At 38.8% G+C, this 144,179-nt stretch overlaps 5 protein-coding genes across 11 annotated transcripts; 2 read left to right on the top strand and 3 right to left on the bottom strand.

Annotated features, from left to right (window-relative positions):
* The first annotated feature begins 8,093 nt into the window (after positions 1-8,093).
* On the top strand, positions 8,094-21,460 carry LOC128804261 (arylsulfatase D-like). Of its 5 annotated transcripts, none has more exons than XM_053971882.1 (11): positions 8,121-8,203; positions 10,002-10,099; positions 10,631-10,780; positions 12,562-12,683; positions 14,144-14,266; positions 17,350-17,773; positions 18,498-18,634; positions 19,700-19,834; positions 20,220-20,382; positions 20,668-20,789; positions 21,083-21,460. In XM_053971882.1, exons 2-11 carry the CDS (start codon positions 10,077-10,079, stop codon positions 21,451-21,453), a joined length of 1,770 nt encoding a protein of 589 aa, XP_053827857.1. In that variant the 5' UTR covers positions 8,121-8,203; positions 10,002-10,076; the 3' UTR covers positions 21,454-21,460. The 5 variants fall into 5 exon arrangements, with proteins under 5 accessions (XP_053827862.1, XP_053827857.1, XP_053827860.1 ...); XM_053971883.1 differs by having other exon boundaries at positions 8,124-8,203; positions 10,050-10,099; XM_053971884.1 differs by lacking the exon at positions 8,121-8,203 and adding an exon at positions 9,956-9,973 and having other exon boundaries at positions 10,050-10,099.
* A 14,636-nt stretch (positions 21,461-36,096) lies between these two features.
* On the top strand, positions 36,097-50,070 carry LOC128804284 (arylsulfatase D-like). The gene is made up of 10 exons (XM_053971924.1): positions 36,097-36,149; positions 37,095-37,235; positions 37,987-38,108; positions 39,017-39,139; positions 39,824-40,247; positions 41,124-41,260; positions 43,075-43,209; positions 44,624-44,786; positions 45,588-45,709; positions 49,173-50,070. The coding sequence occupies exons 1-10, from the start codon at positions 36,097-36,099 to the stop codon at positions 49,529-49,531; spliced, it is 1,779 nt and encodes a 592-aa protein (XP_053827899.1). The 3' UTR covers positions 49,532-50,070.
* A 6,480-nt stretch (positions 50,071-56,550) lies between these two features.
* Positions 56,551-76,682, bottom strand: GYG2 (glycogenin 2). 2 transcript variants are annotated; one of them, XM_053971908.1, is made up of 9 exons: positions 76,610-76,682; positions 70,005-70,146; positions 68,098-68,272; positions 66,687-66,849; positions 66,044-66,170; positions 64,928-65,150; positions 62,529-62,669; positions 60,688-60,798; positions 56,551-58,942 (listed from the first exon to the last, which is right to left on the bottom strand). In XM_053971908.1, the coding sequence occupies exons 1-9, from the start codon at positions 76,680-76,682 to the stop codon at positions 58,781-58,783; spliced, it is 1,317 nt and encodes a 438-aa protein (XP_053827883.1). In that variant the 3' UTR covers positions 56,551-58,780. The 2 variants fall into 2 exon arrangements, with proteins under 2 accessions (XP_053827883.1, XP_053827882.1); XM_053971907.1 differs by lacking the exon at positions 76,610-76,682 and adding an exon at positions 75,880-76,122.
* Positions 76,683-78,328: 1,646 nt separating this feature from the next.
* On the bottom strand, positions 78,329-99,294 carry XG (Xg glycoprotein (Xg blood group)). The gene is made up of 9 exons (XM_053970652.1): positions 99,083-99,294; positions 89,336-89,377; positions 88,939-88,995; positions 84,851-84,886; positions 82,314-82,379; positions 81,371-81,418; positions 80,698-80,736; positions 80,283-80,402; positions 78,329-80,085 (listed from the first exon to the last, which is right to left on the bottom strand). Exons 1-9 carry the CDS (start codon positions 99,141-99,143, stop codon positions 80,069-80,071), a joined length of 486 nt encoding a protein of 161 aa, XP_053826627.1. The 5' UTR covers positions 99,144-99,294; the 3' UTR covers positions 78,329-80,068.
* A 6,362-nt stretch (positions 99,295-105,656) lies between these two features.
* CD99 (CD99 molecule (Xg blood group)) lies at positions 105,657-130,310 on the bottom strand. 2 transcript variants are annotated; one of them, XM_053971580.1, is made up of 11 exons: positions 130,149-130,310; positions 114,773-114,811; positions 114,385-114,432; positions 113,878-113,910; positions 112,922-112,963; positions 112,744-112,776; positions 111,300-111,371; positions 109,853-109,894; positions 109,223-109,333; positions 108,413-108,469; positions 105,657-105,782 (listed from the first exon to the last, which is right to left on the bottom strand). In XM_053971580.1, exons 1-11 carry the CDS (start codon positions 130,207-130,209, stop codon positions 105,757-105,759), a joined length of 564 nt encoding a protein of 187 aa, XP_053827555.1. In that variant the 5' UTR covers positions 130,210-130,310; the 3' UTR covers positions 105,657-105,756. The 2 variants fall into 2 exon arrangements, with proteins under 2 accessions (XP_053827555.1, XP_053827556.1); XM_053971581.1 differs by having other exon boundaries at positions 108,413-108,466; positions 130,149-130,307.
* Positions 130,311-144,179: the final 13,869 nt, after the last annotated feature.

Raw genomic sequence — 144,179 nt, 5'->3', positions numbered from 1 at the left:
GGAAATCTAAGCTAAGTTCCCCCCAGCCATAATTTTCAGTTTCATAACAGTTTATTCAGTCTGAAATATTTTAAGGAGAACATGCTGGGCTCTACAAACTGTGGTTTTGACAAGTTTTGACTGTTTTGTCTGAAAATTTCCAGACTGCCCTAGCCTTTGCTGTAGAGTTCCTTAAACAAGATTATTCACAGGTGGTCACTGAGTGAATGTTCCTCATTCTCTGTCTGACTGACTGATGCCCTTGTGGTCTCATTTGCAGAAGTGTTGAAACACACAGCTGCAACTGAAATTAGCAGGAGCATGCTTTGAATACATGGAGGGCTGTATATTTCTGCTAGAATTCTCCTGTGGAAATACTACAGCAACAAATATTCTGAAAAAGCCCCAGGGGAAATAAATTCTGATCTAGTTAGAAGTGTGCAGTCAGCCAAGAGGCATGTTTTGTGTGAGGAAATGTTCTTAAATCATTGAATGTGATGGGGATCTTAATGGGAAGGACGATGTGAGAGTATATCAAGTAACTTCTGCTACAGGGAGTAGGACTGAGACTACAAAGAAAACTTTGTCCCATCTTCACTATGAGCATTGCATTGGAACATTTGGTGGAGGTTGGAGACAGGATATCCAGGGTCCTGTTTCTATTTATTCCACAGAAAAGGGAAGCTCCACTCCCCACAAACCTCATAGAAACTACTTCATGGAGCTGTGGAAGGGTTGATGACAGTTCTACCTGTGCTTAGAAAGTGTTTGTCTTGACATTAAGGGAACTTGAAAACACCCACTTCATAATTCCTAGCTCCACTGGAGAGCAGACCTAGTATTTTTAAAGGGAGAAGAGTAAGGGGGAAAGTTTTGCCAGAGAACAGCATATAAGCACTGTCTGGTGGCAAACTGCTGTCTCAGGATTTCTTACCTAGCTTTGTTTGTCATGAGAACAGGAAAGTCACGAGGATGACAGGGATTTGAAAAGCTAAATGCAATGAACGCTGTTGATTCTTTTTCTTTCCTTCAAAGAGTATATTTCCCATGTCCCCACCAGCCCAAGAGGGGATAATAAGAGCAAAGTGTGTGGATGGGGTGAAGTGCATATCTGATGCGATGGCAAGTGGAAAAGGTAACCGAGATCTAGTCGTGTGGAAGGGATGAGTGAAGATGAGACAACAGCAAGAAGATTGTCCTGCTGCTGCTGCTGCCCGTCTTCCCACACTGACTCCATTGCTCCATGCAACCTTTCAATCCTGTGTTAATCTGGCATTTAATCGCAACTGGTAATTTTTTTTTTGAGAGGATGTTCACGATGGGTCGTACTTACATCTCTATCCAATTATCAGTTGCAAATACCAGCCAAAATGACCAGTGCTCAACCTGCAAAATAGTACTGATGATGCTCTGTTGGGCTGCTGCACTGGAAGTGAGTCAGGGCTGATGCAAACAAGCAGAGCAGGCTGATGAGAAATGAGGCTGAGTCTGACATTCTTTGTCTGTAAAAGGATGATGGTATACTTTCCTACCTCTTAGGCTGCCAGAAATACATCTTCCACCATCAGTGTATGCAACGAGCAATGGAAACAGGAGAAGCATGTAGTCTGCTACTTTTTCCATCACTTATTTTCTTTCTTTCTTTACTTGTTTTTTCCAGAATCCCTTTGTCCAGCTTTATTTATCTCTGTACTCTCTTGCATTTATCATTACTATACTCAGAACATGCCAAAAAAAAAAAAAAAAAAAAAAAAAAAAAAAAAGGCGGGAGGAGGGAAGCAGAAAATTTTATTGTCTCCATCGTTAGTTTTTGTTGGATAACCTCGCACAGTCATCATCATCACCATCACCACTCCGAGGGAGCTGGAGTCTCGTGCAGACCGTCGGTATGGCCGGTCTGTCCCCACTGGAGGGCAGCAGTGCACTCATTGAGCCACGGCTCCCATCGCTTCCATCTCCGCGCAGAACAAGCTGCTAAGGAAAATTCCTCTCCCTTTTAAACCCGGCGTATCACTTCTGACACTGCAAATGGGAAATGAGAAAAACAAAATGAGAAAAGCAGAAAGGAAAAGAGAAAAAGAAACAAAAAGCTTCTGAAGCACCAGTGCCAATGAAGTAAGCTTTTCTGCCAGATTGTATGATTAATTTTGAGTTAGTTCTGTCAATAATTATGGAATCATAGAATATCCTGAGTTGGAAGTGACTTACAAGGATCATCAAAATCCAGCTCCTGGACCTACTCAGGACAGCCCCAAGAATCAAACCAATACACACAAACATTTTAAGAATTTTGGTCACTATTCTAATTAGATTAGGCCCATCTTGTTGTTTATTCTCTCTTCCCTCTATTCACATATCTGAGTCTACACACTCTCAATGTATATGTAAGATCAGCCTGGTATGAGAAATTATAATTTATTTATCCACAATTTCCGACCATGAATGGATCTTTCTCCAACCTCTGAACAGCCAAATGCTTTGTTTTGTTTTTTCTTGCCAACCAGGTTGAAAAACAAGGGTGGAAAGATTTTAATTTTCTGTAATTTAGAAGCCAATATTTTGAGAAATTTTCTATTAAATTAATTTCCTCACTTTGATTTAATATCATAGAGGCAAGAAGAAAAAGAAGTCCTTGTATTGCCATAAGTATCTTACCTCTTTGAAGGCATTACTTGAGTGCCTGTAGCTATCTTCACATTTTCATTAGTTTCTAATACACCTTTCATTTTAGCTGAAAACCTCTTTTCTGTTAAATTGGGAATAATGCAAACCCCATTATTGATCCTACTCTCTAATTCACAGCTTTAGAGCTTATATGTTGTTTAAGTCTGCTCAAATACTTGCTTATTTGGAGGTAGTGATTGCTTATTCATTATTTCTCTTCACAAAGGAATTGTACTAAAACTGATCCCTTGGGATGCACAAACGTCTGGTCTGCGCAGAAGAGCCAGGCAGAATGACAACATTACACACTGTTATGGCTAAAGAGTGCCTTATTGCTCAATTTTCTTACCCTAATGGTTATGAATATAGAAGAACACATTCACTTTCTTTAAACACTCAGGAAAATGTTATTCTGACTTAATGAAGATAGCGGCATCTGCCATGAGGAGGCCTCCATGTTTTGAGGTAACTCTCTGGTACGTGACCTTAGCTCCTGGGGAGAAACAGGCATTTCTGTGTCAGTTTGACTTTTACTTATGTAAATGATTCATGGCTGAGGTGAATCATACTGAAAATCACCTTTTTTTTTTCTCTGTGACTAAAAGACACTCAAGTTAACACCTCACACAATGTAGCTATCTATAATGAGAATAAGCAGATAATGGCACATAAAAACAAACGAAAGAGGATAGTCTTCATGGCATGATTTGTAACTTGGCATTTAAGGGGATAAACAGATCAAGAGCAGCTTGGCTGAAAAGGACTTCAGAGTGGTGGTGGGTGAGAGGCTGGACTTGACCCATCACTTCAGGATGGGTCCAGTTGACATATGGGGCCCTCAGTTCCTCTCAGAAGGGAGTCAGTGCTTATCTCAAGCTGAAACCTCTTTGACATTCACAGGCTAGTCACTCCTACTGATGAAAGCTCAGAGCATGACACAGTTTCATTCCAAAACCTGGCCCACAAGAGAAGGAAGTGGTGTCCTGACCTGATTTCAGATAATAGCCTGGTGGTTAGTGCACTTGTTGAAGAAGTAGGGCACTGTCCTGAGCCTGGGAGCTGAATCAAATGTGTGCCTCAGGTCTCCTCTCTCATCACTCCTGCTCTGCAGGGTGAGCGCAAGACAGTCTCTCACAGCTGAAGGAAAGATTTAGCTGTGCATGTGAGGACAGAGGTTGCAAAGGTGAAATTTAGTCTTACTTGAATTCCAAAAGCAATAATACAGATAAATGCCAAAATCCTGTTTGATAGTTCCCAAATTCAGGGTAATGGTGATGAGAAAGCTTAATGTTTACTTAATGTTTACTGCTGACTGCTGTGAACCTCACTCTGCTGTGTCCACCTGTGTCTGTCCTGGCACTTTGCTGTGGTGATTCTGAACCTCTCTCAGTTGCAGGTGGTGAGGGGTTAAGATACTTTTGGTACAAGTTGCTTTATCTTTAAACATTATAATAAAAAACTTTCCTACGATTTGTTCATTCAACCAAAGTAAAATTCAGAAAAATGCTCATTTCAAGGAAATTTACAAATCTGTCAATCTCTAAATGCTTGTATTGGTACAGCTATGAGTGGCTAATAGAGAAGAAATTAAGAGAGAATGTTTACACTATGTAGATGAGAAACAACTCATATCTGGTAGTAGACACATATTTTTTTATCACTGGGAAACATGATTTCCTAAGTAGGTCGCATTTGTGATGGACTTTGTTTCTCCCAAAACTGATCTCCTTGTCTTTGGATAGTAAAACATCAAATAAAAAATGTTTCCCAGCAACATCTGTTTCATGTAAATTCCAGAAAACCTTTTCACCGTAACTATTTTCATTATTTTGTTTATATTGGAACTCACACATTCTCACTCAGGCAGAGAATCACATGATTATTTAGGCTGGAAGAGACCTCTAAGATCATCTGAGTCTAACCATTAACCCAGCCTGTCAAGTCCACCATTAATCCATGTCCCCAGGTGTCACATCTACATGTCTTTTAAATACCTCCAGGGGTGATGACCCAACCATTTCCCTGGGCAGACTGCTCCAATGCTTGACAACTCTTGCAAAGAATAAATTTTTCCTAATATATAATTTAAACCTTCCCTGGCACAACATGAAGCATTTTCAACATTTTCTCTGATTTCTCTCCCAGCTTGATACCTGGGAGAAGACCAAGTCCTCTTGCCTTGCTACAGCCTCCTATCAGGAAGTTGTAAAGAGCAATGAGGTCTTCCCTGAGCCTTCTTTTCTTCAGACTAAACATCCCAAGCTCCTTAGCTGCTTCTCATCAGACTTTGCTCCAGATCCACCACCAGCATCGCTGCCCTCCTCTGGTCATGGTCCAACACCTCAATGTCTTGTTGTGAGGGGCCCAAAACTGAACAGAGGATTCGAGATGAGGCCTCATGAGTGCTGCAGAAAAAAAACAGTGAGGTTTCTCAAAATACTCACATGGAGTTTTTTGGGATCCCCTTGATCTCATCATGTATGCTAACATACATGTGTCACTGCCTTTTTATGCCTTGAAGTAGGATGTCTTGAGAAATTCACACCAAGAATGCAATACAGAGTATATCTTCCTCCAAATGCTAACATTCTACTCTTCTGGAATTTTAGGTTATGCTTTTTCTCATTACAGTTGAAAATATAACTAAATACTTCACTTTTAACAACTTAAATCCCCAGAGAATAAGAAGTATACAGGTTTTAGAAGTTAAATTAAAGACATCTCCATTGTTCAAATAGTAGGATTGTTTAATTCATATCAGATGGTTTTCCTTAAACTTAAAAAATGAAAAATCACCTTTCAGAACATTATTAGAAATGTTGTAATAAAAATAGCTTTTTTTTTTTTTTTTTTTTTTTTTTTTATTGTAGTATTGATTTGTTTAGTCTCTTAATAGAATGACTAACAGTAGGGTTTGGTATCACTTTAACCAATTCCAATCTAGCTTGAACATAGAGCCATACAAATTCTCTCTGTACAGGCATTAAAGATGGACTTTGAACCTTCAAAGGATGTTTCATCTCAGCCTAGAATAATATTAGAGGACAGCTGGGCTGTCCTCAATGTGACTGTCTTTCACTATTGATCATAGAGTCTGGAGGGCAGGCTTAGATGTGAACAGTTAATTTTTGGTAGCGAAACGCAGGTGATATGAACCTATTCTGTGGTGCAGGAGAAAACAGCACTGGATTATGTCTCCTATTGGAAACCATTTAGACAATTAATTGCAATACAGCCTTCTAAATATACTAGTTGCATTACTCACCAGCTATGGGATAAGTTGAGCCTTGGACAGGAATCGGGGCATCTGAATTACTGCTTTACCCCAGACCAGGAGAGCATTTTTGAAGCACCTATCCCACTCACCCCCACCTCCTGCAGTTTGGCTCACGTGTCAGAGCAGTCCTGGAATACATGAACCAGGCTCCTTCCTGGTGTTGCAAACTTGTATTGCCTGCTCCAGAACGAGAGGTAAGGCTCTGCAATTGCTCCTGGGCATCCAAGCCTTGAAGACTTAGTGTAAATCAGAGTTCCAAGAAATAACATCACATCATCATTGTTCAATGACTTTTAGAAAGGTGAGTATGGAACCACTGTGCTCTGAAGCACAGAAGGTAGCAGTCACTAGAGGGAGCCCATTAATCATCGTATCCTACATAAAACCCCACTTCAGCTCTTAGATGTTAAAGCACTTTGATAGTGTCACAGTGTGACACTATTAAATTGTCAGAACTCAGTAAAGAAAACGTTGTAAAGTTTTCCAGTACTCAGTAAAGAAAACAAGGGAAAAGGACAGGAGTATGCAAGGCTTCTGCAAAATTCGACGTTCATTCCACCTTCTGAAAAAACACAGATTTTTAAAGATTTCTCCACAGCAAACTGGTTAGTGCAAATTCAGTGCATTGGTTGGGAACATAATGAGCTTTGCCTAGACCTTTTAAAAATGTCATTTTCAAGTGAGAGGGCATTCACCTTTCCCTCCTTCAAACACCAAAATGGGTACAAGTTCAAAGATCAAACACCAAAATGGGTACAAGTTGTCGCTCTGAAAATTTTTAGACCACAAGCACAGCCTCTCTTCCTTTAACTTCATAACACCATAGGTGTGCCCCGTGGCAATTCCCAGCAGCCAGACTTCAACAAGTGCTGCTTAGAGCAGCAAACTGGTCTGGATCTCTCTGTGTTTGAAGAGGGCTGTGTAAAAGACAGCAAAGGCATGTTCCTGTGGTGTAACTGCAGACATGCATTCAATTTTCTGCTGTGTTCTAAATTTAGTAAATAACATAGCAGTTATAGTTTGTGGTTCTCTGTTACAAACTCTATAGAATTTGCAAGAAGTCCTGGGAAAAACACAACAAGGATATGAGAGCTGTGGAGATGGCCCCTGCTGCAAAAGGAGCTCGCTCAGTCAGCAGGGCCCTGCAGGGATTGATTGTAACCTGGGCAGAAAAACCAGAAGTGACTCAGAAGGTGTTTCTTTTTAGAAAATATGCAGCAGTAGAGGGCATCAGACAACAAGAAATGCTGTAGACCTTAATGAATCCTTGAAGTGCTAAGGGCCCATTGAGGGGAATGGGAACTAGAGAGCACTCCAGCATGTAAATGCTGTGGTGGGAGGGAATAGGGAAGGGATCACCTATGGAGCTCTAACTTGCCTCAGAGGTAGTCCACTAGCAATCCAGCCTGAGCATTGCAATTGATATCACCAACTCACCACAACATCTCCCTTCTCTTATAAGATACAAAAATGCAGGAAACTGTTAGTAAAGCAAGATTGCTGTTGGGTAATGTCTCATGCTGTCCCAAAACACTCAGTACAAGAGGACTCACACAAGAAACAATCAAGAAAGTAAGCATTACCCATCATGTAACCTTAATTTGTCCCTTTGAGCAATTGCTAGGAAACAGGCAGTACTCAGAAATGAAGCTGAATGACTCATTTTCTGAAAACAAAAATTCAAACCTCTTACCAGCATTTCCTCTCCACCCTAGAACTATTTGTCCCAGCATGTGCAGAGACAACCACCTCAATGCAGCAGGCACTCAGGATGGCCATAAAGTGAAGAAATTAACTCAATTTCTATTTCTACAACAAAGAACTGCTGCTCCAATAAGTACAGTGATTTTCTCTTTTCCTTGGTGTGAGTGAGGGGAGCTTTATTGGGAACTGTTATTTATAGTAACTTTCAGGGGAATATATCAGACTTGAAGGAGATCATTCCCATCCCTTGAGAGACTGGTGGTTAGGCAGAAAGCATTTTAGCTGCATCTGTGGCGTTCCCCAGTCCGACCCTCATGCCCTGTGTGAATGTCAAAGTTGTGCAAACAGCAGGGGGAAGTGCAGCTTGAGCCTCCATGAGAAGCCAGAACATCCAGCTGCTTGGAAGCTCTGGCATAACATGCTTTTCCTGTGGTGAGCTGTGGGACGTGCAGCTAGGGCACATTTCAGGACTGCCTTCAGAAACACTGCGCAGTAGCAGCAGTCCTCGCGCTGAAAAAATTTGGAATCGTTTTAAGTCACCAGTCTATCAGCTGCCTGCTTTGAACACAACTTGACCAGGTACTGTATTCCTCCCTTACTGTTGGGAAATACACAGGAAAATGTTAATGGCTGTTTGGATTTTTTTTTCCTTCTGTAGATAAAAATATCTCAAGAAAGTTTTTAAAATACTTTTCCCTTTAGAACAACATTATTTTCATACAAGGCTATGTGCAAAGTGAGAGCTGCAGGCTATGTGTTTACAAGTCTGGGTTTGTTTTCATCTTTTCAAGTCTACAAAATAGGAATTTTTAAAAGAAATTTTCACAGACTGAACAGTACTGAATTAAGTGGTATTAACTGTGTGACTTTTCACTGAGTGTTGGCAAACTGATTCCACAAATGAGTGCTGTTTTCAAGAAAAGTGTGTATGAGTATGTATAAAACAATGAGTATTTCCTCTTGTGATATTTTAGTATCTGGTAAATATTTTGTTAGAAAGGTAAAGACTGATTGTAAAATTTGATTCAACACAGGAAAACAATTGATGAAATATGAAAGGTATGCAAGCTGTTCCCCCCAGGATTATTAAAATAGATGAAGAAAGGGACAAAAACTAAATTACTTTAGGGGAGGGATTAGCAACGGGAGAGGGAGGAAGGAGTTTTGCTCTAAGCCAAATTCAGTTCGGATAGCAGAGGGGAATGTTTGCTTGTGATTTCTCTGCCTGGACTCCCATCACCTTTCACTGAGGAAGTGGCTTGACAGGGATAATACCAGTCAGCATAATAAATCAATAGCTGTTTTCTGTATACTGCCTTCTATTTTACAGGTAACTTCTGGGGAAGCTCAGCATCGAGCTCCAGGCTGTGCTTTAAATCAGTGTTTCTCTACTGTGTAACAACCAACTGCAAAATTCAATCTGATTATTTCCAGCTTCCTTTTTACTTCAACTGTTTGGAGGATGTAAATGTTAGAGATGGCTGAGGTGTTCTCTTGTACTTTTCCTATAACTGCTTAGGCTGCAGCAAAGGCACAAACTCACATGCAAGAAACTGAGTATCTCTAGATAGCAATGCTGCCTCAGCTCTGGTGCTTGTAAGCAAGTGTTTGGATGCCAGTTTTCTAAGCACAGAAATTTAATTTTTCCCACTGAAGCTTGTAATATTGATGGATTAAATGCAAGAACTATGAATATGAACTAAACTGCTTAGTACATCATTTCTGGAAAACAAAATAAATAGGAAACAAACATAATTCATAAAATTGAGTTGCTTGGGGCAGTTAAGCCAGGTGTGGGATAAATTTCAAAGTCTATTTTAAAGCTTTAGAATGAAGCTCACTCAGCCCCTACTTCAAAGTCTTCAAATAGTTTATCTCACTGTTCTGACAGTGGAAGGAAAAGCCCGAGAGAAACCTCTTCATTCTCAGAGTTAAGCAACAAGAGGTATGAATTCTTCCAAGAAATTATAATTGTTGGAAAAAGATGACTAGAATTTCTACAACTAAAAATTCCTCTTACAAGCCTGAAAAGAAACTTAGCACATTATGTGAAAAAGCACAATGCTGCTACTGTGTATGGTTATAGAAATGTAAATCATAATGAGGACTAGATTCTAAAGCACTATTTTTTCCTTTCTAAACAGTAAGTATTTTTTATATGGATGATTCATGTAAGAAAATTGAATTATTTTGCTATTTGGACATAAACTTCTTTACTCAAAAAGAAAAATCCCTCTAATAAGGGAAGAGCTAGCAATAAAAATAACATTAATGCCTTTACTCTTCTTCATGTAGGGTCTGATGTGAGGTACACTGAAGTAAATAAAACAGAACTTTAAGAGGCTTTGAGTAAGCTTTTAATCTATTTTTATTGCAGTTGCTACTAGGAAGACGTAACTATGACAGAGTACTCTTGGTTTTACAGGATTTGAACACTCCAAATACAGAAATTATGTGGCAACTAATATCTCATTGGTAAGAAAAATATCATGAGTTACTGTTGTATCATACTTAGATCTAAAGTGAGTGAAGCTTAATAATGATATAATACTGTGTTATAAAAGAGTAGTATTGCTTATCTCACAATGTGATTTTTGTTTGTTTTTCTTGTTATTAACTTTTTCACAACCCAAAGATCCCAATCCAAGCAAAAACAATGTCAGAGGAAGTTGATCCCATTCTCAGCTTCCCAAAACAACCCTTTATAAACATCCAAAGTCATGAAGCAAAATCACTGGTATGCCATCTGCTGCATGTAAATTCCCACGTGAGACTGCTCACAGGGAACTTGGAAGGAATCAGGAAAGGAGATTTGAAAGTTATGGTCCTGACATTTTTCTCTTCATTACCTCAATTTGGGTAAATGATAAACACTTAGCACACCCTCTGTGTCTGGACAGAGTGGTCTGGTCTGCAGCCAAGCTCAGATCAGAGGGTCTCTGGCCACGTGTAGGGGGAGTGATGAATGGCCAGGTCACTGGCTTCTCTCCCTCTTCTGTGTTTCAGGTCACCCTTGGTTACACCCCTGATTTTTGGTCTGCTTCTGCAAGCACCATTCACACAGCCTTCCACCATCACACAGCCAAACTTTGTCCTGTTGCTGGCTGATGATCTCGGCATAGGGGATGTAGGTTGCTATGGGAATGATACTATCAGGTAAGGAAACTGACCCTAAGGGTGAACAGAGCTGGTGTGATATTTAATGTAAACCTGAAACTCTCTCCCCAGCATTATCTCTTAGCCTGGAGGGCATTCCCAGGGCCAGCTCTGCTGTGTGACACTGTTTACTGTGGTAATATGACAATCATTCTTGTGTATTCCTTAATTGCCTAACACTTAAGAACAGTTATACCCAAAGATAGAAATATTTTCCCCTCTTCCAATACACAGGCCTCATTACCTCATTTTAATTCTATGTTACCATTCTTTCCCAGTCTCACCTCAAAATACAGTTAAATGACTGCAATGAGCAATGTTACCGGGAAATATTTATCTTTTCAACTTCAAAGACAAAGAATTTGCCTTCTCTTTGAAAATTGTGCCACAGTATTGCCTGCTGGCTTGTAACATGTTTGAATAAAACAAAATTTGCTACAATCCCTCCCATCATCCAGCAAAGCATCTTGGAATCTTACTCTGAAAGGCTTCAGTCAGCAAGTTTCTGACAGGCAGCTGGTGATCATAGGGCTCTGCAAAGCCAGGCCTCCATAACATCATGCCCAAGGCATGGATTTTCTTTTTGCATTCAGGGCATACTAACCAGGTGACTAAGTATCTGGGCTCTCTTAGCAACTGGTTCTCTGCAATGCAAAGAACTGCAGGGTTTTGAAACAGCAGTTTGGGAAGCAGACCTAGTGCTCCTTTGAGGAGGAATATTTATCAGCTGACTGAGATGGCAGTTGTGCTGAAGGGTAGAACCACAGCAATGGCTTTGCCAAGTTACCCCAGACTGCACCTCTGGCAAAAGGCTGTAGAGAATAAGAAATGTTGCAGATGTTGTTTCCTGGCAGCGTGTCTTTGAGGGAGGAATCCATAACAGTACGAGTACAAAGCAACAAAACATCCACGATCTTTCAAAATCCTGCTAAAGGTTTTGCCTTCTTGTGAACACTATTGAACTGATAATTGCAAAAACAAAATTGTAAAACTGAAGCTCAGTATAATTTAAAATAGAAGTAGGCACACCTTGAATTCGAAGAGAGGGATATTGTATTCTGAAATGTAAGATATTTCCTTGTCTGTAACTAGCTTGCTAGGCAAGCTTGTTTTTGTTGGTTGCCAGTTGCTTGCAAAATACCCTCTTCTCACCTACTTACTGAAGTGTGGCTTAATTCATGTTGCTGTGAGAGATTGCCACTACAGTGTGAAAACATGTAGGATTTCTTTCCTTTTTTCTCCTTTTCCCTTGCTACAAATTTCATGAGAAGTACCTTGTTAGCTTCCTTATCAGTACTGTAAGTCATGTAGCATCTTGCCTAGTCAAGCACTGTTGTGCTTGACTGGAACACGTTGTCCAGAGAAGCTGTGGATGCCCCATCCTCAAAAGTGTTCAAAGCCAGGTTGGATGGGGCTCTGAGCAACCTTATCTAGTAGAAAGTGTTCCTGCCCATGACAGGGGGGTTGGAACTTTGTGATCTTTAAGGTCCCTTCCAGCCCAAACCATTCTACAATTCTATGATTTCTGCAAGACTCTTCATAGGACATGGAAAAAGAAAATAAAAAGGTTGTCTTGAAGTTAATCCAGATACTGATTCTTAAGGAAGAAAGAAAAAGAGAAATATTTCCACATCACGTGAGAAAATTTAAATAAATTACAAAAATATTTCCTGGCCATCTTCAAATACAGCAAACTTCTGAAAATAAAGATAAGTATATAATTTCTTATTCCCTTGAAAGGCTCTCTGGATGATATCTGGTGGCATTGGTTGCTTTTTTAGGACCCCCAACATTGATCGCCTGGCAAAGGAAGGAGTGAAGCTGACCCAACACATTGCTGCAGCCCCGCTGTGCACCCCCAGCAGAGCAGCTTTCCTCACTGGCAGATATCCCCTCCGATCAGGTTTGCCTTGCAAAGCCACACACCCTTTAAACATTGCTCTGTTGCTGGAGAGAACAGTGTCATACAATGGGCACAGAAGAAATGAGGGTGTGCAGAGGGGTGTCACAGACACTCCATCCTCACTGAGACACACGAGGTATCAGATAGGCTATGCACCTTTGTGGTGGCTTCTGTATTTGTAGGGTATTTGTGAACAGGTCTGGAGCGAAGCAAAGCAGAGAAGAACCAGCTCTGCAGAGCATCTTGGTTTCCCCCAACGCACAATTTTGGTTACGTTTTGAAGCTCTGTTGTACAGATTGCAGCCAGAATGGAATTAGAGCAAACTTTTACATTCAAAAAAGCCATTACACAAAACATGAAGAATAGTAACAACATACTTACAAAATTTAACACTAGTTAAATTAATTTCTGTCATAGATGACTCCTCATAAGATGTCAGAAGCAGGTCAGCCCTGCAGGGAGCAGAGTAGCCTGCGCAGATGTGTGTCCATTCCCTTCAGTCAAGGTGCAGAATGAGTCATTCATGGAAAAGCTTCTTTATGTATCTGTCAAAATTAATTTGTCCTAGGAGATAACAGCTTGACAGCAATATTATTTTTCCCAATTGTGTTTTTGAAGAAAAAACACTATCCTGTCAAATTGCATCCCTGAGATGAAGAGGTATGAAAAACAAATAGCTCTACATGTTTCTAACAGCAACCCTCAAATGCTTGTTCTATGGCAAATTATCTTTGGAGCCTTCATTCCTGAGGCATTTTGAAGCTGATGTGTCATCCTACTTTCATTATGACAGCTCCCACTGAGATTGGTAGTTTGAAAACACACACAGGTTTGTACAGACCCTTTCCCACTGTAACAACAGGGCCAGAGATGTTCAGTGCTACAATGACAGATTGAACTTTACCTAGCGCTGTATGATGGAGTTATGCCAGAATAAAATATTAAATGGTAGGGTGTAAACCTGCAGGTGAAGAGAAGGTAGCTACTCTGTGGAGCTCAGAGATCAGATACCAGCCAGGCCACTGGGCAAGGAAACCCTGAGTTCCATGGCAGCCCTCAGTGAGCTGGAGTCTGAGACTGACAGGGGGCTGAAGTCTCCTTGCACTCCTCCCTGCCCTCACATTCACACTAAGGAAATTCATTTCATACAGCCTAGGTGACATTTCATACAGCCACTGTGACATAAAATCTCCTATACAAATATGTCATTCCAAATGAAATGAAATTAAAGAAAAAAAAGTCTCAATATTTGATACAAAGATGAAAGAATAGGTACTATGGTGAGTCTTAACTCTTTCTTAATCTTGTCCAGGGTCTTAGATTAATTTTCCCAAACAAACAGCATTAGGGCAAATGTTTAACACTACCATTGCAGTGAAATCAGGAAACAAGAAAGTATGTTGGATAAAAGTACTCAACCCTTTGTACTGACTCAGATTGGTTTTAATTGCATTTTTAGGAATGGATGCTATAAACGATTACCGTGTCATTTTTTGGAATGCCGGCTCAGGAGGGCTTCCTGCAAATGAAACCACTTTTGCCAAAATACTGCAGCACCAAGGCTACAGCACAGGACTGATAGGTATGGGAGCACTCCTCTCCTAAAGGTGTTCTTGAAGGTGTTTCACCTGCACATTTCACTCAAACCATTTGTTTTAGTTAGTAACTGTTTGTACTTTGGTTGTAATATTTTTATTTCCTGATTAAGAATTGTACATAAAAAGAAACTCTGACCAAAAAGTACCTCTCTTAAAAGAACAAGCATATGATAAGGAGGACAATTTTTACCATTGATCCACTTTCAAGCACAGCTGTGGTTGTTAAAATACATAACAGAAAATGTTATTAATTCCTGAATATTATTATACCAGGTATAAGATACTTATTATTAATACAATTTCATTTTTAAAAAGTAAAAATATGAGTGTCATTTAAATATGCGTTATGATGTTTTACACAGTTCAGAGCAGAGTCATACAAAAGGGAACAGCTGCTGCTTAAAACATTAGAGACAGTTAATAGTGTCACAAAATTGGACCTTTCAGAAACAGAAATAAAGCAATTATTTTTTCTTCAGTCACAGCATGCCACTGTAGTTCACCAAGATTTCAATACAGCCCGAAAACACTGTCTTCCTCAGCATCAATTTGAATTTCATTTTACTTTATATTTTATAGTGCTATTTTTTAGTACAGTTGTAACTTTTGGTCATGATCTTATTCCAAATAATTATTTATCTTAGATGTGTCACATAGTTCCACAGGCTGATAAAGCACAAACATTCCTGGCTGATTTTTCAGCTATTTTCCCTACCTCAACTGAGCATATAAAATGTCAAAATGCAAAATCTGTATGTGGCACATAAAAATATTAGCTGCACAAACCAACTGAATTTATTAATAAAACTTCCTGCAGAAATAGATTTGTATTCATTCAACAGAATAAATCTAAACCACACCAGACAAAACTAAAAGAAGCCTTCCAAGCAATTTAAATTCTACATTACTGAAGCTCCATCTCCTGTTAGTTTTATAGTGATATTATTTTAGTTGTTTAAATCAGCTTATCAAACAGACTGTGCATGCTTCATCTTGGTTTCAGCATGTTATCACTAGCAAAACAATCAGATTTGTCTCCACTCTCCCCAGGGAATTGCCCTTCAGCGGAGTTGTACAGCTTGCCTCCCAGAAGCAAAATGGGGAGGCATTTTCCCTGTGGGCATCTCAGCTAAAATCACACCACAAATGCCAAAAGCATCAGTTAGATTAACTGGATTGACAGATCCTGGTTAATTGCACCATGGGGGATGATGGAAAGCACCAGTGATAGGTGACACACAGAGTACCACAAGAATTTTACATTCAAGTCATGAAGCAAAAAATCTTAACACAATATCTACCCATGCCACCACAGCTGAATGAGCACTAAGTAGTCTCACTTGAATTGTTTGTGATTGTTTTGCCCTGAGCACACCCAGTTTAATTGCAAAGTTAAATCCTATTAATAACCTGCAGCCTGAGGTGATAATGAGATTTTTTTGTTGGGAAATGCTTTGAAGGGTCTTTGTAGTCAGAAAACCAATGCTGTATAAGTAATGCCCCCAGAGATTAATTTATCTTAATTATACACTTAGTTTAGCTTCTGGAGATTTGATTATTTTCTAGCATGTCAGAAACCTTTATCAACCTCAGCTGGAGATTTAGGTCTTGGAGAACATCTGAATTCCAAGAATACTTTAGCTGCACCTGCATTTATGACCAATGCATTTATGTATTGATTACAAATCTGTTTCATTCTACAGCTGGCTCTAAATATGTCAGGAGGTAAACTGAGTAGAGATTCTAGCTGAAAGTGATTCATCCACCTATGCTAGAACTTTCATTATTTATATTTACAGCTGAGAAGCAGCAATTTTTCTCCTCTGGGGCAGTTTTTCTGCTCCTATTGTAATGCACTGCAATTCTATTGAAACCCACTCAGGGCTGGCTGCTATTATATGTACTGATAACATACTGAACAATTTCTTGAGGATAACATCATCCTGGAAGTGCACAGTTCCTCTCTCTGCAATAAGAATTAGTTTCAAATTAGTTTTCTAGTAAAGCTCTTAATGTCCATTATGCTCTGACATCCAAGATTGGCAAAAAAATGCCATTAAGCCTCTGATGAGTGGTAGATTTTGTTCACTCAATTCAGACATTCTCAAACCTCAGTGTTTGAACCAAACGAGCCAACTTACTATATGAACACATAAGTGCCTAACCAGGCTGTTTGAATAAGCTGGAGGGGAAGCAAAAGCATGGTTTTGATGTGCCATTCATGAAAGTAGTTGGTATGTTCATAATGAAGAACAAATTGTGTTCCAAAAGGTCAAGAGATATTCCTTCTGATAAATGAAGACTTAAGTATTTAAAAGAAGTAGGCTTTAACTTTTAAAAATTTGATTAAATCCAAATAAATGGCAAAAATATTTATAAAACAAAGTCTTTTATTCTCAGTCAGTATGTGGAGATATAATGATCATCAAAGTTACAAATGTACAGCTTCATGAGAAATCCTGAACTCAAGTTTTTCTGGATCCAATGGTTTGTCTGGCAAACAGTTAGATGAGCTGCTAGTTTAACCACTCTATCCATATCACCCCCTATCAATCTGGGACCAACACATAGTGTTGACACAGTCCTGACATCAAGCACTTTAAAACCTCCCAGGAACAAGATTGCATAGCACTTTGAAGGTAAAGGGACAACAAAAGAAGGTTATTTTCCCCTATGCTTACAAAAGGACAGCTTCCTTCTGTTTGATACTTGACAGGTCTCCAGGAGGGCCATGCATTTTTGCTCAGTTTGGATTTTTTCTCAATTTCTAGTTGCCTTTATATGCTTTTTTTTTTTTTTAATGTTTGATCAAAGCTACAGGGCATGAATATATATACAATAAATGTATATATGAGCACCAATAAATGTGTTGAAAATGTTTAAATTGTAGAGGTTTACTTTAGCCAATCCCATTATATAACTACATACTTGGTATATTTCTGTGTAGGATGAAGCAATTATCACAAGCAGAAAACAACCAGCGACTTCCTTAGAAAAGTTTTGTGTAAGGAAAAATCCATTCTTTTAAAATATTATCTCTTTATATTTTAATAATCTCTATTTTCAGGGAAGTGGCATCAAGGTGTTAACTGTGAATCCCGCAATGACCATTGCCATCACCCTTTAAAACATGGATTTGACTATTTCTATGGGATGCCTTTTACACTAATAAGTGACTGTCAGCCAACAGAAACACCAGAGATGGACAGAGCCTTTAGAAGGAAACTCTGGCTTTCCACTGAAATGATTGGCCTCATTACACTCACTGCTGTCCTTGGGAGACTGACCGGCTTGATTTCAGTCCACTGGAAAACACTGACCTGCCTTGCTGGGTTCAGTCTCCTGTTCTTCATATCCTGGTTCTCAAGTTATGGATTTGTACGGTACTGGAACTGCATTATGATGAGAAACCATGGAATTACTGAGCAGCCAATGGTGACAGACAGAACTACCTCCCTTATCTTGAGAGAGTCCATTTCATTTATTGAAAGGTGAAGTGACCACAAATTTTCTGGTTCTTGCACATTTTCCAAATTGTAAAGAGCACTTTCCTGTTCCATGTCTTAGTAAGTTTTTATAATTTTTACAGTATTATGTAGGATTATAAGTACTGTTATTTTTATTAATTTTAAATAATATCAGAGGGTATATAATGTAATTAAAAAGGCAAAAAAAAAGCTACTGCTTAAGGACGCCCCTTATTCCTAGCTTCACTAAAGCTGATAATACTTCCCAACTTCCATGGGTTGTATTGAATATTTCTAGGCTATATTTAAGAAATATGTATACCTATCAATGAGAGCAACATTGCAACCTTAAGGAATAGCAGGTGATGTCAGAAATGTGTGTGTGGGCCAGGGAAGGAGAAGCAGAGCCATGATGTAGCCTTATCATATGGACTGATAAATGGGCAACAGCTGGCAGGGGATGAACCTGCTGCCTTCACTTCAGTAGCACAGTGTTGCTTTGCAATAGCAGAAAGTGGATCTTCTGGAAGTTGTCTATCTATGATTCAGGATAGAAAAATGATATTTTATATAGACCCAAAATTATTCTATGGGATCCTAATCACTGGGTTAAAGTATCTTACAAAGTAAGGTGTTTCTAAAGGGATTGTTGAAATATCTATACAAAAATAATACCATTTTTCACTGCAACTGATCTGCATTGAGAACCTTCCTCCCTAATAACACAGTGTTGATTTCTGTTTTGTAGAAATAAGCACAAGCCATTCCTCCTCTTTCTTTCCTTTCTGCATTCCCACACCCCTCTCCTCACCACAGAGAAGTTTCTTGGGAGGAGCAGACATGGTTTATATGGAGACAATGTAGAGGAGATGGACTGGATGGTGGGTAAGTGAACACAGCATATAACAATGTCTCCAACTTTCAAATACGTCTAAATAAAAAGTTTTATTTAGAAGAACAAGGAAGATGATTAAAAGCATGTACAAAAAAATCATAAGTATTTAATGAACATCTGTCAATCTTGTGTGAGCACTGTTGATTTATAGTGTCGGTTTTTTACTTCCTTCAGTCTTGGGCCAAATGTTCACTCTTTTTTTTTTTTTTTTTTTTTTTTTTTTTTTTTTTTTTTTTTTTTTTTTGTCAAGTGTTTACCAGTTTTAACCTGGTACTAAACTTTTAAAGTTTAGCTCCTGTCAAGGAGCTCATATTTTTCAGCCATGATCATAAATACAGAAATGTTCATCAGTGTTATCTGGTGTGCCCCCCACAGTAAGATTCATGTTATTTTTCAGCCTGTTTTTCTGGAGGAGAAGGAGAATTATTTATCATTCAGTCATGATGGACAAAAAGTATCCACATTTGCAAAAGAGAGAAAAGTCAGGTACACATACAGGAAGAATTTGGTTTCAAACCTCTCAAACATTTACATATAGCAAATATAATTAAGGATGTCAAAAACAGCTCAAGAATTACTTTTAAATTTAAAAGCACTTCATTATTAATGCATATTATATCCATGCAGTAACGTAATGCAAATCCTAACTGTGGTCTAGACAATATAAAATAAGGGTATCTTTATGTTTTTTCCATATTTTTCATGATAGCCACCACTGATGCAGACACTGATTTTTAGATCATAATTTCTTTCCAAATTTTTACATGGTATTTTTTTTGCCCTTGACAATACAGGCTTCTTGTCTGTGACTGTGGTTCTTGCACTCCCTATTAAAATACCGATAATAAAGTGGTTACAACACATCACAAATTTTCTGTGCTTTTAGAGACAATGAAATCATAACTACAAATATCAATCTTAAAAATATTAAACAATTAGCAACCTTACAGAGGTAAGAAATTACACTGGTAAATGTTTACAAGTCAGAGGTTAAAATTTATGTAATATGAGGGATATTTTTGCTTTTTAATATACACATATTCTTGCGTTTACAGGCCAGGTTCTAGATGCTATTGACAAGGAAGGCTTGAAAGAAACTACACTAGTTTACTTTGCCTCTGATCATGGTGGATGGCTGGAAAGGCAAGAAGGTGAAAGGCAGTTGGGTGGCTGGAATGGAATATACAAAGGTAAGAGCTGTTAGGGACAGTGACAACCCAGCAACAACTAGTAAAGAACTTGGGACATCCCTAAAGCTTAAGTAAGATTATACACTCAATGAATAACACTGGTTTATTACCAAGAAGCAAATATGTCTCATTCTAATTAGGCATGTAACAATGTAGTAAATTCTAACCTGGGCAGGTGTCCTTTGTAAGCATGAATTCTCAGATTGTTGGGGTCTGGTCTACTGAACACATTTTCACTGATGCTCAGTAGGAGCTTAGCAGGAAAAACAGAAGTGTAAAGAAGGCTCATCAAGGTAACATGATAACACACTAAAATTTGTGCAAAAATTCTCTTCATTTTAAATCAAACTTTTAAAAAAAATGTTTCCTTTTTATTTAATGAAAGGTGGAAAATCTATGGGAGGCTGGGAAGGAGGAATCCGCGTCCCAGGGATATTTAGATGGCCAGGAGTGTTACCTGCAGGCACAGTTATTGATGAACCTACAAGCCTTATGGATATTTATCCTACAGTAGTTCATTTGGCTGGAGGGGAAGTGCCTCAGGACAGGTACAAACACATCTTTATTCCTCCTTCTTTCCCAAAACAAGAAAATCTAGCTTGGAAACACATTCTAAGAGCTTGATGTTTTCTTTTTCAGTCCTGATGCTTTTTTAGACACATCAATTTCTACAAGCACAGTCATCTCTTCTCTACTTTTGAGATTCAGCCCCTACCTGCCATATTCTGCAATCCCCTTTCATGTCCAGAGCTGCCAGTTCCAGCGAGAGGTGTGCAGAGGAAGCACAGTCCTGTCCAGCTCACCTCAGCCCTGTGGTGTGTTTTTCGTGCTAGGGTGATCGACGGGCGGGATCTGCTGCCTTTACTGCGAGGAGTGGTGGCGCACTCGGAGCACGAGTTCCTGTTCCATTACTGTGGCGTTCACTTACACGCCGTGCGCTGGCACCAGAAGGACAGTGAGTACATAGCTTCTTCCCAAAGAATTATGTTCAGTCTACAAGAGGGCACATCGTTCTAACATATTCTTTTTCTGGGATTCCGTCTGTCCAAGTACTTTGGGTGTAATGTGGGAAAGAACTTACTGGCATTGCCTGTGTTGTACAGAACCAGGAGAAACTACTGCATTAACTAATAAATGTAGAGCTGAAGTGCATCCTGAAATGAACTCTAGAAAAACACTCACTCTTCCTTGTGATAACTGACAATGTTATAACCAGCTTTCTGTGATTCTTTCTTTCTTTCCTGTCAGCTGGAGCTGTTTGGAAGGCTCATTTCATGACTCCCATTTTCAGTCCTCCCGGAGCAGGGGCTTGTTATGACAGAGGATTTTGCCCATGCTTTGGGGACGGAGTGACCCATCATGAGCCTCCATTGCTGTTTGAGCTCTCGCAAGACCCTTCTGAAGCCAAACCTCTCTCGGCTGACACGGAGCCCCTCTTTGACACTGTCATAAGGAAGATTGGCAGAGCCATAGAGGAGCATCGCAGGACACTGACTCCAGTGCCAGAGCAGCTCTCTGTGTCCAACGTGGTGTGGAAGCCGTGGCTGCAGCCGTGCTGTGGGACATTCCCATTCTGTTGGTGTGATAAGGAAGGTGATAATAAACTTGTTGACCTATAAAGGAGAGAACCTGATACTTTCTCAAAAATGTATTAAGAGGGGTGTTGACCCATGGGCCATTTATTTCTCTAAATTGAGCCTTTATAAAATAATTGTTCCAGTGAATGGCACAGTATTTAGTAAAGGTTGCTTTAAGCTGGACACACTCAGGGAGGGATCAAGATAGATGATCTGAAGACCATGTTTTAACTAGCATCTGCTGACAAGTGAATGAATAGTTCAAATGCACTGAAGCAGGCCAAGATTAGAGCTGTACAAGTAATGATAGAAGAAGCTTTCCTTTGGATTTTTGCACTGAATTTCTAAGTGATTCCTGGACTGAGGTCTCCCTTAATTTTTGTTATCCTTATCTCCCTTTTGCTATCCTGGCAATGCATAAGGTGACCCTACAATAAATTTTTGCAGACTATTGCTTCCAAAATAATTAGAAAATAGTCCTGCCTGCAGCTCCTCAAAAGATCTTTCTTAGGAGAGGATTTCTTCTTCCCTTTTAGCTAGTGACTCCAGCAGCAGTGATTATTATAGCTGATTGGCCTAGGCAAGGCGTAGAGCTTGGAAACATGACAAGCTGGGTAGTGGCTGTCTGAGCTCTCTGAGAAGGGCAGGACTCTTCTGGTTGGAGTCAGCCTTTTTTCATGGAGAGGAAATAAAGGAAAGGATTATCCTTTTCCAAAGCTCCCTTTGCCTCCATTTCCCTAAATAGCACTGGCAAAGGCCTTTTGATATTGATGGCCACAGCAGTGCCACACTGATTCAGTGTTCAGTGCCTCACTGATTCAGCAGTTCAGTGATTTGGGCACAGGACTGAACAAGTTACCCTGCTGCCCAGATCTCAGTCATAAGTGTTTCCTGCTGACAAATTGCATGTTCAGAAAAGATCCTTTGAAAGATAGCAAACAATAATTATGAAAACAAGCAATATTTTGCTATGAAAAAAAAAAAAAAAGATCTGGATAATTAAGGTATTTTTTGTTTCACAGGTTACATTTTCACTCCAAAGAGCTAGAATTATTTAGTTCTTTCCTTCTTTGTGTTAAAATAGTTGTTCCTAATTACGTGGCCTTGCAGGTAATGCTTTTCTTTGTAGGGCTGTAAATACATCTGTTCACATCAACAAGTTTACACTGGTATATCAGAATAGTTAGGCATCTGAGAACATAATTTGCCCATTTGTTTTACTTCACTGTTTTTAACTATTCCTTGACTACTGTGCTAGGACCAATTTATCTTATTCATCCTTTTCAGTAAACATTTGGTTTATTTTGGTTTTATTTCCTCTGTTTCCCACAATTCAGTCACCAGGAAATCTGCAGGTAAACAAAGCCCTGCAGCTTAAAAGCAAAATTTTATTTTATGCTGTGACTTCATGCATTTCACATGTTATAATTCAACCAGATGCTCCATCAGTGCTATTGATGAGAAAGGTGCTTAGTCTTACTGTGAAAAATTCAAGACATTCACTAAGTCCATCATTTTCACATGTTCTGATTGCTGCTACTTCCTCCATTGTTAGAAACATCTGGGTTTTTTCCTCATTTGAGTGTATTCTGTTTAACTGGTTCTTTCTTGGAGGGATTTAAAGGTCTTTTCATATTCAAAATGAATTGGTTTTTTTTAGCTGAAATTACTGTAATCAGACTGGAATTTTTCAATTTTCTCAGTCATTTTCCAGGATATCACTTCCATTCTCAAACCAGTTTAGTATGTGGGATTTTATGTCCTCTCAATTTTTCAACACCTTTTGAAATGCATAGGTGTAATATCTGTGAATATGAGCAAACTAGTTTTTCTTGTGCTGAAATACTTCATAGCAATGTAGGATATGTATATCCATTAGGACCAGGGGGTACTGGAAAACATCTGAGCTAGGATTTGTCCTGGACACTGGTGCCAGCACATGAAAGCACAGTGACCATCCCTTGCTGATCTCCAGAGTGCCATGGGATCAACAACCAGTCAGGGGCAGAAAGGACATTACACTTGGAGTGATGTCACGCAATGATAAAGGCTGCCTTGCCAATAACATACTTGGAAGCACGCTAACTAGCAAATACCAATCAGCTTGCTCACATGCTTGCTCACATTTCTTTTTCTTTTTCCTACAAGACTCATGGGCTACTATTACAGTGCAAATAATTTGGTAAGACTGACTTTTTCTGCTTAGTCACAGCACAGTTTTCATCTCATTAAGTTATGCTGGTCATAGCCTAAGATGACATAGATAGTGTTCAAGACAGGATTTCAAGAGCATCTTATAAAACTCCTAAGATCTAAATTTGGATACTGAAAATGTTTTCAAACACAGTAGAAAGCAATATTTAAGCATGAAATTTAAGATTATAAAAACATAATTATCTCTTTTCATTTGAAAGTTGGACACAAAATATTTATACTGTTATACTGAAAGGAGATCTGTGAAGAACAAGAAAAACAAAAGGAATAATTCTCTAAGTGGTATTTGATCTTTTATGGTTTGCGTCTTTGTTTGCTTTTACATTAGAATAAGAGCAATATTTTTAAGCTGGTTTTGAACTCTCCTGGACACACATTGGTCAAGTGCTTCAGCTTGACTTCAGCACTTAATCATAAAAAAGATCACAGTTTTCGTATTTCAAGCTAAGCCACTGTGGACATAGTGATAGAATATTCTGATAATTTGTCAGGCTTAATTAATAGTTTTGTCCCTGGACGTGCAAGTTGGTATCAGTGATGTCTGCCCTTGAACACTATCTCAAACAAGACTGCCCGTGCTGTTAAATAGCATTGTAGGGGCAAACCAAAATATCAGTAATCAATGGCAGTACCTGGAAATGTCAAAATCAGGATTATAAATTTAAAAACTCACACAGCATCTGTCAGTACCATGAATCTGAAGGGACACAATGTTTCCTCATCATTTCCACCATGTGTCATATCATCACATGTATTTTACAAATAAGCATTTTAATCCTATCTAAAAGAAGCAAGTAAAACTATTATTGCAAATTACTAGTAATATACAAAGAACAAGCTCTTACTTGTCCTGCTTTTCAGGATTTCACTTCAGTTTGCATTGTTTTGTCCCTGGGGCTTCACTGTTTTTTTCTTGCACACTTTAGCATCCTTCAGAGTTTGTTGATGGGTTGTGTTATAAAGGAATTTACTAATCTCAGCAGAAGACTGGGATACTTGCAAAATTCAAACACAAGCCAGTTACAGAGTTCACTTTTGACTCTTAGGCAGCTCATTTATTTCTTACTAGTCACTGCTACAATTAATGAATTATTTTTAACACAAATTTGCAAGTATTTTTTTTAAATATATGTTCAGCCTATATGAAAGAAATTGAGAAATCAAGAAAAACTGTTAATAAACAGGAGATCCATAAGTTGATTTATAATAAGTTGATTTATTTCACCCTTTTCATTCTTTCTGTGGAGGCCAAACTAAAGATGCTGCTAACAAAGAGTGCTTTAAAAGCATCACACCACCTTACTATGCTCCTGATTATGGCAGATGGCCAGAGACACAAGATGGAGGAGCCTTTCTAGATGGACAGAGCGAAATTCCACAGACGTGAGAGTTGGAAATGGTGTGATCAGATCTGTCCTGGAGTAAAAGGGCCAAACCCAAATCCCTGCTTTCTTCACCGAGTCTTTGCAGAGTGGATCCTTCCCTTGAGTCTTGGTCTGTAATCCAGGAACTTTCTGCTGCCTCCTGAATTCTACCATTTCTACCTAGTTTTTCCGAGTCCCTCAAAAAAAGAAAAATAAAACAAAATCTTTCTCTTCATATTTCTGAAGCTTTCCTTTAATATCTTCTCCCTGATGCATGCAAGCATCCTACTCTCAACAGTGGAGCCTGAACCTCATTCCTTGCATTCTCATTTTTTTGCACCTTTTCCCAATTACTTTTTTGGGCAGAAGTTTTTCATGAAAATATTGCAGTAACCACTACAATTTGTTGATACTATTTAAGACCCTAATGCTCCCCTTGATTTCTGTACATCACACCCACCAACCATGCTGTGAATACCATTATAATTATCAAGGGCTAGTTAGTAAATTCTGTTTTCTCCTTGTTGCCATAGTGTTTTTATTAATATTTATTTTGACCTTTGAGCAGGAATATGTCTATACCAAGAATTTCTCTCCTCTTTCCTGCCTTTCTTTGAATAAAGCCCTTATTCAATGTATTACAGTGTTAACACCTTTATACCCTCTTCTTAAACCAGTATAAACACACACAGCCAGTAAAAAGAGGAGTCCAGTACCCCCATGGGACTGAGAAGATACATGGCAAGCCAGACTGTGCAACCACATGTGTATTAGTGCTGGCACAGGAGAGAGCTCACAAAGAGAGGAACTATAATAACATCAGAGGGAATTAGCCAGGCTGCCAGGCCTGGTGTGCGCACACCAACGTGACAATACGGTGATGGATTTTCTTTGATCCCAAGGGAGCTGATTGGCTCATTCTGCATTAGGCAGGGCTCTTCCACTTCCATGCACAGGGTGGATCTCCACACAGTGTGCTGTAGCCGGCAGTCTCACTGCCTGAGATTTACGAGCTTTCCCTCAGTTGCTGCTCAAGCTCTTCTGTTTGCCTTGGCAGTTAGAGCAGCTGGAGGTCCAGCATCTGCTTTAGAACAATTCTTCCTTACTCAGCATGTGTTACCAGGGGAAGGCAGGGAAGCCCTCCCTTGCAGCAGGCAGGATGAAGAAAATGCCTTTGCCCACTTTTTTAAACGAGACTGACATCTGTCAATTATTCTTATACAACAATATAGTGGTTTTGATAAACCCTCCTTGGAAGCAAAATCAGAAAGCCCGAGGTGAAGAGGGAAGTGACAACAAAGCTCCTGCAGTGAGTGAGCATGGAGTAAGTAAAAGATTGGGGGAGTTGCTTGAATTTTGGGCTGTTTGGGTTTCTTTTTTCTTTTCTCTTTTTGGTTGGGTTGGTTTGTTTTATTAAAAAAAAAAAAAACAAAAAAAAAAGAACAAAAAAAAAAAACAGAAAATACCCCCTCTCCCAAAAAACCTCACCCTTGCCTAAGTTTTTGGAGACAACTTCCTTTTTTTCCTTCTTTCAACGGAGATGAATCATATTTGGCAAAAGGGGAATTTGCCATTAATTGCCATCAAGCCCTGGAACACTGGGGCTCGGGGTGGGAGTGGCCACCAAAGCTTTCCGAGGCAGATTCCATTCCACTTTCCATGGGACAGTGCTGGGAAATTGATCTGGAGCAGTGAACTCTGCCCTGCAGAGCTGTGTTCTTTTTGGGGGCAGCCTCCGGCCTCTTAGTGCCATCCTCCTCTGCCAAGCTCGCAGCCTCCACCTGCCGGTGGAGCTGATCCAGCAGGTCATAAATAGCAAAAAAAAAAAAAAAAAAAAAAAAGTGTGATCAGGGATGCAGCAGTGTGTGATAGGGAAAATCAGCAGAGTACAAGAATTAACAAGCTGTGCTTTCCTTCCCTTCTAAGTGTTTCAAACCAAACTTCAGTTTTTGGAGGTTATTTTTATTATTACTTCATAGGGATAGACACAAAGCATGATTTACCTCCGGTTTGCTTCCCTGTGTTCTTCACTCTTCCTCTAGCAACCATGCCCCTGGTTGCTGCTCTTTTAATCTCATTCCTCCTCCCTTTTTCTGTCTCTGATTTTCCAATTGTGCATTGCTCTTGTCCTGGATGGAAGGAAAGTTCTTTGTTCCTGGGTGAGTAGTTTGAAGGCACAGTTAGATAATTTAGACCAGGGACTGCTAATCATAATGTGAAAATGCTCGAGGTAATTTGCAGCCTAGGGCCAGACCATCCCTTACTGCTGTTGCTCTGAAGGCAGGGTGCTGCCATAATAAATTAAAAAATGGGGGTAACTTGCCATGAGAGTATTACTTATTGAAAATGCACAAAGCTAAGTGGTAAGATAATCATGATACAAGAGAGCAAGGATTTATATTTTCCAGGCCACTAAAAACTTCATCCCCCCTAGTGAGCACTATTGAAGCTGGTTCCCTGAGAGTGCAGAATGGAAAGGGAAAAAAAAAGAGAGGCTACTGATAATCTCCTGCTTTTGGCATTCTTGCAAGGACAGCCCTTGTATTTTGGTTGGTGAGCAGCACCTGTTTCTGGCTCACCAGCTGCAAGCACTGAGAAACTGGCTGTGCTCACAGGAGCTGGGAGTTTTTAATTTCTTCTCTCTGTCTTTCCCCACTTATTGCCTCTCCTCTTCTGAACATCTGTATACCTAGAAGCTATGGAAGAAAAGGGGTCAACAGGGTGGAACAGTATATGGCATATGGTATGCTGAATGTGCTTCCTTCAGAGCCATAATCTAATATGAAATTAACATTTGTAATTACATTTTAATTTACTGTTTACCGAGATGAAGCTGTTCTGTAGCACGCTTTTGTGCAAGGTGGAAAGCAAGTGTCTATTTTCAGCCAACAGCTAAGCAGAGAGAGACTTTTGTGCATCACCAGTAAATATTTCTATATATGTAATAATTGTAATTCACTTTTTTAATATTTAAATAAGTGTTAAAGAATTTGGAGTTTTGCTCTGGTTTTGCAGCAGTGTGTAAATTATTTCTTCCACCATCTGAAGTTAGACAAAAAAAATCTAGAAGGCAAATTCTTTTGCTGTGTATAAATACAGTCTTTTACAGACCTTGATTAATTAACAAGGATTTATTCCTAATTTTGCTGCTGGAATTGGATCTCTCTTAGCATCTTAGAGTGAAAGTTCCTTTCACTCTGGCGGAATCCCAGTGAGCAGTGGCATTGCCGGGCTTTTGGGGATGATAGTGAAACATAGGATATGTCTGCCTTCAATAAATATTTTCCTAACAAGGAGATAAAGTGGATGTTTGTATTTTTTTTTTATCCTCTGTAAGTTTATCTCTATTTTTTTTTTCCTTCAACACATCAAGAATGATTCATTTTAATCAAGGAGCACATTCAACAAATAGAGGATGGGGGAACTACCCAACGCTAAGCTACTGTTGGGGAAGAAGGGACTAATTTTCTAGCAGCTTCAGGCTTGAAGCTTGCTTTCAGTAAAGCAAAGCTGAAAAAAGAAGCCAAAACCAGAGTCTACTCAAGGCTGCTGGCTAGAGAAAGTTGTTACCAATCCATGTTGACTTAGGTCCACCTGATTCAGCCCTGCAATAAACTAAGCAAAACTTTTTTGGATAAATCTCTTCAAGTGAGCAGACTTTGTGGCATTACTGTCAAGTGGAATGAATTTTATTGGAAGTTGATTTATTTGTGGTTGACAAATTTGGAGAAAGAAATGGTAGAGCAGTCATATGTAGTAACAGCTGCTGAAAAGAGTAAGTTTTGCATAAGGTTTGCAGATAATCAAAACTGTTTAATGCCAGTGTGTCCACAAAAAATTTGCTGGCCAGTTTCTGCTGTTTGGGTTTCTGTGGAATTTGGTCTCATTTTGCAGAAATGTTTAGGCTGAATTATTAGAGTCCTATGACCTCTTATGTGGAGATACCAGACTTAATAACTGATGCTCTGCACTTCCAGTTGTACCTTTAAAATGCTTTCCTGGACAGTCTGTTTCAATGCTTTAGAACCCTTTCTCTGAAGAAATTTTTCCTAATATCCTGTCTAAACCTCCACTGGCACAACTTGAAGTCATCTCCCTTTGTGCTGTCACTTGTTATTTGGGAAAAGAGACTGACTCCCCTTTCACTTCAACCTCCTTTCAGGTAGCTGTAGAGAGCAATAAGGTCTCCCTTGTAAAAAGTTAGAAGGATTGATTTAATTCCTCTTTTACCTCTGACATCATGCTGGTGATTGTGCCCAATCTGTTGCTTTCTGTAAGCTTAATTTATTTTCAGTATTGCATTGCTACATTGCAGAGCCATTGCTGCCATTCTCTTCAGGTTGGCAAGTGTCTGGCTCCTTCCTGAATGCATTTGCTTGTAATTGGACAAATTAAAATTGTGTTGTTTGAATTGACCCACCTGTTTTTTTTTTTTTTTTTTTCCCCAAGAACCCTGGACTCAAATCAGATTTCCTGATGCTTCAATTGCTTTAAGTCTTTGTTGTTCCTTTCTTTACCCTCATTTAGTAAAGTAAACCCTATTAAAAATTATGTCATTATTTCCCCCTCACCCTTTGTTTTAATCCCTCCCTGACTGTAAGCACCACAGAACTAAAATTGTCTCTTCCTTTGTACAAGCCCTTGCAAATGTAGTCTAAGGTGTGAGGCTGTTGCACAGTTACGGTTTCCCTGTGAAATCTTGAAGGAGCAGATTTCTTGAATAGGAGGATGCTATGATTTATAATGCTGTCATTCTCTAGATGCACATTGGCACAGCAGTACCAACTTAAAACATTATTAAAAGGAAAGCATAAGCACCAATTTTTATAGTTTAGTAGGGTTTCTTCAACATCTGATTGCATGTGCCAATGGCTTCTGATCTGTGCACAAGATCATTGTTAGTAAGGTACTGTGAACTCAGTTATGGTGTAAGTCCATATTGAGTCTTGTAAACAGAAGTTACATAATACTTGCCTGTATTTTTCTGATGTTTTGCACTTACCTGATTCATTAAGCAAATGTTGTACAATCATTCAGTAATACTAGCTGCCAATTTTTTTTTCTTTTAATGTTTTCATGTTTTTAAGCAATGAGATCTGTTTCTTGCGTGGAAGTCTCTGGCTATGCCTCTATCATAATTTCCAGAAATAGCATTCTAGGGAATTGTGGAAAGGTTTACATGTGTATGTCTCACATGTATGTTTTATACTCTTTCTTTCCCTATTGCTTTCAAAGTTTACTGGTGTTTATTAACTGAACATACTCACAGTCTTTCTCCATGGATTGCTGAAAAAAAATCAGTTGGAGCTCTAAGCACGGTTATTTTATAGTGCACAATACTGCTACATAACAACTTAGAATATGGACTTGAAACTGTAAGCAGTATGTTACCTAAGGTGGAATTTGTCCTTGACCCTATCTTAATCCACAAGCAGGATCACCACAGGGATCAGCAAATATACAGCATTTAATACCATAAGAAAATAAAGTGCTGGGATGGGGCTGAAGACATAGTTAAAAGCAGATTTCATAATTTGCACCTTTTTTTCTTTTCAATATGAGACAGGCAGGGGTGGAGAGCATTCTTCTTGTCCCCATCTTGGAAAGAAGAATGCCTGAGTGACTCAAAGGGGCTGTCAGGGACTGCTTATTTCCAAGATCCTTTTAGAGACCTTCCTTCTGCAGCTCTACCTGAATGTATTAGTGCTCTGAAAGGATTCATTGTGCCACTGTAATGCCCTGCTACTCTTAAGAGATACAAGACTGGCAAAGAGATTTTTTTCCCCCAATGTCTGAGATAGAAGTGTTCTTAGGAAATTTTGTGTGTGTCATTTCAATATTTATGTTCACTACTTTACCTTCACTCAGAAAGTTTGTCAAAGGGAAAAGGAGGTAAATGAATGCCAGTGTTTGGTTTTAGTACTCAGATGTGTAAAAAGCCAGTAAGAAAACAGCAGCATAAAACACACAGTGACTCAAAAAAAAGTTTTTGCTGGCAGAGAATTTGCCTGTTTACAGCAGGGAGTAAACAGCAGCGTTCTGTGCTCAGCTGCAGTGAAAAATTGGTTAGCTGAAGAGGAGGAAATACTGCTTGGCTCAAGCTGCAGAGATAAAAACCATCTTCCTTCTCCTTTAGTGTTACTTATTTACTTTACTTTTTTTTTGTTAGAAAAAGTGTTTGTTTAAAATTTAATTCTGTGGAAGACAATAAGAAATCATGGCTGTTAACTCTGTGTTAGGTCAGTAACCTAGTGATGAGAAACAGAATGTGAGGTCTTTGCTTCCAGATAGAGTTTTGCTAGCAGGGAAAAGTGTGAAGGTGTGGGATATTTTTTCTTTGGGGGGGGGAAGGTGGGGTGGGGGTGGCAGGGGCAGTGCAGTTTGTTTCAGTTTGCATTTTTAGGTCGTGCCAGCAGCCGTATGGGCCCATCTTCAGTAGTGAATACATGGTGAGAAAGATGTAAATAGTCAAAAAGAAGTTTAGTCATAATTTGGATGAAAGCCAGTGAAAGTTAATTGTATTATTAACAGTTTAATTTGTATTAACTTGTATTATTGGCAGCTTTCAAAAATCCGCTATTCCCAAAGTATGATGTAATTTTGGAGAAATACAATTTTTTCAAGTCTTTGCACCAGAAGTATCATAAGCTGTTAAGCAGTCATACAAAATAGGTATTACAGCCAAATAGATGTGAATAAAAGTAGCCCAATGTCACAACATAAAAATAACTGAATATATTCATAAGTGCAAGGAGGTAAAAAAACAAAATACTGTCTCCCACCTTGGTTATCCCTGCCACTGGATTATATGAATCTGATAGTTTTAGCTGCTTCATCTTTCCATCTCATTGACTCCTACTGACTTGTCTGGAACACAGTCTTAAATTCAGCAATTGCTGTATTCAGGTAGCACAGAAAACCAAAATGTCAGCAAATAAATAAGGCTCCCCCAAGTAATTGCTCAAGACCTTCTGAATTGTAAAATGTATTACGCCAGAGTTAAGATCTGAAAGAAGGGGATGGATGGTAAACACTACAAATAAACACATCTTCAGCATAGGTATGCCTACTTTTCTAGAAAATGCAATGAATACAGAAAAATAACGTCACAGAAGAAAAGGAGGACAAGCAAGTCCTTTTATCTCATTTGGAAGGTTGGAAAAGCTGTGTGGGAGAAACAAAACCTTTTGTAGCATATTTTGTTATTATATCATCTCTTCTGAAGCACTGAAATAGAGCAAAGACTTTATACAAATTTTCTCAGAATTAACCAGATAGGAAATCAGGAAAAGGCAGTATCCATGTTGTGCTAGTATTTGAACAATAAGTGAAATGAACAGGGCTAATGCCTTTATTAATGTTCAGCTCTTTATTAAATAGATCAGCTGGGCAGGTGGCTCAACGCAGAGCTCGCCCCCGCAGTCATAGCTTTCCCAGGCAGCCGAAAGAAAGGAGGCGGGCAGAGTCTGTCACTGGAGTCCCCAGCAGCAGTTGTCCTTTCTTCTTTCCTTGTGGCACATCAGTGGCCCAAGGATGAGGAGGCATGGCATGCAGAGTCTGTTGCTGAAATCCAGAACAACAGCTGTCCCCGTTCCTTCCATGGTGGCAGCACCAGAGCTCTCTGTCCCTATCTCCCTGCTTCTCAGAGCCTAGTATAGTCTGTTCTTTCTTAGGTGATGGCGACGGTTAAAAGTCAATCAGGGGATGTGTTTCCCTCTTCCTCAGCTAGGGCATTTGTCTAGACTCCTCTATTGTGTTCAGTTTTTGATTTATATTCCTCTTTATCTCCTAAAAATACTCCCATGATCCTAAGGGTTTTTTTTATTTGCATGTTAGTCCCAGAGTGGCAGGGTGGAGGGGTGGGAGGCCAGTTACCTCCAGGTAGTTTAGAGAAAACAAACAGAGCAATTAGCTAATTAGCATTTCAATATCGGTACTTAGCTAGAGTTAGTAGTTTTTTTAGTGTTGCCATGGGAACTAGGAAGGCCCTGCCCGTCTCTGGGGAACACGTGGAAACTGTTCATAACAATAAGGACTTTGTACTTTGCCTGGAATTCATGTAAAACCTGCATAGCTGTTCCCATTTGATGGCTGTTCCAGTTTACTGGCTGCTGCTGGCAGGGATCCCAGTGTATCCATGCTGGAGACCGCGGGAAGGGAGAGCAAGAAGAACAGGAGTGAGTTCCTGACTCCTTTCACCCACACGACTTCAAGAGAATCAGGACTGCTCAGCACACCCAGGAGCAAGAGGGATTTCGGAACAAGAATAACTGAGAAGAGGGTTTGTTTTCCACATTGTTAAAAGGGGCTAGCCTTTTTTTATTAGTCCTGATGATAATTTTATTGTGGCTTACTGGCTTACAGAGGGCCAGTCTGATGTATTCTTGGATTTCTGTAAGAGATTGCTGATTCTTAGAGGCTGCTGTTAGAGTTATATATGTTGGGTTTTCTCATTTAATAGCTAAGGAAACTGGACAAGCCCTAGGGCCCAGTAGTGGGTGCATCGCATCCTAGCGCTGTCAGAGAGAGCTCTGCTTTCAGAAGGAATCAAACCCTAACACAGAAATGTGAATATGCATATTTAAATTGTGGTGGTTTTTTTTTAGTAGGTGTGGTCATTCTTGTAGTTCCTTCAGTAAGAGAAGTGCTCCTAAAATGGCTTGCAGTAAATCAGATGGTTCCACCATCAGATGGTATTTAGATCTTTTTAATACCACCAGTTCTCAGTTCAAGTTTATGTTTTTCTGAGGGACTCTACATAAGTTTCTGTCTTAACACTGATGTGCCAGCTGTGACCAGTTGGCTGTGATGCAAGAACCTGTGGGGAAAAGTGAAAGACAGCAGAGCTGTTGTATGAGCTTGGAAAGCTGAACAGCACCCTGGGAAGTCACGAGGTTTCTTAGACGTTCAGATCTGTCTGGTTCTTTTGCTCCACTACAGCTCAGAGGGGCTGATCCTCAGCTACTTGGTGTAGACTGAAGATTTTCACTATAATAGTTTTGGCTTAATCCTGTACCACAAGCTCCTTAAACGTAATGCTGCCTAACAGTGGCTGGGAAGGCAGAGCTCTGCCTGTTGTTAATGCAACATGAAGATATTGCCATAATAGGTGATCACCAGAGCTATCAGTCATTCTTTGTTGTCACAGATTAATGGCTTCAGGCACTTGCCTCATCATTGCCTCAGCTCACTGGGGCCTCGGGGGAGCTGCACCCAGGCTGTGACAGTGAAACACCACTACACTGCCATCTCAAAAAGATTTGCAATCCTAGTAGCAAGTCCTTTGCTTCATATTAATACAGCCTGCTTTTTTGATAGTGGGGTCCTGGCATCTGCATTCACAGTAAGGTCTTACTTCAAACAGCCACTGCATTGAGTCAGAGAGGCTTTGCTGCCTTCCCATTGATCTCTGACCCATGCACTGGGCAGGGAGGATGAGCTTTCAGTACCGCCTTTCAGGATCTTGCCAACAGCAAAGGGTGATATCAACCTTTACAAAATTCCATAACTAACAGTGATAAAGTTTGTTGGCTTTTTTGTTGCTTTGTTGTTGTTCTTGGGGATTTTGTTGTTTGATTGAGGGGCTTATTTTTGTTTTGCTGGGGTATTTGTTTATTTGTTTTCGTGGGTATGGGTTTTGGGGTTTTTTTAGGTTTTTTTTTTTTTTCCCCTCACCTGTCTCACCCACAGCCAAATAAAAATCTAGATGTTGCTTGGAAAAATCATCTATCGACCCCAAGTTCTGACTCTTTTAATACTGTTTTCCTGATCAGAGTAACAGTATCTCAAATTTTTTTGTCTTATGGCTCATCCTCTGGAATGCATAAGGCAGGATTTACTCTGCTCTGGGCATTTTAATATTCCTCGGACATTCCAGGTGAACTCTTGTGTACTAAAAAGGCAGAAAAAAGGCTCTCAGAAAACGCTGTATTTTTCATTTTTGGAGAAAAAACCTCAAGTCTTTCACTAGTCAAGATAAAACTTTTCAGTTGTCTGTGTTTAGAAGTGACTCTGTGCTTACAAACATGTCTTGAGTTGTTATAGAAAGTAAATGTTCTTATTACTTTCAAGCTGTTCCTTGGTACAGCCAACAACAGCTTTGTTCTTGTGCTGTTTTGAACTAGCAAGAAGTGTGGAAAAGTAGGAATATTGCATGGGTGGGATAGTTCCAATTTTTTTTCTCTTTACTCTGTGGTGGAAGGAATGGCATCTAATTTACCTCAGTGTACACCACAAAGCTGAGCGTGTGTCAGTCCCCACTGGAGCCAGTTTACCATGTACTTCTGCAGGACTGTTTGCACAATTCCAGTGCAAACGTTATCTGTAGATCACTTAGGTCATTCACAAGGAAAAGAAGTACTTTTCCCAAGTCATTCTTTTTTCCAAAGTGACTCTATTTCAGCAAGCAGAGAAAATCACTTCCACTCATAAAATTTACTTCACCAGACAAAAATAAATATTTAACAAACAAAATATTATTTCTAGATTTTTAAAGTCCAGATTGACTTCATAGAGTTGGCAGGTAGAAAAAATGGGTTGTTAAATTTACAAATGGCATTAACATTTGGAGTTCTTTAAGGAAATAATCATAAAGGTATTTATGTTTTTAGTAACTTCTAGTTTCTAGAAGTTTTTAGCAACAATTCAGATAGAAACTCCTTGAATGTACTAGATGGCATCTAAACCAAAGAACAATACAGCACCTTTCCTAAGAATAACAGTGACAACATTAGTTTCCAGGATGGCTTTCATTTGATGCACTTTTTGTTGTTTATTAGCTCACAGTAAAGGTTAGATTATTTTCCTTAAAGTTGATCTGAGATTAAGTAAAAGGTAAGATAATAGTTTTACCTCATTTGTAAAATGGTGAAAACATTCCTTTCAGTGAACACCAACAGTTCTGTGCATGTAATGAGTAATAGGCACCCCTAGCACTTTTTTAAAGCCATTAACGTTTTTCCTTCTTTCCAAATTCTCACAAGTCCCCCTGGAGTTAGCAGCAGCTGGAAGCAGGCCAGACCTTGAAAAACTGCATGCAAAACCACCAGAACTTGTGGGTTTGGATTTCTTTCTTTTCCTTTTTTCATCAGAATTTATATGACTGACTATGTACCTGTTTCACAAAACGGAAAACGATGAAGTTTGCCAGGGAAAACAAGGGTAAGAAAGACATTCACTGAGGCCTTTCCTGGATTTTAAGTGTTGTGCTTCAGAAAACATAAGCAGATAATCTCACATTTTCCCTGCTACCACCACCCTGACTCAATGAGGATCTGATAGTAGCTAATACAGGTTTGGCTGTAATGGCATTTCTAGACCTATTAGCCTACTTTTATAAGACATGGAGGTTTAGGAGTATATATAGTGTATGGTATAGTACACTCAATATACATTGATCATATTGTAGTATCTACTAATGAACTAATGTAGTATCTACTAATGAACTAGCAGTCAGAAGATGTGTTCTAGCATATGTATTTTACTTCAGGTGAGCATCTGTAAGCTTCCAATTGCAAACACTTTGAGCAACTAAAATGTGCAGAGATATTCTTAGTGTCTTCAAGGAAGATAATCAAGGTAAAGCCTGATGCTGCACCTTGATTTTGCAGATGGTCCTGTGGCTTAAGGAGAACTTTCCAGACACTGTGTGTACCAGGGGGTGCAGTAAATGCCACAACCAAGCCATTGACATAATGACCAGCAAGACTCCAATCACCTTTGTGCTCCTTTCCCACTCATTCCAGAAGCTTTAACAGGAGCATCCTATGGCTTCATATAAGGGGTGCCTCGGGACACTTGTAATTATCCAACCACTCATTCTACTGGGAACATCTGAAGAGATCAGTGCAAATGTCAATAAAGAAATTCAGACACAAAATTTCTGTGTGAAATAATAATAGTAATAATAATAACCCCAGAAAATGATACTAATATTATAAAACTCAAGGACTTCTCTGCATATTCAGGAGCTCCATCTGCTGGCACTCTTTGGTTGCTGTTTGCACCTATACTGAGTCCCCATAAAACTTTAAGAATAGTAGTTTAAAGTCTATTGTAAAACTTACAATTGTTTTTTGTAATCTTACCTCTTACTTTTGCTTTTAGGAGCTACCTAAGCATTTGGCTAATTTTATGCCTGTTTCCAAGAACCTGTATATCAAATCCTTCAAAACCTAACTTTTTACTGATACTGGCTGATGATCTTGGTATAGGAGATGTGGGTTGCTATGGCAATGATACAATAAGGTATGAAATAAATTATCCCTTCCTGGTGAACTTCATTAAAAAGACCTACTGATGATACTTAGCATTAAAATTCATTATTAATTTATTCATTTATCAAGATACACTTCTTTTCAAACTATGTACAAAATGCATGTTCAACAGTAATTCCTTCTGGAGTCGTAATTATACAGGCATGCTTGAGAAACTTTCTGGGACTTAGAACTTTGCAAATGTGTCTGTGCACTGTACTTGTCAGGCATGAGTATAATACATAAATTCCCACAATTCCAGGGTTGAAATATGAAGGAATGAGATTAGAATTTAATATCAGTTAACAACTCTAGTGGACTTATTATGAAATGACAGGTGATATATTTATCCCTAGTGCAGTTATTAATCTGTATATAGATTGATTGGGAGAATTATGAGTCCTTGTTCTAGCCTATTATTGTCTTGGATGTTGTGTTGTGAACAGACTCTTGTTCCCTATGTTGCATGGGATTTTGGTGTGAGACATACCTGAGATACCTTGTCTTCCCCCTCCCCCCCCCCTTTTTTTTTAAGTTATTAATAAATATTCTTGGAAAACTCATTTCTAAGGAGTAAAGGTATCTCAAAAATACATATAAAACACAGAACTTCTCTAGCTGAGCTGTAGGTAAACAGATTTTTGTAAATTTGATGGTGATATGCGCAACAAAACTAGGAGGAGTGGTATGCCATGAATTTCTCTGTAATATGTTGTTATCAGAGATGGCACTTTTCTCTTTAGGACCCCTAACATTGATGGCCTGGCAAAGGATGGAGTGAGACTTACTCAGCACATTGCTGCAGCAGCTGTCTGTACTCCAAGCAGAGCCGCTTTCCTGACTGGCAGATACCCTATCAGATCAGGTTGGACCTCTCTCCAATGATTTGCTGCAGTTAGTCTAGTCAGTGTTTATATTAAAAATCCCCTAAATAAACCATATTAAAGAACAGTTAATCTTGGGATTTGGAGTCTCAGTGAAATGGGCAAAAATTAGAGATGACTAATGATTGATTTCTATGGGAAAATCCCCACATAAAACACATTATGTGTGGCTCAATGACAACACAGAAATGGATGAAAATCCAAACACTACATAACACACAGAGGTAGAAAAAGAAAGAAGAAAATTTTGTGATGTTGTATGTTCAGGGGTACTAGGATTATGCTAAATGAAATATTTTTAATATCCTGCAAACCTTTTCCCAGTGAAATGTGTCAAGCTGTAGAGTAGTTCTCAGCAATTGTGTCTTAAAACAGATTTACTTCAGCCATGTAAATTTATGACAGAAGACTTCAGCCACTGTATATAGCAGTAATAATCAGTGTAACTTCTGATGTGATTCTGACTCACTGAAGGAGAAATATAATCATGAACTGTACATTTCAGAAGTGTGTTCCCCTAAGCCTGTAAGCCTTTTGTTCTGGATAAAAATTATTTGCTTCTTTTTTTTTTTTTTTTTTGTTAACATCATATTTTGATAGAACTTTGATTGTAAGATGTTGCCTAATATCCAAATGTAGGTGTCTTCCGGCCATTTGTAGACACCCCAGCATAGCTGAGGCATCTGCATTGGACTAGCATATGATGACATGGAACTTGGAAATGACATCATTTTGGAGGTCAAGCAGAATATCCTAGGGCATAGGAAATGGCTTATAAAAAGGCATTAGGCTTAGGCAAGTGAGTCCATTCATTAGAAAGCACAATCTGAGAAGACTGGAAATCTGAAGTCTGGCTTGTTTTATTCTAAAGACTATTCTTCCTCTCTAGGCATGGCATCCACCACCCAACGGCAGGTTCTCTTCTGGAATGGTGTTTCAGGGGGGCTCCCACCAAATGAAACTACTTTTGCCAGAATACTCTACCAGCAAGGTTATTCTACAGCACTTGTAGGTATGAAACAAAGTTTTTGCCTTTTCATTTTTTGTTATTCTAAGTAGGTTACTTCTGTAAATACATTTTTTGGTCAAAATATCCAGGATCAGTTAAACTAAATTTTCTTGTATGCATAAATTTCAAAATCAGTAGGGTTTTTAGAACATTATCCGCAAGTCCACTGGGAGTACAGCAGATCTGATAAATCCAAAATGAGGTGTATGTAATACATAAATACACACTGCAAATGGAAGTAAATTCAAAGGAAAGAATCTTGTTTTCCCAGGAGAGATTGCTTTAGGATGAACCCGCAGAGATATTTACTGATGTATTAGAGCAGAAAAATGTCATCTGCCAGTTGGCACCAAGACACCAGAGTGGTCTTAATTATATCAATTTCATCACAGTGGTCTTAATGATACTGACTTCAGCAAGGTTTTAAAAACTGTCTCTCACAGCATCCTTGTAGGCAAACTCTGGAAGTGTGGACTGGATGAGTGGACAGGGAGGTGGGTTGAGAACTGGCTGAGCAGCTGATCCCATAGGGCTGTAATCAGTAGCACAGGGAAAAGTTGTCACCAGTGGTGTCCCTAAGCACTAAGCCCAGTATTGTTTAATTTATTCATCAATAATGAAGATAATTAAGGGACTGAAGTAGCTCTCTTATGAGGAGCATTTAAGATTTTTGCTTTTTATTTCCAGGGAAGTGGCATATGGGTGTGAACTGCAAAACCCGCCATGATCACTGCCACCATCCTTTAAATCATGGTTTTGATTATTTTTATGGCATGCCTTTTACCCTTCTCAATGAGTGTCAAGGCACAGATGACCCTGAATTGGCCAAGTCTTTGCAAGATACATATTGGTTTTACACTCAGATGATCATCTTTGCAGTATTTACTCTTGTGATTGGAAAACTTGCCAATTTACTCCCAGTAAAATGGAAAATAATAATCTGTCTGGCCATCTGTGGTCTCCTTCATTTCATCTCCTGGTTCTCCAGCTATGGTTTCACCAAGTACTGGAACTGTATCCTGATGAGAAACCATGATATCACTGAACAACCAATGAACCTACAAAAAACTACTTCTAATATGCTGAAGGAGGCAATTACATTCATTGAAAGGTAATCAGCAGAGGTGAGGAGCAGACTGGGGGGGAACAAGCAATGCAAAGGCATCCTGACCAAATACTGTGCCTTCTGCCACAGAAAAATGATCTTAGGGTGATGAATAGACTGTCATACATACAAAGTGTCATATGAAGTTAATGTTTTACAGACAGGAGAGTGATAGTGAGTTTTATTTAGTTCTGTGGTTTTTGGGGTTTTTTCCCTCCAAGATATCCTTAATTTATTATCAGTAACCTCAACTGGAATTGAAAAAACTGCTAAGTCTTTAAAAGTATTTGTGTCTTAAATCTGGGCATATCCATATTTCTGCCAGGATTTAGGGGGTGTGTGTTTGTTTTTTAAAGGAAATATGAGGTAATAGAAATTCTTTCTCTTAAACTTTGAGCATAGGTAATCTCAATAGGTAATCTAGGATATCTTACCTGCCTTGATGTTGAAGCAATACAGTTTCACCATGGGTGATATCTGCCTCGTCTATGAGGACACCTCACGATGCACCTCATGTGCTCATGATGCACATCCATGTTTAAGTTTAGGCAAGTGAGTCCTGTTCTCCTTGCCTCTAGGAATGTGTCAGTCTTTTGGCTATGACCTCTTCTAGTTGTTTATTTAATGTTTTGCATGTCTAATTTGGAACTGGAAAAAGAAAGAACCCATTACTGTTTTGGTCTTAACATAGAAAAAAACATCTTTGAGGGACATGTTTTAATCCTCTCTGCCTCCCAAAACTACAAAGCTGAAAAAATGTCAAAATAAAAATTATTTCAATCTCAACAATATAAATTGAGAGAGTAACTGCAATACCACTGTTATATTTTGGGTTGAGTGACAGTTTGAAGAGAAATTACTAATTTTTTTCTTTTATTCCAGAAACAGGCATAGACCATTTCTTCTCTTTGTTTCCCTTTTACATGTTCACACCCCTCTCATTACCACAGAGAAGTTTCAGGGAAGAAGCAGGCATGGCCTGTATGGAGATAATGTAGAGGAGATGGACTGGATGGTAGGTAAGTGTTGGTCTTGAAGAAAATTCTTCATTTTGTGTTTGATAAGGTCAATAACTAGTTTTACCAAGGACAGACGAAAGGAAAGGAAAGGAAAGGAAAGGAAAGGAAAGGAAAGGAAAGGAAAGGAAAGGAAAGGAAAGGAAAGGAAAGGAAAGGAAAGGAAAGGAAAGGAAAGGAAAGGAAAGGAAAGGAAAGGAAAGGAAAGGAAAGGAAAGGAAAGGAAAGGAAAGGAAAGGAAAGGAAAGGAAAGGAAAGGAAAGGAAAGGAAAGGAAAGGAAAGGAAAGGAAAGGAAAGGAAAGGAAATTGAGCAAAATTGGTGATCACTGGCTTGTGCTTTTTTCTTGTGCAGTTCAGCTTTTGCTGCTGCTTCTGTAGGTATGGAAACTGTTCTTGGTAAATATGTTTGATGCAGAAGATGATAAAGACAATTAATTGAAGATAAATTGCATTTTATATAAACATTTGATGGAGTCAGTACAGAAAACATGCTTTATGATGTTAGGTTTGAATTATTGTCTATGAAGTTTTTATTGCCGACATCTGGAAATTATTTTGGTTGATAGTATGCTGCCTGATCTCAGAGTCCTTGTTCAGTTCCTGATAGGACACAGCAGTTTTCTATGGTTAGTAATCAGAGCAGTACTATTATTTAAGCTTTTCAAGATGTTTGAGGTTACATAGTGAAGACAATTCTTGATGCAGAATCTACAGAACAAAGCTGACAGAGTATTTTGAGTAGCTTGAATAAAAGTATCACTCATTTATCTTCCAATTTTTTTTTTCCTGTTTTTATAGACACCAGAAATAAATGTTATAAACATTCATCAGCTTTCTCTTGGGCTCTTATTGTTTCATAGAATCATAGAATATGCTGAGTTGGAAGAGACCAAACAGGATCATCAAAGTCCAACTCCTGCCCTTGTGCAGAACGCCCCAGGAATGACAGCATGTGCCTGAGAGAATTGTCCAAACGTTCCTTGAACTCTGTCAGGCTGGTGCTGTGACCATTTTGCTGCAGAGCTTGTTCCAATGCCCAACCACTCTCTGGGTGGAAACTTTTTCCTGGTATCTTACCTAAACCTCCACAGACACAACTTCATTTTATTTCCTCAGGTCCTGTCACTAGTCCTGAGAGCGGAGAGATCAGTGTCTGCCCCTATGCTACCCTCTCATAAGGATGTTGAAAACTGCAAAGAGGTCTCCCCTCAGTCTTGTCTTCTCCAGGCTGAACAGACCAAGTGACCTCAGCCATTCCTTATAAGGCTTCCCCTCAAGGCCCTTTATCATCCTCATGGCCCTCCTTTGGATGCTCTCTAATGACTTTATACCTTTCTTATGTTGTGGCACCCAAAACTGCCGCCAGCACTTGACATGAGGCTGCCCCAGGGCAGAGCAGAGCAGGACAATTCTCTTCCTCATCCGGCTGGCCATGCTGTGCCTGATGTCCCCCAGGACATCCCAGGATGGCCCTCTTGGCTGCCAGGACACTGTTCAACTTGCCATTGACCAGGACTTGCAGGTCCCTTTCTGCAGTGTTGCTTTCCAGCATCTCCTTCCTCAGTGCATACACATAACAAGGATTGCCTTCTCTCAGGTGTAGTTTCCTGCACTTTCCCTTGTTAAACTTCACGTGGCTGGTGATTGCCCATCTCTGTCATTTGTCAAGATGTCTTTATATTGAATGTGGTAAATCATAAAAGAACTTGTTCAAGCAAATGGAAAGACTCAGTCTTCACTGAATGTGGAGTCAAGACCTAAAAAAAAATCTGACTGTATCTGCTCATGTAATGATGATGTTTTGCTTTGCTTATAGGCAGGCTTCTGGATGTTATTGACAAAGAGGACTTGAAGAATACCACATTCATTTATTTTGCATCTGATCATGGAGGATTCTTAGAGGCTCACAGAGGAAATTCTCAGTTGGGTGGATGGAATGGGATATATAAAGGTAAAATTTTAGTAGTTTGTACATACATAAGACTATCTCTTAAAAAAAAGAGTGATAGAAAAAATATATCCAAACAGACTACATTTAATAAACTATATTACGGGATTATAGTCTTGAATTGCAGGGCTGAAATGAAGTCAGGGCATCTGCTATTCATAGGGCTGGGGCTGACTAGAGGGGCAGGACCACTTCCCTCAATCTGCTGGCAATGCTCTTCCTAATGCACACCAGGATACCCTTGGCCCTCTTGGCCCCAAGGGCACTGCTGGCTCAGGGAGCACTCTGTTCACCAGGACAGATCCTTCTCTGCAGAGTTGCTTTCCAACACGTCAACCCCAGCCTGTTTGGGGTTGGGCATGGGGTTATTCTTCCCAAGAGATAGGACCCTGCATTTGCCTTAGTTGAATTTCAAAAAGTTCCTCTCTACTGATTATTTATGTCAACACTAGCAGATATCATGATGCCTATTTTTCTTACTATAGTTCTCCAGTTTCTCACTCATCCTATAGAAATTGCTTCTAGACTCTTTACAACTGGCTTGCAACACAGTGACAAATGACGTCTATGGTATCTCTTGCATGTGCTGCCACCAGCTTACTAAGCCTTGAAAAGCCACTGTGACATCTTGGGCAGCTTGGCACTCACTGTGTAATGAAGTCTGAAAGTTGCATCCATCACAAGTTTCCCTACAGAAGAAGAGTCACGTGCACATTGACCTTGCTCAGCATCACAATGCACAGTGTCTAGTACTAAATTATTTGATGAGCCACACAAGCAACGTTTGATACAGCTGGGATCCACCCACACACAGCCCTAAATGTAAAATTACCCTTTAGTTCTTGATATGAAGATTCCATGCCAGTAACAGATGCAAAAAGGCCAAGAGGCTCACTTGAATAGCTTAGAATCTGATCTAAGGAATTCACTTCCACTAGCTGAACATAAGTATATTAATAACAAGAGAGCCCAGAGGGGAAAGAGAAATGCAGTTGGGGAGTTCAGGATGAGAGAACAATGATGCAATCATGCCTGCTTAGAGACAAGGCAAGAGGGGATACAATATCTATTTAGATATCAATAATAGAAAGACATTATAGTTATGTCCACATACAGCTGAACAGGGCATATCCCAGTGAGACAAACTGGCAAGATTAATTAATAAATATCTGTAAAACTCACTCTTGCTATTGGGAACTGCATATTAAAAACAAGCAGATAAATAAGACGCACATACAAATAATGAGAAGAGCCACTGCTGAATGACAGTCTACTGTTTTCCAGGATTTAGTATGTTTTCATTAAAGGTGCATGAAATACCCTAAAAGTTTTAAAACATTTTCCTATACATGTACAATAAACATCTGGTATCTTCTATTCTTTTGTCTTTTTGATACTTCTCCCCCTTCTGTAACAGGTGGAAAAGGAATGGGAGGCTGGGAAGGAGGAATCCGTGTTCCAGGTATAGTTAGATGGCCAGGAGTGTTGCCTGCAGGCACAGTTATCGATGAACCTACAAGCCTTATGGATATTTATCCTACAGTAGTTCAGCTGGCTGGAGGAGCAGTGCCTCAAGACAGGTATAGAGGTGGCTTCATAAATCATATTGCTTCTCTTTCTTTATTCAGACAGAAGCTGACTGTGTTGTGCAGCCTAACAGCCACACGTTAAATTCTCTTTGTTTCTAAACCAGGCACTTATCTAGCTTTCTTTCTGCACAGCATTCCCCATCTTGTCCGCTTATGTGAAAAAGGCAAAGAAAAAAACCTTCATGCTTTATCAAGGGTCATTTAACTAACTCAGTTCTCCTATCACTGAAAAGAAACTTGGTTGATTTGGGACACTAGGATGACTGAAAAAACCAGACTTTTCTAAAGGGCATGAGAAAGTGTGGGTGGCTAAGCCATTTCAAGAAAAAGCATAGAGGTACTGGTAGATTGTAACTAAACCCAGTTACAACCCAGGTTGTAACCAAATTGCTAGGCACTTTGGTAACTGGCTTCTTTTTTAAAATTATTTTTACAAAGCCTGGAGCTCACAGAGCTGTCAGCGCTTTCCATTTCAGGTGGCAAAATTAAAACCTGTGAACCATGCCTTCGCTATTGTTATCACTTCCAGGAAAATTACAGTAATGGTGTCTGATCTCCCCAGGCAGGATGTGTGAACTAGCTGTAAATGCAAAAACTTCTAGTAACTGCTAATTACTTGTCTCCACACATTCATCCACTTAAAAATCTCAGGGCTCATTAGCTGAACAGTATCCTGGTTTAGTGATGACACTTGAAATCTTAATGCTGTACACATAGAATGAGTACTGTTCATGCTTCAGCTGCAGACTTAAAATTCTTAAGCTGTCTGCTGACTCTGGTCCTCTCCATCAGGGTCATGGACGGGCACACCTTGCTGCCCCTGCTGCTGGGGACAGAGCAGCACTCCAGGCACGAGTTCCTGTTCCACTACTGCGGTGTGTTCCTGCATGCAGTGCGCTGGCACCAGAAGGACAGTGAGTATAAACATCCCCCTCCTGCAGGCCAGAAATGATGCAATGCCCTCTAGCTTCCAATAGAATAAAATGTAAAAATGTATATATATATATATATATGATGTATATGTATGGACTTCATTCATTGTCTCAAACTCTCAGTTCTTCTGCAAGGCCTCATTTTTGGTTGTCTTGCCTCACCTGAGATGAAGGGGTTTGCTTTCTGAGAAGTAAAGCTTCAAGAATCCCTCACTATTCTAAGAGATCTCTCTTTGTTTCTCTGTAATGCACACCATTTTTTGTGAACACGGAATGTTTCTGGGCAGAGAAAGCTGTGTCTGACTGCCCCAATTCCTGGATAATATTCCTGCTGGAAGAGTCATGACACACTTCCTTAGTGAGAGGCTAAATTCATACTCCAATCAAATGGGGCATTTAAAGAATTGCTTTTCAGGTTCTCCTGATATTTTCCTTGCCTAAATTACATTGCTTGTTCTTCTAAACTATATAAGTTCTACTTAAGTAGCTATGCATACAACATGCAGATGCAAGGTGGATTTTGTGGCATTTCATGTTCCTATGAAGCCATGTGCACATCTAGATTTCTTATGCATGCCTTTCTACAATTTTCCCATTCCTATGAAGCCATGTGCACATCTAGATTTCTTATGCATGCCTTTCTACAATTTTCCCATTGAACTGTTTATGGCAAGGGGCCTAAAAACAATGCCATGTTCTGCATATAAAACACCAGCTAATCAAATATGTAGCTCAGCTTTCAGCCAAAAATTTTGATTTTTTGCTGCAACTGCAGTTTCTTCTGATTGGGCTGACAGACCAGGCTGTTTTAGTTCATTTACAAGTATGTCACACTCACATTACTTATTTATTATCATAATTTATTATCATAATTTATTATCATTACTTATTTATTAATATCTGTCTCTTGATCAGCCTAGATACCTAGATATTGTGTCTTGATGTCACCTAGGCAGGACCTATCCTTAAAGGCCTTCACTGAAGCCAGAAGAATCCTTTGTTTATATGTTAAAGAGTACTTTCCTTTACCTCTGCACCATAAGTCTTACTAGTGACAGTCCATTTCTTTCTGGTCATTAAACTGATTGATTGTTATGAGATGGGTCTGAGGCGTATTTGGATTGAAGCTGCAGGTTTTCTTTCCCTTGGATATATTAAATTAACACGCTGTCCTAACATGCACATGCACCGTTCAGATTCTGTCAGAGTTACTTCAGTAGGAAATCGTATATCCCTCTTTGCCTCTTGGAGATGAGTGAAACCCCCACTGCGATTATCAGCACTGATTTCTACTACCTTTTTTTTTTTTATTTTATCCTTCTTTAACCCAGCTGTCTACTCAGCTTACCAATGCAGGTTAATTAGAATCAGCCTTGCTCTGTCCTTCAAAGTGAACTAACAAGGACTTGTCTGTCTCCCACTCTGCAACTCCAGTAATTATTTGCAGCTGTGAAAAGTGAATGTTAAAATTTAGCAGAATCAGAACAATTCTCCCCAGACACTTTACACTCACTACTCCAAATTGCCATACAGTGTATAGATTATAAAGAATTCAGCTCAATTATTTATGGAAAAGAATGACTACTTAGTTCAGTTTTTCTGAAAGCTGATCACTAATTTCTATGTACATCTAGGTAAGTCCATGTGTCCATCTCATATAATAAATGATTATTTTAGTAATATCATAACAGCACTCCAACTAGAGATAGATATTCAAGAAAAAGGCATGTCCCAGGGAGTGCTTGTTTAACTCCTTGTAAGAAATATCTATGCTGCCTGACCAACAGACATAAGAAGCAAATCCCATGCTCTGGGCACCTTGATATCACAGAGGATGCTTGCAGTTCTGTCCCAAAACAAACATTCTTTTAGTAACAAGACAGGGATAAGCTTGAGGATGCAGTGGACATCCAGTCAGCAGCAAAGCTGCTGACCTAAGGAGTATCTGTCTGCCAAACAGACCTAAGAATTATCTGTCTGCTCTCATAAGCTGTCAGAAAGTTGAAAGATTTCATCTTTATTTCCAGATCTGTGATATTCTGAGCTGGAAAGGGCCCATAAGTATCATCAAGTCCAACTCTTAAGGAAATGACCTATCCGGGGACTGAACCCACAACTTTGGCAATATCATCACCATGCTCTAACCCTTTTTCTTTCAGAAAACATTTTTTATCCTTTCTTTCACAATTTCAGAAATGGAGATATCTAACATTTATCTTCATTTTCTTACACCTAAACATTTCAGAACCACTGAGACAGCATCCCTCCATAAAAGTGCAGAAGCAGGATGTGGAAACTGTGTGGTGAAAATAAAGAAATACAGTGCCAGCCAGCTAGCCAGCAACTGGATATTTTAATCTAAGATATTACCTAAACCTTAATATGCCTTATTTGTGCCCCTTCACCTTTTAAGAAGTTTTAAAATTCTATTTATTCACAAAATATTGTTCTAGGGTAGTGACAAGAGAGAGACTGAAGAATAAAGCTGCAGGCTCCAGACATAAAGAAGAGCTTGACGCAAGAGAAGAAAGGAAGAAAAGTTCAGCTGACTCCATTGAACCAAAAAGAAAATTCCATGTAGGGACAATGCAGTTGTCAGTTCTTAAATGCTTTGAGCACAGAAGTGACTCCAAGTGGTGAATGTCCCCTTTCTTCTTGTCTCCTTTTTCAGACATAGTGTCTAATTGCTGTCTTCTTGCTGGGCACATCCTTGCCTCTGAGTTCAGTGTAGTGCTTTCTAAATGTGAGATAAGGAATAGGAGAAAAAGGAGAAGGGAGGGAGAAGTAAAATATCCTGATGAACTACATTCAGCTGTAGTCCTAGTAATTTACCACTTTTTCACCACAAGTTACACACCTGTGCTTATCCCATGGTCAGTACAAGAGCTTGATGAAGTACAAGCTCTAGAGCTGTGAGCTATTTGCCTTCTTCATGTTAACTTAAAAACTAGACTCCAGATTTGAAAGGCCTGCACTTACCACCCTTTTTGGAAGTGTGCTGGAACATGAGCAGAGAAATAAGCTGCAGTCAGTTTCTGCCTAAATGTACTTCTTCACTCAGATATACAAAGCCAGAAGAGGAACCACCTATCAATATATACACCCAGAAACTGGGGACTACATTCTCCATTTTGCCCCCTCCAAGACGCTTGAAAAGTTTTAAAGGGGAACAAGAAAGTGGCAGACTCCATCTGTACTGAAAATATTTGGCTAACCATCCATATTCTGCACATGGCACCCAGAGCTGAGATGTACCCATGAGTCACAAAAACCACTTAAATCCCTGCCAGCTTCCACAACACCTTTTCTCTGTATGCAAAAACCATGACATAAGCTTCCCCTTGGAACAACAAAGCAGATCACTTAAACATGAACCAACCTTTCAGGAACCACCCCCCAGCTCCTAATGACATTAAGCTGTTCAAATGTGCTTCTCCTGTGACAGGTGGCACCATATGGAAAGCTCATTATGCTACTCCAGTATTTCAGCCAGAAGCCTCTGGGGCTTGTTTCGGAAGAGGAATTTGTCCGTGTTTTGGGGATGGTGTAACCCATCATGACCCTCCACTGCTGTTCAATCTCTCACAAGATCCGTCTGAGGCAAATCCTCTATCAGCTGACACTGAGCCCTTGTTTGACACCATAGTGAGGAGAATAAGAAGAGCTGTGGAAGAGCATCGCAAGACTCTGACTCCAGTCCCACAACAGCTGTCTCCTTACAATAACATATGGAAGCCATGGCTGCAGCCATGCTGTGGGACGTTCCCATTCTGTTGGTGTTGTGAAGTAAATAACAAAGCATAGTCTAAAACCAAAGCTGAAGTACAGTTAGCTTTAAAGAAATTGATAATTTTTCACATTCATGTGACTACAGTCACTACATAAAGAGATTAGATATATAGATTAAATTATACTGAAAAATACAGATTAAATTAACTAAAAGGGATTGGTTTTTTTCAACCTTTTCTCTTACCCATGGAAATTAAGTAAGACTGTGGTTTAAAAACAATTAGGGGTCATCTGTATAATCTATCCCTCAAGTGAATAATTCAGGATTAAATACCAAATAAATGAATCAAAAGTTCTTTTCTTACTCACAATTCAAGCAAATTTTCAATAGCAGTTGTCTGTATAGGAAATATGCTTGTTGAGAGAACAGGACTGAGCCCAAGAAGGTATCCCTGTTCAGGCCTTATGTTTTTAATGAAAATTACCTGTTGCACATAAATGAAAGGATGATGACAATGAAAAAATAAAATTGCACATTTAATTTGGAAATATACTGAAATGCATTGGCCTTTCAGAAATAAGCACCTATTAAATTACAGCAATTTTCTGCCTCATCATCTGTACATTCATTTGTCTGTCATGTGAGATTTCCCAGGGAAAACTGAACTGACAAGTATGTTTTAAAAATTAGATAGCTAAATTTAGCATCTGAAGACCAGTAGCAAAGTACCCAGCTATTCTGAAATGTTAAACCACAACAATTATTACTGATATTGATACTGTTTTCCATGTAGTTAGGTCGTCTCACTTGTGAGAGCATTGAAAATCATCACCCCACTGCCTTGAGAAGATCGCAAAATTTGGGACTTATCTGTGAGACCACTTCATAAACCTGCATGTCCCACTTGAGGGACAATGCCTCTGATTTCATAGGAATGCCATTATGCCTCCTGAAAAATATTCTTTGTTTTGTGAAAAAACACTATATTTTCAGTAGAAGGTGTTAAAAAAAAATTCACCTCACAGTCTAATCACTTCTGTGTACAGGTCATATTCCTCAAGCCAAACAAGTGTCAGCACTCTGTACAGTCATTAAGAAAAAGGAGGGTATTAAAATATCTAATCCTCTCTTGCTGCCCTTAGGTTAAATAAATTCATCTCTCAAGATATAATCCTAACCACGCTCTTGTAGGGATTTTGTGTCAAATCAGATTTTCAAATGGAGGTTTCTACATTTTTTCCTCCCCAAATAAAGTAGATCGTGGGCAAGAAACTCAAAGTCTTCCTGAACACTGTATATTAAACTCCTACTATACAAGTAATGATCACCCAGGCTTTAAAAAGTATCAAGGGATGGTAAGAGCAGCAGAGCAGGTACTTCAGGTGACATGTTTCCTTAAAGCTTGCTGTCTTGAGGAGCCACACCTGTGCAGCTCTATTCAGGACCAAGGTTGCCTGTGTGTCATTTTTTGCCTTTTAGAAGCAGGAAGAGACAAGAAGGCCCATAGCAAGTCTCTCTCAGCTCCTGAGCTGCCACAGAAGAACCCTTTCACCAGCTTTGGGATAGAAGAGAGTGCATGCCTGGATTATGCACCCTGTGCAGTGTTTCAGGGAACCTCCTGACTTACAGCTCAGTGTGCTAGTTTGGGGTGTGGTGAGTCACAGCTGTTTAAACAGCATAAGTTGTGACCATGATGCAGCATCAAATGCAAGTCTCTTAAATGCTGACCAGGCAGTTCCCCAGGTTATTTGCCATTTCACCTTCCCTCTAAAAGGTCACCAAGAAAGTTATGTGGAAAACATTCCACATAAATCATAGGGCATGCACGAAAATGAACTTGTAATAAAAAGGTCTTTGTTCATCAAAACGAACATTGAAAGAAGATAAGAATTTAAACTGAATAGAGAATTTCAGACTGTGAGAAGAGAAAGAGGAGAAAAAAGGGGGGGGGGGGCTTGATAAACAACAAGTATTCTGCTTAAGAATTGTGCAAATGCAGCTAGCACAGAAGATTGTGTAACTAACTATATACAAGCTAACTTTTAGGCCAAGGACAACCGGCAAAGAAGATAAGGAGCCTTCATCCCTATGACCACCAAGGGCAGAGAGAAAAAGGACCCCCTAGCAACCAATTGCACCGGCGCAGAGTACATCGAGAGAAAATACGTCAACCGAAAAAAAAGGGGGGACTATATAAACAAAAAGGTCAAAGGGGGAAGGTGTGCCATGGCAGAGTGGAGACTCCCCGGCCGCCCAGCGCTGTTTTTTTGCTTAATACCGCTTGCTTAATAAATTCTTGTTAATTGATTTATCTATAATTAGCCTCCCCAATTGAATTTGTCCATAACAAACTGATTGGATGCCTCAATGTCACACTTAATAGAAGTATCCAAAAATATGTTTGTTCTCTCTTCTTGATAGTGTTTAAATCTGCACCAGGATTGCTATAGACTTGTCAGATTTGAGATTTCTCTGTGGCTGATAGGGACTGAAACCAGAGCAGCTGCATTTCACTGAATTCATGCAGGGAGAAAAGCACATAAAAGATCACACATTTTAAAGCCAGTTTGGCTGATTCAGAAATGGAGGGCAAATCCTACTGCTCAGTGGGGAACAAAGCCAAAAGCTGTCAAGCCAGTCAGCTCAGTAGCGTCTACATTATCAGTTAAGTACAAGGATACGTTTTTCTCAGTTCACTTCACTGGCTTCCCCACTCACCCACTCCAATCATTAGGTTAAGTATCAGGAAAAAGTTTTTCACACAGAAGGTGGTTGAGCGCTGAACAGGTTCCCCATGCAAGTGGTCAAAGCACAAAGCCTGTTTGACTTCAAACAGCATTGGGGCAATGCTCTCAGTCACAGGGTGTGACTCTTGGGCACAGGGCCAGGAGGTGGACCCTGTGATCCTGCTGGGTCCTTTCCAACTCAGTATGTTCTATGACTTACACACAAGAACAGGTCCAGTCCCACACTGGCCCATGATGAGAGCATTTACCAGGGGGTGGGATGGTGTTCAAGCACCCACTCAGCATGCAAGCATAAACCCAAACTTTAGGAAGCCAAGACTAGGAAGGCCAGTATATCAGCAAGATACTTCAGAACTCCATCTCTAAACACAGTGTGAAAAAATCACCCTGTATAAATGTAAACATTACACACTGGTCTAACACCTCATTTCTCTGAGAATCAAATTTGCTAAACTGCTGTATAGAGTCAGAGGAGTGTGCTAAGGAGTCACATAGATGTCCATGTTGCCTTTCTGACATCCAAACAGATAATTTCATCTCAGCTGGCATCTGTGGAAAACCAGAGGCGCTTTCAAGCAGGAGGAGGAAAAATTAGGGCTGGCAGCATAGAGAACCAGCTTTTGTCAACTGTTAGGAGGCCTCAGCCAGGCACAAGGAAATGTGCTTTTCCCACAGAGAGAGGGAGAGGGCAGACAATGCACACAGAGGATCTGCAGGCGAGAAGGAGAGCAAAGTAATGGGAAATTGCTGAATTAGATGCACATCACTTCAAAAAACAGAGAGGATAGGAAAGAAAATTATTTTCACTCCTAAATTCCTTTCACTGTCTAAAGCTAAATGTATCTTAAAATGTACAAACTTTGAGGAGACAGTGGTAAGCAAGAAAAGGAGTTAATTATTTTATGTGTTTCATGCAGATCCCAGCCATGGATTGGTTGCAAATCTTTTTGTCTATATACAACTGAACAAGAACCTGTAAGCTCTGCAGAAGCTGTTCTTCTGATCTTCTGGCAAATGTATATTGCCCATAAAGCAGATGAACCCAACATCACACTTGAGTTGTCCTCATGAGCCCTTTCACATAAAATGCATTTGTAAGCAAAAACTCTGTCACAAAACCTTCTTGAATAACACTGGAAGGAAGAAATTATTTTTGAACTTCCATAGGTTTCCTTGAAAAATCATCTATAATGATATTTTTCAAAATATATTAATACAAGAATAAAGCCTAAATTGTATGCTTTCTCCCTTCTTTTCTCATGGTTTGTCCCTTTGTAGCAAGGCACAAGGACTACATAAAATGGCCTATTAGGAAAATCTGAGACAACTGGCCAATCTCCAAGCCATACAAGAATGTGCCTACACATGGTTTAATATAGACACCATAGAGAGAGAAGTATTACTCTGTAACAAATGAAGTTTGTTTTACTGAAAGAGCTGTGGTTGTACTGTGTAAATGTTTGACATTCATGTTTTATGAAGCTGACTTCCACTTAACTCGTTTGATCATTATTAAATGACATTTGGAATTGTTGCATTAGACTGACTCAACAGAGTAATTGTCAAGTCTCACAGAGTGAGACAATAAGCTTCTAAGAAGCCTCACTTCCCATGTTTAAATATTAGACACATTGCTTTGCTCCCTGCTGGGACTCAAGGGAGTGCCAGCACACAGACCACAAGATCCCATCTTCTAAGGATGCAAAATAGTTATGTAACAAATAAACTGAGAAAAGCAATTTGAGCTCAAAATTTATCCAGCTTGAAATTCCCAAGAACTCTGAGTAAATTTGAGAGGCATTTACATAAATGACCAAAGAGTAACAAAAACCTTTTGCTCATGACAGATTGTAGGTTAATATACACACACAGAGGTATATATATAGTGTTGAACTCAATATGGCCCTGGAAAATTTTTATAGGTTGTTTTGATTGTAATGTTACACCTAATCAACTCCATTAAAAAACCTCAGATTTATTCAAAACCTTGTTTCTTATTGAATTACCACACTACTGCATTACTAAGATTTTTTGAATGCCAGAAAATAAAACTTAAAAAACAAATTGCAACTCCTCATGTTGAGATAAATGGGGTTACTAGAGGATCCAAACAACCCTGGCTTCTCCTCTGCCATTTGTCTAAAAGATGTAAGTAAAAGGTTTGGAAACAGAAAGAATTTATGGAGGTTTGAAATGAAAAAAAAAAAAACCTCTAAATGAAACAAAACATAAAACAGGTACTCATTCATGGCATGCAATTAGTTCTGTTCCAAGTACTTAATCCTATGAGAAGGCTCTGAAAATCTTATTGCTCTAAAATAAACATATTATCTGTTTTATGTATTTATTGTTCAGAATGATGGCACAGTGCCATAAAATTCTCCAAGGCAGTTAATGTTATGCCATCCTGAAAAGTATTAAAATAATCACAACTAAGAGACTGGCTGTCTTTGAATTCTAGGGATTTTATACCTCCAGTTTGTTGAAATTGAAAGAGTTCTGACAGCAGTCAGAGTAAAATTCAAGAAAAAAGTTCTTGCAACTGTATTTTTCCCCTTTATTAATATAACTCTCAGTTTTCTAGCAATTATTATTTATAAGTTAAAATCAATTATATATTACTGTATTTTTTTAGCTACCTTTGCTATAATTATGGTATGATGTAATTACAAAATGAAAGTTTATACGATGATGCAAAATATAACTTGAGTGTCACTGCTTTTAATTTTTAGTACAAAAAAAACTATTTATGAGCCACCCAACTTAGGATGAACAGAATTTTAGCTGAAACATTTTGCAACCAATATACTGACAAGACAGACTACTTCAGTGAGCAGTCTTAACTGACATGCATTTAATCTCATATATTGGGTCGATAAAAAACCAACCAACCAACCAAATAAAACCCCAAACCAACAAAAATTCAAACCACAGAAATAAAATCTCAAAATAATAAAAAGAAAACGGGTGTGTGTGTGTGTGTGTGTGGAACTGGAATGTGAGATTTGAATTAATGAGATATGAATTAAGAAAACAGGTCCATTTAATGTTATGTTCAAAGTCATAGGAATCAAAACAGTTTAGATTAGGAAAGCAACAGAATAATATCCATTAAGAAATAAACAGTCATACTGCAGACTTACTGGTGAAAACCAAGCTGTTTATAGGAGCACACAAATGTCTCGAGCACCTGCTACTAACCCAGCCTCCAATTCATGGATAGAAAAATCCAGGTGAAGAAACCCAAACAAAACAAAGCATTTTTTCCAAGTACCAGCTTCAGAAAAACCATTGCTGTGAGCTGACTGATATAGAGAGACAAAGAAAACTTATTCCCCAAGAACAACCCAGATGGAAGTATCCTCACAAAAACTAGAGAGTAAATAAAGGGATATTTCAAGAACACCAATCTCCTTTTCCTGTAGGCTAGGAAAGTTCATTAACCCACATGTCTAAAAATTTTCAAGAATTTTCCTTGTGGCACACCCACACTATCTCCTTCTTATTCATGAAGAGCACCCAAAAAATTGTTGTATGGCAAATAAAAAGCTGTGAATGACTCCAAGCAAATGACAGAATAATTAACATGTTTTGTTTTAAACACAAGTTGTCCTCTCTAAACACAAAATCTACTCCACAACAGTAAGTCATAGTCTGGCCTTGTTTAAAGATGAATAGTGCCACCAAAAAGCTTATATTTCTTAACTTTCTTTACCCTTAAAATACTTGAGGCTATACCACACTTTAATGTTGGAAAAAAAATTTCAGATGAAGCTTGGTAGGTTTTTTTTTCTCAAGACACATTTCGACTCAGCACTGTGGTTCATGGCTGCAGGCAGCCCATAATACCCCTCAGACCTGCCTGTGACCCAGGATTTCAGAACTGATGGCCACAAAAGCCCAGGATGCTGTCGGAAGCACAGCACTGGATTCACATACAAAATTCTCCCTTTTCACACCCTGGTGGCAGCAGCTGTGTGCCAGAAGCCACTGCAACACTACATTGCCAGTAACTAGTTCAATCTTTTGTGTGTGAAGACAGGACACAAAAATTAGGGCAGGGCTCTTAACAGCTATACTTTTCCATTAAATACAATAAACCAACTACTGTTTGCTAACTCAAGAGATCCTAAATATTATAATTATGTATGTCTGTAGAAATAATTATTACTCTCAATTTTTAATTCTGCTCAGCAGGTAATGCTAATGTCTCAAAAGCAATTAAATAAAATTTTTAAAAGAAATTAAAGTAACTAGTTATTCACAAGTAATATTCCCTGGCATAATATAAACAACCTATATCTGTTCATCATCTGATAAGCACATGACTTCATATGTCTTTTCCATTTCTTTTATTTCCATTATTGTATTGTACTACAATTCTTTGCAAAACATTGTATAAGCCATACAGAGTACCATTGTACATATTAACAGTTTGAAATGTACTCAATGACACATTTGACTAAATTCATATGTCTATTTCTAAAATCTTTCAGTTACTGATTTCATATCAGTAACTTTTCTTCCATTATCTGAAATAAGATCTAGTAGTTAATATAAAAAGTACAGCTGCATGAAGCATGAGTTCACATTGATAGCTACAGCTTTATATAGTCTTCAAAAGCTGTTAGGAGTATATTAGCAACAATGTTTATAAAACAGAGGACTTTCTCAGAAGTACATGAGGATCACTAAGAAACAGGGATAACCAAATGCCACGTGAGTAAGGGCACACTGCAGCTGCTGCACTGGGCCACAGCACCAAGAGGTAGAACACACCTACCCGTGTTAATGTGTGAAGGTCACCTACCCAGGAACACAGGTTAGCGAGGGTGCCAAGGTTAGGCAGAGGGAGAGCTGTTCTCAATTTCTCTGCTTCCCCTAAACACCTCACTTGACCTAGAAGCTTGTATTCAACAGAGGGATTCCCCATTTAAGAGTTTAAGGAAAAATTAGAACGAGATAAAATCAGAAATATCCTACAAAAGTGAAAGCAAATTCACTTATCTGAACATTAGGAAGTCATTCTAAGATACTCAAAGATTTTTTTTCTTCTTTTAAGGGACCTTTTGACTCTTTCATTCCTTTCCTGATTTGTGCATTTATTCCCTGCCCTACCCTCTTATCCTTTTTGATAGGAGGAAAAAGAAATAAGATTTTCTTCTTCCCTCCTATCCTGTTATCCGTTTTTCCTGCTAGCATCTATGCATAATGGTACATCATTGCTTTTAGACAGAATTCCCAAGACATTTCATTAGGTATCTCTCTGCCAAAATTTGTGATGTATTTAGACAAAAACGTTTCAAGTCCTGCAACATCACTGCAGAATTCTTATTCCACTATTGAGCGAGGTCACAAACAACTGTCAAATCTATATATTAGCATAAATGTCAAGACTCTTTCTTTAAAAGTTTTTTGCTTTGAAAAAAAGTATTTTACTTGTATGTTAAAGTAAACTCACTGAGATAAGTCAAAGTTAAGTACACAAATACACAAAACATTCCCCCACAAGTGTCCTTAATATAATGCAGTCTCATCAGTAAATATTTTTCTGGAATTTAGAATTCAGAGATTTATTGGTTCCCACACACAGCTATTGTTAAGAGATCTTCAAAGGGCCTGTTTACTAAAACAAGTGCCAATTTTGTTTTCAGTTGCACTCAAAATACCTGCAATACGGGGCAACAATGCTAAGCCAAAGAAGGCCTTTATCAGCTGCAGTTGGAAGTATTGTAAACAAATTTATAAAAAGCACCAGAAGGTTTACACCATACTGTCAGTGTTTCTTTTTCTGACTACACAACTCAGAATATGCAACTAAAGCTTACAATATCTTTAAAAGCATCAGTATCCTATGGCAACAATATAAAAGGTTAACATACATTATCAATCTGTCCTAAAGAGTTTTAAAGCATGCTTTCTCACACTAGTTATGGAGCTGAGCAGCTGCCTATAACTGGGTAGAGCATCCACTAGTGATCTCAGTCTGAAGTTCCTCTAATCCTAAATGTATTCCAATTAAAAAGTTTTGTTGCAGACTCCTATAAGTCCAGGATTTCATCACTTCTTTCCCGTATTGGAGTCTACATCATGGTCACCCTTGAAGGTGTTAATTTGGTTTCAAGAATAAGTTCTTTATATTTAAATATTTTAGAGCAATTTCTGAATGTACTTTGGGAATAATCTCAGTTTGGAAAAAGTTCAACTTCCAAAACAATCTCAACTTCCAACATGTTTCCTACACATGACTGTACCTGCAGATGGGGTGCATCAGGGAAGAGTGATAAATACATGAGAGTTCATACTCAGAAAGGTACCATTCATTATTCTTTAGAAGGCACTGTGTGAGAACAACGAAGATGAGACACATGTAACAATAAAGTCCAGGCACATTTATCAGTTAAAAACCTATAAAAACCTGATACCTGATTCTGTATCTGGTAAGGTCCCCCAAGAATGTCTGAGGATCCATAATCACCTCTAACTGCTGACAGCTAAACTGGTTAAGACGGCCAAGTATTCAAGAATTGCATTTATAAAGAAATCTATCAGATGGGCATAACAGTACACCCTGTCTTAGTGTAAAAATGCATCCAATTTCTTTTTGATATGTTCAAAAGCATCTTTCCCCATATAGTCCATGCGCCCTTCCTCCCATTTTCTCCGTTCATCTTCTGGAGTTGGTTTTGCTGGTTTGAAGTGAATAGACAGCTCTGAAACAATATGTGCAACCTCGTTCTGTGGGAAGAAGAAGAAGAGTGGGAAAACAGTAATTTGGTTTTTCTTTTTTTTAATATTGTGACGTTAAACCTTAAATGATAAACTTCTGCACTGTATACTGCAAGTTAAGACAATGAAATAAACAATATTCAAATGTTCACTCCTGTTTTGATTATGTGACCTCATTTTCCCATGGTTTTACTACTTTCCATGGCATCTTTGAACATATCAAACATTTATTTTACTGATCTTAACTCAGATCTTGGCATACTCAGCAACAATACAATGAAAATCTTACAAATACTGCCTGGTTAGAGTAGAATACCTGCTACAATGAAGAATTTATAATTTACCTGTTCAAATCTTGTCTTTAACAGGCTTTCATGTGAACATACATTTCTAGAATTTTTGGTAATTAGTCTTATTTGAACTCCAGTGAGATCAATATTATTTAGCAGATGTGAGATACATTGTTTAATAAATTAATTCAAAATATGGACACTGTTCATTATACCAACAGCTAGTTAATTTTGAATGACACTCCAAAATTATAAATGCTGGTTCAAAGTCAAGTCATCATAGGTGCACAAATGGAAGACACATTATTAGTGATAATTTCTACCACATAAAAGGAAAACTCTGTCCCCAATTGACCAATGCCAGCAAAAAAAAAGGAACATCCCAACAATTACAACTCGTAATTAAGATGAAAAATAACAAGGGCTAATCAAGGCAGCCACTAAAAACCTGCTTTCAGTACTACTCAAAGAGGTTCATGGGAAAACAACCCATCTCACGTTGTAAACAAAACTGAAACCAACAAGAGCAGCTTTCTAGTGAAGTCTTCACAAATTCAAGGTAAAAACATTTCAGAATAGAATTAATGGGAAGGAATCAATGTCTTAAACTGCCTATATGCCCTGGAATATCCATTACATCTGTGAGTTTGGGGCAGATAAGGCATAGGACTTGTGGAAGACAAAGTAAGGTATTTCAAACAACCAACATGCAGTAAGGTGCGAAGATTTCTTTCTTTATCACTAGCAAGTTTTATCAACAGCTTTGGAAGCCATTACCAAGATCACCAGAATCGTAATGTTTTTAGAAATTAAGAATTTTAGCTGGGGCCCAAACACCCCTGGCTGCACAGGAGCTACAGTTTTGCTTCTCAGTTCTAAAGTATTTCACTACAGTGTTTTGCAATCTTACAAAAAACCTCATTAGGAAAACAGCTGTGCTATGTATCTCACAAATCCTTAACATCCTGTCAACCCCATCAACACCAAGTCTGCCCCTGTTGTCACACTGCCCACATGTACAAGTATCTATAAATGCAGTGCAAGATCACAAAGGAAAGCCTAGTCACTTAGGCTCTTGCATGTTCCCTTCCCACTTGCTTGGAAACATCACTTCAGCAAGTAAAAAAAACCACAACAAAACAAAACACAACAGAACTAACAAACACAAAATACCCAGACAGCTTTGCTTGTGTTAGTATAGGAGAACTAAAATTAACACCATACATTGATTACTCGGAGGTTAGCACAGGAAAACACACATTTAAAAACTCAAAGTTTTGAAAAGAAAACTAGAAAGGTATCACAACACAGTATTGGAAACACTTAAGGAATTACATGGCTAAAAGATTAAGGAATTTATTTGCACATTGCATTATAATTAGTAGAGCTTTCCCAAAATTATGTTGGCAGCAAAGATGCACATGCAGTTATCAACAGATGTTCAATGCACAAAGCTACACGTACCATTTCTGAGGTTTCCTGAAATGCAGGTTGAAATACAGGTTGTTCTGAAGGTCTGTCAGGCTCAGAGGGATGGACGTTAGAATCTCTTGGTTCGACTTCATACACAGGTTGCTAAAATACAGCCACTGAGGTTTTATTAGGAGAATATTTTCTCATAATTTTCTTTTCATGAGAATTCATACAATACAATACAATCACTTTCAGTCTTGGGGGAGGGTAAAGCAATGGATGGGAGGAAAGCAAGGAAGCACATTATCGCCAAGAAGAAAATTCAAGTCACCCAGCTTTAGCTATCAAAAATGGCATTGAATCAAAGCTCTTACTACAATCAATCTAGGATAAATACCTCCAGAGGGCAGCTCATCTCATCCTAAAATAGGTTCAAAGTGGCTCTCATTTTTCAGTGACTACACATACAGCCTGGGAAGCAAGCTTACCATTCATGATTCCTACCGTTCATGAGGCCAAACTTCAACAAGAAAAATCTCATTTCAGGATTACAGCTTGCTCTCACATAAGCTCAAATAAGAAAAGAACAAAGTATTCCAAAACAGTGGTAAAATAGATTGCACAAAATATATTGTCCCTAATATTTGTTTTTGACTGATAGCAAAACATAAATGAGTAGACAGACCCCATTCAAAAGTCTTTTCCCCCAAAACAATCTCACAAGTCTATTGAAGCTGGGCAGCAAAAACTGGAACGATGGTATTCTTAAGTAAGAAGGGAACCAGGCTGTTACTTTCCATTGAATATGGTTTTCTGATAAGCCAATCCTAGTAATTAAAATACTATAGAAATTTTAATGAAACTGCTTTAGGTGAACATGATTTTTTTTTACCCCAAACAAACATCTTGATAATGTGTCCCTATTTAGTTTACTCCTTTCCAATAAAGTCAGATGCATAAGGCATACAAGAAAATACATCATTTGCAAATAAATTATTCTTAAGTTATGGAACTGGAAGGTTTGCAGTTTTCCTTCAGCCCCTTCACACTCATAAGGGAAAGGGAAGAAGGGGGAGGATGCAGGGTGGAAATGGGAAAGGAAAATTAGAGTTTTACTTTATAGAGTAACTACAGCCTAAAGAAGTGAAGGAAAGAACATCTTGAAAGTTGTCTTCATCATTCTAGAGTGTAGTTCACAAATTACAATAGAGATGACATTAGAACACTAATTTTATTTTCTCCCAGTTGTACCATGGTGTAATACAGTTTATCACGCAATATGTAATGACTTACACCTGCAGAGGCATTGTGCTACTATGTCCAACTTAATTCCTGCTTAAAATAAGGAGATTCAGTGCAACAGAAACACACAAATACAAGAAAAGTGACAAAAGAAGCAGAAAGACTGCAATATTAATCAGTGGATTTTTTTCATGGCTCTCCTTTTTGCTCAAGTCACAGAAATTTGAGAAACAGTTTTCTGGGTCAACACTTGTGGGGAAAAAACTTTCTGCAGAGGAATGATAGAAAGGATTCTAGTTTTAAACATAAAAAAAAGGTATTAATTCACAAAAATATTAATATTAAAAAAATTACTTTGGTATCAGATTTTTTTACATTACATTTGATTAAGTATTTAACAACTTTGAATAAACAACCTCTTTCTAAAATGCAAAGCAAACTCTTTCAACTTCCAGACACATCATACATGCATAACTGAAGATTAAAGATAATAAATAGGCTTTAGATTATTTTTAATGCTAGTGAGAAAATTCAATCACTACAGCTAAATTGAAGATACCATTTTCCAGATCAGAAGCATAATGAAAGAATCTCCTCTTAGTATATAATTTGACTTTGTTTCTGCATATAATAATATACAACACACTCACAGCTTTGAAAGCAAGTTCCTCGGGTGAGCATGCTGTGGGATTTACTTCATTTGTCTGCTCTGGGAGCTCAGGCTTTTGTAGAGAGCTGGCCATGTAAGGACTGACCTTCTTCAGGGTAACTTCAACTCCATTGAAAGCATGCTAATGAAAACAAGAACATCTCACCACTGAAACACATTTTTTCAGGACGGCAATAACTTATTTACAACAGTTGCACCTCCTTAGGAGGTTTTCATAATTGAAAGAATAACTTAATGCAAAACAAGTATGTGGTCCTAGATTTAGAGCATGCTGCAGTTTAAGTTTTTGCTTTTTTTGCACTCGTAAGTACACCAGCATTATGAGGTAAATCTAACAGGTATTTCCACCTTCAATTACCATAGCTGAAATATTTCTTTAATACACAATGCCTTAAAAATTAAAGCAAATTAAAGTATAAGATCAAAAACTACCTATTCCTTCCTCTGCTTTCCAATTTGTCATGAGGTTAACAAGCCAAATTATTCTCTGGGGCTTTGATGGTAAACATTCAACTGATCTTAAGAGGACTATGCAATTAGTTCAATTATGTTAATAATTTAATATTACAAGACATTAAGACAATATTTGCATATGCATAAATGGGATCTAATTTGTCAAGTCTGGATACAAAATTAAAAATTGTACTTCTACACATTTATTTATGCTACTGGTCTCTAAGAAATTATCTATTTATAAACAGATTTTTTTATTCTATTCGTGAAAAGCACACTGCTGCATTTCCTTTGGGAAAAAAAAAAGCATAGAGATCAATAAATGTTTGATGACATAGGAGTACTGTACATAACATCTTAAATGCAATTAACGCTGCTTTTGAAACCTGATTTATTTGTTATGATCTCATACAACAAGTTATAATGTAGTTCTGAAAAGGTAAATTTTATTACAGTTCAAGACCTAGTTAGATGGTCTATATCAATTTAGCTACAAGAAAAACAAAAGTCTGTTTGTTTCATGGGCCAGATTATCCCTTCTCTGGCTAATTTGTATCATATTCTGTATGCACATACATTACCATAAAAACTTTATCAATAAAGAAGATGGCTGCAGGATATCTTGGGAAAGCAGATAGTGCAAGAAATCCTTCCTAAATGGCTACTTTGGACACTTCTACTACCAACCAACAGATACTAAGTTTTCCCATACATATTGGAATTGCATGGCAAGGTTTTAGTAGCAGGGTGATTCCAGGAGTAGATTCTGTGAGAAGCTCCTAGAAGCTTCCCCCAAACCCAGTGGAGCCAATGCCAGCTGGCTACTAAATGGACCTGTCACTGGCCAAGGCCAAGCTCATCAGTGATGGTGGTAGTGTCTTTGGGATAATGAAATTTAAGAAGGAGGAAAACCCTCCTTAAAAGAAGGAGGAAGGAGTTTCCTTGCAACTGGACAGAGAGAGGAGTGAGAAGATGTGTGAGTAACAACCCTGCATGCACTAGGGTCACCAAAGAACAAAGGGGAAGAGGCGCTCCAGGTGCCAGAGCAGAGACAGCCCTGCATCCCACGGTGCATCAGGATGTCCTTCTGTAGCCCATGGAGGTCCATGGTGGAGTATGGATCCACCTGCACCCCACGGTGGACCCCACACCACAGCAGGTTGTGTGAAGGAGGCTGTGACCCCATGGAAAGCCCACGGGGGAGAAGGCTTCTGGCAGGACCACTGGGCCTATGAAGAAAGGATCCTGCAGTGGAGCAGGTTTGCTGCCAGGACTTGTGACTCCATAGGGGACCCACACTGGACAGGCAATCCCTGAGGGACTGCATCCCACAACTCATGGGAAGGACTCATGTTGGGAAAGTCCATGAAGGACTGTCTCCCATGGGAGGGACTGGAGCAGGGAAAGAGTGTGAGGAATTCAAGCTCTGAGGAGGAGGAAGGAGCAGCAGAGACAACATGTAATGAACTGACCACAGTCCTTATTCCCCATCCCCATGTGCCATCGGTGGGGGTGGGGGGAGTCAGAGAAAACAGAGTTGAACCTAGGAAGAATTGAGGGATTAAGGTCGGTGTTCCAAATTTGGGGTTATTTCTTGTTACTCTACTCTGATTTGATTGGTAATTGGTAAATTTTATCTAGTCTGATTTAAATTGGTAGATTTGATTAATTTCCTGAAGTTCAACCTGTTTCACCCTTGATGGTACCTGGTGAGAGATATCTCCCTATCCTTATCCCAACCCATGAGCCTTTCCTTACATTTTCTCTCCCCTGTCCATCTTAGAAGGAGAGTGATAGAGTGGCTTTGGTGGGCACTTGGAATCCAGCCAGAGTCAGCCCACCACATCATATAATTTCTTCCTTTACCAATTTTTAGAATTTTTGGTTTTGATTCCAACATATTCCCACTAACTCCTTCTCAGTTACCTTGCATTCCTCAGATTCTGATTCTTCCATCTTTTGAAGTTTTTCCAACAAAGGCAATATACTGGCACTGTATATATTCCACCAGAGGGCAAGAAATGACAGTTGATGAAAAGATCCAGAGGTGGTTCCATCCTGCATAACTCTCTTTGTTTGAAGGTTGTATTTGTAGTTCCAGGGTTTTGTTGCTCCCAAGAAGTGAACAACTTTGGCATCTCTACCAAAACTGTAGAGATCAAATAAAAAGGTCTATGCAAAAAAATTTTTTAGCTTATATAAAGTTCTAGAATAAACATGCTTACAGGTGAGGTAATTTAACATTTTGCAACAGTAACACATTTGAGATTATATGTAGTAATATTTTGTTTCTATCTTCCTGGTTTAATTCATCTTGTTTAACATACAGAAAACAAAAAGTTATATTGCCATTTGCTTCCAGCTGCTAATTCTAGTAGAAAAGTTCATGAAGGAAACTGACAGGCTCATGCAGTACTATTTCCAGTCCTCCTTCATGCTCTATTCACAAACAAATACATATCACTTCAAATATTTAATCACCAAAATTGGGTATTACTGATCCCATATTAAAAATTACTAATAAATATTAATACACTGGCCTAAGTTCATCTTCCAGTAAGAGTGTATTGTGCAACTGGAACAGAAATTCACAACACCCTAAATCCAACTTGCCCTTTATCAGATAACATTCTCAACTGTGCTGTCTGGAATCATATAATTAGTAGCACAAATTTCATTTCATAGAAGGACCTAAGGACTGGCTCAAAAAGTTTAAGCAATGCCAATTGTTTCTCTAATAAATTACTTGAGAACAAAGGAACAAGCTTAAAAGTAAACTTGTAAACTAGTAAACTAATACCAAAGTAATTATATTTTGTCAAAATGAAAGAAGCTTCTTTGGAAGAGCATAAAAGACAGTGTAGCCAACTCTGGGACTCTCTCTATGTCCAGACATTCACATCAAATTTAAGCTTCTATTGCATGGTTTCTATATAAGATCATTTGTGATACTGTAATTTATAATTAACACAATATGTCATTATTAATCTCTCTTACAAAAGGATGTTCTTTAACAAACTACAGAGCTTAACAGTTACTTACTGATTGAAAGCAGGAACATAGGTGTATACAGAGCTGCTGCTCAGGTTGTAGAGGAAAGGCAAGTGTTTGCCAATATCTGCTGTTGCCCAGTTGCTGAAGAAGCTGTTCAACAAGCCTTGATCACCTCCTAAAGAATACATAAAACAGTATTACCATAATATATGTACACTCAAATTTGTATCAAAATTTGGATAGGAGTGAGACTGGGGACTAAGATTGGTGTGTTCATGGGACTCCAACTTGGACTTGAAAACATGGCCATATGAGCAGGTACAAGTGAATACCTGATTCACTCTGATGCAAGCTCAGTGTAAATGAAGTCCTATTATAATATAAGAAGGAAGGAATAGTGTCTGGTCTCCTTCAGAGCAGAAGACTGAAGATCAGATGTATTTCTGTCTCCTAAGCCAGACAGCAAAACTAACTGGGCAAGACTCAGACATAATGTCTCTTCAGTGCCATTTTCTGGGAAGCACAGTCCAGAGTGAGTCAACAGGTCTTAAATACAGTCTAAAAGGCAAAGTTCTGCACCTTAAATTCTTATAGAGAGCCCAGAGAACTCCTGCCTTCCCCTATTCTGCCTGAATAGAGGAAGCATGGAAACTGTCTTGCACTTCATTCCTTACGCCTTCTTGCTCCTTACCATCAAAGCTGCCATGTTCAGCAGCAAACTGGAGCAGCAGGTTGTAAGTCTTCAGGGAGGGCTGGAACACAAAGACACCACTATTGAAGCAGTCAGGCCAGCCAGAATCAGGAGCTGCAGAAAACTCTTCTCGATCAAACAACTCATCAACATTGCAAAGTACCTTAGAGAAAGTAGGAAAAGATGAAAAAAATGTTTGTCTAGAGCAAACATTGTCAAATTAGTACCAATGGAGTAAATTGATAGTTTGGCCTAGTACATGGCTTGCAGAGCATAAAAGCAGTGCCATTGTAAAATATGCTAGAGGTCAGAACCTTTATTTTTGATATAATAAGGCAACATTAATTGTAATTCTCCATGATTTCTCTGATAAAATGCAAAGCCTGTGAAATTATTTCATGAAGCTTGGAGACCATCCAAGGTCCCTTTAAATATTATACCATGAAAACACACTATTTCCTTCTTTCTTAACTCACCTTTCCATAGTCCATTATTTTTGATAACTACAACAGAACTGAATGAAAATTGGGAATCTAAATCATTTTAGTAAGCAACAGACTGAATAAAGGTAGTAGAAAATCTGTCTCTTGCTGCCAGTTTTCTGATGTAACTTAAGTTCAGAGATTTGCTTTTCTGTTTTCTTTTAAGCTTCACAAGGAAGTGGGAAAATCAATCAGGTTAAGGAAGAGATAAAGTTTGTGGAAAGATAGCTATGCAGTCAGTGAAAGTCAGGACCCCCACCTTTCACAGCCACTGTGAAAAACAGAAGAAAATCTTTTACAAGTAAAATTACTTAATTTAATTTTTTAAAAAGACAAAAATTTGCCTTCCTCCTTTAACATTAATGTAAAGCAAGAAATCATAAGCATTCCTCCTCAAGAAGAACTTAATTTGCTTTCTAATTCAAATACAATCCTATTAAATTAAAATCATGCCAGTCTTTCAGAGTGAGCCATGAAAGCACAAGGGAAGGCTGACATGATTGTCCTCACCAAAATTATGACCATTTTTATCTCTATACATCTAAAAACTAAAAAAAAAAAAAAATAATTAATATTTGGAACTTCTTTTTTTTTTTTTTCTATTTTAAAATCATCCTCCCTTTCTGACAGAATAATTCCAAACAAAAGTATTTGAGAGAGATCTATTTTAAACTTCTGTCAGAAGACCCAGTACATAGAGTTTGTGATCTCTTTTGAGGACAGTCCTGAGGCTACTCTCCAAACTGAATTTATTTTTATGCAGCCAGCACAACTGTGAGAAATAGCTAAAACGTGCCGGGATGGAGCTCCTGCGACCTTGTGACTGCCAGCAAATCTGGTCACTTCACAGGCCTGAAGGCTGCCTGGCAAGGAAGCATCCCACAATCAGAGACGGACACAAATGTTTCCATGGCTCCCTCTCCACTCACCAAAGTGTCTGCATCCATGAAGACACATTTGCTGTAATGAGTAAGTGTCCAACAATGAAGCTTAGTGAAGGTTACACCCAGTTCTGGCCTCTGCATCAGAGCCAAATGGACTGAGTCAGCACTGTCAAGCACATCCACCTCGATCACGTCATCAAATACACTGCTGAGGACTGACCTACCAGAGAGAGCAGTGGAGACAAGGAAGGGGATTTAGACAAATTCATCAGAGTTCACTTCAGGCATGAAAACAGTGACACACAGCATGACATTAATTATGACAATAACCAAAGCTAGATTGAGTGCTTAGAGTAAGAAGTCAGAAGAGAAAAAGCCTTTGGAAACAGCCTACTGGAGAGGCAGCTATTAGGCCATAAACATTGTCTCCTCCACTATGGGGGCCAGCACATCTCAAAAGTGAGAGCTGCTGTTTGAAGGAAAAAACAATCCTTATTCTAGTCACTTATCTCCTATGGAAACACCAACAGAAATTAAAGCAGCATTCATCCTGCACAATTGATTCCAAAGAACAGCACCATATCGTGTCCCCTCTGCATTTTACAGGATGAAACATGCACTGCCAGCACACTCATTTGTACCTATTGTGCCCAAGTAAACACTGCTTCAAAACTGCACCTTGTATAAGGTGCATATATACTTGCTCACCATGTATAGTTCCTCAGTATTATGCAGCATCTCAAATGAGACTTTAAGCTAAACATATTTTTTTCTGTGCATGTATTTCATGGGAATTCTATAGGTAACACCAAAGTAGCTAGTTTTCCTTCTAGAAGCAAGAAAAAGAAGTCTTTAAAACACAGCTTATTTACTTACACTAGACGATTATAATCTAAGTCATCAATGCCTCACAAAACACAGAAAAAGAAAGCCTGTGCTGTTTGAAGTCTAGATATCAGGGTCATTAGCTTTTGCCTGATTGATCTTCAAGGAACAGGAACTAACTGGCAAAGAACTAAATGAAGTACAGATTATTAGAAGTTTATTTCAGTGATCTGCTTTTTTTTTCTTTTTAATGTTATCCTTGATTTAAAATATATATTATAAATGCTTTTCTTCCCACTCAACGGACATGAAAAGAATTATAGACTTAGTATCCACCCATGCATCAAATGGATACAGTATTCCCTCAGGAATACAGTGCTCTGACAATGTCTATACTTCAAAAGTCTGTAAAAAAAAGATTTTTGTGCATCCAGTCACAGCAAAAATGTGAAAATTTACTTCTTGAGCCAGATGCATTGCAAATACCTTCACATAGCACACAGAAAACAGGAGCTTGCACACTTCCTAAGACACAGCAGAACTAAGAGTTTAAGTTGCTATGGCATGGCATGCCTTTTAACAAGTGTCACGGCCCTCCAAATAACAGGGCTTGAGTTCAGACTTAATAAGATTTCTGTAAATGCTATTCTGCAGTGCCTGTAGAATCACAACACAAATTGCAAAGTGATTTATACAAAAAAGCAAAAAAACGCTAATTTCTTATCATGATAGCTGTGCACCAATATTTTAGAGAACATTAGTGTGGTGAAATTGAGCCCGTAGGTTTATGGAGAGTTCTGATGTCACAGCTGGTTATGTATCTTCCTCTAAGAGAGAAAAAACTGGAAGAAAAACAAGAGTAGTGCAAGACACTAAAAGCTTAATTACAAATTTTCAGCTTCTCAATTATAAGACAAATTCCAGCCACAAGCTCTACTTCTGCAAGTGAATTCTTAGTAGGCTTAGGAGCTTATAATGGATGTTATTTGAAACTCCTCTTAGAAATCATTAGCCAAGAGGGAAGTTCTAGGCATAATGCTGTGAAATCCACAGAAACCTATTAAAATCTTTCAAGCTGTTGCTTATTCTTTCACTATTTAAATCTCCAAATGCACATTCATACTTACCTCATCCCACTGGAAACCTCTGGAGTAATTAGAACTGCCAATTTTCTGGATGTCTTATGATTCCTCAATGACTGTCCAAGAACAAGAGCACCTTGACAGTACACATCATCAGTAGCAAGGGTCACAAAGGCTTGATCTGTTACTGAAAAAAAATACTCAGAAGAGTCACTTTACATCTTTAAAGTAAGCCCTTTTAGCTTGCTCCCTTCTCCTCCAGATAAACAACAATCTGTGGCTTATAAAAACCACACTGTGATTATAACAACCATTCCTGTGATAAGACTCCCCTCAAAAGTCACAATTGAATAGAAAACCCAGTGAATGTGAATGCAGAATGTATGTTTCTGATTTTTATTATTTTTGTTTGCCTGATTTACACAATAGCAGGTATAAAATTTTTGCACTAGCCTTAAACAGATAATTCCCTAGGTCTTACTGCCGAAACACAATGTCAGTCAAAAAAGCTGATCTGTACATATTTAGATTTTATATTTAATGAACATAGTATAATACAACCAACAAGGAAAATGTTCTTGTTTATACAGTGCCAAAAGCTAAGGAAAAGAACAAGATGTTGAGTATTAGCCAGAAATGTTCTTTCCACAATGCCATTGAATCAACCCAACATTATTTTTGCTCTGCCTTCTTTGTACTGGGGTACCTGGTGCTGGCTGAACAAGTGCAGAGAAATTCCTACCAAGATCAGTACACCTCCCAGAAGCTGAGAATTCCTACATCAAGTAACTCCAGGGAATTTAGAAGGGTTCCTTATTGTCAGGAAACACATGAGGAAACAAGTTGCAATAAAAAAGAAAGCAACCTACACTCCTGCGTAACAGGAGAAAATGTCTTTTGTAAAGACACCACTCCTGTGGCATGATCATAAGGGGCTGCTTCTTCAGCTCTGCCCTGTGACAGAACCACCACTGTCAGAGCTTTCGTGGGGAGAACCCATAACTCAACAAGGTGAACAGCCTCCTTGGAGCAGAAGGATGATACACACTAGGCTGCAAAATTAACCAGAACAAGATGAGCAGGTCACACAGATGAAGGGGAATTCCACTGAGCTTGACTGAAACTTCAATAAACACTTGTGTTAAAATACTTGTTTAGAACCACCATCATCTTAAGGGACAGGCAATTGCATTAAATCAATTAAAACAACCAAACAATACCAACATAAACAACCTGTCATACAGTTTCCAGGGTCTGTGAGAAACACTAGGAAAGAATCTCACAGAATTAGTTGCAGAGAACTCAACAAATGACCTCATGTCTGCCTCAGCCAGAGGCTGCCAAAATGAATGAGCCCCTAACTGCCATCGAGTTATGCAGTAAAGTATGGTTGATGCCCATGATAAGCTAACAGATACTAAGCATTTTTATTTTTCACATCCTCCAAATCCAGAACAAAACACAGGCCCACTGTTGTGCTGGCTTTTCCCCCTACTTTTTCACTTATTTCCAGCCAGCCAGCTTCATCTCAAGCACACGTACCTTATATTTGCTGACATTGCCACACATCCCTGCAACTCAGGAGAATCACAGAAAGTGTCAGACTTGGCCAAAAAAACCCCAAATAATCCATCCAAACTTAAAATAGTTTGCATAACTCACAGCTGAGTAAACTCCAGTAAAACTTCTAATCACAATTTCCAGACAAAGCAAATGAAGAATTGAACTTTCGAATGTCCCATTATAATAACAGCTCAAGCCAATTATAGGTATTCCAGAAATCAGTGAATAAGGAGTTGTTTTAAAACAACAGATATTAAGTAAACTGCTCCTACTGCAGTTTTCCCAGAGGGTTAAAGGAATAAATATAAGCATCCCTAAAAATCAATGTAAACCAGAAAACTGCTGAAGGCTACCTCAGAAAAAAATTATTCTGAAAAGATGCAAAAGGTCAGGAAAGCAAAGGAGTTATGTGTTAGACAACAAGCATCTTCAGCCAAAGAAAGGTAATAAAACAACTACTGAGAGGAATGTGGGAGTTAGGTTAATATATAAAAAAAACAAATTGTGAAATGAGTGGGAGTTCCAATCTTAAAATACAGTTTAAAATAACAACACAAAATTGAGCACAATCTTCACATGACTTTTCCAAATTCTTCTGGCTACAGAAGCTGAATCTTTACTTAAGTAATACATAGAAAATACACAAACTGCTCATTAAATGGTTCAGCAAACTGGTATGGAAAATTACCACATCCTCCAAATGCTTTCTTGCCCTGTACCTCTGTGGTCATAACCACAAGGAAGCAAACTGCCAAACAACTGCTGCTTCCAAGAAACTCTTGCTGATACCTCACAAAGCACAGAAACTAAGGGTCTGTTTTGAGAATCAGATGTGGGATACATGTTACAGCCTTCTTAATACAGTGAACCATCATAGAGATAATTGAATAGATAATCAAACTATTGACTGAAAATATTTAACATTAAAATGTTTCTGGTGTTAAGAGAGAAGCAAATCCTAATGATTTTAAAATCATACAGCGGCATCACTAATTCATTAAGGATCCATTAGGGGATTAAAATAAAAATTTTTTATCATTACTTTTCCTTTCATCTAATCCTTGCTTTCAAGAAAGAAGTGTTATTTATCTTGCCTTGTTTATAAAATTCTTGGGAATATAGCCTAATAAGTAAACATTTTATTTTTATAACTGAAAGTAAGGGTCAGGTTTTCATATACATTTTTGGAAGTAAATGGTTTACCTGAAAGTTTCCATTTAGCTGACACATTAAATCTACTGTACACAGAGTTTCACTCACTGACTTTAAAAGAGCAAATCTAATTTTGAAAGCCAGAGGTGTAGATATTTAAATTTATTGCAACTGTTTTTTGGTGGTTTTTGGGGGGTTTTTTTGGTGGTTTTTTTTTTTGGTTTTGGTTGTTGGTTTTTTTTTTTGGGGGGGGGGGGTTGTGGTTTTTTTGGGTTTTGTTTTTTTTTTTGTTTTTTTGTTTTTTTTTTTTTTTGAAGCGTCAAGGAGACCGGTAAGCATATCTTTCATTTTTAATTCTTTGTGCTGAATGACAATAAGATTTTTTGTGGACAACACCTACTATTTAGGCTATTAAGTTTTCAAACAAATTGTTTTCAAGTTGCAGATCCTTATGGCTATTACAATACCACTGGCTATAAGTGAACTATGAGAAAAGAAAGTGTTTTTTTTAGAATCCCATTAAAACTCTGTCATATGAATTTATAAATCTGATCATTTGTCTTGCCTGGATTACCACAAAGCACATAATGATGCAAATTGAGAAGTCATTATCATCAGTAGTGTCACCTCAGTTTTATTACCTAACAATATTTTCTTAGGATCTTTGTCAAAGAATTCACTAACTGAGTTATTCTGGAATCTGCTCTGCAGCTGCACAGAAGAGACAGCAAAAGTAATGTGAACCACTACAGTCAGGGTCATCTTATGTGGAACTTGTAACAGCTTTTTTAGCCAAGATCACAACTTTTATGCTACTTATTCAAAGAAGTAATAACTATGACACTGCCAGAGGCAAAATTCTTTGACAGGCGTGGAAACTAATTCTAGGGCACTTAAAAGCTTTATTTAGAATACGAACAGAGCAAACAGACAGGGTGGTGCTCACTTTCACGTTCAAAGAGAAAAAGAGAATTAAAAAACACCAGATACCCATTTTGAGAATCAGGAGTGACTGATAATAACAAGCTCCAAGTGACCCAAGTGCACTTTCCAATGTCAAGACAAGTTTAAGTAGGGTAGGGAGGTTTTTTTCATAATCCATTAGACATACCTTTTAAATTATATTTTTATATTTCCTCAGATAGACAGAGGAATGATAAATTTAGTTCAGCTGTAGCTCCTAATTAACAATTCAAATTTGCCAAGCCTCCCACTGCAAAATGGCAACAGGAGACCAGATACTCCTATGTTATGATTTTCCTGTAAGAACATTCTAAATTACACATTGTCATCTTATGCATAAAAATAAGAGCAGATAAATCAATAGCTAAAAGTCTCCAGCAGGCTGGTTAGGTCCCCAGTGCCATTCATACTAACCAATATTGTACAACTACTTTCCTAAATTCCTCCCTGATACCATCTGTTGCTCTCTTGTCACCTCCCCTCTTCTACTCCAGAGACAATCTGTGGGACGAGCGGGCTGCAGCCTCGACCTTTACCCACTGAGCCAAGCACCTCTCTGAAATCCCAGGTGACAATGACACAGCTCCAGATCACAGCACATTTCCTGACACCAATTCTGTTACTCCCTCTCCCACACGAAGGATTCTATGGATCTTCCCCCAGAAACACCCCGTGAAGGTGTGTTAGACTGCTAAAAAGAGAACACAAGCTGTAGGCTTCTCACTTCTCTGGCCTAACAAGGCCATATCCTGGAATGAAAAGCTCTGCTCCTCCTGACACCCACAACCTTATAAGCAATCAAGAAATATTTTATTACAAGTAGATAAAATGAACAATAGTGTCAGACAATAACCTGAGTCAGAGCCCTATCAAAAGTTATTATGCAAGTTTCCAGCAAAGAGGCAGTTCTTGCCCTAGTAAACAAATGACAGCTGGCAGTTTTAATTCCCATGCTTTCTTCGACCCAATAGTAGAAACATTGATGTTACTAATGAAGATAAACAAGAAACGCTTTACACAGACCTTTTGATAACAGAATTTAAATTGACATTCAATGGCATACAATATTTCTCTTGGCCTAATAAAGTTCTGCCTCATTCAAAACCAGATTCTCTCTTATTAAAACAATACTGAAGTTTAGTAGGCAGAATTACTGCTCTTGTGTTGGAAGAGCACTTGATTCCAGTTCTTTGTAGATTTTATTATGTGTCTTTCAGTTAAAAACCTACATTCTGCTTCAAGACTCTGCAATGTTGTTATTCAACAGATGGTAAATGATCTTCATGAAAACTCAAATGCAACAATATCATAAGATGCAAACAAGCCTAACACATAACACTCAAAACTAGTCCCAAAACAGTAATACACCAGTTTGAAAATTAGTAATAATTGGTAATAATTATTAGAAATAGTTGCTTAAGAAATCCAGAGCCAGCACAGGGGACTTCATGGTACATATCAAGTTAGATATTTCCAGTTTTTCCATACCTTCCTTTCAACCAAAAGAAAAAATCAAATAAAAAAAATCAAAAAACCAAACCAACCAAACAAAAAACCCTCAACCAAATGAAACTACAATGCTCTAATCCTTTCATTTGCAGATTCACTTTCTGCATCTTCCCAGTGCTGAAGTGCCACATAGATGAATTCAAACTTGGGATCCATCAGACTGATAGATAACTGACACCCTTCAAATGGTTCAGTAAACCAAGATTTGTGGGAGCTGCTGCTCCCAAAACTGAGAAAAAAAAGTTGTGTATGTTCAAGAGCCAGAACAGCACCTGCACCTACCCCCTGTGATTACCCTAAAACCAGCACCTCATGGCTTTAAGGATAACTCATTAAGACCAACACCACTGCTGTGCAAGAAGGGGCATGAGAAAGGTTTCTCGGAATCTGTCTTAGATTGAGACAGCCAGCCCCAGCCTGTCACCCTGGGGATCCACCAGGAAAGCATGCAGAGACCCAAGCAGGCCAAGCTGTACATACAAGCAGAATACGTAAATGAGTTCCCCTATTTCCTCCACCACCCAGACAGTTAAAATCCTCCTCTGGAGCTGCTCATTAAAGCACAGCACTCTGCTGATAAGAAAGCACCAGAGACCCTCGCCCGCACCGGGACATGATATGAGAAGGGCAAAATCCCCGGGGGGCTCCAGGCTGCGCTGCCGATCGTCCCCGTCAGCCCCGAGGGGCTGCTCACGGCAAGCCGGGCAGGGTGCTGCGGGATGGGGGTACTCACCGGACATGCTGGGCAGGCGGGGGCCGGCCGGGCCGGGCCGGGCAGGGCAGGGCTCGGTCCGCGGCACCCACCGCTCCGGCCGCCTCACCTGCAGGCGGGAGGGCCGCTAAACCGCGCAATGGGATTAACCTCCTTCCTGCTGGAGGCAGTGGCAGGTGAATTACATTCGCAGGGACTCCTGCGCAGCAGCAGAGAAAAGGCATTAGCGGCGGAGACCATGGCGGGGGGGTTGGTACGACCCACCCCGCCCCCGCTCCGGGCGCTGGCTTTACTGCGGGAAGGGCACGCTCCCGCCGCCCGCTCCCTGCCCCGCAGCGCTCCGCTCCCGACCGGCCACAGCCCGGAGCTCGGCCCGGCACCTCTCCCTGGACACGCACAGCCCAGTGGTCAGCCCGACATGGGCACAGACCGGAGCTCGGCCCGGCCCCTCAGCCCAACACGGGCCCGCAGCTGCCCCGCGCCGGGCGCGGCTCCTCCAGCAGAAGCGGCGCTCCCGCTCCATTGGCCGACCGCGCGGCTGCGCCCACCCCGGGATGGGAGAGAGCCTCGCTCCCCTTCCTCCTGTTCCCTCCCGTCCCGTTCCGTCCCCTGCCCGATGCTCTGGGTGCCCTCCGGGTTGCAGCCGCTGTGACAAAGCCTCCCCTGCACGCACAAGTATCTGTAGAACCCGTGAAGAAGGGACACAGGTTGGGGAGACTCTGCCGCGCAGCGCCCAGAGGAAAACACCAACCTCTGTGATGGTGAAGGTGGCAGAGCGTGGAAAAAGGTCTCACAGCATGAGTAGGGTGATTCCAGCGTGGCATGTGGTCACAAAGATACACGGGATTCACCGTGAATGAAGGGAGTCTACTCCTAACTGCCTGGTGCCATCGTAAGCCCTACAGATACTCACGTTCTGATAACTTGTCACGCAGATAAGCAAGGAGACGTTCTCAGTGTTAAGGAAGCTCATGCTATTCAGAGGGCTGTAAATATTTTCACAAGTGCATAAATAAATGCACATTTACTTGCACAGTATGCTTTTGCCACTAGCTTAGAAGTCATGTAATTGTGATGTAATTCAGCCTTACTCTGCAAGGTAATTTTAGGCTGATGTGGTTCAGCCGAAGCATTTTTGTGTCAAAATGTGCTGTGAACATCAGTATCTATGTAGCAGAGGGCAATAACTTTCAGGTAGTGTGCCACTGAGAAAAAATGCCTAGTGGTACCACTCAGCTATTTAAAACTTCATTTCCAACAATTTGCAAGAGATTGCCACTCCAAGCTGCAGCATTTGTTCTCTCACAGCCTGGAAGAATCCTAAAGGTCCACTGGAGAAGAGGGTGTCATTGCTCTGTAGTAATGGTGAGGTGTTTAAAGGAAGGAAGGACGGACTTAAACACATAGGAAATGGAGTTTCATTTATCCCACAGAAACAAAATCCTCAGGGATCTGTGTTCACCATTGACTTATGTAGACAAGTCAACTAGACAACATACTTACCAGTACCATGATTACTCTTTAAGATAATTTTACTGGCAGATCTATTTCAGTTGGGGGACTTGAAAACTAAGAAAAGGTTTTCCTTGGTAATAAAAGTGATGTCTATATTTAGATGATAATCTGTTTTATTTGTGTGCCAGCAACGGTTTTTTACAGTATAGAATAAATTGTAAGTATCAGAGCCAGTAACACAACCTAGATTTCAATGTTCTAACAACCAGTTAACCAACCTTCCTTCCTTCCCAAATTTCAATACACTAGAGCTTCCCTAGATAACCTCTCAATTTCCTAAAATAATAATACTAGAAATAGTTAATACAATAATTATAAATTTCTTTTTATCGTCATTCTAGTTAAAAAGGAAATTGACACCTAAAAGTGCATCTGCACACAGGTATATTGATATATTGGGTATATGCTGACAAATTAGACAAAAGAGCTTCAGAGGGTCAAACACTTGGGTAGTCGGGATTTATCCATTCATATTCATGGGTTTTGCTCAAATTCTCCATAATAAATCTGGTTTTGGGCTATTAATATCAACACAAGTAATAAATTATTTTGAAAATATTATGAACAATTTAAAATAAGTTGTCATAGTATAGCAAAACAAAAAATGTTGCACATAGATCCTTCTCTACATACTTAGTAAAATTAAAAAAAAAAAAAGAGAGAAAAAAAGAATAGATGTTTCTCTTTGTCTGATTCTGAGCAAGTTCTGGGAAGCAGATTACTACAGCTGACTGGAAAAAACCCACCAGGTGGGTGGCTTTTGCCTACCTTTATGTATCAAGCTGTTTTGATTATTTTGGTGGGGTTTTTTTCTGTAATTTTTCTTTAGTTTGAAGCATTTCCTTCTTTTCTCTAGTGGGACATAGTTGAACTTTTATACAGAAGGTATCAATCCTCATATGTCCCAGAAAGTAGCAAATAAAACAAACAAAACTTGGGTCATCTTAGATAGAACATAGTAAGTGTTTATTGAAAATTTTGAAGAGAAAGAAGCAAAATACGTTTCATGGTTGAACAAACAACTGAAGTTGTAACAGCAAAATGCTTGTCATTTCATTAATCAAATCTTTATATCTGTCTGATATTTATCAATATTTATCAGCCTGTTTTAACTGTTAACATGGAAAAGTAATATTTTAAAAGAAATATCAAATGTCCTTGAAAACCATATTAAAGATATTTTCTCATTCATACGTTGAAAGTGATAGGCACAAAAGTTGTTCATTTGTTTGTATGTTGTCAAGATGTTTCTACGTTTAAACATTATCATTACTTTCAGGATAAAAAAAAAAAAGGTAGTCTAAGCAAGGAACTGATATATATCCATTTAAAATATAATTTAGATAAATAGTATTTTATTATACGAAAAAATACTTTTTTAGTATAGGTCTTCCTCTCAATGATGTAATAAACACAAAATCATATTCACCTCCATATAAATGGAATTCTAGTTACAAAAACCATGCTTTGCATATAAAATGAAGATAAAACCACATCAATTTCCTTATGCTTTAAAAAGTTAGTTAAAATGTCTCTATTGCAGAATTATGTCAGTAAACTGCTAGTTTTGCCAACTTTAATCTGTATTTCATTCACTTGCTGTTTTTTTGATCCAGTTAGCTAAATGAAGGCAGAGAGACAGGAAAAGTCGGTTTTCGTGATAGGTTTGTGTACATGAAGACATTGTTAGCACAGCCAGGTCGATCAGGAATGAGGGAAAGAAGTAAAACAGTCTAGCTAGAAAAACTATGTCAACCACATCTCCACACAGTAGAAGTTGAAAAGTCTTTGTGACTTAGATTTTAGAGATTGAAGCATCACAAACTCATTCTAAATGAATCAGACAAAGCTTTGTACCCATTTTCCCTTTTCAGACGTCATGAATAATACGGGTTTTTTTAAAACCCATCTTGCTAGATTAATGGCTTCAAAGATTCCTAGAGTCATGACTTAATTTTCAAGAAGAGAAATGAAACTTATATGAAAGTCTAGTTCCCAAGAACAGCTAAACTCCAGTTCAGTAATTAATCAATAAAATAAATAAATAAATAAAAATAGCATGTGTTCCTCTCTGTTTTATTTTAAAGAGTGGTTTGTCAATATACATAATCTTTTCAGTATATTATAAAATTAAGAATGAATTTTCTAGCTAAAGGTCCTTTCCCTTTGCTAAAATTCAGACATAAACACAAAGTAAAGGCATTCAAATTTTTAATCCAGACAACTGCAATTTTTCTTTAAACATAGTAAACATTACAGAAATATACTGGAGAAGCCCAACAAGTGTGAAAGGAAATGGCAAACTCCTTATTCCTATTCTATCAGAGGGACTGAGTTTTTTGGCTAATTTTGAAAACAGAAAAAAAAAATATTTGGTGACTCAAATGCTCACAAACACGAATCCTTTGATTTTTAGCTTATATCAAACTTGATTTCTTTGTTGTTTACAATAACTTCTGTATCCAACCTTTATGAATGCAGGTCAAAAAGTGCAATACAATCCCAGGATGTTTTAAGCATATCTCTGATGACATAAAGCTCGAGGTGCAAAAGTGACATCAGGTTAGAGAGAGCAGGATTGCAACGTCTCAAGAAAATATTCGATAGAGGAAGATTTTCTTCTGTCAGAATGGCAGTGTAGAAGGTCACCAACCAAGGGAGCCTGTGATCAGACAGCAACTCTTCTTTCAATGGTTTACACTGCAGCCCCACCTGAAAAATGAAAATTGAACATTCAGTATTTCCACAGTGGGTGTTCTTTGCCAGCTTTTCTGAAGCTGATCTGGGCCACCCAGGCTGGTTTCCACACACAGAGCCACAACTTCCAGGCACCTCTGTGCTGGCAGAGACAATTTTTTGTCAAGTAACCATCTACTTCAGCACTAAATCAGCAGAAAACTGGGCCTTACCACGTGGTTTGAAACAAAGTTTCTTATTCTTGTAAGCGGTGTAGGCTGCTATTGATCCAACAACCAGTATCACAAAAGCAGAAATTACAGGAGATGTAACTCCAGCTATTAAACCCGAATCTATGGAAAAAGAAAGAGAAGGTTTTTTTGTTTTTGTTTTTGTTTTTTCCAGAGGCACTTAAATGGTTTAAGTATATTGTCTACTAAAGCGTGCCTTTACCAAATTATGAAAATAGTTTGGTGAAACTATAGAATTAAACAGATGAATAAAAATTGTGTTGTGTTTACAGCTGATGTGAAAATGATGTCTTAAAGCCTAATTTATTATATGTGCTACTTTATAAGGCTATCATTGTTTTAATATTTCATAAAGATCAGAAATCAATTGTAGAATAATGTAAATTATTTACTATACCTGTGTTCCCTCCATGATTGAAATGATGCTCCTCTTCTCCTGGAAAAGAGGGTGAAGTTTCATCAAAGAAAAATTTATCATCCTGTTTTGAGAATTAAGTCTTTACACAGCAAAGTGTGATGTACAAAGGGCAAAAGGGGTGGCCCAACAAGACTGCAAGAAAGAGCACCCCTTCCACTCCTCACTGGTGGCTGTGCTGGCCAGAGGATAACTGCTCATCCTCTTGACATTTCCATTTTGGGGAAGAATGTTATCATCTAATAGAAGGACTCTATGTAACAGGCTACGTCAAGCTGATTTCACAGGGAGGCCAGTATACTCTTATCTCTTCTCTACTGCCAGACAATCAGATCATTTATCAATAGTTTACACCAAGATCTTAGTCTTGGTCCATCTATTTCAGCATGCCCCTTGCCTTTGGACATTCCTTGCTGAATTCAAAGGGATAAAACCTGCAGGCTTCTGACAACTAAAAAATGTTTTGGAATATGTTTCAAGTTCTAGCTTCAGGCTCAAACCCATGGTTTTTCACGAAGGATAACTAACCTAAATGAAAACAGTGGAGACTGGTCCTATACCTTCAGAGACAAACAGATTACCATAAAAACAAAACCAACCAGCTCCAATTTACAGGTGTTAAGAACACGTTGCAAGGGAAATAGGCAAATGTTACCTGGTGGTAAAGGCTTTCCATCAAGGAGATCTGAGTCATCAAAACCTCCTGCAAGACAAATACTTCAGTTGCAAAATTATATACAATGGTAACCCCTTCAGCTCACTTGTCCACTCCTTTTGTAGCGTTCTAGGGAGAGGTGAGGAACCTTTGAAATCCCAGCCTCAACATGGTGGATGGGTCACACATGTCTTACACTGAACAGTCACCTACCAAAATTCACCTGAAAGCTGAAGTACTGACATTGTTGGTCTCTACGTATTCTGTGTCTGTTTTGGGCACTCGTGGGATATGTGGGCTTGGGCTCCCAGTAAGACAAATCCATTTATAATATGGACATCTTGAGTCCCAGTGATCCCTGAAGCAGAGAGTCAGTGGGTCCTCTCCAGGGAAGACTCCAGAAGGACCTGTCCACAGCTTACTACTACAGGCATACCCACAGTAAGTACAGGTACAGGGTGCAAGCCAGAATAGATATGCCACATTTACTTTACTTAAGTGAGTGTCTGGAACCAAACTCAAAAGCAATACAGGCTGCCCAGCCCCATCTGCTGTATGCCCCAGGGCCATCTCAGATGCATATCTCAAATTGATTTGAACACAGGTTTATCCCTGCCCTGTGGCTAGATGTCAAATTTGAGCCTTTGCATAGTTCAGTGTATACACACCCAAAATGAAAACACAAACAAGATTAAATGTTAGTCTCGTGCCACTTAAGATGCACTTTCCCACATTTTGAACAAATAGAAAAACTTTATGGTTTCAACACAAACATTCAGAAAAAAGCTTTCTCAACTCTGAGTCAGAAACAGTGACTGCAAAAGGAAGATGTTGGAAAAGGATGATAAAACCTATTACTAGAGAAATAAGAGATTAAAGTATTCAAAATGTCTGCTCTGAACAGCTGATAGCACTACATTTTCTTAAGAGCAAGAAATCTTACCGGAATTACCATAACTTCCTGGGCGTGGTGGAAGAGGTGGGTATAAAGGTTTTCTTGAGATGTCACCTGTTGATAATTAATATTGTTAGATGATTGAACAGGCAAAACTGGGAACTGTAAATAAAAATATTTTATACCAATTTCTAATTTGTCCTCCTGAATTAATAAAAGGACCTTTTCAGTAGTTAAGAAGATTTAAACACTATATCAATAAATAGCTAGCTACAAAAACTGACTTCAGGGAATATTTTCAAAAGAAGAGAAGAATTCACAAAAAAACATTGAGGGAAAATATTTTATGTATATCTGGCTGGTGCTAACATTGTTTAAAGCTGACAGCTGGGAGGCACAATGTGTCACTGTGTCACTGTGGGTGTCAGTGGTTGCAGTCAAAGCCAACAGAGAAGCTGGTGTTCTAGGCTGGGCAGGAGGCAGCAGGTTATCTCATTGCCATCAGCAGGTTTTAATAAGGCCTGCAGATTAGTTTCATCTAACAGATGCTGAATTTATCTAATGCATAATGAATTTTCTGCTCTTGAGCAGTGCAAAATGATCTCAGACTTCAGCTTTGCTGTTGTTTAGAACTTTGTGCTAGCATTTAGCCTTAATTTTTTGCCAAAGGATTAGAAAGAGATGCATTGGATAGAGCAGGAGATCTGATGACTAAAAGCAGTTTCCAAAATGCATATACAATGCTGAAGAGTTCACTCAGGTCAAAACCTGCCAAATTTAATATCTAGGGCTGCTGCTCTGTGTGTGTAGAGTTGGTCTTCTCTTGCTACCCTTTACTCAACCAATTCAAACAGGTATTCAACTGTTCTTAAAAATGCCAGGCAGTGCATTTTTCTCTGCATAAATCAAAATTAGGTCACAGAAATAAATAGCAATTTCCCTCCCCCTCTTTAAATCTTTCACCTTCCAAACATGCCAGATGCCCTTTTGCTATTTTTTTTTCTTGCCTAGCTGCTAAATGCAATGCTTGTGTTTCTGAGCACCATTTAGGTTCTGATCCACAAAATTATTTTGGTATACGCTTAACCTCAAGTGAGTTTAATCTACAGCCAATGGATTTTAGGTAGAGTCGTAAAGCTTTGCTGAATCTGACTTTGCCCAATTAATTATATTCAGCAGAGGAAGGACTTGTTCTGTTCTAGCTCTGTGTAATGAACTAAGAACATTTAATTTCTCTCCTGATGCTGCACTTAGTCTTCTCTAAGCATAAGAAGACATATTGTGTGGCATAACTGGTGAACAAATAATGTCTTCAGAAATACTGATAATGAAATACATAACTTTAACCTTATTATACCATGTATGAAGGTCAATTAAGAACCTGAACTGAAAATGTAACAAAGAAATTAAAACCAATGGAAATACAATTTTCTGTCCTTGGAATGAAAAGATTTGGTTTAGTTAAGATACTTAAGCTATTAATTAATACTTTAGTCAATATATTTAATGTATCCTCTCGTTACAGTACTCAATAGAACTTTGCAGGAATGGAAGAATTATTACAGGGAGGAATAAATGAAATTATAAACATTGGAATTATTAAAAAAATTAGATCCAGCTTTGTAAAATGTGGACTAATGTATCATTCACACAAAGGCATGAAGTGCCACAGGGGAAGGTGGAAATGGGACAAGAAACCAAAATATAAAAGAACAGTCACTGTCTAAGACTGAAATGTGAGCAAACCAGACCACTACTGCTGGTTCAGAGGTTCTGTGCAATTGGCTGAGAAGTAACTTTTCTTTTGTGTGGCTGTGATTAAAGTGGAATTCTAGGCTTTGCAATCCTAATTGCATTTTGGGTATCTGCAGTATTCAAGAACCTTTCTAGAGTACTTCACATCCTTGGTATATCTCTAAACACACTAAAAATTTGGTGTACAGATTCCCAGCCCCAAGGATTTAATATGTCTGCAGAGCTCAGTACAATACAGTGAATACTTCTGAGGTCAGGTCTGGGTGTTATGGGAATACCTGAAAGTTAACAGCATGTAACACCAGCTTGACTGCTTCAAGCTTCAAGCTGTATTCACCATTCACCATTTTGAAACATTTCTAACTGAATTTCTAATATGCCATCAGCAGAGCTACAAGAAGCTCAAACATTCCATCCAGTCCTAATCTTAGACAGGCTCATTTTTGGTAGCTGAAGAAACTACAGCCATCACCTTCTTCAAGCTTCTGTCAGAGGACTGCACCCTGAGCGATCACAACTGAATGGACAATGTTTGCTCTCCCCAGCCACACCAGGGGTGCTCTGCCATGGTACAGCAAGCCCCAGCTAACTTCAGTTCATGCAAGGCAGGGCAGCTGGAAGCTCTCAAAGGTAGCTGGTGACCAGGTGCAGTCCCACTCTGCGTGACGACCTCAGGCAGAAGGGTTGCATGTACATGAGTTGTAATAACTCTCATGACCGTAGCACCTCCTGCAGTACTGAAATATCTTTTTACAAATTAGGCAGAGTTCAGGAAAAGACTACGAAAGAAAAAAATCCCCTTGTATTCAAGGGAACAAGGCAGTACTTACCCCCACCAAGAGCATCTCCTAAATGTAAGTCATTGTCTAAAAATGAATAGGAGGAAGATGTAAAAAAGTGAGTTACACGCAATTCATGAGGGAAATGAAATGTTATTTTCATTAGAATGTGTACAACTGCATGTTTGACAAGCACCTTTTTTCAAGTCAGTGCCACAAATTCAAATAACTCATCACACTTTTCTTGAAAACTCTAACATCTTCCCACACACTAATGGATAAATGGCAGGGTATTTTCTACTCAAACTACAAAGGTTTTTTCCTGTTTTAAATGATGTCAAAATAAATCTTACAGTTGAATCAAGATCAATACATCTTTAATATACTTGCAAGTACAAAAATAGTTAGCTGTGTTATAATATGTAACTATACCCATTTTTAAAATATACTTCTTTTGATGCCTTGTGAAAGCTGACCTAGAACAGAGACTAGACAGAGCTAAAGACTAAAGTAGGTGTTTATTAAGAGGCCTTGATGGATACACCTTGGGCAGCACAACCCAAATGGCCACAAAAAATGGACGACCGGTCACAGGGTCTCACACTTTTACCAGTTTTGGTCCATTAGCATATTGGAACCAATTGTCCAATTACAGCTTTAGCCCATGAAGTCCCATCCTTGTTTTTCTCTTTTCTGTCCACCATAGTTTATGCTCTTGGGCCTGAGACCTGGACCAGCTCTCCTTGGGTCCCCAGCTAGAGAAGGAATTGTTTTGTCTACCTATTCTGGGAAGAGAGCTCACTATCCCCTAATATGCAGCCTAGACATACACACTAAAGCAGAACAGAATCTGAAAAATATAAAAAACTAAACCTGAGGCATCATAATTATTAACATTTATGTCTGTAGTTAAAATTGGTATATGTATACTTGGCTCAAGTAGAATTTATTGAAGTACAAAAACTGAATATCCATTTCAAGAGCAAATACTAGGGAGCAATAAACCTACTTGGGGAGATATTGAATCAAATATCTATGTAAGGGTCAGAATGACCCCTTCCTTCAGGCAATCATATGCACCTGTCTGAGGTTGGGAGACAGTTTGTTTTTATTTGCTTGAGCTATAAAGGTTTTTAGATAGAATTAAACATCCATATGTGAAAGTTACCCAGTAAATCACCAGGTTGTGACCATTGCCCAGCACCATACATGTGTCTCACTGTACGTGGTACAGAATCATTCCATGCAACAAACAATTTGTCCATAAGCTGCAAATGGGTAAGGAGGAACTCTGTTTCTAACACCAGGTGTGGATATGAGTATGTGGGTGGTATTTTAAGATGTGTATGGAATGATGGTGGGTTCTGAAAGAAATACATTAGATGGATGGTATAACTCCAAAAATCCCTTTCTTGATATGTGTGGAGTGGTACAGTGGATCAGAAGAAAAGGGATAGCGAAACCTATCTAAATTTTGGTAAACGTGCTTGTTGCCACAGACAACCATATAGACTCTCAATTAAACAAATATTTTTTCATTATAGATGTGTCAGAATTCCTGACACACAGGAAAATCACCATGCAGAAATTTGTTTTCCTCTGTTCTTTATACCTAGGAGGAGTGGGAAGCTGCTTTTGCACATTATCTAGTCTCATTTGGGTAACATCTCAGAAATGCTTTGATGTCACTAGGAAATCTGGCAGGAAAATAAACGAATTCATAATACATTACTTGGTTTTTACTTGTCAGGTGTAGGTCCTCCCTGTGTCTGCCCAGCAGAGTTGCATTTCAAAAATACATTTACCTGCCAAATGTTAACACTGTAAGAAGCAATAAATTGAAAACTGGATTCAATTTATTAATGACATGAAGAATTCAGGTAAAATACAAGTTCTGCTCTGGTTCATGTAGAGATTTGTTGCAGAAATGCTCAGGCTGATATGAATGAAATAAAAATGGAAATGTCTGTATGTGTCAGGACCAGAAAAACCAGCAAAATGTTAAAAGAACGGACTAAAGGTCACTGTTCCCAGCAGTAAAACTGAGGAATGTGTTGTTTCTGTCAAAACCAGCAGGCCTATGCTCTGATGACAGCACAGATGACTTGTCAGCAGAGAAAAAGCAGAATGGTATTCTTACATCAAAGGTTGCAGCATATCATTACTTTTCTGATTGTCACCCAGAAAATAAGTCTCTGCACACAGCCTGTGAACTCCAAACAACTGAAAAAAATAATATAGTGGGCAGCAACCTGACCAAGGGTTCAGAGACCCTGGAGTGAGAAATATTATGAGGCAAAGGACCTCTCTATAATACCTGATTACTCCTAAAGGATATAAAAGATCTGTGGATTCTACTTGTCATTTCTGATCAAGAAGAAGCACAGAGACAGGATAAGACCTCATCACCTGGCAAGCTCTGTCTCATGCTGCACACGATGCTCACCAGACCACCTAAGCACACACATCTTGGTGCTCACGAGCACGTGGGTGTGAGGGTATGGCTGAATTAAAGAGAATGCAGGAAAAATGTGAGTGGGTAAACATCAACCTACATTGAGATTTTGTAAATAAACATTACTTTCTGTTAACTTTTCATTAACCATGAATTTTGCCACACTAGGGAGGCGCCTACAGGAGAGCTTCAACTCAGGCAGAGGTGCATGATATGTCCAGAGGACACTGCCTGTAACTGGCCTCAGCTGAACAAAAAAATCTCAGTGAGCCTCACTTCTGAAGGAGACATAGAGGAAATCCTGAAGTTAAGATGAAACATTAAGCAGATGTTAGAACATACATTTGAACAATTTTCCTGCACTTTCCAAATCCAATAATTGATTTGTATCACTGTGATCTTGGGTTTTCTAATAAGTTTTAATTGCTTTTTTAAACTTTCTGCAGTCCTCTGTAGTGCTGAAAGAGACTCTGAAATAGTCTGGAAAACATGGAGCTCTTCCTGCCCAAAAATTAGTGAAGGGGATTTGGTTAGGGCAGATACTCATCTGATGTTCATATCTCTAACAGATTTAGAAGTCCCTAAAAATAAAAATTACTTTCACCTGACTGAGGCAGCTTGAGTGCACATATTGGCACCCTAGGCTACCTTTAAACATGACCAAGGGTAATGTATTTTAGGACACAATTCAAATAACTTGAATTGTTTACATTAGGATGGGAATAAATCCACATTTAGTGTAATATTTTAAAACACACAGACGCTTCTAACCTAGGCCACACACAAATTTTGTTTGCCAAATGAAATGGGAAGGAAAAATGCAGCCATTAAAGTATACAATAGCTACTACTTTCACAAAATACTGCCCCTGTATGTTCAAAGAAGGAGCCTGAGAATTGTGTGGAAAATGTAACTAATTTCATGCACCTAAAATCTTATTTCAAAGTTTGTCCAGAAAAAGACCTGAAGTTGTTGGGTTTTTCTTATCTAGCACTTTCCAAGCATTTTGTTTGAGAGACAGAGTTATTCCAGTGCAGTTTAGGTGAAAAAGAAAAAAAATCTATGTTGTCATAAACTGTTCCATTACAAATGCAATTTTGTTCTTGTTTGGAATTTGGATTTTTTTCAACGTTGACAAGTGTTCATTGGAATTCATTGTTTGGCCTTCTCAGGACTACAGCTCTCCACCATTCAGAGCCTTTTTTCCTTTCTGACACAGGAGGTTGTAGCAATCAATACTAGCTAATATGAATCAAATACATGGTGAGAAGAAAGAATAGCTCCAACTTCGTTCTGATTATTTTCCAACTCTGTTATCAAGCGTCATGAATAAATATACAAAATATAAAGATAATAGGGAAAAAAAGTAGAGGAACAGGCAATTTTAGCAACAGCTACCTATTGTTATACTCCCCAGGGAGTTCAGAACAATCTAGAAAAGGGTGAAGAAGTTCTTCAGGAAATAAAATACTATCACTGGCCAGCCATGCTCAATTGCCTCACTGGAAGCAGTAAAGACACATAATTGGTAATTGTCAAAAGAACACTTATTTTACTTTAAGAGGACAGCTGTTACTCACACATTATCTCAGCTAAAGCACAGCAGCAAATATGATAAAGAACCTCATGTGAAAGTTTCCTACATATACAAAATCAGTTTTATGACCCATTATTTATTACTCACTGAACACAGGTCTTGTCGGTCTTCGGATCACTGTAGGCTTCCTGGTAATTATGTCATCTGTTGAACACAATGACATGCCAATAAACATTAACAGCTTCAGCTTAACAAAAGCAGGTATGTGCAGATGTAGAGAGCTGCAGAGTTATTTCAATAAATCTTTATGTATCACAGCAGAAGTCAAAAATGAAGGAATATGATAGTTTTCAAAGCTATTTTTGTTTGTTTTGAAGAAGATTTTCATTTCATGATAGAAACATTGAAATCTAGCATTCTTCAGTTCCATCTATCTTTAACAGAAGTAGTAGCCACTTCATATTCCATTCCTCAAGGAAAAAGACTTAAGATTTGTTATTAGATGTAAATGCCATAGTAAAATAACGATAGAAAATTTACATACCAGGGTGATCAAGGGCATCAGCTAAATCAAAATCACCTTGACCTAAAAGGAAAGTGACAGAAGACACTAAGTCAGCAGTCAGGTTTTCATGATGTCCAGACCTGAGGGCTCAGTACAGAGCCAGAACACCAGTAAGAGGCAAAAGAAAGACCCATCCAAACAGCAGCAGGCACAGAACAAGCTGTCAGCTGTCATCCCTGCACAGCACAGTCCCGGATGACTGTGAGAGATGGGCTCATTTAATCCAAGGAAGTTACTGGTTCAGGTAGGCCAAAGAGAAGCTGCTCTCTTGAATTATCATATTCAACTGCTGTGGAAACACCCCTTTGAAGAACACAGGTTGCCAGTTAGAGGGCACAGGACTATTGCCAGGAGACAGCTGAAAGTAGCATTCAGCATAATACTTGTGGACCAAAATCATTAGGTGAGAATTTTTAATATCTTCATTATTGTTTTACTGGCTCAGCTTAGCAAGCAGCTTTACTGTCAAGTCTGCCTTGTGATCACTTGCAACACAAATCAACTGTTTTTTAATATAACATGGGCCCTAAATAAAAGATATTAAGATGTGTTTACCTAATTTCATTTCCTCTGTAAATTAAAATATTTGAAAAGGGGAAAAAATTCTTCCTATTCTCTGTTAGATGACAACAATGTCTTTGAATGTCACAGCGGAGTAATTAGCATCTGTAGTTTTGAAGTTAGCAGGCAAGGAAAACTGGAAAATATTTAAAATGTATAAACTGAAATAGATGACTTTGAACTGAACACACACAGTTATTCATGTGAGTTTTACTTTCAACTCTACAATCTCCCACTATCCTTGTAATATACAGCCTTCATGAAACATGTTTGCAGAATATGTATCCACTGGTTTTCACCCAGGGTGATGCATCATCCTTGTGTTTGCATTCCAAACATAAGATCAGCCTACACAAACCCACAAAAAGTCGTGACATGCTATGACTTCCCTAAACAGAAATGCATTACTGTGCTCTGTCGAGTAAGCCTCAAGCTGCACTTGATCTGCATATGTTTATTATCCCTTCTAAAAGGCTTAATACCTAACTGTTCATTAAGGAGTTTTTCTTGGCAAGTCTTGAACACTTCACAGCAAGAAAGGCATCACTGTTCAAGTGAAGAAGCTGAGGAACAGAGAGAGGCTGCCAGAGGTTTGTCAGCACAGCAGTGCTCAGGATTCAGCTCAGCTCCTTCATCTTGACAGGTCCTGTACATCTTCATGGCATTCTTCTCATTAATCACTGTTCCTGAATAATAGCTCTTGCCTATGTCAAAGAGCTTCCAGAAAGATTAATGACCAGTGCTGAAACACTGTGTGATCCTCAAATAACAGTCAGCACAGGAATATAAAGTAGAAATGTTTTGATTCCCACGAGGATTTTAATGTAAGTCTGTGAACTTAATTATAGATGGGGTCTGAAGGAAGAGATAAAACAAGGCTGGAATGCAAAGTAGGAATGGCTTCTAAAGCAAAACTGTCCCAGTAAAATATTAAGAGCAATACAAGTAAGTAAAAACTTGTAACCACAAGACTTTCCCAGTAACGTTAGCAGAGTGATAAGTTATCTCTTTATTATTTGATTTGTTCTTGGAGTGTTGCCTCATCTGGCCACCTCTCCCTCCTCTACCCTGGCCCCCCAGCCAACATTGCCAAGTTCAGTAACTTTTGGATTGGGTCTTCAGGTGGATAATATTCATGGAGCCATAGAACCACAGAATGGTTTGTGCTGGAAAGGACCTTAAAGACCATCTATTTCCCACTCTCACTGCCATGGGCAGGGACACTTTCCACCAGACCAGCTTGTTCAGTGACATATTCAACTCTGAACACTTCCAAAGATGGGGTATCCACAACTTCTCTGGACAACATGTTCCAGTGCCTTACCACAATCATAGTGAAAAACCAAATCTTTCTAATATCTAATTTAAAACTACCCTCTTTCAATTTAAAGCGATTATGAAAGCCATAATCTAAGACTCTGGTTTTTAAATATGGATCCATTAAATACATAAATCTATAAAATAAACAAGTTGCTTCATCAGAAGATATTTTCTGTTTGAGCCCTGAGTACATCACCAGCCCTTACCAGCCCTGAGCTTCTGCCCATGGGCTGTCACCCCAGCCATGGAACCCTTTGATCTTGATACAGACACACTATGCACAGGCAGACATCTTGGCATTGCCTTGACCTATATGGTCAAATTTTATTTTTCTGAAGCATTTCTTCAGTGCCAGAAGCACAAGCAACATAAGCTTGACAGTCCTTTGATTTTGACCTCTGGCAAAATCCTCATTTTTGATCAGCATCCTGACTATTGGAGGAGGACGTCTGACCAGAACCTCATTGCCTCAGGATACCACGATCAATGGCTCAAACCATTTCTTGTTGAAGTGAGTTATCAGGAATAATTTTGTAACCATAATCAGAATAAGAGTCAGGAGAAATAATTTTGTAATACGGAAGAGCTGCTGGCCAAACCAGCTTCTTTGTTACAGGTCATGACAAGCAGGAACTAACAATATGGAAAGCAACTACTGAGGTCCTAATGCTGTAAAGAGAATGTGACAAAATCATCTTGCAAAGGAAGACTGTGGAAAACTTTCAAGTAGAATATTTCTTTGAAGTTAGGGAAAATAAAAATAGAAGGTGGAATAGAATCAGATTATGAAATTCAAGCATGATGATGCAGATGATTTCAATTGTATGAGAACTAAAGCAAAACAATGGACTGAAATATTTACTGACACCTGCCCTTCTTCTATACAATACCAGCATTTCCCTCTCCTATTGTTATGTCTGTTCTGTTATGGAAAAGGTGGGAAAAGGCAAAAGGTGTTGTTTTGAGACTTTAAGGGAGAAACACAAGAAAGCTATAGTAATTTTAGGAAGAGAAAAAAGAAGACTGAAAATCTCCTTCAGAAATTATTAAGATTGATTTTTTAAAAAATTATTTCCGATGATAAACCAAGCAATAAAAAGAAAAGGACACTAACTTAGAATGACTGCCTGGGAGTAAGACAGGAATCCACAGTGAAATCTCTTTGACTATATAGACATAAACCTTGACGGATGGGCAGTTTGTATGAGGACATCTGTGCAGCATGGTAAATTATACTGCAATAAACCGAAAGACTGCTTGGACTTTGATGCCAGCTTCCTCTGATAATAACATCAAATGACTGCAAGGAGTAAGATTCTGTGGAGCAGAATTTTAAATGTTCATTACCGTTCCTGAGACTTCTCCTAGACATTTTTAAGAATCTAAGTTAAAGAGGATAGTTGGTTTGATAGCAGAACAGCTCAGACTTTATCCACACCATGGTTGGTCTAAAAACAAAACCACATTAGAGTCTCAGAAAATATTTAGCTCAATAGCAGCTGCAGTCACTTCAGAGAACCCTGAAGATAAATGACATGGGAAATAAATTATGAAGCTCTCAACAGAAAAAAAAAAAGACTGAAATAAATTAATTTTCCACATAATATATATATTTTTTTGATCAGCTTCCATAATAGAAAGAATTGAAAATATACTGACGATAACAAGAATGAAAGGAATTTTAGTTGGTCAGAAAAAGCTTTGTTCCACTGGGTTTTTTTAATTGGTTGAGAGTTTTGCGTTTGTTGCTGTTGGCTTTGTTGTATGTTTGTTTTAATCTGGATAAAGCTGTGAAGAGATTTAACTGTGCAGGTGGTATTATCTTAGAGTTATCTCTGCTATTACTGCTTTTTGGCTAGTATGCTATTTCTTGGCATTACTTCTAACTTTTCTTCTGGAAGTATCCCTGTTTTGACAAAGAAATAAAATGACTGTAATAATGTTTTTTGTGGGTGGTCCTCAATGAATTAGAGAATTTGAGAAAATGCTTGCAAAGTCATGTCCTCAGGCACATCTGTATGTTAGTGTATTTAATGAATTTTGAATATTAGTTTTCTGAAAATGTGACCCAAATATCCAGTCATTAAAATGCAGACAGTAGCATCTTTTGTCCATGGTTTAATTTATTCTCTAAATGGTGAATGGATCCACCACCCTTTAACCGTGTATCTGTTTGATCACAAGGGTCTGAGGTCCTACAGCTTTTGAGTTGAATTTATGAGGAACAAGGCTGGATTCTGCAGGTGAGTGTTACCAGTTTGTCATGACAACAGCAGTCAAGTTTTCTGACAAAAAGCTACCACAATATCACTCTGCAATTTTCAATCTCCATATGAACACAGCTTGTGGCCCTTAAAAATTATGCAGATTTAAATAAGGCAGAAATGAATATTTCTAAGTGAGGATCAGGTTATGTGACAAATGAAATTAACTTCTCAGGCTTTTAATATGCACAGTCTAGTATTAAAAAGGAAGCTAAAATCTTAAATGAGAAAAAATAAGAAAAAAATTAGCTAAATGAGAAAAAATGAGCTAAAATGAGAAAATGTGTTTGTACATGTTTCTGGACACACACCTAAAAGGCATATATGTAAATTGTGTTAGATAAATAATTTTGTCATTAAGATGATTAAATTAATTGGTTTCTGGTGCATTGCTAGTAGTCATATGTATGGGATGAATTTACCTATGTCACAAATAAATTAGAAGCAACTAATTTCTAATTCTGAGCAAGATAGAAAGGGAGAATAAGTTGATTTTACAGTATGTAAAGACTTGAACAAGTATGATTTCTTCAGGGTAATTAAATAGGAATTGTTTAATGAATACAATGAGCTTAAAACATTATGAAGCTGGAAGAGACTGAGAAAGAAGTCTGTGACTTAAAAATGAAAACAAAAATTTTATAAAAGGGAACAATATGTTACCAAAATTACTCATGAGGCTAATTTTATGGGCTTTTTCTAGCTGAGATTGTGAGTAATTCTTTGCACGGGCCATTTCTGATTATAATACAATCAAGAAACCTATTTACTCCATGATGAGAAAATAGGATGTATTTTCCCATGCATGGGACTTGGAACATACCCATGTACTGGTCCAACTTTGTTCAGGAAGCAATTATGTTTGTGTAAAGGAAATTACTCATTTCTGGGAGAACACAAATGTTTATGTCCCAGACTGGACACTCTGGACAAATCTCCATGAGCAGGTATTATTTCTTTCATGTAATAGCCCCATGATCCATATTTACTTATGATGTTTCTGTAGCTTGTTTTTCCTTCAAGGACCTTTAGTTTCATAAACAACGATTGATGCTGGGGTGGAAAATGAGTATGCTTTAAAATCTATAATTAAGATCCAAGGTCCAGTATATAGGCCACAACATGTGGACCTGATTATTGGCTTCATATTTTTTGCTAGGCCACTTCTGGTTTTAGTTTAAATGCAGGGGAAATGAAAAGGACTCTTGCTTATTCATACAAGAATACATTTAAATAATTACCAGTAACTAAGATGCACTAATAGAGTAGGAGTGGCAGTACTGCTTTAGCTCTGTGCAACACAGTCTCACCAAACACAAACGAAAATCTTTTAGTTCTATTATATTTGCCTTGCTGTTCAAAGGTAACTGATGTTCTTTATGAACTTTATGCTATGCCCTGCATACATAAAATAAAACAGATATAATTTTCTGTATTTTGCTAGAGAGCGAGTGCAGAAGAAGATGGTGTGTGCTGTAAAACTGCAGGCAGAGCAAAAGAATTGGGATCTCCCATGAAGGAACAACATACATGCTCCTGTGCACCTTACTCAGATTTTCAGCTTTGTGTCATGAGGCAGAAAAGCTTAGCCCACAGTGTGGGCTCTTCATCCAAAGCTCTCTGTCACTACAGGTTCACGAAGCTGCCAGCCCTTTTCAGCTATTTGGTTTGAGAGTCTCAGGCTTAATGATGGTCACATTGATGGTCTCTCAAACAAGAGACCTGTATGAGTATTCCTACTGAAATCCTTAGTGTGGCACAGAGAACAGCTGTGTTGGGCTCTCAGAGTGACCACTCACTGCCTAAGTACCAGCTGGCAAATCCCCACTTTCTCCAGTGAGTAGTTTGGAGACAACAGAGGGAACTGAATAGGTGGCCAGAGAGATGCCAGGCTTTGCTGTTTCTCTTGCTCACAGAATGTGTTTTAATGTTCCTTTTCCCACTTTCACACCAGGTACTCTGGTAAAATGCATACAAAAGAGCTCTTGACCTTCAATATGGACAGCCCCTGGTTCCTTCACCACCGGTGTGATTAGACCAGGGATGCAAGGAAAGACTTTAATTTGTCTCCTAATCTTAGGGCCTACTTAATGCCTCTTTTTCCTGCAGCATTGTTGCCCTTTGAAAAGACATTGCTGTGATGTAACTTTTACATGACTTCTTCACTAATTAAAAATCTATTTTTAGATTAAATCTATTTTTTACATGCAAAGCTTATTCAGTGGAAGTGGGACTGTTGTATTTTCATAACCCATCCAAGCCCATTCTTTCAGCTGGGTTGGTGTGTTTGCCTTCATAAGATAATGCACTACAGGTCAGATTTAAGTATTTTTAATATTTTCCCATAATGCTCATACATGTCAGCCTGTGGAAAGGAAGGAAGACTCAAAACAAATTGAATTTCTCTCTTCCTACTATGAGGCAAAATGCCTCAGGAAAGGTCTATTTTTATTGATTTCTAATCTTGAAAGAATGCTGACATTTATTTGTTATTTATTCCCCTCAATGGGATGGAAAGGGTTTGACAATTGATGGTGCAATAAGTTAATAATTCATACTCAGGCAGGTTGGTCACTGCTGCCAGGCTTGCAACATGGCAGCAATGTTTGAAAAGTGAACCTGAGAAGCTGAGTAACTGCACCGGTTGTTTTCTCTTCCCAAGCTCTGATGTTGCAACAGTTCTGCCGTTGTCAGTGTTTCACAACCAGTTCAGGTATGTGGATTTTTCAAACTGCAATTATACCCTTAGCTGATAGCACTGATGTGCCTGAGGATAATCATAGTTCAGGTGTGGGGAGTGAAATAGTTTTGGCAGCTGGCAGAAGAGAATTTGTTGCCTGTCGAATCTGTAAGTGCCTCAGCATGTCCACAGGGACCTCACACAGAACAACAGTGAGGACTGCAGATACATGGAGCAGTGTAACAAAACCAGGACTGTGTTTGCCATTTCTCCGTTCGGTCTTTTCACTCCAGTGAAAACTACATTATTCATAGAACTAAGTCACATAGCGTCTCAAATTCAAACTGCTCTACAATTTTATCACCACAAAGTGCACAACTGATTAACCGAGACTACAACTGATTTTGAGTCAAAAGCTTTGTAAGCCTTAGCTGAACAGAGGTGTATGGTTTACTGACTAGCAACAAATGCTGTTCCCTTTCCCTATGTGCCATTCAATACCTGATGGAGTAAACGTAAACCATCTCAGACATATCAGTCTTTGCACTGTCTTTGTTACTGGCTAAACACATGATCCATGAGTCAACTTTAACAACCATGGATATATAGATTATATCTACATTGGGAACCTGAGGAACATTCTGAGCACGAGGTCTGAGGGAGAGTCTCAGTTGCCTTCCAGGGGCTTCCCCATATAGCTGTGCTTCCCAGGTTGCACAGCTTCCCCACTGCAGGTGTGCACACAGGTTTGTGGCCCAGATGGGATCTATGTTTCAAACAGATGCATGATCTCAGTTACTGAGGAGCAACGTTGTGTCTGAGCACATCTTAAATGGGCAGTGTAGACACAGCCAAACCTGAATTACTGAAAGCTGCAAGAACTCATGAGGGATGTTACCATGAAATTCAGTGGAAGAAGTTTCTGTGAAGTTTATTTCATTTGGATTAGGCTAAAAGCCTCACAGACAATTAGTTGTTGAAGCTCAAATACATAGGAGTCTTCATGTAACCTATCTAAGTCTGGAAATTCCAAAAGCTAGAGCATAGCTAAAAATGGAATACTGCAGTGAGCAGATATGTTTCTGAACTGTATCAGATTTCACTTTCCTTGTGCAATATGGTTCTTGGTTCTGTTATACTTCTGTCAAGATGTGTCCATCAAGGTAGTCTAGCTAACTAACTCAAAATAAGTGGACATAAAAGAAATGCTGGATGGTAAGAGAAATGATGTCATCTGGTTTGGCTGTGGTGATCCAGTAGTTTATAGATGCTATCACAGAGGATTACTATTTAGAAAAGAATTAAGCTGCCTATAAAAGGGTGAATCATGTCATAGACATTCCAAGCATTTTTCATATCATGTCTTGATTGGGACTGAGAGGAGGTTCTTGTAAATATCCCCTGAAACATGGTGAATACTTTGATGATAAAATTCAGTGACTGTTGCCACAGACTTAAAATAATTAAGTTTGCTTGTCAAAGTAGATTAAATAGTTTCCAGAGTCATAAGACTGTGCCCAAAGCCCACAGCAACTTTCAGCAATGACTTCTCCCCCAGAGCAGAGCCTGAACTGGCTCTAAATTAACATATGTATAAATGAAGAATGATTAGGCTGACTACCCTTGTAATTAAAATAGTAGAGTATATGCACATTGGCTTGCTCATGCTCAGATTGTCTGAACAGAACTATTCAACATATGACAGTTACAGAACAAGAAAGTCTGCATGCCAAGAGGTGAGAAACTGCATGAATCATCACTGCTCACAACTCAACATGCAGGCCAGCACAGTCCTACTGCTCTGCTCTTTCTATGCCATGCTAATTGCTGAAGACCTCTAAATAATTCCTCATTTGTTAATCAAACCATTGACCTAAGTTAAGACATGGTGTTTTTTACTGCCCATCATTGCAAGATCTCCTAGGGACTTTGTTTAAATCAGGGATGGTGGGAGGATCAGCAACAGCTACTATTTTGGAACTAGAGATTAATGATTGATTTCTTCCCGCAGCCAACACTGTAGTAAAAGTTTCTGCAGTATTGCTAATATACAAAAAAGAAAAGGTTGCAAGTACACCACATGGCAGATGCACACAAAGATAATTCTATTTGTTCTGACCTCAAGAAAAGTTTTAAAGAATATTTTGCTGAAAGAACTTCTGTTTGAATATAGTAAAATGAGTCAGCATGAAAAGGCTACATTTTCCCTATTGCTATTCATTCATCAAAAGTATATACAAAATTTATTCAATTCTTAATTAGTCTTGCATGAAAAACTATGCTTGTGCATGGAATACATTTACTAAGGTAAATAAACTATTAGTTTATAATTATTAAAGCATATGCACCAATATTAAAGCATATGCACCAATATTAAAGCATGGACACCTTTAAACTGAATCAGAATTTGTTTTTACAATAAAACTCAGGTTTCAAAATACTAAGAACTAAGAAAAGCTTTAAAACACGAAGTCATTATTTGACTAAGGTTCTCTTTGGAAACTCTAAATTCCCCTGCAAGCTCTCGTTTTACAGCTTCCATTTTAAAAAGTTTATACTCAAGCCTCAGCTTGTGAATCATTTTAGGGAAGCAACACTAGCAAGAAAATAAGAAATTATAATAAACAAACTTCAACTAGCACAGCTATTATGAACAACCATCCAGGAGACATGTATCTCTTTAGAAACTGGTGAAGTACATATAAACACTTTTGAATGCTTCTCATGAAAGAGTAGCTCAAAAAAAAAAAAAAAAAAAAAAAAAAGCTAGCAAGCATTTCCAAATAAACAAGCATTCCATTCCTTTTAGGTGTTGGGAGCTTAGGTTTTTTGGTTTTTTTTTTTTTTTTTTCATTTGTAATTATCTAGTCTTTGAAATAACCCAAGGTAAAGGTCACTTACCTCTTACATGGACTAGAAGGAAGCTAAGGCACAAAAGAAAAATACTTCTGAATTTCTCCATGCTCTTCTATGCAGTACTGATTGCACCAGTTGGTTTTTTCCAAGCAATGACGGTAATGTTGCAACTGCAGTGTCAAGGTTTGAGGGAGACACTTGGAATCAGCAGCTCTGTCCAAAAAGGTTTTTCACCACCACACACAAGCTCTGCAAGAGAGAGAAACCTTCTTGCTTACAAGGCAAGTAACAAAAACAAGCAACCCTGCTAGAGACAAGCTGTGAGCAGCACATTAGGTGCTACCTGCGCTCCAAGAAACTTATTTATCACCCAGGCGGGAAGCACGGAGTGCTGGAGAAGCAGTGGCAGCACCCAATGAGGAGGGTGCCTGAACACTCTGGATCCACCTCCTTCCCAGAGGGGAAAGCCAACCTGTTTGACATCCTTGCCTCCAAAGTAGGGTGTGGTGCTGTGGGAGCTCAGGTAGCTTGTAAGAGGAGACTGTCTTTCTCTGAGGCATGCTTGAAAGAGACTCAGGCCTACTCTGTCCTCAAAGCAGCATTTTCCTGCTTGTTTTTTGGCTCAGCAATAACGGCTGATAAAAGCAATCCTGTCAGACTTAACCCCTCACTCAGGCCACCAAATTAAGGAAGTAGATGGAGGTTAGGAATCCACTTTTCAGCAACCTGGAATTGGCTACAGAGGGATGACAAGAAAACCTAGTTTTATAAATTTAAAATGTGATGTTGGACTACTGAACTGAAGCATGCTCCACTCCCCAGTAGATGCTTATCTTCAAAGGTGAACATTTCCCATCATGACTATTTCCATTGATCTAGATTGTTAGGGTTTTTTTAAATATAAATATCCATGTATATCCTTCATGGGAAGAGATGTCAGATAGTATGGTACAAAGCTTTGGAAAATGAAAAAAATCATGCATCTATCTGTATATGGACTTACTTTTAAATTACTGATGTGATTTAAATACAGTTTTGTCATAGCATCATAGCTATCTCAGGCATCTCTCTAGCAAACACATGTGCCTACAGTCTTGTCCTTTGAACTGGATTGCAGCCATGACCCTGGTGCCCAGCACCAGCAGGGTGACTGGCATGCATCCTCCCTTGTGCTGGGGGATAAGCTGCAGGGGGTTTTGTCAGAGCTGTTTTGTCTAGGGCAGCAAATAGCTCAGGACTCTGCTACCATGAGTGGCCAATCTGAGCACTTGTGGTGTTGCTGGGTGATTCAGTCTGATGTTGCTGCCCCCACCTGCATTTCTGTTGAGTTACCCAGAGCATACAACTGAACTCATGTTTTTATGATAACTACAAAAACCAGATGCAATAACATAAGATGGACTGATAGACCTTGGTGGTACTGGGTCCTCAAGAAGCTTGATGTTCAAGCAGGTCAACTGCCTCCCTCTCCCTTGTCCAAATTTGAACCAGCAGAATGGTTTATAAAGGTCTGGCTTAAAGCTACTAATAGAAACTCTAAAGTCCAATTTGGGTATCATCATTCTCCATGTCAGGGCCTATTGCTCAGTCTTAGAACAGTTAAAGATATTTAGGCTGAAGAGGTGACTTTTTCAGTCAGTTAAAACAAGAACTATACCATGAAATGAGCAATCCCATAAATCCACTGGTTTTTTTTTTTTTTTTGTTTTGTTTTTGTTTTTTTCCCCAGAATGCCAAAAGCAGGCCCACATGTGCTGATCTTCATACAAGTGATGAATTTGCCTGAAGGGAACAGGAATGTTGGCAAGGTTAGGTACTAGTCCCAGGCATGTCCAAACAGCTCACACATGTTCAGTAGCTTTACTTCAAAACAGTTGTTCCTGCAGGTGAAGTCTTCCCAAAATGCATTGTCTCACCTGCCTGCTGATACAACTTCATTGTGATATTGAACATTCTCAGATGTAGTTTGAAGATGATGCACATCTTGTTCAGTTCTTCTGCAGCCAGCAATTGCCCTGTCTAGCTCAATAACAATATGAAAGTGGGCGGCACTGGAAGGAGTGGATCTGGTGTAGGAGTCAGGATGTCTTGAATACCCATCTCCCTGCTGTTCTTGGGAGCATTACAGGAACTTCCTAATCTTGGTGCTGGCAAAAACATGCAACAGCTTGGACAAGATAGCAAGTAGAAAATACTGTGTATCAAAAAGAAATATATGAGCTAATACCTGACCATTAATAGCAGTTTTAGCACTTGAAAAATCATTGACCCATTTTTTCTGCATAAAGTAAAGCAAAGTTCTGTCTGCTATTCACCTGACAAGGTGGATGATTGCCTATGTTTTTTTACTTGTCTTTTTAAGGAAAACTCCAATATTTTAGAAACTCAAATGGAGGTAGAAAAGGAGCCAGTGTATCTGTCTATTCTCTACACCACATACTTTCACCTCATCAGGCCTCTTTTAGAGGAGACAAGCTAAAACGGAACAAGAGTTCAGTCACAACTCATCGCAGTGTCAGCCCCATCTTCCTAGGGGCAGAGGTCACATTGCTCTCTTTGGCATGGGTAACCTGCTGTATGTGTCTATTGAAGATGAAAGAACTGAATTATACGCTAGAACTAGTTGGGGATGCCACTAATATCCTACACTAGTCATCTTTTTTAATGAAAACAGAAGTACTTTAATTAAAATATTGAAGCATCCAGTAATGTAAGCCATTAATTTAAATGTAAGCCAAATACACAAGTGAATTGGTGATTGGGAAAACTGTGGGTTTGCTCCATTTAAGTCATTTTCACATTCCTAATAATCTCTTCACTTCCTTTTAAATGTGTCTTTATATCTGTGTAACAGAAAAGAGCAAAAAGGAAGTAACATTTGCAACTTGCCTCTCCAGTGAAAAACACACATAGAGGATGTGGTTGAGATGGTGGCCTAAAGTGAAAAAAAAAAAAGCCAACACAGAAAAGCAGCCTTCAAAGTACAATTCAGCCCAAGATATACTGAAAACTGAATGCACTAAAATGTTTTTCTTAGCATTCAAAATTTGGCAGATACTGATATATGCACAAATAAGAGCTACAGCAAAAAGCTGCTAAATGTTATGCTTAAGATTTGCTTGCTTTCATTTGCACAAATCCAATGCATTAATTTTGATCTTTGAATAAGTATTTGAAATGAACATTGCATTTGAAAACCATCAAAACATTTTCCACTAATAGAATGAATAAACTGCTACTGCAGCTACCTTATAGAAGCTAAAGTGGTGTATTATTCTACAACAAGATCCTGCTTTGATTATTTTTCCTACTACTACTGATGGTAACTCCTCCTCATCCTCAAAGTGATGTCTCAGGTTTTAGCTTTTCCATTTTTCAGATTCTGTACTACTTTAGTGTGTGGGTCTGGGCTTCATATTAGGGGATAGTAAGCTCTCTTCACAGAGTAGGTAGACAAAACAATTCCTTCTCTAGCTGAGGGACCCAAGGACAGCTGATCCAGATCTCAGGCCAGAGAGCATAAACAACAGTGGAATGAATAGGGAAAAACAAGAAAGATGGGACTTCACGGGCTAAAGCTGTAATTTGACAGTAAGCTCCAATATGCTAATGGACCAAAACTGGTAAGTGTGAGACCCCGCGACCGGTCGTCCATTTTTTGTGACCTTTTTGCGTTCATCTGGGTGTAGCCCTGGCTGGACTCTTGTGCTCTTGTGCCCAAGGTGGACCTATTGAGGCCTCCTAATAAACACCTACTTTATTCTTTAGCTCCATCTAGTCTCTGTTCTAGATCAGCCTTCACAAAGCATCAAAAGGAGGTAGACTAGAAGAATTGGAAGTGAAGAGGGTGTGCCACAGGGACATGACAGTACTCTTTGTTGCCATCCATTTTAACTCAGTTTGACAGTAAAAGTACCTCACAGGGATCAAGTTGCAGTTTGGACCTAGAAAGGACAGTATTTTTCCATTCCACTGCACAGTCTGATTGAAACATGTATAGAAACGACATTAATTCCCACATCAGAAAGTCAATGGCAGTTCATAAGGCCATGATGGGCAGCAATCAATCTGTGGGACTTGACTTCAGAACTACTTCAGTAGAGTGGTGAATAATGGTTAACTGATAATGTTTCTTGTCCCAATGTGTGGGAGAAATAATGAATTAGAATATTTAGCTCTGTAATGTAATGGCAGTTGAACAAGAAAGAAACAAGATCAAGGTTTCTGTGGATAGTGAGGCAAACAGCAACGAAACAATTAATACCCCATAACTGCGAGTGAACCGCTATGTTTTATACCATAAACTGGCACCTTCTCCAAAAGAACAGATTGAAAATTCAAATCTTCTTTTTAACCTTTTATATCCAGGTGGCAGCAGCCAGTCTTTCTTCTTTCTTCCACAACATCAGACTGTGAAACCATAACTGGACAAATCAGTAACTTGGAAAAACCAGTAAATTTGGCAAGTCTTGCTTTGCCTTCTCATTCATTCATCAGAAGGTAAGACAACACATGGTCCTGCAAAAGTGTCTACTGCTCCAGGATCTGATGATAATTAGATGAGGATTAAGTTTGCCCATACTTAGACATCTAAGTGCATCTTTTCACTAGATCCTGGGTAACCAAATATTTTTCTTCCTCCTGTCCTTCACACAGACGGATGTCACACATAGGTAAGCATCTCCTGTAAGCAGCTCAAAGCTTTGCTGCTTCTGGCCAACTTCATTCCAAAATGATTAAAACGTCTGTATGAAAGAAATCTGAGCTGCTGATGGATCAGGTAGGCAAACTATTTAAAGGATCTTTCCCTAGGTGAGTGAGCACCAAGTTTTTTATTTTTAGAGCTACCGAGAAGAAAAACACATAAACCTTTTTTTAAAATTTATTTTTAGAAAAATCACAATGTTGATAGGTCTTACTAAGTATTTTTTAGGCTCACAAAAGCTGAAAAAGGATTCAAGAGTCTTGGTTAGCTAAAAGCTAGTTTGAGCTCCTCCTGCCATTTTATCCCTAACAAACAATGAGTTATTTTTATTTACTCTACACTTGGCATAGATATATCTGTTTATTCATGTAGGCAAGTACATTTCTTTTCTTTGTATTTACATAAATCAAATGTTTATGTAAGAGTCACTTTTGCACTCTCAAACACACTTAAAGGCTTTAGCACTTTTATACTAAAAGCAGACATGGGGCAAAAAGAGACTTACAAATTAATTCCATAAGAAAATACTAAAATTTGTGTAAAGCCTTGTTGCAAGCTAAGAAACATGTACAAGAAATTCTTAAATGAATTATCCTTGGCATAAATTTGTATTTGAATGTACAGACATATTTACAGGTTTAAAATCCAAATTCATTAATTTCTAAATTCTAAGATGTTCCATGAAATGTCATCTTACTGTAGAACTTTGTCAGGTGGCTGAAGCCCATTAATAAGACACATATGGTAAACTGCATGAAAATTTAAAGCAACTAGAATGAAAACCAACAAAACTGGTCAGACCATTCCTTCCTGACAGAACTAGCTATTATTCCAGATTTAGTCCTTTAGCTGTTATGAGTTGTAGCTTTCCATGTTTCCACAGGTCCTTTAAACCTTCCTGTAGCTTTCAAGAGCCACAGCATGAGTCACAAGTGCTTTCAGAGGAAGATGCAACCACAGGTGATCACCCTAGGGGGAATCCTTCTCAAGTCCAAAAGCACTTCTCACGTGTTTGCTATTTCTACTGTTCAGTGGATGCCTGTGGAAGGAGGTTGGCTTGTTCTGGTCAGTCTTGCTGTTTGCAGTTTGGAACTGTGGTACTATTTCTGTCCCTTACACATGTATGATAAACCTTCTGAATTCAACACTATTGTCACTTAAGCTTTTGGCTATGGAAGTCTGAAGATGTTAATCCCCACTCCCAAGTACTTCATCCACAACTGTTTAGATCAATGTCACCAGAAATACAAAGTCCAGTTATGTTTCTGATCTGCAAAACAGGCTTTTCCACAACTGACCAGCTCAGTACTCGCTAAGCAGGAAGAGCCAGAAAGGATGAAAACCAGGTGTGCATTAACTTTGGGTTTTCTCAATCTGTACCAGACAGATGCAATGAAAAAAAATCTAAAAACAAACCAGAATTTTTGTCTCCTGAATGCTCAAGCGCAAGCATCTCTTCCATGGCAGCTGGCCCAGGCAGCTACACAGATTGGATCAGCAGCACCCACACCCAGATCCACCATCCATACACAGTGAGCTGTTTGCTTTCAGGTGCCCACAACATATACCAAGTTGGTTGGTTGGTTGGTCCACTCACTGAATCCAGGTTATTTAAAAAAATGTTTATATTGCCTGACAGCAATAGCATAACAAAAACCATAATTGCATATTGGTTTTGGAGAGGTAAGGAAAAGTTAAACACTGAATGCACTTGAGACACACCTATTTGTCAGAGGAGTCAAGGAAAGAACGTAAAGGCACAACATACTTCTACACTCCTGTCATTAAGGCCATGTATTGGTGTGCAACAACGCTTCACAGGGCTAACCATACAGAAGTACTCAGGTCTAAGTCATAGTCTCAGAGGCGTTTCAAACAAGAGCTGTTTTTCTTATGAAACTTCGGGCTCTGCTGTTTGTTATGCTTTTTTTGTTTCCTTTTTTTTTTTTTTTTGGCAAAATGCAGGTTGCTTATCCAGTTCCAAAGATCTGTTCTTCAGCACTCTTTCTTTAATTTAGTTCTCCAGAAGTGTGCGCTGAACTGAAAAGTGAAAAACAATTCAAGATTACTGCACTAAGCATAGTGCACTATGCACTTAACATACAATGCCCTTTGCATACAATGTAAGTTATACATTACTATGTAACAGTTTATGCAGTCAACAACTTTCAGCAGATGTTTGACACTGTGTGATAAATTTAGGAAAGCAGAGGCTTGATTCTGTGAAGTCGATAGGGTATTACACTGGGTAATCTGGGTATTACACTCCAGATTTCTCACTCAAATAACCACATCCTGCTACATACATGGAAGCTATCTACACTTGCAGTGTAACCCAGCACTCAGTTCAGGCTTGCAGTTCTTGCAGATGCAAACAGGCTGCTCATACAAAAAGTAAGCTACTGAAAGTAAGCTCCTAAGTTCAGGAACATAAAATTTTAACAACACAGACCTATTCTGCTATGCCATTTGACCTGGCTTAATGAGAGACTGTTTCTAACTGGAAGCCATGTAGGTGTATCTATTACCAGAAGCAGACCTAACATCTGCTGAGTCCCAGAAGTAAGATCAGGAGCAGCACCATGATGACCATGGCTGCCTAGTCTCTGAGCTCAATACATGATCATGCTTGTCTGCAAAATTTAACAGAGGTATGAAATCTGGGACATAATATGACATCAATATGTAGGTAGAAGTAAGCATATCTGATAACATCCCAAGTGTGACTTTACTGGTTAAAATAAAGTATGCATCATCTGATGGATTTCACTTTTGAGTTGTGGTGAATCTTGGCCAGAAATTTAGCATAACCCAGCTACAGCTCGTATTTTAACTGCCTTTGGTAGAGGACTTTGAATGATACTACTTGCTTCCCCCTAATGCTCTGCTGAATTGAGGATAACTGAGTCTCTTCAGTCCTTACAGCCAATCACAAGAAAATGTTTTGTACTTGAGAGTTTTATATATTTAATAGCTTAAAGTGTTTATAAAGAAGATAATGAACCAGATATAAGTTTGTAACAGATTAAATACCTGAGAGAAATAAGGCATAATTACTGAAGTATAAAAAAACCCAGAAATAGTTCTGCAGTTTTAAGATTAAACTCACAGAAGAACATACTGCAAATATATACTGCTTTGAGATTTTAATACTCAGTACTTCAAAACCAATGAACTTCAGCATGAGGTTACAGTGCTTCTTCCTTTGTTGACCAGGCACAAAGGCTAAAAGGCCAAGTTTTCACCTATACCACTTCCTCCAGCTCTATCCATGGATTCCTGGAGCTTATCATCTGCTCCATCAGCCAAATCTCCTACACAACCATACACGGAAGGTGAGGTTCTCAGTGTCTGTTGCTTTAAAAGAGATCCTTCCACAGCTCTCACCTTTGTAGAAAGATTAATCATGTGATGGTTCTTTCATATAAGAATATTCTCTGTTCACAACAGAGAACGCTTTAATTACAACATTCTAGTGAGTTCAGTCCTCTTTGCCTCCAGTGTAGTTTCATCTCTATCAACATCTCACAAATTTTTAATACACATTCTTGCAGTGTTCTGTATCAGTTTATAATTAGAAAACATTTCAGATTCTAATCAGAAAAAATATACATTAATAAACTTCCAACTACAGTTATTCATCACACTGACAAAGCAGGCCTGTGTTTTCACAATTGCCTTTAATTATATTTTTGCAGAGAAAATTCAATTCTTCACTTTCTCTAAGCTCCTACATTTCAATGCATTCTCAAGGCAATAAACCAATCTGTTCAATAAAAAACTCAAGAGAAGTGGCGATATTGTCAGAACTGAATGCTTGATTCCGTTCTTTGTTGAGATGGTAAAATCATAGACTCACAGAACCATTTATGTTGGAAATGATTTTAGATCACCCATTTTAACTCTTACCCTAGGACTGGCAAGTCCACCACTAAACGATGTCCCTATGTGCCATGTCTATATATCTTCTAAATTCCTCCACGAATGACAACTCCTCTGCTTTCCTGAGGAGCTTCTGAGCAGCCTGTTCCAATGCGGCGTGGGTCCCTAATCTAAACCCAAACTCCGGGATGCAACATTCCAATGCTTGAAAAACCTCTTAATGAATAAATTTTTCCAAATATCCCATCTAAACCTCATCTGGCAAAGTCTGAGGCCATTTCTTCTTGTCCTAACACTTGTTACTTAGGAGAAGTGACTGACACACCTGGCTACAAGCTCCTTTCAGGTGGCTATAGAGAGTGAAAAGATGACCCGAGTCTTCTTTTCTCCAGGCTAAACATCTCCAACTCCCCCAGTCACTCCTCATAACACTACAGACTCTTCCCTAGATCAATTACCCTTCTCTGGACATGCTACAGCACCTCAATGTCTTTCTTGGAGTGAGGGGCCCAGAACTGGACACAGCGCTTGAGGTGTGGCCTCACCAGACTCAAGTAGAAGGGGACAATCACAGCACTGGTCCTGGTGGCCACAGTATTGCTGACAGTAATATCAGTACTGGCCTTCTTGGCTATCTAGGCACACCGTTAGCTCATATTCTGCAAAATTGTTATTTTTTTTTAACGAAACAGCACAATTCATTTTCTCCAGTATGTTAGATGTCAATAAAGTGCATTTAATAGGATCCCCAGTGAAGAGCTGATCTTCCGTTTAGATTCTTGTCTTACCAGGTGGCTCAGATTGTGCTCCTCTGTGGCTATCCATATTCACATTCTCTTCATCTGCTGGGAAAAAACCCAGATATTTAGCATTTAAATTTTCTTATATTTGAGGCTCCTGATAAATGGAGATAATTTGAGAGAAGAAATAGCAGTGAAAAAAATAGACTACTGATAGTACTTGAGTTGCCCTGTTTTGTCTGCACATTAATTTTAACATACAAGCTAGAGATGTTTTTCGGTTTCCAAACTTCCCGAATTACAAAACAGCAGTGCCTGGCTGAATGATTCTCTATCCCTTCACTAAGCAGTCAGAAAGACTGAAATAGACAAAACCAATCATCCTATCATCCACAGTACTCTCAAAGCTCTCTGATGCAAGTTATATCTTATTTAGGTGGAAAGGAAGCAAGCAATAGGTAACTGCAGAAGAATAATTTGGGGAGGAATATTGGACTAAGTTGTCATAAAACTAGTAAGTAGGCAAGCATCTTGTGAAGACACAAAGGCATAATTTACAAAATTAGAAACTACAAAGTATTTTTCAGCATTAAAAATCTCTAATCCCGACCTTTACTTGATTCTCCTTAAGAAGTATTTTTTGCAGTCTTTCCTGCTTATTTTTAGTTAGAAAAGTAAGTTTTTGGGCAAGGAATTCATCAGTCTTAGATGACTAGTAGGAAAGGTTATTCCCTGTGAACCTAAATTCACTGGGTTATTACAACTACCTTATGCATAGGATCAATTTATAGTCCACATATAAATACAAAAATGCTTCTCTTTAGACAGTAGGAAACAAAACTGATTTGGAACTCTTACCGCTTTGCTTGAAACAGAGTTTCTTCTTCTGGTAAGCAATGAAACTAGCTACCGATGCAACTACTGTAGCACCCACAGCACTTATAATTCCAGCTATTGCTCCCTGAGAAGCTGAAAAAAACAGAGATGTTTATAAACATTTTTCAGAACTGAAAGCCACAACAAAGTATTGTCTCAAAGTAAATACTGTGAACACTTCCAAAAAAACATTAAACTGAAATTACATGAAATTACAATAATCAACTCTGTGCACAATGAAAAGTGAATCCTTTCATTTTATAACCATTGATTTCTTAGCAATGCCCACTGTTAAAGAACTTAAGCATGCTTGTTTTAAGTTGCAGTAATTAAAAAAGCAACTCTTTCATAGCCATATCTACTTTGTATGCATGCAATCACTGCACCAGCATCTCTGAAACCTTAACACTTAGGAATAATTTGTAACATAGAAACATTAAAGGACTATGGAAGCAAAGCTTAAAAGTAAGAATTCCAGATTGCACAAAAGCTTTTTAATTGTAACCCACTCCCAGTAGTGACCATTCTAGCAGAAGATTAGCAAACAGAACCCCCAAGAAAACGAACCTCATACATCTAAACACCATCATACACACACATTCATGCATTTACCCTCCTCGTCTTGGCCAGTTTTTGGAGTTGGACCCTTCCGTTCTGTAAAAGTGAATGGAGAGTTTACATTTTATATGTCTAAAGAACACTCATATCATAATTGAAAAACATTTTGTCAATTAATTATGCAAAATTAAAACCCATCTATTATAATCATACAGTGCTAAACTGCACTGAAACTTTCTGTTTTCAAAGCATGGCTCAGTGTGGTGCCAACTCCAGCCTTGAGTGATCAGCTAATAAAGTTTGTGAAATCTGATTTAATGAGCCTGTGCACCACCACAGAGAACACATATAATTTCAGAGTAACATTCAGCTATATCTCCACGGAACCAATGATCTTTTCCTAAAATCCCAGCCTCATCTGCTAAATACCTTTGCAATTCTCTTCACAAGCAAGCCAGAAATTCTATAAATACTAACTCTATTAAATAGTCACTGTGCAACTCGCACCACTGAGGCAGGAACTTGTGCAGATGAAACCACCACACAAGTCTCCACAGATGTTTCTTGCCCCTTCCAATTTTGAAGTACTGCCCCAAAGGAACCTTGGAAGGAGGAAGCTACCCAAAAAAGTGGCATCATTAGTCTCCACCCAGGACAACTCTCCAGAGAAGTCAGTAACCATTAGCACATCCCAAACCCCACCAAGATACTTAAAACTAATTCTGATCTGGAAATAGTGAAATTGCAGTAACGCACTAATTAGACATAGCAAATTACCAAAAAAAGTTTGGCAAGCTAGGAAATGGTTTTATACTGCTCAGAGTATAGAATCATATGGTGGTGAAGGGACCTTAGGTATCACTGAGCTTCAAACCCCCTGCCATAGGTAGGGACACCTTCCACTAAACCGGGTTGCTCAGAGCTCCATCCAACCTGGTTTGAACACTTCCAGGGATGGAGCATCCACAACTTCTCACCTCCTAACCTGCCTCACTACCACCACTAAAGAAGTAGAAGACTAAGGATCACTTGGAAGTGTAAATATCAGTTCATCCTGTGGGACAAAGGAAATCTTTGAGAACATAAGGTGGACCCTCTTCTGGCCCACTCCTAGGCTTCCTACCTACAAGAACTAAAAGTAACGAAGAGTATGTCATAAAAGATCCAAAATAGCACTTGGATGACCTTAAAAACTATATTCATGGTGAATTTTGAAGTAAGTACTGCATTCACATTTCAGTTTTAGAAGCCATCTTTCTTAGCATACGAGTAAAAAATCACTGAAAACTTTTGCTCTAGACCAGCCCCTTAAATATGTGGGGCTTTTTTTTTGACAGCGACAGAACGTGTTACTTTTGAACTTGAAAGTATGCTCTTAAGTTTCAGATACCAGAACCAAACACATTACAATTTAGAGCATGTCTAACCAGCTTGTGAGCAAGCTTTAATCAAAAGCTCAGGTAGGCACAGAAACAATAGGAAGCACAACCTGCTATCTTACCATTGCTGCCACTGCCATCGCTTCCTCCTCTTGGGGAACTGCCATCCAATAGATCTGAATCATCAAATTTGTCTATAAAGTAATGCAAATAACATTACCACATTTTAAGTTCAGTGAATAAGACACACCAAGGTATATAATAACATGGAAATTTTCTCAAGACCATTCAACTGAATTTGTGGTGGTTTTAGGCTCAGTACCAGAGTCCGAACATTTAACCTTCTAAAAGCCCTCACGATGTCACATCCCTTCAGCTCAGCACTACAGAGTTTGACAGCAGCACTCCTTTCTCTGGACTTCTTGAACAACTGAGAGAAGTCAGTGTCCAAGAGCAGGTAGTACTGCACAATCAGGTTAATCAAGCAAGGAGCCCTATAAGCTGCTTAACTCTAATAGCCCAAATCTCACTGACCTGTGACAGCAAAGAAACAATGTGGACAGAAAAGGACCATTTACTTTCAAGGCTGCAACTGTGAATGATTCTTCAGAGTTGGGTCTCTAAGTCCCAAACAGTCCAAATGTAATTCCCTTGTCTGATTTACTGCAGAACACTGAAGTAGTCCCTCTCCATTTCCAATGAACCCTACCTCATGGAGCCTTCCTGTCTCCCTCATGGCACCTTCTCCTCCTTCCCTCTGCTGCCAAATGAATATTTAGTTTACACAATGCAAATCAGTTTTTCAGGCAGAAAAACTAAAAGTATTGCATCAGAGGATGTTTTAGTTGGGTGCCAAAAGCACTGTACTGAGGCATGCAAGAATCAAATTCAAGTCTCTCCTGCAAATCAGGTGAAAGAACAAGAACTGAGGCTTGCATTCCAGGGCTCTTTACCACCATGTCTGTGAATAATGGCATCATCACACCTGCATCCTTCTGAATCTCTTTTGTTCTGGGTTAGGCAAAGATAGAGAGGACCTCTAAAGCAGAACAGGCAGGAAAGGACATGTATTTTAAACCTATCTTTCAAACACAAATAGTTTTATTTCTTAATGAGGCCTTTAAATAAAATAAAAAAAAAAGAAGCGACCCTTTAACTTGGAGCTTTCCCTTTAATTTAGATCCTTTAAGAATAAAGATCATAGGCAGTTGCTACTTACTTTTGAGCATGACTAGAAGGGATTCAGTTTGTAAAGAAGAAAGAACTCAATTCAATACATGGTTGCTTTGCCACAGGCAGCCAAGAACAGCTTTGCCCCAAGCACACACACACACTGTCCTATCCTGCCTCTTCCCCACATCACCCTAATTTTAAGTGAAAGTGACTCAACGGGTTTGTTATGGAATTTCAAGACTAGTGCAAAGCTTATTTGCAAGACAACTTTTTCTCAATCTTCAGTGTTTGATGTATGCCACACCTGACATACATAGCAGGCAATTAACAAGGATCAATTATTAGAAGTGTAACTGAGACAGTAAAACCAGGAGTTTGTGCTAGAAGCCTTACCAGAGCCTTTAGGTTGATCTTGCTTGGGGTTATCTAATCACAGAAGAGAGATTTAGGGAAAAAAAAAAAAAAGTTAAGATAACAAAACCAGACTACAATACAGTAATGTTCAAAGGGACTAGGAGAGATTAACAAATACTCTTTTACTGTTCAGAAATTCCTGTTAGATCAGTCTTACCAGTGTCACTAGGATTTGCAGGAGGATGTGGCTTGGGATCACCTGTAGACAAATAAGAGAATAAATTGAGCAAAATTACTAGTGTGAAGAAACCAAAAGCAGAGCATGGAGTAACCTTGAAAGATGATCTGACCTAAAATATTAAATCAAAACTTCCCCATGTCATTTTCCTTTCGTTAGCTAATGCTGTATTTCTTTGGTTATCTTAGCTAAATACTCTGTTTTAATGCCAATAAGGGCTTTCCCTCTACATTAACCAGCATGTCAGATCCTTGCTAGGATCGAACATACACAGAAAAACTCATCAAGTCTTATTCAGCATTTTAGTTTGCACATCTGATTTCAAAGGCTGAGTTTCTTTAAATTTTTCTACCAGGTATAGATTACTTGGCTGTTTTCTCTTTTAAAATTACCAGGTTTTAACCAAATACAAAGCCTGGTACCTCACTTGAAAAATAGACAAAGTACAGAGAATAGAACTAGACTAGGTCCCCACAATGACATTTCATTTGGCTTGCCACAAAGTAGAAAATAAGAGATCTTAGAAATTATCTCTGTACAGTTTTGTCACAACCCTCACATTAGAAAGTGTACTTTCCTTCAAATTATTTATAACAGAATAATGTTTCTTTGTGCTACTAAAAATACTTCCTGAAATGGGAGAGATTACTTTGGAATTAACATTTACTTCCATAAGTAATAGTTTATGGAATTAGTGCCATCTAGTGAAAAAACAGCAACAAAACAAGTAGAAGCTGGCTAAGAAATTAATGAAACTCCTACAGTTTTGTTGATTCAAAACCGTAAGGTTAACAAACATAACTAGACTGCAAGTATTTTTATTGACAGTCTGCTACCTTAATCAACTCAGCGCCTTATTATACTTAGGTCATAAAGGATGGACAGACATTGCACCAGGTACATTTGAGCAGTATCAAGGAAAATATGATACTTACCATAATCAAAAGCATCGGACAAGTCTAAATCATCTACAAAGAAAGAAGGGAAGTTTTAAATGTAATGCAAAAACTACTCTTAAGACTACTTTTTAAACAAAATGGACCTCACAACATTTTCTCCACAAAGTAAAGACATGCTCACTCATCAGTGACTCGCAGAAAAGCCCTACAAAGTTACCAGGCATTACCTGCCAAGCGACTTGCTGCTTTTGGAGATGATGGGACCTGTCAAGGGCCTGCTCAAGGTGAGCAAGCTCCAAACATGTAGACTGAAAGTCAAGGGAAGGCTTTTTCACAGGGTTTTAAGCTTGTGAAATCACAAAACACATTTCTGAGAGCAGATTCCAAAATGAAGAAATCTTTTTGTTGTTAGGGAGCTGCTTTCTTTTATAGAAATACCACAACCCTGTGTGCCACTAAATTGAAAAATTCAGGATCTCAAATTGGTAGGTATACTACACTTAATTTTACAGTAAAAGGTATTACAAGCCAATTAGATCTCACCTGTATGTGATGGTGTCTTCTGAGTTACAAGAGGCTTCTTTGTACTTTCTGTCAGGTATGGTTAGAGAAAAAAAAATTAAATACTATTTAACACATGAAGCTACATGAAGGACAGAGGACAAATCTAAGTACATATCTATACATCAAAATGCACAAGATCAAATCTATACAGCAATAAATCTATAAATCAATTTCACCTCAAAGAGAAATCTTTAAGTCTTCAAAAGACAAATTTGAGTTCTATGTGGTCAGCATCTTGACAAACACATGGCTGAATTGTTTCACTGAGGTTTAAACAAACCATATGTGGCAAAGTTGTCATGCTTGGCCAGGCAATAATACTTAGAAATCAACAAGTCAAAAGAGCAGCCACAATTTTCCTGCCTACCTTCCAAAAGTGCATCTCCTAAGGAGAAGTCATCTTGGCCTGTAGAAGATAAAAGAAACAATAAGGACACTGTTTTTTCTTATTCAAACACAACATTTAATAAAGTCATAAACACGTCTGTGATCGATCTTGAGGTATACTTTCTGCTTCCTGAGTCAATCTAGAAGAATATTTTGAGTCAGGGTTGAAGACAGACATTCTTCTCTATTTCTCCAGGTCACTATCTATACATCTTTTCAGAAAAAAAGCAACCACACTAAAAATTGGCTCTATAGACATGACCTGAAGGCTTGGAACATACATTCCCGTAGCCAATAATGCACTTTATTCTTGCCACTGCTACTGCATGTTTCCTTAGTACCATCCACAGCATATTCTTTCCTACCCTTCTTTCCACTGAACCACAAAATAAGCTGGAGGACAGCTCCAATGCATGAGAACATACAAGATCCAAGTGTGAAGAAAAGCCTTGGAGCACAAAGGCCATTATGAAAGCTATTATGTAATGGAGTTAATATCTTGACATTAAAAATTAATTTTCATGGGTTTAACCCTAACCCATTCCCCCTAACCCTTAACCTAACCCAAACTCTTTCCCTCTAACTAGGGTTAGCAGTATGGAGGTGGTTAAGTTATTAGCACATACAATCTTGAGTAGTTTTTCAACTTCCTAAAACACAGCTAAATGCAGCTGGCACCACCAGGGGGTCTCCACAACAGGGAAATTAGATTCTATTTTCAGTCCTTAGGAAAAAGAATATTGTTTCTTGCTGTATCAAATCAGCTGCTAGAGCTACTGCTGCTTACCCAGCGAAATGCAAACACACCAGCTCAAGACATACATGACACAAACTGATTTCACACCACAAATGTACTGGTGTGATCTCAGCAGCAGAGGCTTGTAAAATAAGTGGACAGCTAAAACAACTGTTTGGGGTGTTTCTAATTTTTCAACATCCCTACTTTCACTGAAGCATGGAATAAGAAAAATGCCCAAAAGTAGCTATCAGCTATTCAAGAAAAATACATTTAAATATACTGCTTCAGCCCCATAGAAGCTGGATGACTTTTTCTACCTACTGAGGATCAAGCCAGCCAGAGCAGTTGTTATTTCCGAACAGAAACTACCTTAATTCAGAAGATATTTGCATAAAGCACTATATGTCTGGCTTTTCCTCTAAGAATGTAACCACCAAAGAGGCATCAGAACCAGCTACTGCAAAGTCTGAAAGAGAGGAATAAAAACAAACATCAAAATCAAACTAGAAGCAGAATGCACCTTTTACCTATATGACAGACCAAGTTAAGACAAGTCATGAGTCTAACATCAGGAATGATGGATGCTTATATAACCTGGTGACCTCTTTTGCTCTAACTGAGGTAAAAATTGAAATCCCTTTCCTTTTTCTTCTCAGGTAACTGCATTAGTAATAGTCAGATAGTTTTTGTTTGTTTGTTTGTTTTTGTTTTGTTTTTTTTTTTGTTTTTTTTTTTTTTTTGTAATAGAGAAGCAACTGGAATGGAATAAAAAAAAAAATGCGCACTCTGGCCAACTAAACTGCTACTGCAGAAACTGAAATCTGAAGTCTAAGAAGTGATTCCCATACTGTAACACTTGAACTAAGACCACCTTGCCCACAGCCAAGTAAGGAGACAGACCTACATGGTCTCTGACAAGCCCTTTCATGGAAACAGAGGTGATTGATGGCTTTATTGTGGTGCACGAGCAAAGCACATTTAGAATCTCCTAGATAAAATAAGTAGGTATAGATCTTGAATAGAAAGCAAGAAGATATTTTACTTGGTATTCCTTATTTCAAATGGAGACCACAAGCTGTGTTAGATCACAAGAAACTACAGAATGCAAAATATTTGCAGGTCATTTATCTGACGTCTACATCAATCTGCAATATAATTTTACAAACCTCTGTAAAGTTAGCAGGTGCTAAGACACAAATGCCAGTTACTTCTGAAGTTACTCCTTTGATTAGACTACACCAAGAAACCTCCATACCGACAGGCAAAAAAAATTCAAAGCACTCATAAGAAATGTTAACAGGCATATGCATAGCAGTTCCTCAAACCTGAATTATAGTTTGCTTGTGTTCTCAAGCACATACATCTCTCAGGCTACAATCCTCTGGGATATATGCCTAGGACAGGACATGATCAGAATTTGGTAGTCTAACTCCAAGAGGGCAGGCAGAGGAATTTGTTGAAAACGTACACTCCTCAAAATACTCTACCAGAGAAGCACCCAGAGGAGGGACCATCACCAACTAGTAACACCATCTTTAGTACTAAAGTATAGCACTAACACAATGAACATTACACTGGTTTGTGTATATTTCACAAACATGTTACACATGTTTATTTCATGCCTGTTTCTTTCCAGGCAGATGGAAAAACAAGCACATACACTCAGCTTTATGCTTTAATGCAGCTGAAATTTTACCTGGAGAAGAAAAGAGGCTAAATGAAGAGTTTCCCATTGACAGCATAAAACTCAATCCAGAAACTCAGAATGGCTTCAGCTGCAGCAGTTGCCCTCAAGAGGAGGAAACCTTTGTAAAAGGGTGTGCTTTCAGTGACACTGTTATTTTAAGTAATTTTGCACATGAGCTTCATAGAGAAATAATTTATGATCAGATTGCTGACTGCCAATCTCACGTAAAAAATGCTTTGACGGAGAAATAAATAAAATTGAGCGTCAATAAAAGAAAAACAATCATACTTTATTGACTGGAATTATTATTCTGAAAGCAAAATTTGCTTTCCAAGCATGCAGCACGATTATCAGGTTTCTCATATACATTACTTTTTCGACATAAGGTAGCAAAAAATGTCAAAACTTAGCTCATGGAATTCATTAAAATATCTGCCCTCTAAGGTGCTGGAAGTCAGCTTTCCCAGCAAAAAAAGGCATTTCTCCACTGTTTATAACAAACCTTCCTATGTATTTAAAGCAGTTGCTTTTATAAATGTACTCGCTCCATTTTCAGTATGGGTGGCTCCTACTAAAGTAGAAATTCAGTGACTCAATCTAAAAGGAGAGAAGCTGAGTATGATTCAGCTGCTTCCAGGAAAAAAAGTAATTAGAAAACAACAGATAAAGCTACAGAACTAGAACAAGGTACTATCAGGGTCCAAGAAGAAAAAGTCAGCAAGAATATGCTGCACTCCCTGCAGATTTAAGAAACACCCAGAGAAACTAAGCTTACGAGCATTTGCTTAGTCTAAACAAGGATATTTACAGATAAAGCAGATCTTGTATTGCATATGAAGAACAATACAGCAGGTATTTCTTGCTCCTAGGGGCATGAGCAGATTCAAGAATACTTCAGAAGTGTCTGCACTATTTTCCTTTCACGTCTGTATCTCAAGTACCTGCATCTCAATAGACAGATCTGTAGCAATGTATCCGAACCACTTAGTCTACAGTGTGCACCAGCCATTTCACTTGTAACTGTTCTTATCAGAATTTTCTCAGGGTTCTCTGGAATTCATCAAGGTTACTAAGACAAACTGTGCTAAAATAAGAAAGAAGAAGCTGAGAAACAGAATTCCAAGACCATAAGAAGGAGATATCAGAGAGCTGTGAGCCACCTGGGCTGTAACCAATCACATATTCTGAGAAATGCATGCAAAACACATGGACAATCAAAGGCACCAATAAGAAATGCGTGATCAGCATAGGCAGTAGAGTTAGAATGTATAAATAACTGCATAATGTAAACAATAAGCAGCTTCTGCTTAATCATACTGGTCAGTTGTTCAGGAATCCTGAATTTCCCACACAGATCTTCACCAGGCCATCTCTAGTAACCAACATAGTTTGTCTTAGCTGGTGGGAAAACAGTAGGTAAAAGAAAAGAAGCAAACATAGGCTTTGAAGAACTAGAGGGTATTCAAGAGATCCAAGTAAGCAAGTAAGAGTGCAAAGACCTTTGCAAAGACCAGTCACTGCTCTCAGATACTTCTTGCTACACTATTAGATTAGTCATATTCACATTCCACTGCAGAAGGCAGAGAAGTACCACCTCCACACCTTTCAAAGTAAGTAAAACACAGCTGACCACAGTCCTGGGCAACCTGCAGTGGCTGACTCTTCTGAAGCAGAAGGTAGGACTAAAAGGGCCCCAGCTTCAACAGCCTATGATTCTGTGACATGGGCCAATAATCCTAGCCACTGGGCTATACTCCTCATGTTGCAAACTCATAGAACTAAAAATAAAGTAAGTCACTCTGTCTGCAATTCTTTTTATAAATGAGAACTGAAATACATTACTCTGTCTCCTGATGTTTGTAAGCAGAAACCTAAGCTACACTAACAAGAGCTGCTGGAAGAACATTTGGGTGATGGAAGCATGACACTTCCACCAAGAAATGACAAGTTTTGGGGGCACTGGAAGGGGAAGTAGAAGGAGAGGAAAAGTGTTTTGCAAAATGTAACAAAGGTACTGATTCCACATGGCAAGCAATCAGAGATCATTGGATGCATTTATTTGATTTTTTTGTTCATTTTTTTTCTTACCTGTAATTTCAGGAGGGCCTGACCACAACTGAAGACTGCAAGTGTCATATACTATGCTTATTGCTATTTCACCTATGTACTTGCCCTTACCAAACACAAATGCATTACTAAAATTAGTGAGCATTTTAATTATTACTAAGTTGCCTTTTGTGTCAATTCAGGGACTAAAGCAACATACAACTGGCAGACAGAACATGGGCTTGTCTGCATCCGTGTGCAGCAGTTCATAGCACCTTCCTCACAGCAACCCTAAACCACGCTGAGGTCACTCTGTGCACTAAACATGAAGTTACTTGATGTCATCAAGGCCAGCCCCAGAGCCACTGCTGCCACTGCCTTCTCTTGCATCAACAGAGCAAAGCCAGCCCTGTCCTTCAACCCCTAGAGCAGGCAAGGAGTACCCCTGCCCCTCTTCCCAGGTCTCAGTGTAATCTCCGTTCCTCTAGGGAGGCTCACAATGGGCCAAGAACCTCTCTGATCACCACCACTGCCCCTGTGGTCATGGGGTTGGGTCAGGAGCTCTGAAGCAGTCTTAGGAAAACCTGTTCTCAAATCTCACTAAGATCAAGAAGGCACTGTGCACCTGCTTTGCATTCAGACACTTTTGAAGTTCTGTCTTAGCATAAGAAATGTCAGTAGTTCATTTTTTATAAGCCTAAGATACCAAAATTCTTTAATTACATGTTGCTCACAGTCTAGAGCTTCAAAGTTTAAGCTGTTCAACAGACAGGACTTTAAGCTTTCACAGAGCTGACAAGTCTTGCAGCTACTACTCACATACACTAAACTTCCATAACCAGATGCATTCTGACCACAAGGCTCACATTTATTCTTGTTATGTAACTTTCCTTCTCTAACTATTATATCAATCAGTTTTTGTAGCATGAAAGTATATTAACTTTGTTAATGTATATTAGTTCACATTTTACATTACAATGCAATGTGGTAGTGGAATTTTACTGGACACTTCAGTATTGATCATGCTAAAGAAAAGAAACCAAAGGACAGCTTGCCCCTTTATTAGAGATAATAAAATATATGTCTGGGCAACCAAAATGTCAGCATCCTAACCCCCCTAACACCTCTTAGAAACCCTCCCAGTATTGGCTGGCATCACAGATAATTAAATAAAGTCAATCAGATTCCAAGACTGTCTAGATTAGTTGCAAAGCAGTAAGAAATACACGTGCTTTCCAAAGTTTTACCATTATTAGTATTCAGTACCGTGGGTGTCAGGGACTAGTCAAATTGTGTTATATTCAACATTTGAAAGCTACAAGAGCCCTCTGTAAAACCACAGATGGGTCATTCAGGATAGCCCAATCTGGCTAGGGTACCTCATGCACAAAGATATTTACTCTTGTAATTCTGTATTTTGCACCCTAGCTCTCCTCCTCTGTACACAAGGGTCTGCAAATTTTCGTAACATCCTCCAAAGGTCAAAGCCAGTATGTCAGCACCTCTCCCCTCTTCCAGAGATGAAGACTCTCATTACTCCTTGAAGTTTTCTGCTCTTACATCTAGCAACAGCTTCAGCAGTTCTTGACAAGAATCTTTCTGACTGACATCCATGAAGCCTCTTGGCCTGAAGCGTGTACCTCAAAGCAGTGGCCACATCACAAGCATTCAAACCTCTACATTCATTTCCACAGCTCAGTACCCTGCCCAGTCTAGTGCAGAGAATGGGAGAAGTGTATTCAGGGTGATTGTGTGATGTCTGGGGCATGACTTCAAGGGCTGTGTGCTTTTTCTGCTCATCCCAAATCAATAAAACACTTTATAAGTAATAAGTGTGTAAGATGATAGATTAAAAGTTTTACTCCATAAAAAACAGTCAGGAAACATCAGCATTTTGTTTGGTCTGCATCCTCACACTCTGCATCTCTGCTGGACTCTTGGATTGGGGCAGGAAGGAATGGAAGAAAGAGTAATCCTGGTTGGTGGAGGGCTCAGAGGAAAAAAAGAAAGCTTAGCAGCAAGATTCGGGACCAAAAGATTAGGGCAATCAGCATTAGATGAAATATGGTAAAGTTTTAGCACAAGAAATGAGGAAGTACTAAGAACCCAAAATTTGTAATCTGGCAGACATTGGATAATAATTGGCATAGGCATTCATCCTAAAACCTCAACTTCTGGACTGGTAAATAATCCTCACTCTGATTAAAGAAAAAAAGTTAAATTATAATTAGTAAAAGTTAAATTATAATTTTAAAGTTAATTTATTATGAAAATTTATAATTTTAAAAGCTAATTTATAATTATAATTTATGTTGAACAAATTAATGGAACTTGGATCTTCATTTATAAATTCCTTCTTTAAAATTTATTTGAAATATACATTTGCAATGCTTACAGAGCCAGATCAACACTGTTATTTTTATAGCAGCACACTGAAATGAAGATTCACAGTAAGCAGAATTCCTATGTCTGCTGATACTTGTAAGATGACAATTTCACAGCTTGTTTCTTTTACCTTCCTCACCACAATTCTTAGCAATCCAATACAGTTTGTATACTAATAGTAAAGTCCAAACAAAATCTGTAATCTAACCAGAAACAAAAACTGAACAGTAAAATTGACTTTGTTTTTCCAGACTCTTCATTTTAATTGTGGCTTGTTCAGTTATGGCTAAAAAGACTCTTCAGGCTTTTCAATCTGTGTACTTGAAATGAGCTACAACCTCTTGTGCTAAAAGAAAGAGGAAGACTGGGTTTTATGATGAGGGTTTCCTGTGGGGAAGGTGTGGGTTGAAAAAACCAGACTCAGTACAGTGTTTGCAATGATTTGAATCATAGGAGTTGGCACAAATACATGACAAGCCAGAAAGATTATGTAAATTTGCTTCTTATTTAAAAGAAGGTTGAGAGATTTTCCTTTTAACTTCCTATCCTTCAGTACTTGAGGAAAAACACCAAGTTTTCCCTTTTGTACCAAGGTTATGTTCTCAGTAGTTTCAGTGTGTTCATGAGCCCAGAAAAACAGCTGGAATGCATTCATAGTGGAACTGTAAGCATTTCCAGTTCAAATGCATCTTGTGAAAGTACTACTGTTATATTTAGACAAAACCTTTAACAAGAATTTTCCATGGCCACTCTAAGAATTATTTTCATAATCTTCACTTTGATTCTGTATCACCTCCTAAAACCAAATTAGATTTTATGTTCCAGTGTTAATTACTTGCAGGCTGCCATTACACATGCCAGACTTCAGTATGCACTATAAATTTACTCATTTATTAGAAATTTAATAATTTCCTAGAACAAAGGAAAGCAATGGGAATGGATGCAGAACAGGTAAGAACTGCAAACTAAAGGAGCTTGCCCAGGATATAGGACTGGCAATGGAGCCAGTAACAAAGATACAATGGCAATGTCCAAGGGATAAGAGTAGAAGCAACAGGGAAGGGGAAGGAGAAAGAGACGGAGAAATCTGGATGCAGAGGAGCTGTCAGCTCACTATAGCCACAAGCTGCAGAATCACAAGTCTTGCCTGAATTTTGGGGAAAAAAAAAGGTGCACATCTCTGCTTAGTATACAAAGAAAAGCCAGAAGGCCAAATTAGAAAAAAGGAAAGCTGCAATTTTTTGTGAGAACGGTGGAAAAGAATATTGTAAATCAGATTGCAAACTTGCTGGCTAAGACAAACAGCAACAGCTCTGAGACGAGATGTCTCAATAACCATTTGCAACATTTAGAAAAGGAGAGAGCAGGGAATAGATGGTGAAGTAACTACTGAATTTGGGATCCAATTGCAAGAAGCCTGGCATCCAAGATGGAATGAGAATCACAGAGTAGGCAGGAAGGCATTTCTGGTGTTGAAGAGAAAAAATACTGACAAGTATGGGTAGGGTAGCTGGACATGAGGGAAGAATCAGCAGACTGAAATATAATGATATAAAATGTAGAAAAAGACAGCCTTGTCCAAAAGCTCTCTGCATAGGCTTCTCCAAGCCCCTCCCCAAAGTGTATCCGGAAATTTCTTGTTTCTAAATTTAACAAGGACTTGTGTGACTCTAGAGCTGTCTGGTTTGTCCAACAATTGCATCAGCTCTAATAAACACTGTATACTACCCAACACAACAGCCTCACTTTTTATTCACATCTCACTTCTACTACTGCCACTATCACCACTAGTCCCTTTCCTCTTCACATTCTCCTCCAAACCACAGAGAACAAAATAAAATATAAGTCTAAACACTAACTACACTTTTTTCCAGAAACAGAAGGTTTAGAGTGTAATATTTTTGTGTCAGTTATAAAAACAGTAATCCTACCAGCATTGCCTGAATTTGTTTTCCTGGAAATATCAGAGTTTCAAAAATTTTCATTTTATGTTATCCTCAGAATGTTAGATTTCTTCACAAACAGAAAATATACAAGCAACATTTTTCTGTGGTTAAGCAAAAAAAGCATGTAAAGACAGTTTGATAATTAAAATCAGATTTTTACCAATTAAATTGATGGGTGTTTAATCAAAAAGAACTTTTATTTCATGGAAAGATTAACTTGTATACCGAGTTTAACTTTTAACCAGTGAAAGAATGACTGCTATCCTAAAAAAAAAGTTTGACTTTACCATGATTAAAACTCTTGGGCTCAGAGTAGAATGAGCTTTGTGGATACTTCACTCACATCAAGAAATGGATACCATTTCCTGTGAAACATTTGGGAGCAAGAAGAGATCTAGTGGGAGTTTTACAGGAAGCAAGCTACAAGAAAAGTAGAGCAGAATTAACATCTGCATTTAACTAACCATTGCTCCAGTCAAGAGGCCTTCCTTTTACAAGTACTGTTAAGGATGCCATTTTTAGATGTTTATAGCATGTGGACACTTCACAAGTGACTGTGCACGGAGTAAACCAAATGCATTTGTTATGCAGCCAATGATGTTGTGTGATCAGACCTGACTTAAAATGTAAATGCTTTCTTTCAAAATTATCTTTTTCCCAAAACACATTTGAATTACTCCTGCATTTGACATGTCAACTATATATTTTAAAGGCACTGTTCTATATTTAAAAAACTTGTTCTGTATTTAGAAACACTACTGTAAACAGGCCTTACAGCACAAAGACCTAAGTTCTTGGACTTTCACAGGAATGTGCCTTATGACATTTAGAATTCTTTGTAAAATCTTCTGGATCTTATTGTTCTGGGCATCACAATCACATCAAATGTAGAGACTAAACCAGTTTAAAAGGAATTTGTGATGACTATCATGCATTTATTTTCAACAGGTGAGAATTGTACCTGTGGAAGGAGCAACAGATTTTTTGCACCAAGCTGGGAAATCTTTCCCAGACTAGAATTTACAAACATATAGAGAATATTCTTTTTAAATTAAAAATAAACTAAAACTACCTTGTATGATACCAACCAACCTTTCAAACACTAGCTTTGGGTCCACCTTCACCAGGAATGGTGTGCAGTATATCCACAACTGGCTGTTACAAGGGGTAGAAATGCAGTCCTACCATCTTCTGTGGCACCATCCACAAAGGTTCAAGGCAACATGTCTGGAGAATTTTTCCACAGTATTGCTGATATACTGATTGAAGGACAAACTTTCAAAAGAGTACGAAGTAATGGGCACCATATAATCTTTGTCCTTCCCCAACCTGAACTGATTAATCTGAAGCCAGCAAATAAACATGAAGGCTGAACTCCTCAGGCTAAAAAATGCCCCAGCATATGACAAGTTATATGCTGAAGAGGCTGCCATGAATTTGCAGAAGTAATGGCCTCTGTTAGCCTTAGAACATGCTTGGGAGCCCCAGTAGCCCTGAGAATACATATACACAGCCTCCTGAATGATCACTAATGTAGTCCATAAATGGCTCAAGGACGGGAGTTGTGTTAATCAGCAGCTGTTGCAGGGGCCATGGGGTGTCCCAGCAGGCAGGGGCTGTGAGTTAGAGTGCAGTGGAGAAGCCTGAGGCAGCAGCAGAAAGCAGCAGGGCTGGGCAGCGGCAGCCGGGCTCCTCCACAGCAGCTGCCGCATGCAGCCAGGGAGACTCACCCTCCAGGAAAGGGGACAGAGGGTTGGGGTATCAGTTTTTTCCCCGAGGCACCCAAGCAGATGGCAAGGGTCCTTTGCAGTGAGGCAGGGTGCCAATAAGGTCCCAGTTCAATGGCTGCTCTCATGAGCAAAGGCTCACCCATGGCATGAGAAAACGGGGCAGGCTGGGCTCTGGCAGCGAATTCCCCCACCAAACAGCAGCTCCACCATCCTCCTCCAAAGTCGAGAGAGCAAGAGAGCTAGGAGCCACCCTAGCCCCCTTTTCCCCCAGCCCAATTCTCATGGTATCTCTGCCCCTCCAAGAGAAATCCCCCAGCTAAGAGAGTGGCCAGCTACACCCTTCCTGTGGAAACTTCTTTCGACTCTCCTAAGTATCAGTCATGGTTTCTTAGTGACAGATGAAAAAATTCCATGAGAGAAAGAAGCAATAGGAAAGTTCCCAAACTCCAAGGACAACAAACCTTCTACTGGTCTCAGGAGCACAGAGTATTCCTGCTGGAGCAGACATGAAGAGTCAGACAGCAGAGACAGGAGACACAGGAACACGTGGTTTGAGAGACTCAGAGGGAGACTGGAGAGGGAACATGTGGCTGTAGATGTGCTCTGGGCAGGAGAGGTTCCGTGCCAACAGGAGACCTCCTGGAGGTACTGTGGCAAAGACACCCCTAAGGGAGTGTGGCGACTCACAATAGAACAGTGACAGGCCTGAGGGACCATAAGTGATCCTCAGAGAGTGGGACACTGAAAAGCAAAGAGGAGCAGAGGAAGATCAGCATGAAGCATGAAGGAGCAGCAGAAAGACACCATTAAACTAATTACAACCTTCTGCCTCTGCATGTTACCCCAGCAAAGGAGCAGAAGATGGGCTGAACACAACCTGCAGTGAAAATCAGGGAGGCTGACATAGAGTGGATAGGGTTGTTTGGGCTTAAAATTAAAGTAGGGAAGAGGGAGAGCCTTTAGGGTTTGATGGATCAATTTTTTTTCTCTGTATTCTCAAACTCATGGTTGGAAGTTTGCCTTTAACTGACAGAAAGCTAATTTAAGTAAAAGTCCCATGAGTTGAGACTGTTTTGCTCATAACTTTCTCTCAAAACATTTTTACTAGACTCCGAAGAACAGGTTCCTGTGCCAGAGCATGCAAAAGCAGTTTGCAGAAGGCTACAAAAAATTGGAATGCTCCTGTCAAAATTGTCTTAACCAATGACTACTACTATCACTACATTTTCTAACACAGCTGGCACCTGATGAAATGCAAGGTCATTTCAGTGGGAAGTTCAAGACAGCAAGAGTTAAAGCAGGCAAGAGTCTCAAGCACAGGCGACCCAATCATATGAACCAGAGTAACATCAGGAAAATATTGAAATTGGTCTTGGCTAGATGGCGGTAGGCTGAGTCACACTTAGCTTTTGCCAAGTTAAATCACTGTAACTAACAGCTACAGCTTAAGGAAAGCCTATGGATTGTTGCAGTGACAATTTTGATATAATAGTGCAGTGGCCATTTTATGTAACACCACATAAAATTATTAGCCATTTCACATTAGAGAAAATAGATGGAGAAACAAGTGCTGCATTTTTAAAGTTCATGCTGCCATGTATGCATTCTAGCACTGCTACTGAAATTTCTCCAATGAAAACTATGGGGCTTGTTGGCTTATTATTGGTTTTGTTTAGGTTTTTAAAATCCGATTTAAAAGGCAAACAACTCCAGAGCCCACAAAGCTGAGCTCAGTCTCCAGGAGTCCCTACAGCATCTCCCTGTCCCAGCTGGAAGCTCCATCTGCTGGATTACAGACAGGATCATTTCACCATCTTCCACCCAACTAGTCATTTCTTTTAACACTAACTTGCCTCAGCAAGAAGTCAGGAGCACAAGTGTTTCCTTCCCTTGCTCAGGGCCCTCTAATTACAGAGGTCTTAGAAAGAAGGGATCTCCACCTGCACTTCACCCCAGGCTACTGATCTTACAACATGGGTACATCATTTTCCAGCCTGTATTTTGCTCACGTCTGAGTGTCCTTTTAGCAACTGTGCTTCAATCAACAAGCTCTACCCAATTCTTGTAACAGATATTTAAAACATATATCCCAGTCCAAACTCCAGGTCCACAGTAAGCAGACAGCTTTTCATGCTTTGATCTTTCTACAGTAGAATATGGGAGACTTTTGAGCCTTGTGTCTGAATGCAGCTGTTCCTTGCTGCTCATCATGCACAGAATCACAGAGAATCACTGAGCTTGGTTTAGACCTCTAAGATCATCAAGTTCATGTGTGGAGTACCATGCAAGACTTTTTTTTTGTTTGATTCTTCATGTGCTGTGGTCTTAATACACATTGTACAGAAGTCATGCTGCCTAATGCTTTTTTTTTTTTTTTTTTCATTTTATTTTTAAAACCACATGCCTCAAATTAGACACAGGGCTAACCTTATGATTTAGCAGGTGTAAGATGGCTAAGTTAGTCTCGCCTCACAGCCAGCCACAGCAGGAAGCCTCTTGCCCTTTCCTCCCTGTCCCCACCTCATTTCCACTCTCCCATGCTAGGCCCTGCCACTCCCTTGTGCTGGCAGGAACTCCCATCAAACACTCCACAGAGCAAACCCAATGCACATTAGTCATCTGCTGATTTACCAAGCTGAATGATCTCAGCGCAGGCCTCGATGGGCACCAGACCAAAAAAAAAAAAGGAAGAGAAACAGAGATCCCGGTCCTCAGCAGGGGCAAGCTGTCAGACTGCCTACAGAAACTGGTGAAATAAAAACTCACATTTAACCTTCTGATGGATACAGCCCCAACAGTATCTAAATTCCAGCTTTGCCAGACTGGCAGAGTTCATACTTGGCACAGGAGACAACACTTGAACATCAGCTTTGAGGTTAAAAGTGTAAGCTCTTTCTCTAAGCAAGCTCAAATAACACAGTTGACCCTTGCTTAATAATACATTCAAATCCTTGTTGATATGTTGAATATTGATTTAACACTAACAACGTTCCTGTGCCTAAAATGGATGATCCCGTAAGAAGTTATCAGTCCAGAGCACAGATTCTCCTGCTTGAATCGTGAAAGCAGGCAGTCCCCCAGTGAAAACAGTCAACTCCACAGAGTTGCATGACAGCTGAACTGCTGATAAAGCACGATCCTTAACTTTGTATAGCAGTTCTGTAAATTCAGACTACCAACAGCCCACCAACAGTGAAATTAAGTTTTTCAAAAGCATGTAATTCAGGTTTTGATTTTGTCATTTAAGATGGCATAAGCACAAATCTGAAATTCCCCTGGAGGGCCCCACCCTCTCCAGGCTGACATTCTCTGCAGTTCTCAAATTCTTACATATTTTGTAAGGAAAAAGTGTCCAAACTAATTATAACCTATCTACTCAGTTTGCATTATTGACATTAACCAATACTCATATAAATTCACTAGCTTTCTAAAGCAATCTTTTAGATTGCTTTTAGTAGTAGTATAATTTTCCTCAAAATTCAAAACAAAACCCTTAGAGACAGTTGTGCACCTTCCCTACAGTAAAGCACAATCCAGACATCTCTTTTCATCTCCACACTTCTTGGTGAAGTATAGGAAGACACTGTTTCTCAGTGGCCCCAAATACTTCCACGTGTTAAGAGCATCACAGCAAAGATCCTGCTGTCCACGACCATGGGGACTGCTTGCAGAAGTAGAGGAGGAAATTTTCCACACAACTAGTAAGATGATAAATGTAGCCTGAGTCATCTGTCAGTTTTAGAGGTGGTTTTTATAAAATTGTACTTTTTTCCAACCTGCAAATCAAGACCACAATAGGGCCACAGCAGAACTGAATTCAAGCAGCCTTGCTGTCAAACTGCTTATCTGGCATCACGTGTGCACTATCTACAGCTTCCAATCAACGTTAAGAACATGCATTTTTCCTTCTCTTTTACAGTGAAGAGATAGATATTTAAGACTTAAGGTGTTGCTTTTATGAAGTACCTGAAAAAAAAGCAAACCTAGGCACACTAACAAGTATGCTTATTAACATAGTAAAAGAAGGAAGAAATGTTTTAAAAACAAGTCGTATGAATGGGAAACAACAGTTTGGACTGCATATTCCACTTCAGCAGTCCTCTGCCTGGAAAAAAACCTTCGTATTGGGGGGGGCTTTACTACTTTCTCCACCCCCGAATGTTTATTTTTACCAAATACCAGCGTGCTATTACATACAGACTTTTTTCATCAGGGTTCAGGAAAATTGTCCCTGATACATACTGAAGCAACGAGAAGCTTCTCAGAAAACATACCAGTGTGCTTCACCGTGCCGTTTTGCCATAATTATTTTTTAAAGGCTATTGTGTGACGGCAGACTTTCTGGTGAGTAACTATCCGATGCCCTGGGACTGCCGTGACTCCACTTTCTTTCCTAAAATGGAAGCTCGCTCCAGCCGAGCTCCCCAGCACCCGAAACCCCCTTCGAGGACCACCCTGCACCCAAGGGCCCTACTGGGGCGAGGACCATGTATTCACCGCAGGTGAGAACTGGCTGCTTAGTCAGTTTCCAGTGCGGAAGGCGGGCAGAAAGCTCAGGAACACATTTCCAGCGAGTTAAATGAAAAGAAAGAAGAGAGGGAAAAAAAAGCCTGGAGGGGGAGAGCGCTGTTTCCCCGGTCTATGAGACACGGCCAGCGAGGGACCCGCCCGGCTCCCTCCCGGGACTATTTCGCAGACCCGCACTGCTGCCCCGGCTCCGTGCGAGCGGCAGCGCTCCCCTGCCCCGAGCCCCTGGGGCGGGGGCCGAGCGCTGCCTCCCCGAGCCGCGGCAGGACCGCTCCTCAACTCCCACCCCTCCTCACCTCTGACGGAGACCAGGAGGGCGAGGAGCACCGGCAAGAGAAGGAGCCTCCAGCGCCGCATGGCTGCCCGCCTCACAACTCACAGACACACACCACACTCTGCCCGACAGCCGCGCCCAGGACCGCCGCAGCTGCTCCCGTGGCGGCAAGGGCGGCACCGCCCCGGGGCCGGGCCACCGCCCCAACGCGCTCGGGGCGCCGCGCCCCGGGGCCTTCCTTCCAGCTGGGGAGGCGGGACCGTTGTGGGACCCATCGGCTGATGGAGGGAGCTGGGTTTTCACTCTCGGCCGAGATGAAAAGGGTGGGGACTTTTTCGTGCTGCTGAGCCCTGACTGCTGCCGTGCAGCCTGCCTGCGAACCTAAGGGAGCGCCGAAAGGTGGCTACGGGGCTTAAACTCCGGTCCCAGGTTTTAATAACAGAGATGAATGCTCAGGTGCTCAAGTACCGCTGCCCTCTCTTAAGCCAGACACTCCCTTTCATTGCTCTTCCTCAGGAAAAGTCAGCCAACACAAAACACACCAGGACACCTAATAAAGCTGCCCATGGTAGGCTTGTTTTTTCTTTAGTCAGAAGAAAATAATTTTGAGTTTTGTATTTGACACTTGTGCTGAGCTGTGTTCTTGAGAGACGTGTATGAAAAATATACTGCCCCCAAATCCTGGTTCTTCAATTGCTGGGTATGCACTGGTTATTTACTAGATAATAAACAGTGTAGTGACAGTGTGATTTAGAAGGTAGCTGGTTATGTGCAGCTGACTTGAATTCAGTAGTCATAGGACCTATACTTTCCTCAGAGAGGTCCATAGCTGTTATTTAGCATTTGTAGGACCTTGCCAGCTGGAAAGGTGGAATGTCAAGTCATTCTCACCAGTTCATAAATTGATGGATATTTATTGTTTTTCTTTTTTGACAGTGCCTAATCAGGTTATTTTTAGATTTACTCTAAGGCAGAAAAGAGTCTAACTGTACTAATAAAAACACTTAATATTATGCTGTGTTTTAAATTAAAGATAAGCTTTTTTTCATTAAAATATCTGAGTTTTGCAGGAGTATTGAATTCAACATTATGTAGTGGTTAGCAGTTCCTATTTTTGCCAGACTCCAAGCCTAGAAGGTAAGACTGAATATGTGCACATGCATGTGTAATCCATCAGTATGGATCTTGCCATTAATGCTATGTGCACATACACAGGAAATTATTAATGTTGCTCAAAGGATGTCGTTTAACAGAGTGTTTATGGTTGTTGTTAAGAATTGCCTAAGAAGTCGGTCCCTTGCCAAAAAGAACATGAATTGGTACTCCTTAGATTACTGCACACTTCTTTAATCACATCATAGCAAAACATACCTCCTGCCTAAGAACTGCAGAGCTAACAGAAAAAAACTTAGTTATCTCTCAGATATTACCATGTCAGAACAGGGCCCTGTAGCTTCCTGTTGCCAAAATTACTCTTCATCAAAACTACCTTCTTCAGATGAAATAAAAGCAACTTCCTGTTAGAACCAACATGAAATAACTACACTTTGTACTAGAGCTTGTGTTTTCCACTTGGTTCAGTCCTTGAGGCAAGGGCACAACTAGCTGGCACTAGCCACTTTATGGCTAATAAATTTTCCAGATTTATAAATATCTGGGGGTTTTTTTCAATCTTACTAATTTTATAATCTGAAAATTTCACTGATATTTTGTGAAAATTAGGTTCCTGATTTGTTGTTACCAGCTCTTCTATGTGTGGACTTGATTAAAAAAAATCCAGGCTTTGTTGTTTCACACATAAAGCCAACTCATCTGTAAAAAATCAAAATCATTTAGTAATCAGGCTGGTTTTCCTATTGTGTAAGTAATAGTTGTGATCTGAGACCCACCTCTTCCAATAGCACCTATCTCTGTCTTGCCCAGCCTGCAGTGGTTGTCCTAGCAGGTCTTTTACTCTCTCTTTACTGTTCATAGCCTCTACCAGGAAGTCTCTGCAGATAGTATGGGTATTTTTCTGATCTGAAGATGCTGTTGTAAGAGAAAAGGTTGCCTTATGGCTTATTTCTAAAGAACAGGAACTTTAAAAGACTTGCATAGTCTGTGGTTTGACCTGAAAAAATGTGACTTACAGAGCACCACAATGAAGGCTGGAAGTTGTAAACCTAGGTGAAACTGTTCAAACTTGAATAAAATCTGTGGTGTGCACAGCTGAAGAGCTGACTCTGAGCTATGAAGGTAAATGTACTTTCTTCTCAGATTCCCCCAATTCCTCTTCTGAAATAAGATCCTTGTAGCTCTTTTACTTTCTCGCCCTAATTTTTTTTCCCCTTTTACTTAGGAGTTTTCAACCTTGCCAGAAACATCATAGCTCTCCAGGTGTTCAAAGAAGCAAAGACAAATAGATTTTTGTTTGCTAAAAACCAGATCTTTATGGTGCAGTTAAAACCTTACTGCTCTGTCCCCCAGGGACACTCTTTGCAGTCAGAGGGCCACTGTCCATGGATGGTGAAGTAGATGGACAAAGACAGCACTAAGGAAAAAAAATAAAGGAAATGGGCAGGATTGGCAAACTATGCTTTGATTCATCCTTGTGTTCTGTTACATGCTATAAAGTTGGTATGAACACGAAAATAACCCTAGAAATTATGTTGCCTTTTTTGCTTTTACAATTCACCAGAATCTGGCAATACTCTGTAATGACTATATTTCAGGTATAATGTTTCTAATAACACACATTCAAGGAGGGGGTTTGGATGTGTTGATGCTGTGGCTCCATCTGACAGCATGTATTAGAAGAGTATTTGCCATAAGTATCTCGTGTTTTTTACTCATTTGGAGGTCAAACTGCAGGGCAGGGTTTCATCTCTGGTTTCTGTCATGGCATCTACTGAAGTATGAGCTCTGATCCTTAAGTTTCTTCTTCTCTCTGTGAGGATATAAATGTTTACATTTGTATGTATTTTTAAGTTAAACATGTAACACCTTATTTTCTCCCAGGGTTTTCATCTTGAGCTGTGACAAGGGGCTAGTTCCAAGGAGCAGTTTCCTGTAATATTTTATCAGTAAGGGAAGTTTTAGGGCCACAAACAATCGGGTATGGTATAGTCAGTCAATACAATAATGATTTTTTGTAAAGGATTAAATATAAAGAACTTGTTAAGCCCTATTTGATCTTTGGTCACAAATTATAAAAACTGTAGCAGTTCTGTTTGGGTTTTGTTTGGTTAGTTTTTGGTTGGATTTTTCTGTTTTTTTTTTTTTTTTTTTTTTTTTTTTTTTTTTTTTTTAAGTGACAGTAGTATTCCCAGTTCTAAAGATATATTCAGAATAAGCAAGAGTCCAAAGAGGCTCCAGAATTCTGCTGGCTTCCCCTTGGATGTTATTTTCTGATGCTCTCTGTCTTGCAGGACAGGAAAGACATTAAGATACAGAATGACTAGGTTGGAAGAGACCTTCAAGATCATGGAGTCCCACCCATGCCCCAACACCTCAACTGAACCATGGCATTGAATGCCATATACAGTCTTTTTTAAATACATCCAGGGATGGTGACTCCACCACCTCCCTGGGCAGGCCATTCCAGAACTTTATGGCTCTCCGCAAAAAACTTTATCCATATACCCAACCTATACCTCCCCTGATGCAGCTTGAGATTCTGTCCTCTGGTTCTGTCAGTTGCTGCCTGGAGAAAGAGACCAACCCCCACCTGACTACAACCACCTTTCAGAAAGCTGTAGCCTAAGTGTTTCTTCCCAAGGATGCAAACTATGTTCCTCTAAAGCGAGCTAGTTGATAACAAATAGCACTTCAGAAAGGAGTTTCTGCAGGTGATTCTGAACAACTTCTGCAAACTACCTGATCTTTGCCACCCTGAGCTTTTCCTGCACTAAATGTCCTCTTTGTGTTCGTACCTCTTGTTCCCTCCAGAAGCAGCAATAATTGCAGTGTGCTTACATGATTTTCAGCACTGGCTTTCGTGCTTTGGCACCAAGGTCTATGGCAACTGAGAGCCCATCTCCTTTAAAGCTCAGCCCATTTTTCCCACTATAAATACCAGCTGCGTATTATTTCCTTTTCAGATTTTCCCCACATATTTTTGTACTTTGTTGGTTTTTATGTTTCAGTAACTGCCCAAATACCTTTCTATGTCCAAAATATTTTGCACCTTTTTTTCATAGCAGTTCATAAAAGGAAATATGATTTTTAGGTCATTTTTCTGCATACTGATTTGCATTTGAAGACACATTAGGCAAAAATTTGTTTATAAAGTAACTGTTATTTTATGACATGGATACCATCAAAGATTAGTTCCATAAGAGAAAATGCAGTTTATTGATTAATGAAATAATGAAATAATTTATATCTCTTGAAGGGTTTTCTTAGTAATATTGTATTTTATCTGAAACAGAGAAATATTGTTTTTCATGCACCTCTTTCAAAAACAAGCCTTAACATGTTTTTTTTTTTTTTAAGCTCCTATTTTGTTAGACTACAGTATCTTCACTGAAGTCTAGTAAGTTGAGCTTTTTGGTGTCTAGAGAGACATATATGGCAGCTTTTCTTCATAAAGTGTGAGCTAGAAATATCTAGTCTAGTATAAGTGTTGAAAGTAGTCTGGCTGTAGCAGTAGATGGTATAGACCTCTACACAGGCTTATAAATGATAGTCAAAAGATTGTTTTGGGGTTTTCTTAAGATAAAGCCTTTAAAGTTGGGCTATGATATAAATTTTTCCAAGGAAAGTAAAGTAGGTCTTTTGCTGATAGGAGCTCTTGATTCTTCTAATAATGTTTCAATTTTATGCTAATTGTATAAACTTGCCTTTGTATATAGCTGCTGACATTCAGGTTTCAATGGTTCGCTACATGTCTTTTGAAACCTATTGCTTCTCTTTCTTCATTTTACCATGAAAATTTGTTTTGAGTATTTTAACCCATTTTTATTTAATATAAATGTTTGACTTACTGAAAAGAAAATCTGGAATACCTTTTCTCTCTTTTTGGCGAAGTAACATTTTTAGTAATGAAATGTTTGTTCCTTTTAGAAAACCTTTGATGTCCAATTTTTTCTTTCTTTTTGTTTCAAGAGAAAATATTTGAATTTTAAGATGATAACTTTATGCTGATTTTGTATGTTATTTATCCTGATACTAAGTTCTATTTGTCTTCTGCCTGAGAAAGGAAAGGGAAAACTGACTGAAGCTGTTCTTAAACAGGTAAGTGCCACATTCAGTTTATATTGTTTGATTGAGGTGCATCCTTCCAAGTCTAAGTGAATGTGGCACTCCTGACATATATTAGAGGTCTTTTATTCTATAAAACAGGAGCATGTGAGTATATGTTTTAGTTGTTCAAATACTGCTGCCATTTGCCATATTATCTAAACATTTCCTCTTTAAGGCTTTTGTTCCCATTTGCATTTTCTCCTCAAAGGAAAAATAGCTCATTGTCGTAAACTGTTATATTCACAAGAAGTAAAACAGAGTTGGAATGCCTTCATATTCGGTAACAGAGCAATGTTTGTGGTATTACCAGAACTGACATTGTCTAGACAGTAAAAAAATGGAGAAGGTTCCCTTATTCTTGAAAATCTTCCTTTCAAGCTCCAGTCTGCATGTCTCATTGTTTCAGAAACAAGTATCCTTAAACGTCTTTCCTGTAGGAATGGAAGGAAGCAGTCCACTCCTTGCCTCAGGGATGCAGCACTGTGTAGCCAAGGCTTGTTAGGGCTTTCTTTCCTGCATGGCCTCTGATCCATGTGGCTGAAGCTTCCTGCAGTGTGGGCCACAAGGCCACCTGCACCAGGGACATGAGCTGGACCAGCAGCCTTTGAGGGGCTCTTAGTTTGATACCAACTGCATGAACTCTGTGACCAGGATTTAGAAATTTCCAATTAGATAATCAATCCCAGGTTAGGTATTGTGCTGATCTCATGGCTCGGGTTAAAAAAACCCCCTGATTTAGAACAGGGAAGAAAACTAAGGTTTAATGAATGCTAATTATTCTTCTATGGTTTGTTGTCTTCTATATCTCCACCTCTGTTATGTAGGATGAATTATGTGACTGCTCAGTTTCGTAAACACGGTGAGGGTGTAGCTGGATTCTTGAAAGGGCCAGCAGATCTGACAAACATAGCAAGAATTTAGCAGCCATCTGTGAAGGCATTTTGTTCATAATGACTTTTGTATATGCACACAAGATGCATCACATCAGGGCAAAATCTTTTGAGCTCCACTGATGAAACAAAACCATCTCTGTATTCCTTGCTTAGATCTCCTTCATTAAGATGCTGTGGCAAATGTTGGCAACTTCAGCCATCTACAGCCTGACAGGAATAAACTATTTTAGTCCTGTGTTGCAGCTGCTCCAGTATGTTATGAAGTGTACTGTTGTTGCCCTTGGCCTTAAAGGGGCTATGGGAAAGAGGGGGAGGAACTCTATATCAGTGAGTGTAGTGAGATGACAAGGGGTAGTCTAGGAGAAACTGATGTAGCAGAAGGTGTCCCTGACCATGGCAAGAGGTTAGAGCTGGATGATCTTTAAGATTCATTCCCATCTAAACCATTCTATGATTAAAGTTTTTAAATTTATGCTTCAAGCCCTAGCACAGTTTGAAAGAAAGTGGTCTTTGTCAGAGCATAGCCTGGCTATGGACTCAGAGACCAAAAGAAACTCAAGTCATGTATGTGTTCGGAAAGATGCTCAATTTGGTTCATGAAGACAGGAAGACACTGATATAGAAAAGACATAGTTATAAACATCAAAGCAAAATCATGGCTGTGAGAAACTTGCAGTGCTTTGAATATGGGAATACCCAGAATATATCTGGTTGTCATGCACAAGAGAACTAAACACATTGCTAGTCATGGATGATCTGAGGAACAAATGAATCCAAATAGTCAAATGTCCCCCTAATGCGTTGGGTGTTTGAAAAGATGTCTAGGAAACCATAGTTCTTATTTACTTTTGAAAACTTTAAAATTCTCCTTTAAAAAACAATTTTCATCATTGCACTATATTTCCTGCTTTAGGATCTTGTGGTTTATCTCTTCATCTGTTTAGGAGCAGATGACACTCTGTATCTTTGTGCTCCATGATGCCCATGGGTCAGCTCATGAGGTTCCCTGCTCAGCCCAGAGAGCTTTTTTTCAGATCATGACACAGAGATACATGGCTGTTCTTGTGCACTTTGTTGGTGAAAAGAAGTTGGTTTCCTGAGTTTGGCTTCCAGAGGAGGGCTGTTAGTATCATTTCCCTTGCAGTGTGTAATACAGTGGTGGAAAGAACAGTGTAATGATAGGCAAGTCTAGATATTTGTTGGGGTGGAGAAAGCAGAGAGTTGAGGAGTTGCTGATAATTGATATTGTGGTCCAGCTGAGAAGAAAACGAAAGCAGTTAAAATTATTACATTATTCAACTTGCAAGGAGTGATAATTTGTTTCACAAATTAATCAGTTGATTCATATTTGGACTTTCTTTTAGTTGAAGGTCAAGAGTAAAACTGTAGTTGGGGGTTTTCTCCATACTACAGATGGCAATAGTTTTTCCTCCTATTCTGTACTAATTATTTGCTTCCTTTTCACTTCTGCCTTTCTCCATTTGCATGCAAAATAAAAGCATATATAACAGAAAGGCACTTAGTAAGACTAAATAATTCAAGTTCTCTTTTATTTTTTCCCTTAAAGGATATATTATGAATAAAAATATACATATTTATATGTGGGTTTGTTGCTAATGCTGGGATCTGGGGAGGCAGATCTACACTTTAATTCTTATCAAGAACATTCACAACTTTTTATAACATTCACAACTTTGTATTTTTATAATATTTTCCTCTTATTATCCAAAGAAAAAAAGAAAGTGCAGCTTTCTAATGTAGAATTATAATGTTCTTGATTGTCTAAATTTTACTGCATTGCAAAATTAAAAAAAAAAAAAAGATAAATACAAGGCAAAATGGCAAACTGGTATGTATGTGAAATACAAACCACACAGCTGGAACACTTCCTTTTCCTGCCAGTGTAATTTAAGAAAAGCCGTTAAGTCAAACAATACAGCATTTTCCATTTGAACACATAAAATTTGAGTTCATAAGACAAGCTAGTGTAACTCTTCCTGCCTTCGGAACACTAGCTGTGAATAACTTCTCCACAGAATGTAAGAAACGTGGAAAGCAAGCGTCACTTGAGAAAAATAGCTCATGCATTTGTCATTCCCACATCCATTTTTGTGACTCATTTATTTTTATGCTGCTGTTTTCCTAAGTGCCCGGAGTGCTATCAGAAAGCTTAAACAAATGACAGCAAATCCTCTTGCCTTTTTTTTTTCCAGGAGTGGAGTGGGGAATTGGAGTGACGTCTTGTTTGTCCTTATGGAGCCAGATTTTCACTTACAGGGATTGTTATTGCCAGGTTTAAAAATCTCAGTTATTATTTTTTGCTATTCTTATCATTGCTTTACCTTTCTTTCCCCAATTGCTGTTCCATTTTGTTGCCTTGTCTCCTTCTTCTGCATCTGGGTAATAGGAAAAGTCAATTAGACTTGCCCTTGCTGTCAGCAGAAAGCACTAGACAGGAGCCAGCAAAGGAATTCACCACAGCTTTGACGTTAAGCACCCCCAGCTATGTCTGGTGCTATGAAGTCAGAGAGGAGAACATGTTGAGAGAGAGATTAACTGCAGACCTTCCCCTGCAGCCTTCTAATGTAAAATCTGCTTGCCAAGATTTAAAAGAAACTAAAACTACACAGTGATATCAGATGTCAAGTAGGGATCAAAAGCACAAATGTGTATTGATGAGTTCTTGCATTGCTACTGACTACGTTGCATCTCATTTGTTGCCAAACCCTAATGACTGGGATGGTTTGTTATGCTTCAGCCTGCACTGAATTAAGTGCAGTGGCAAACTTCAGTACTTCAAAACCAGATAAGAAAGTTGAACATATCAGTTGATCATATCTCACATCTCAGAAAGGCAGTAAAGTTTATAGATCTGCAAAGGGCATTTCTACCTTAATTATATATTTTAGTATAGGTGGTCCCCAGTTCTAGTTAGTATTTGCTGATATATGTGCTGGGGAGAATCTTTCTAAAGGTAAAAAATACTACAGAAGTCTATAATTACTTTCTTCCTGCTTATTAGTAAAAACTAATTGTGTGTTCACATCTGTGCTTTGTGTGCCAAATATCTATTTTACCCTTCCCTCCACATGCATCCTGTTAGCATGGGTTCCTTTAGAAGACTACCATGTAATGGCACACTGGGAACAGCTGCGACCTGTGGTTTAGATGAACACTGCAGAAAGGTAGAGAAAGGTTCCCTTAGCCTCTTTCTGTGAATATTCTGTGAGGCAACGTGATTATGGGGAATGAACTGTCTTTTTATAATTAAAGTAGCCCAGTCCTACAGACCTCCACTGCTCTATTAAGGTACAGAATGTACAAAATTATTTTTGGTTTGTATAAAGGTTCAAAGAGGGCTTTCCATATTTTGCGCAAAGGCAGTGATTGTTTAGTGATGCAAATAGGGAGATTATAAACTGAGATTTCTAGTCCTGGTTTGTGATCTTGAAACACCAGAATCTCTTCTAATTTCTTTCCGTAGTTCTACATATGGACTGACACCCTTGAAACTTCCAAAATTTAGCTCATATTTTTTTAACAAGATAAAATGTGCCTGGTGCTGTCTTTGGATACAGCCAATGCAGATTCTTTGGATGACTTGAACAAACTACAGGTAGCATAAATATAATTTATGTCTTCCTGGATACAGAACCAGGAAGGATATGTTTCGGGCTGCGCAGCTGAAATTAGCACAGCTGAAAAACTGACCAAAGCTTTATTGCAACATTTTTGCAGAGGCTGTGTGAGCAGGAGCATGCAGCACACTGAGCCTCAGCTGTTCTGTTCCCCCAGCATTCTGGTGCTGGGGGAACTTGGCATCACGAAAACGATACTGCCAGAAAAAGCAGATGTTTACAATCTCTGACATAGCAGCAACAACCCATTGATTTCCAGAGGCTTAACTTTGTACAAAGGTCTCCTCCCTGCTCTGCAAGCCATTTTCCACATTAGCTTCCTGGCCCACTTTCTGAAGACAGCACTGAGAAGGAGGTAGAAGAATCTCTTCTTTACTGTCTTATGCACAGCTGAAAATATTTTGAAACACCTTCAGGTTTCACAGCATATTTCTCTGCAGCATTAATTCTACTCACTGGCCTTAGTCTTCACATCTTAAGACTGGCTAATGAGAAGGAAAATAAAGATTTGCTTATCTATTTGTCTTAGAGTAATGAATTTTCTGCTTCAGAAGTAATGCTGGGTAGGAGAAGATGCATTAAGAGGGTGAAGCAGTGGACAAATAGGCATCTGACCCAACAAGTTCTGTTCTCACCCAGCGCTTTTGCAGTGAACTTTTTAAACTCAACACAATGGGATTTAAGAAAAACATCAACTCAGCACACCAGTTTTGGCAACAGTTGAATGTCAAGTTTATGCTGTTCTTGCACATGCCTGTTTGCCTTTATTTACAAATAATAATTTATATAACTTTAAATTTTTTATACTACTCTTTAAGTTTCTTGTAAGTTTCCAAGTATGTTTAATTGCCAGTGTAATTCACAGTATAATATATATATATAGTCTTCTCCTCTGTGCTCAGTATGTCTTCAGTGAAGCATTTGTACAGTGATATAAAGAATTTTAAAGCATAAAAGATGAGGTTGATACATACAACTAATTTGCTATATAAACAAAATATAATATTGTTTAACTAGATTAAGTTTACATTGCTTAAGTTTTTACATCCTTTTTCAAGTGTTCTAGTTTATCATATGGGAAGGTAAAAAACAACACTTGATCACATGATCAAATTCTCAGGAATCTGACTTGCAGATCCTTCATTATTTCAACAACATTAATTTTGTGTGGAGCTATTTTAGAGCTCAGAAACATTCCTTAGTAGAGAATGAAAAAGTGGAAGAAAATAATTAACTATACTAACTATACATCCTCAGAAGTATGCTCCTTCAGAGGCTTAAGTTGGACTTTTTTTTTTTTTTTTTTGCTGAGAGGAGGATGCATTTTTATGTTGCCTTGAGTGCTTTACTGGTTGTGTTTTTGAGCTTGTTTTCAAAAAGAAAATATCATTCATTTATGCTGCCATCCTCAAACACTGTTTGGGGAATGTCTGAGAAATGCCCACTTTTGCTGGAAAAGTCAAGAGGAGTAGCCATGAACTGATACCTGGTCTCCTTCAAACTGTGCAGGAAAGGTTGCAGTTCTTTTTCCATAGAAAGGTACTTTCTGAAAACAAAAACCCACCACAACTTATTTCCCAACCTCAATCACTGTATTGGTGATCCAACATGGCAATATTGATGCTAGATTTAGTTACTTTCTTTGTTAGATGCAATTGTATACACCTTATGTTAAAATACAAGCAATCAATGACCTGCTCAGTTATTTCCATTTCTTTACAAAGTCTGGGCAAAGCGGAACTGGGAGTTCCAGCAGGCACAATGAATGAGCAATAGGAGCTATAGGAAGCACAACTCCATAGTTCACGTTAAGGGATTTCCTGCCTGAGATTTTTCAGCTAATTTCAGCTGCAGAACTGTGTGGTAAAGGAAGGTGGTCTTTTGGGTAGGGCACATGCACTCTGCCAGAGAGAACTTACAAACAATTTGAAACTTTATACAAAGCACATTCTCCACCCTCAGATAGAGGAAACAGTCAGCAAAGTGCACAGAACAAAGATGCTTATGACTCATGAAACAGATGAATGGGATTTTACTGGCATGCCTAGTTTGAGTTGAATATGAAGGATAAAAAATGCCTCAGACCATCCCTGGTGAATTAAGCAAATGCTGGATTCAGCTGTGATTATGCTTGCCATTCGTATTTGGAAGTTGATTTCTTTTGGAATTTGTCATATCTGTTGTTTTTCTTCATAAAATCTTCTTTTGTGTAGCCAGTAACTGTGGGTCAAAAAGAAGGCATGCACACATACAAAAGCTGTGGGTTGTATTTTAATAGGGATCCCTACTGCTTATCATTGCTGGTTTATGTAATTGTCTGGAAAAGGTCAGCATAGTTTGTGCTGTGAGCGACTGAAGCTGAAAATTTCTGTGCTTCTTATTTTTTTTTCCCCACGCTGGACTTGTAATATTTTGACTAAATGCAGCATGATAAAGGAACTGCAGGGAAAAAAATACCGAATTCCAGCCTTAGGCTCTTGCACCTTTCTTCTTAAATTGTTGCGAATCTTACTAACAAAGCTAGTCCCAAATAACAGTTGGTCACGAAATATTTAATTTAAAGACCAAACATTTTCAGATCTTTAGCTCAAAGGCAAGTCCCACAGTGCTTGGATGGATTATTTCTGTATCTCTTTTATAAATTCTGTGCTAGAATAGCTATAATTTTGATTTTGTTTTCTCTGGTACATACTCAAGCAGTCACATTCAGTGTGATTTTTCATGTTGGTTATACTTCACTAATTATGTCTATAAGCTTTGCATATAATTTAAAATGTTTTCTTTGTTTTTAGTGTTGTGCTGTTCAAAGTAGCTGACTGGTTGCTTAAATAGATCTCAGATGAGGATAGGGCTGAGGGAGTGTTCCTGCTCTTGGCTGAGTGAAGTTAGCCTCTGCTGTCTAGAGGAAAATCAGGAAGAAGAATTCAACATCAGCTTTTATTTGGATTTCAGAGCTCTACAAGAAGGCTCTAAGAGATTTGGGCATGGTGCTTGGTCTTTGAGATTCTGGGGAAGGAACCAGAACCTTGTGTTGTATTGAGAAGAAAAGCTGACATGTCACCTGCAAAGCCAAGACAAACTTTTGTTCTTCTTTAGAAATTGGGAAGCTGAAGACATCACTGGCAGTGGTGCTATGTTATGGAGCTGCAATCTGAGAAAACTTAGAGCAACAGGATGAAAATGAAAATAGTCCAGGGAAGACACTGGCAGAGAACATTAGGTTTCTTCAGCATTTTTTTCCTTTACTATTAAATATGTAATGGATGGAGTGCAAAAGATTTTATTCCAGTGTTCCTGAGAAAAGCAGTATTAATTTCTTCAAATGAGAAGGCTATACGTTGTTACTCCTGCTGTCTGTCTTCGGGAAAGCAGGCAGATAGAGAGATATGCACAACAGAAAGATAGCTAAATTGTCTTGGAAACAAGCACTTTCTTCTCAAACACATGAAAAAATTCCAACAGTTGCACAAGTTGCGTTTCTACCAGGGGAACCTGGGAGTGATTCCCACCCCTTGGCTTCAGATGTACCTCTCTGCACCATTTACTGTACTGAGTAAGGTGAAGACCCAGATACACATCTCTCCTGAAAAGTTAAGCATTGGAAATAGTTGCAGGGTTTTTCAGGAGATCCCATAATCAGGGTGACTGGGAATCACAATATGTTATGGTCCTGCTGTGGAGTATGTCTGTCCTTTGAGGTAAATATAGTACAGATGTTCAGAAATTGAAGGTGTGTTTATTACATAAGGAGTTCATCTACCCAGGTAAAGAGGAAATAGTATCTAGGAGACTTGCTTTGTAATTGCAGAAGCAGTAATAAGGAGTGCCTTTTGACATACCTGATGTCACTTTCATAAAATATTTAAAGAAACTTGTAAGTAATGAGCTGTAACCAAAATAAGTTTTACTTCTGAAAGCAGTACTCTGTGAGTGAAGAAACCTGCCAGATTTACTCAGAGCAGCAGAAGCTGCAAGACAGCTGTCCCATCAGAATTAAAATAGAAGTGAAGTCTTTGTTTCAGTAGGGTCTATGTACTTGTTTATCTTCGGTTCCCTCTTTGTAGCTTTGTTTTGCCCCCAGTTGGACACAATAAAGTAAGTTAATTATTAATATTTGAATTTTATTTCATAATGAGTATGGCTTCCCAGGAACAGGACACCTGTGTGTGCATTAATTTCATTTAGAGAATAAATAAACCTAAAATAGGGTAGGCAATCATACTTTCCCTTTACCTCATCTTAGATTTTTCTTACCAGTATCAGGCATTTGCATGTATGAGGCTACAGAGGTGCAATGGC

Source organism: Vidua macroura, chromosome 2, assembly GCF_024509145.1.
Source record: "Vidua macroura isolate BioBank_ID:100142 chromosome 2, ASM2450914v1, whole genome shotgun sequence".
NCBI classification, from domain to species: Eukaryota; Metazoa; Chordata; class Aves; order Passeriformes; family Viduidae; genus Vidua; species Vidua macroura.
The sequence above is the reverse complement of the archived record's forward strand: the minus strand, read 5'-3'. Positions and strand labels throughout refer to the sequence as shown.

What these genes read in the sequence shown, in the direction of transcription:
- LOC128804261 (XM_053971882.1), top strand. Translation starts at nt 10,077, where the DNA reads ATGTGGCAACTAATATCTCATTG. An exon ending in TATGGGAATGATACTATCAG is followed by an intron (nt 10,781 to 12,561) that starts GTAAGGAAACTG and finishes TTGCTTTTTTAG; the next exon opens with GACCCCCAACATTGATCGCC. An exon ending in CTACAGCACAGGACTGATAG is followed by an intron (nt 14,267 to 17,349) that starts GTATGGGAGCAC and finishes CTCTATTTTCAG; the next exon opens with GGAAGTGGCATCAAGGTGTT.
- LOC128804284 (XM_053971924.1), top strand. Translation starts at nt 36,097, where the DNA reads ATGTACCTGTTTCACAAAACGGAAAACGATGAAGTTTGCCAGGGAAAA. An exon ending in GTTTGCCAGGGAAAACAAGG is followed by an intron (nt 36,150 to 37,094) that starts GTAAGAAAGACA and finishes TTTTGCTTTTAG; the next exon opens with GAGCTACCTAAGCATTTGGC. An exon ending in CAGATACCCTATCAGATCAG is followed by an intron (nt 38,109 to 39,016) that starts GTTGGACCTCTC and finishes CTTCCTCTCTAG; the next exon opens with GCATGGCATCCACCACCCAA.
- GYG2 (XM_053971908.1), bottom strand. Translation starts at nt 76,682, where the DNA reads ATGCCACGCTGGAATCACCCTACTCATGCTGTGAGACCTTTTTCCACG. An exon ending in TATGTTCCTGCTTTCAATCA is followed by an intron (nt 65,151 to 66,043) that starts GTAAGTAACTGT and finishes TGATCTCTACAG; the next exon opens with TTTTGGTAGAGATGCCAAAG. An exon ending in AGGAACTTGCTTTCAAAGCT is followed by an intron (nt 60,799 to 62,528) that starts GTGAGTGTGTTG and finishes GCTGTATTTTAG; the next exon opens with CAACCTGTGTATGAAGTCGA.
- XG (XM_053970652.1), bottom strand. Translation starts at nt 99,143, where the DNA reads ATGGAGAAATTCAGAAGTATTTTTCTTTTGTGCCTTAGCTTCCTTCTA. An exon ending in AGGAGATGCTCTTGGTGGGG is followed by an intron (nt 82,380 to 84,850) that starts GTAAGTACTGCC and finishes AATTATCAACAG; the next exon opens with GTGACATCTCAAGAAAACCT. An exon ending in CAATCATGGAGGGAACACAG is followed by an intron (nt 80,403 to 80,697) that starts GTATAGTAAATA and finishes CTTTTTCCATAG; the next exon opens with ATTCGGGTTTAATAGCTGGA.
- CD99 (XM_053971580.1), bottom strand. Translation starts at nt 130,209, where the DNA reads ATGCGGCGCTGGAGGCTCCTTCTCTTGCCGGTGCTCCTCGCCCTCCTG. An exon ending in AGGAGATGCACTTTTGGAAG is followed by an intron (nt 114,433 to 114,772) that starts GTAGGCAGGAAA and finishes CATACCTGACAG; the next exon opens with AAAGTACAAAGAAGCCTCTT. An exon ending in AGCACAATCTGAGCCACCTG is followed by an intron (nt 105,783 to 108,412) that starts GTAAGACAAGAA and finishes TTCACTTTTCAG; the next exon opens with TTCAGCGCACACTTCTGGAG.